This window comes from Sciurus vulgaris (assembly GCF_902686455.1).
Source record: "Sciurus vulgaris genome assembly, chromosome: 8".
Lineage (NCBI taxonomy): Eukaryota > Metazoa > Chordata > Mammalia > Rodentia > Sciuridae > Sciurus > Sciurus vulgaris.
The window spans coordinates 17,971,970-18,116,148 of NC_136468.1; the positions used below are offsets into that span (position 1 = coordinate 17,971,970).

General features: G+C 38.0%; 1 protein-coding gene across 2 annotated transcripts; it reads left to right on the top strand.

The window, feature by feature from the left end:
• The first annotated feature begins 1,045 nt into the window (after positions 1–1,045).
• On the top strand, positions 1,046–98,763 carry PTN (pleiotrophin). Of its 2 annotated transcripts, none has more exons than XM_079150149.1 (5): positions 1,046–1,401; positions 76,191–76,306; positions 77,188–77,361; positions 79,168–79,329; positions 97,959–98,763. In XM_079150149.1, the coding sequence occupies exons 2-5, from the start codon at positions 76,192–76,194 to the stop codon at positions 98,009–98,011; spliced, it is 504 nt and encodes a 167-aa protein (XP_079006275.1). In that variant the 5' UTR covers positions 1,046–1,401; position 76,191; the 3' UTR covers positions 98,012–98,763. The 2 variants fall into 2 exon arrangements, with proteins under 2 accessions (XP_079006275.1, XP_079006274.1); XM_079150148.1 differs by having other exon boundaries at positions 1,050–1,401; positions 97,956–98,763.
• Positions 98,764–144,179: the final 45,416 nt, after the last annotated feature.

Sequence of the window (144,179 nt, forward strand, 5' to 3'; positions counted from 1 at the left end):
TGGGATATCTGTCCAGGTAACAGTCAATAAAATAATTCTGAGTCCTAAAAAACTATCTGCCATGAATCAATGCTTCTGGCTTGGGGATTTAGGAATGATCCTAAGAAATATAAATTTTAGTTATGTACAGTGCTTAATAAGCACTTGTCAAGTTGAATCCAAGAGATGCAACCTCAGAACTGTGGGAAATGGAAGTATATTTTGCAACTAACTTGAGGCGGCAGCCATCATGTGATAAACTGAAAGGAAATAAAAGGTGCAAGTCAAGGAGCAGGAAAGAACAGATGAAGTTAAAAATCTCAAAATTTACATTTTGAAAATGTTTGGGTAAATTTGCCTTATGCTTTCTAATCATTTTTATATATTCATTTTATCTCATCTCATTCGACCCTAGCTCTATTACTTTAGCCTTCTTCTTCAACTAAATGAAATGCAAGTTCCAGAAAGACAGGCTCTCCAATCTCTGGGTCTGAGCCCCGTGGATTAATTCCCTGAATTCTTGAGTGCTGCAAAACCATGTCACTAAATAGGTCACTAGAGGCACCAGGAAGCCCAAAAAGGAAAAAGCCCCCTAAAGGGAAGTGGCATTTAATTGGGAACTTTCAGAGATCTGCCACTCTTTGTGACAATCCAGAAAAAGTACTTTGCAGGTTTTGTGACTGCAGGTGGAGTGGGACTGACAGCTGGAATTACCTGGGGCTCAGGGCAGGGAGGGCGGTTTGTCAGTGGGGAGAAAGGAGCGGCTGGATTTGACGGTTGGGTTTTTCATCTCCGACTATCATTCTTTCAATTGTATGAATCCCGAACTGTAAGCTAAAAATGCCATCCCTTGTCCTTTCAAGGCATCCTACGTGGTAAACAGGGACATGCACCCCTGGAAAGAATAGATCGTGCGTGGAGTTTGGAAAAGAAATATCGTGTTGGGGCTTTGCTAAAAACAAAACCATCTTGCATCTCCTGGCCTCTTGGTTCAAATCCCTTTTCGTGCTCTGTGGGGAGAGACTGCCCCTGGAGTATTCTGCTTTTAATAAGCTTCCCAATCAGCTCTCGGGGCAAAGCGCTCTCCCTCCCTCGCCCAGCCCGCGTCCTCTCTGCCCGCTCCTCTCATCCCTCCCATTCTCCATTTCCCTTCCGTTCCCTCCCTGTCAGGGCGTAATTGAGTCAAAGGCAGAATCAGGTTCCCCGCCTTCCAGTCCAAAAATCCCGCCAAGGGAGCCCCAGAGCACAGGAAAATCCAAAGTGGAGAGAGGGGAAGAAAGAAGCCAGAGTCATCCGACCAGGAGGAGGGAGAGCGGCAGCCGCCCAGGCGGGAGCAGAGCCCTACCTGGACTCCGGCAGCGGGAGACCTCGCCCCTTGCAACAAAGGCCCCCGAGCGCCTGGGAGGACATTTGCCACTCAAAGTAAGTGAACGGGAACGCGCGATTTCCCGAGGGGGCTCCGACCGACAGCCTCCCTGTGCCACTTTTGGGCCGCCTGCGGACGATGGTGGTAGGAGTGGGAGAGAGGCTGCCTGGTGGCTTCGCTCTCCAAACTGACTTGTTCCGGAGGCAAACCGAGGCTCATTTGGGGGGATTCGGATCAGGCTAGGTAGGGCGCTCTTGGATGAGTGGAAGGGAAGCGTTTGCAATGTTAATGAAGCTTGCATGGGGCTTGGGGACGGTGTCCTGGCTACCTGCTGGGAACACGCTGGGGTGGGCCGAGGGAAGGTTTCCCAGAACCTGGAGCTTTGGTAGGTGTGTCTGTGGCTGCTAGAAGGATAGAGAGGGTAGGCGAGAGAGAGAGAGAGAGAGAGAGAGAGAGAGAGAGAGAGAGAGAGAGAGAGAGAGAGAGAGAGAGAGAGAGAGAGGAGAGAGAGAGAGAGAGGAGAGAGAGGAGAGAGAGAGAGGAGAGAGAGAGAGGAGAGGAGAGAGAGAGAGAGAGAGAGAGAGAGAGAGAGAGAGAGAGAGAGAGAGAGAGAGAGAGAGAGAGAGAGATCCATCTCTTTCCCTCTTTGCTTCTCTGGATGCCCCAGAGTTTGCCAGCTGATGCCTCTTGGTCGGCATTTCTAGCATGGTGCGGGGCTGGTTGGTCCTGGTGCCTGCTGACACTGCACATCTCCAGGCTGCCGACTGACACTCCTCGACTTGCTTGGTAATCCAGAAGTGGTTCAGTCCAAAGTTTCAAAGACACACCTGAATCCCGTCTCTCATTTGAATGCTAATTTTAATAACTACCCTGCACACAGGCACTTGAACTTTTAATTTCACCCACATAAACCTGGGGCGCGATTTTTACCAATTTGCCATATGTTTAGAATTTCAGAGTTGATGTTTTTAATAAGTTAACAAAATATTTTTTGAAAGGATGAAACATGAGCATTTCTCCTCCTGAACACACACACACACACACACACACACACACACACACACACACACACACCATGCATTTCTCTGTGGGTGGGCCATGAGAAAGGGAGTGAACAACGTGAGAATTTCAAAGTTCTAGTCTTAGCATCTCTTGCATCTCTCCTAAAGGGTTGTCAGGCATTTTACTCCAACATCTTGAGAAAGAAAGAACAGAGAGAGAAAAGAGAGAGGGAGAGATGGATGGAGATGGTGTATTGGAGGCAAGGGCCTGGGAGGAAATTTCGGAACTTCCAAGAGAAGCTTTTGAACTGATTGAAAGGAGTAATTTTATGATCCCAGGCAAATGGGAAATTGATGAAACAGCAGAGCCCATTTTAGCCTTTTGATCCTCTGGGAATGAATTGATTTGTAGGAATATTAAAAGGTAATGGGAGTGAAACAAAAGAGAAGTCTGCCATTATAGGACATAAAACTTACATTTGCCACCTTCATTATTTTCCTTTTTAAGTAAATTATGTGCTTTAAAGACCAAATCATCAAAAACAGAATACAGTTAAATTCCAAAGGTGATTCATTAAAAGGGATATTATCTTTTTCTCCCTGAGTTAATCCACACTGGCCATATCTGTACTACAGGTTGAGATTTTTTTGATTGTTTTATTTTTTAGAAAACCATAATGCTATTCTTTTGTGTTTTAAGAAACTTCTGTGCTTTGAATTCTTTAAATGTACTTTAAGTCTTTAGAAGGTGACCTTTCTTCTCCAACTGTTCATGAATCTCCTTCCGGACATTTTCCCCCCTATTTAGTGAACAGCCTTACAGGGAGCCTACTCCTGAAGCCAAGACATAGCACCTTAGGTGCTGGATTCTAGCCATTTGCTTGTGGGTACAAATGCATCCTTTTTTCAACAGTGGAACTGTGACAGAAATGAAACTACTGTGAACATAAGGCTTTTTAATTATCTGGCTCTTAAATGAGATATCATAGGCAATTAGAATAATAAAATATATTTGACTACATATTGTATAATATGTCTGTTATAAAATATATACTGCTGAGTTTTTCTGGCTCTCTTTCTATGGCATTTGGAATAATAAACTTGCTAATTTATTGAAAGTTTTCATGTGCCTTATTTGTAGCAAGACCTGCACTTTTAAATTTTGTAGGCATTTATTATTATTATTATTCCACATAAGTCAATACCCATGTTTGAATTTTCACAAAACCTGATCATTGAAAAGAAAATGAGAGAAATAAGATTCCCACACACTTTAATCACTTTCCTCAATAAAATCAAACTTTAATCACTTTCCTCAATAAAATCAAACTTAAAAATCAAATATTTTGGGCTTAAATGTTTTATTTTTCTTTTGAAGATATGCTTGCTTTCTCACCTCAATGACATTCTCATGTGAATTCTGATCAGACTTCTATTTGTGATGTGGGGATTTTGTTAGTACTCGAAATTTCCCCAGCAAACTGAGTTTAGCTGTTTTGTTCAAAATGGTGTTAGGAGTTAACGATAGGTTGAGTGCCAGAAGTCAGAGATGAGGCTATCAACTGCAGTCAGAGATGAGAATATCAGTTATGCAAACACTGAACATAGTGATAAGGGAGTTGTCCTTGATTTCTCTCTTGCGGGGTGATGGCCAAATTGAGACCATCCAGGATGATGCAAATGTACCCCACACCTCACTCAACTTTGGGGTCTTGTTTGCTGTGCAGCATCTAGCTGAACCAGAGCCGCCAAGTGCCTTAGTTCATGCTTTGCTTGAACTAAGTTCGAGCTTCTCCATAAGGTTCAGGATGTTTTCTCCTCTGGCTGATATTCTAATAAAAAAATGGAAAATCTGCTGTGTCCTCCTGGCATAAGGCCATGCCATTGCCTGGAAGGTGGGGCAGGGGTCAAGTAATATGCAGGGACTTCTTTTTATGAGCTCAGACTACTTTGTTCTACCCAGAGTCATTTGGCTTGTGAAATTTGGGGCACAGTCTCACTTTGGAAAACCATTCTCCATTCTTGATGTTTATGGCCAATGCAAATTTCTACCTACTGGGCCATTTTTCCATTCATTTCAAGTCAAGTCTTGCATGTGTTGTAGTTTTCATGATACCTTTAGGATCCTTCTAGATTGTACAATTTAACAAGCTTTTGATAATAATTTCAAGTTCTATAGGTTAAAAGGGAAGTTATGATGAATCATTGTTAAAGGACATTGAAATTATGAGAATATTGGGATTTATCATATAGATAATAGTCACCATAAATCCCTATGTCTTAAAGATAGGCAAGATATACAGTGGTGGTTCATGCTTGAGATACTTTGAGAAATAAAATTTAATTTCTTCTGGCATTCTTTATTCACCAAGGTGAGTTTCCTAAAAGCAGAATTCTTAGATTCTTAAACATCATACATAGTATAACAATAATAACAAAAGAAAGCTATTGCTGCATACTAATCTCAAAAGAAGTGAGTGATAGTAACTAACAATTGGGCTCTTAGTTCTAAGAGTTACTCCTAGCCTCGAATCCATTCTCTGGACTAGTGTGCTCTCTTCCTCCTCAACTAGACTTTTCCACTTTTGACTCAAACCCTGGTGAGTCTGATTACACACTCATTGCTGCCATAAATGTTGGCTTCACTCTCCTCCTGGCTTCCTAACTTTAGCAGAGAAGCTCACAAGGGTTGCTCATCTCCAGCACACCCTCCAGCTTCTACCCAGACAATGCAATCCTTCTTCCTACTGTGGTATTCAATTTAATGATATTTATCATACATACGTTGGGTGCCTGATACAGTGTTGAACAACATATTTAAGAAACACAACCCAACTTCTTTTCTCTAGAGACTCACCGTTTTATTGCACTCAGTTTGTCAAGAGGTGCTAATTTGTGAAATCCTTTATTAGAAACTCTCGTAAAAGAGATCTTGAACAAACTCCATGATTCCCCCACCTTTATCTCTGGAGAAAGAAAAAAAAACACAAAAAGTCCTTTAAAAGTCATAGGTCATTTTATCAAGTGATGGCCTTTTGCATTTCTTCAATTCCCTCACAGCAGCACTGCTGATCCCAACTCCTTGTGGTTGTCCTTTCTTGTCCTGTTACTTGTCCTGTTACTCCCTGCCTCTGCCTTCGCCCCTAGCCAACTTCTCTGCCTGTCCTCCTTTCATCTGTTTTCATTTTTTTCTCAGTGTTCAAAATGGACATTTGGTCTTTAATTCTTTCTTTCTTCAGATGACTCAGTACTGCCACAGCTCTTCTCTGAGCTTGGACTCCAGCTTTTATTGGGAAAATGCTCAGATCTCTCCTTTCTCTCTACTGAACTCTAGACTCACATTTTAAATTTCTCTCCCTCCCTCCCTCCCTCTCTCCCTCCCTCCCTCCCTCCCTCTCTTCCTTCCTTCCCTCCCTCCCTCCCTCCCTCCTTCCTTCCTTCCTTCCTTCCTTCCTTCCTTCCTTCCTTCCTTCCTTCCTTCCTTCGTTCCTTCCTTCCTTCCTTCCTTCCTTCCCTTTCTGTACTGAAGGGAACCATTTGGCCAGCAATCTTATTTGGAGGTGAAGATCCACATAAAGGAATTCTCATTATTCTATTTTTATCCCTAACAGACTTCTACAGATGATGATGGCCCTGCTATATACCATGTAGTATGATAGGGGATATGAAGATAAATAACATGCCTTCAAGCAGTTTTTGGTCTACTCAATATATATGTAAGAGTAGGATACAAATTACTTCAACATGAAACGTATGTATGTAATTGTGTATATGTGTATATATGTGTGCGCACACACAAATACACCATTTTTGTCTTCTAATGATGAAGAAAATCACATTTTTATGAGAATAAGAATAAAACTTGTGAAAGGCTAAACGGCACTAAATACTTTTTTGAAGAGCGTCACTGTCTTTTTGTTGCTTTAATATCATTTGTTCTGGAGGAGAAATGAAACTGACATTTTCCTGATGTTTTCACTTTACATTTGCCACATAATGGAGACGGAAAAAAAAAAAAATGACTGTGCGTGATAGTTTGAGAAGTCACTCTGAGTTTGTTTAGAATAAATATAATTTTAAAGGCATGGCACCCTAGATGTCTTTTTCAAGAAAATTTATGCAAACATGAGAAGACTTCCCTTCAGTGAAAACATATGCACAGAGGGAGAGAAAGCGAATCCATTAACTCCAGCTGTGGGATTTGGGTGAAGCTGTAAAGGAGTCAGAAATGGAAGACACAAAAGTCTTATTCTCCCATCTTCTCCTTAAGCCCCTCCATGGTCCCTCCTCTCCCAGCAGGGCGGCTGCTAAAGAGCTGGCAGTCAGCCAACACCAGCTCCATCCACCCACCCCATGCACCTCTTGAAGACAATGTCTCTCTCATTTGTTCAGAGAGCCCTGGGTAGCTAGCACAGGGCCATGGAAAGATGCCCAATGGATGTCTGATAAATAAGTCAAAGAATAAATAGATGACCTCAAATGCCATCCATCCATTCTCTTTTTCCAGCATGATCCAATCCTTTGACTATCTTCTATACCAAGCCCCTTGCCTTACTAACCATCACCTGGTGCCCATTTCCTGTTGAAGCCCAAGCCCCCCATTTCTGGTCTCAGACCTCCAGGGGAAGCCTCTCCAGCTCTGCCTTCATTCCTTCCATTGCCAGTATCTCAAGCATCTTGCAGACCCAACAGCTCTCTGGAGTGTCTCTACTAATCACACTCCTCCCACCTGGATCATCTAACTTTTTCATAGTTTCTGACTTACTACTACCTTCAGAATAGAGAGAGAAACCTCACTCTTCTAGACCAAACCACTGATTATTCAAGGCAGCAAGACTGGTTATCTGAAGCATTCATTTCACCACAATGTCAATGTAGCTAGGAGGCCTTTGCTTCTCAGAATTTTCTACTTATTTTTCCATCCTATTTTCATAATAACATTACTCAGGCAGACTGAGTAAGATTTTTTTTTTTTTTTAAATTGATACAGAAATTCAGAGTTAGAGGCAGTAAGGGGGCTCCATTAATGACATATGGTAATAAGGTAAATATCTTCAAAGTCTTAGTTTGGGTATTTTTTTCTTTCCCCTAGTTATACATCGCCACTTCTCCTTTTGGCTAATAAATTGATTCGATTTCCCATTTGCCTCTCACTTCAAACCTAAAATCCAATGTATGTATACTAACAGGCCAAATAACCTAGAGCGATGGTTCTACCTTCAGTGTTTAGCAGTTTGACTAGTCATGTTTCAGCATCCAGAGGCCTGGGACCCATCTTTGGTGATTCTGATTTACGAGGTGGAATCGATGAACCTGGATGAATGGCAGGACAACTGGATGCAGATGATCCAGTAGATGATCCATTAGCTCTAAGGTTCCAATATTGAAGCCCTAAGGTCAAAGAAATTCAGCTACAAGCCACCTCACTTGTTATTAGCTGTGTGACCACGAGAAAAATATTGTGGTCTCTCTCAGGTTAATGTCCTTTTCTCTAACATGGGGGACTGATACTTCTCTTTAAGTATTGACATAGGAGGATGGGACAGCTAACGGATGGGCTGAACACAGACTCTGACTGCTGGGAGGATTTAATGAAGAGGAGAAGATGATAATGATGGCGAAGCAGTCCTGGAGGAAAGGCCTTTCCCTGACTCCAGCACAGTTTGACTTTGACCTGTCCCATAAAATCATGGACAGCATTCTACAAACAGGGGACTCCAAGTTGGAGCCCCCTTACGCTGACCTTGGTAATACCCATAGGCAGGTCCTCTCTGACCTTTGCTGATGGAGGCTTCGGGTTCAAAGGAGGGAGTTTGAATTTGGATTCAGGAGCCAGAATTTCGTTTCTGTTTTTCTTATTCAGTATATGATGCTAATGTACCACCGACTTTTCTGCAACCTTAAGTTTTTTAGCTCTTATTTGAAAATGATGCTGCTGCTCCTTGTGCCTGGCAGGTTGGTGGCAAAGGTAAATAGGCACAATGTAACATTTATAAACTGTAAACTGCTACACTATTTAAGAACTACTATTACTAAAACCCAGCAAGGCAAATTCGGTCTTTTTCATTACCCAGTTCTGTTTCTGTCATTGTCATTTTCTCAGGATACCTAGAGAATGCTTAAGATGCCAGAAGGTAAGTTTGACCCAGTGAAGCAAGAGGAGCAAACATGTGTGACAGGAATGAAGAAAAGGAAATCTGAGTCACAGTTGGAAAAAATAAAAAGTGAGAAGACATTCCTAAATAGGGCTAAACTAAAGCAGTCATGACTTCTTTTTACTACATACTGGATTCTAGTTTCTTTAGAGTCTTACACGATATGTACCAGATTTTTCAGCTGGTTATTCTCACTAAATTTAGGTTTTTACAGTTGTCAAGCAGCTGCACCCAGTTTAGATAAGAGCGGTGCCTCTTCTTCTTTCACATGCATGCCAGGCACCTGCAGACCTTGCCAAAATGCAGATCCTGCTTCACTTGGTCTCCCAAGTCTGGGAGGGGGCTCCCAGAGTCTGCATTTTCAGTAGATTCCCAGGTGACAGCAGTGGGGTTGGCCTGGGGAAATCTCACTCTAAAGTAGCAAGCCACCTAATAGAGATCAACAAACCAGAGAGAGCATAGAGGAATCCCAACACTGCATTCATGATAGCTACAAAAACTGAGGGACATTGGTAGTCACTCCTCACTACACGCAGAAACTGCTCACCTTTGTATCTTTGTGTCCAAATATTTATAATGTTTGATTGTTTATGAAAGAGAGTTGTCACACCTCCTGATTTTCAACTGTCTTGGCTGAAGCCCCTAAGGAGTACTAGGTCCCTGGCCTGTGAGCAGGGGTCCTCTTTACCCTCGCTGCTGTTGAGATATTTTTCTGGAGAGGAGTAAGGGGCCCAGATGGTGCCACCTTAATTTGTCTGAAAGCTAATGAAAAGTGGTTAGGACATTTCATTCTCAATGTCAAGAGGATATATTTATTATAAGAGGCTTTCTTAGTGTTATTCTCCTGTTTTGGTGGTAACATCTTTTACTCCACTCAGCTGTCCCCTGCTGTAATAATGAACGAAGAGCAGGTATCATCCACAAATGGAACTCTCTGGAAGACATTGGGTTGGCCAGAGAGCAAGCCGGGACTTTTTGCCTCAGAGGGCAAATTTAATCAACAAGGAACATAAATTGGTAACAATCCCAGGTAACAGAGAAAGTCGTCATTCAGGCTAAAACAAATGGAAACCATACAACACTTCTAGAACAGTGTTTTCTTTATGTCCCTCCCTGTTGCTGAGAATATGACCTAAGGACCACCGCTTCTAGTAGCAGAAATGTCTTTGAGGTTTTAACATATGGTGGCCTCAATTTGTGAGCATAAGATCATCAGAGATGTACTGAACATCTGCCAACTGGCCAAGTGAGGTGGCCATTGGAAGCCAGGATTTGAATTCTTAAAAAAAACAATAACAACAACAACAACAATAAAAAACAGCCCTGCAGCTTTGGAGAACTCGACTGCAATGGTCAATTTAGTTCTTAAAAAATATTCCCTACAAAAAATTGCCTTCTGTGCACAATGCTTTTTTAAATTTATTTTTTATTTGTTCAATGCATTTCTTAAAAGAGCTTCAAATGGAGAAGCCTGAGGCTTCTATGGGAAATAAAGCAGTGATTTATTAGATTATTATTAACAAGGGTATGTGCTTAAATCTTGCACCAATAAAAGAAAGCCTTTCTTCTCATCTTTTTTTTTTAATTTACAATATAATTTCATTGTTAAATAACATCTCCGGGAACATGCAGTTTCTCAAATAGAATCCAATGCATGTCAAACTTGTGAATAGGTTGATTAATTTTAACCATATGAAAAATTAATGAAAGGAATTAAAAAAATTCATATTGTTATTAGGACAATGCAAAAATACCCGAAGAAACAGCTCTTTTCCTCATGGTAGAAAAATATGGTACAAGGTATTCAAGTTTTATGAAAAAATGCACTTGCAATCCTCAAAATAGATACCATTAACACTCTCATATACCTTTATAGTTTTTCTGGCATAACTTTTAAAAATATTTACATGCATAATTTTGTGTCCTTCATTTTCACCGACATCGTAATTGATGCGTGCAATGTTTTTAACAGCTATACACACATTAACATGTGTATTTGTTGCTACCGAATGAACCAATTAAGATGGAAATTCAATTTATTTAGCTCAATATGGGTAAATTAGAATCACACAAAAAATTGCTTAGTAACTATATGGATTCTCATTAAAGATCTGGAAGTAGAAAAATGCAAACAAGCAAACATCCAGTGTAGCAAACTAAAACAGTCTTTGTCCCAGCAAATGATGTGTTGTTTAGATGGAACCAGTAATGCTGGGGAACTAGCTTGTGCCAGTTAAAGATCAAGCTGACTAAACACTGTCTTCCATTCTTCCCCTGGAGGACCCTGCCACATATCCACGGGTGAGAGTCTCCCCAGGGAAGGCGCAGCTGCTGGGGCTCTCATAGGGACCATCTAACTCTTCGGCTGGTCCCAGGAGCCTGGGAAACTTCTGAGCTGCCCTGGGGTTCATGGGAGTGGGCCTCCTGCACTGCAGGTGGGTAAACTGCAGGGCCAACAAACCTCTTTGATGCATGTCGCCCTAGGGCTTGGCACCCTTCAGGGAGTTATTTATTTGTTCTGTTATTATTTGGAATGACTAGTGTACAATTGGCTCTAGTTGAAAGTGAGTCAGATCAAATTTGGGTCTGACAACCACATTCTTGATCACAGAGGAGTGAAAGTCAAATGCCTTTATTGTCTATGCCAGTATTAGGATTCCCAGCAACTTCAGCCTGGAGTGGTTTTTAGCCTTTTAAAATAGCGATTTTAGTCTGACGGTGAGGGAATCACAGAGTTTGCCTTCTGATATGTGATATCGGGGGATTTGAAGATGTTGTTCAAGGCTGTCATAAATGAATTTGGTTTGGAGAAGTAGATCAAAAGCAATTCAGCTGGAATTATAAGTGGGTAGAGGTGGATTTCTACCAATTTTTCTCTAAACAGACCCACATTTCTAAATGCAGGCTAACTTTGTGGGTTTCTAATATGTCATCTAGTGATGTGCTTTTGCAAGAGATTAAACGAGAGTTATTAACTTCAAAGGCAGCAGAATCAAGAAGACAAAAGAAATAAAAGTGGGCTTGAACTGAAACTTTAGGGAAAAGATCCAAGAACAGGGGAGAGATAGAAGCCTGTTCTTGGAGAGAGGAGCTGCAGACTTTATGAAAAATTCTATTACAGAGTGTTGAGGTTTCTTCCACCATGGACCCAATTACTGGGCAAATGCTATTGGGTCCTTTGAGTCCATCTAGCTATCCCTGGAGATATTTTCCTGGGGTGGGTTTGTCTTGTTTGGTTTCTAAATCTTCTGGGCTCCGGATGTCTTTTGCCATAATGTTCCCATGAAGTCCATCAACTCTGGAGCAACCCCGTGCCCTCTTTGCTCTTCTCAGAGAGGGTACTTGTACACAAATCAACAGCAGCTTTTCCATCAAAGAGTTCCCTCACTACAGGGACCTTCACTGTCAGGGGTACAGGGCCAGAGTTGGGCAATCTGGTCCCTGGAGCCAACTCTTCCCTAATGCTTCTAGCCCATTGTCCTCATCCCTGTCCTCCCCGCCCTCGATGGAGGATCATGGAGCAAGAGGAGCCCAAGAGACTTCTTTCATGGGCTGGAGCACACAGGGTCTCTTCAGTCCAGGGTACAGCTGGCAGCTTCTTGGGTTGGTTTTTCACCAGGTGTACTGAGTAATATGAAACAATTCTGTTTCAATTCAAAAAAGTATAGGCGTTTCCATTTCTTTTAAAAAGTCTAATATCATTTTGAACCATAAATATCATAAATATTACTCTCTTAACTTCCCATCTCACATTGACCCCCTTCCTTATCCAAGTCCTTACTCAGGTGCAAACAGTTTTGACATTACCACGTGTCAGACCTTGAGAGACAGCAATTGAAAAACAAGTACAGGACATGCAGGTGGAACTTTACTTCTTATGGTGATTTTAGTGTCTCTTTTAGCAAGGAAGTCAACCCAAGTATTAGAAGCCATTTTCCTCACACCAAAATGGATTCTGTTGCTCTTTTAACTGGACATGGGATTGCTATCTTGACTCTTGGTAGCATTTAACAAAATTACAATTTGTCCCTTGAGAATGTTCAAATAGTTGTATCTATTATACATCACAATGCTGCAGTGGGATTGGAGTGTCTTTTAGAACTGGAAAGAGATCAGGAACCTATGAATTGGAGGAGTAGGGACACTTAGACCAGTGAAAAAGGCTTTAAGGGGCAAGGAGCAAAGTCCTACATGGGATGTGAGTGGAGAAATTATGGGGCTGACAATCAGATAATCAGTGGGAAAGAGGAGGGGGGATAGTCCAGTGAGGAGCATCATGTGCAATTGAGGAGCATTTATGGAACACACTAGACAGAATAAAGCATGGAAATATTAATGGAGTTTAGCAAATCTGCAGGTCTAATAATACATCCCATGAGACACATCTAACTGGTGTTATTTCCATTTGGAGGTTTCTATGTAAAGTAACTTCAATTGCCAAATCATCTTAGATAATTTCTGTTATGTTTGAAGGAAGTCACAGTATTACTTATGAATTTCAGTGGTCATGCATCTTTTTCCTGGAACTCACTTTGTCTAATACATTGTTAGCAAACTGTGTCTAGTTCTTTCACTCTCTCACTGCTGAAACTGGAACATAGTAGATGCTCCATCCATGTTTGTTGTTGCTCAATCCATGGGTCTGGAATAACCTTTTACTTAGTGTCTACCTGTCCCTCTGCTCACCTCTACCAAGGGGAGGTAAGATATTAACTGGTTGCCCTAGCCAAAAATTGTGACCTGAACAACAATTTTCTCTGACATTTCCAGTCTCCCCTTTCTATCCTTTGTACTTAGAGGATATTTCCATTGTCAATGCTCATGTATGCAGAGTTCAGTCTCCTGCTACATACGAACACACATCTTGTGTCCTGCCTTCATACTGGCTACTGGCTTCCCTAGTTTCCTTGTCCTGCTCTGGGCATAGTGGCACTATGTGAAAGTTCAGTGTCCACTCTTATCTTTGAGGTGTTGTCCCTAGGAACTGCCAGGGCCAAGAGGACGACTTTGTTCTTTACCACCATCTGCCGCTAGAAACTGAAGGCCTTGCTTTCTTTTCTTACTACTTCCAGGTCTTTTTCTTTCCTGAATGGCATCCACCAACATTAATACCAGTAGTTTGTATTTATTCAGTGCTTCCTATCTGATGGGTGCTATGGTACTAGAATTTTAGAGTCAGTGCTAGACCAGATCTCCTAACAAGCCTACGGGGTAAAGACTATTTCCCCCGCTAAATGAAGAACCAAGTCTCTGCATGGTGGAGAGACTTATCCAATACACAAGCTAGTGAGAAGCATAATTGAGATTGTAGCCCAAATACATCTAACCACAAAGCTCCTCAATACCACGCTCTTATCCTTGCATCTCCCTATTCCATGATAGAGGACCCAGTGAGTATTTTGGTTCAAACTTCCCTTCTTTCCCCTAGGAATATGCTCTGAGTGTTATTTATTTATTTTTTTCTCCCATATTGCCTTCTGGAGAATGCACTCTCTTGCTTCACAAATGCTCTCTTTAGAGTAGACCTCCCTGGGTGCATATTGTTGCATACGTTTCATTCCCCATTGTTTTCCTGCGCAAAGAAGGCCAGTTTGCCTGGGCTGCGTGCTGAGGAAGGGCTCTGCGGGAGGACAGGCCGGAGGGCGTCTAGGCGCTGCTCTGTCTGATGCTCCAGCCTGCCATCACCTGACTGAATTGTTTGTTGGAGTGCTGTGTTCCAGCCCTGGGGGAGGCCACAATGCCGTGTTTGTTTGTGGACAAGAGTCTTTGGCTTTGATTAGCAGCTAGCTCCACTGCAGCTGAACACACAATAGGGACCAGAGGATGGGAAAAAAAAAAGTTCTGCTACAGTTTCCCATTGGAAAGCATTTACTGTCAAACTTGGACATCCAACAGTGGGACACAGACGAACAGAGGCTGGGAAAGGTTAGGTGATGGATTCTCCATGCCCCACAGCTTGTTCTGTGTGATGAGGTCACTCCTTTACGTGAGGCGTAGAGCCTCTGTCCCTCCAAATGTCTTTTATAATTCAGGTTTGAGACTGATAGCGATGGGGTTTGATGAGGGACAAAACCTGAGGGCTGAAAAGCATGAAGAAGTCCCATGATCACAAGAACCAGGACAAAAGCAGTGAAAATGATTAAACCATCACCAGAGGCTGGTCGTGCAGTTAAAACTGGTATTTGTCTGGCTGCATGAGGTAAAAATAGCAATCGTTATAATTCTATCAATAATAATCTAATTGCATCAATGAAACAGGGAAGTAGGAAGTTGTAAAATCAGTTTTGACCACAGATGTAAAAGCATAAAAAGTTTCCATATTTATAAGGTACCACATAATGTTTTGATCCATGGATATACTGAGCAGTGTTCAAACCAGGCTCAACACATCTATCGCCTCAAACATTATCCTTTCTTTATGGTGAAAACATTCAAGTTCTTTCTACTTGCTTTTTGAGATATACAGAACATTGCCAGTATCTATAGTCACTCTACTGTGGGTTAGTTAATATACCAGAATAGTAAGTACCAAGTTTTATTTTGTAGCATAGACAAAGTCAGTGATTTCTAGACCAAACTGATAGAATTCTCTTTCTTCTCACCGAACTATGTCTTAACTCTACCCTAAGTAACCCTTTCGACTGTGAACTCTAAATCACAAGATGTCTGCATGAAGCCAAGCACTCGTATCTCCTTAAAGCAATGTTTTGGTTAGTGAGAATTTTTCATTCATAGATTATTTGTGCATGTTACAAGATGACTCCATCCAGTGTCCTAGCCTATGGACACATTGGTGGGGCCCTCATCAGAGACAGAGAAGACTTATGCTTAGACAATGTAGCATCCGATTAGATGATAAAAGAGGTTCAGTCAAGCTTTCCAGAGGTGGAAGACCTGGAGTGGAAAAGGAAGGCTACCTAGAGGGAGTAGGGTCTTCAAAGACAGAGTTTATATGGCAAAGAGGCAGGAGGGTAGAGAATGAGGTGATGCCAAGCAAGACATTGGGGTCAGAGGACAGATGGGCCTGACTGATGCAGAATGGCCAGGAATGGAAGTTAGAGTCAGAAAAAGTGTTGGGGAGTCATAGCGAGATCCTTCAGGTGAAAACTAACTTGCTTGAATTCTATTGTGTTAGATAGTAAGGAGTTGCTAATCCTCGGTGTACCACCCGCCCCCACGAGCCCTTGGTCGTTTTAAATTCTGGAAATCCCGTTCATGCTTCAGTGCTTTGCTTGAATATCATCTCCACCCTGAAAATTGTCTTTATTACCCCAACTTAAAATCAGTACTTTTTCTCTTTTCCGTTCTACAACTTTCTATGGTTCTTCATTTATAGTTTTTCATTATCCATTCAAAAATATGTAATGACCACTACATGCCAGGCTCTTTGTAAGTATCAGGAACGCAGAAGTGAATAGGATTCCGTTCCTGTCCTCAAATCACATAGTCCAATTGCAGGGACAGGCAGGCACATGAATAGCAGGCCAGTGGCACGGTCCTGATATGCACTTTTGGAAGCACACAGGAGAGACACCTCAGTCGGCAGAGGGTGGTTGGGGTGAAGCTTCCAGAAGGATCTAGAATCTTTAAACACAAGTTAAAAGTGTTTAAAGACTGAAGAATATAAAAGAGAAAATGTGAGTTCTAGGTAGAGGTAATGGTATGAATCTTACCTCATCCTTTTCACAGAGCAGTTACTTTAAATGGTTTTCCCTACTTGATTGTGGATTTTCTTTTAGCCCAAATGCTTTCCACAATAACAAATGAATGAATAATGCCTGAGTGTAACTAGATAGTTAGGAGGGATCCTTTCTAGAGAGACAATGAAAATACAAATGCCCTCTGGAGTCTAGACTTCAGGATGAAAGGTGGAATGAAGGGTGAATCAAAAATGAGCTGATGAAATTGATTGATTTGGGTATCCTAGCACTTTTCATAGAAGAGGGAACTCTGCAGCAAGAGTTATTTAGGGGAAGAGGTGGGTGTTCGAGTGTCCTTGGAACTAAGTATGCGCTCTGTGCAGGACCCTCAAGCGTCTCTGAGTTGTGTGGGCATCGTCAATACTCGTGAGGCCCCCTAATGAAGAGCAGCCTCAGGCATGGAGCTCTGGGCCCATGGTGACCCAGTTCTGACCTCAAATCCAAATTCCCAGGCTCATGGCTGTAGCTTCCCCTCCAGGAGTTCTTGCAATGTAATTTCCCTAGAAATTACTTTGGTCCTTATTTAGGGGTTCCTTAGATGCAGGGACTTTCCAGAAAGCTCTATAATCAGGTCTGGATATTTTATAAGAAATGACTGGAGGCCACATCTTCCAAAAGAGGCTAATTGACGTTGGAGAACCTTCTGTAATTCAAATAAACACATTTTAGAGGCTCAGATTCACCCACATAATATGTGGGCTGTACACCTGAAACTGCTCATTGTCCTACATGCCAGTGAATGACCTGCCAGTCCTGAATGGTCATTACTTCTGCAGCGAGTGGCAGGGGAAGCCAGAATGTAATTGCTCAATAAATACTGATTAAAATACATGAGATAAACAAAGTGCTATCAAAGGCAGAAATGTCTTGGTTGTAAGGGCTCCTGTCCTGGGAAGAGCTTTTGTGATGCGGTCACTTCTTCGCTGTTTCTCCTCCCCCACATGCCAGGCTGGGATAGGAAGATGCTCTTTTCCTTTTTTTGTATTTTCTTTATCCAATTCCAGGGACCCTTCTTCACGGTGAGGGCAGAGTTGTGGGTAAATAGATCATTTTCATTTTTCTTCTTTAAAAATTATTTTTTTTTAGCTATGCTAAAATAAATCTCAGGAAGTCAAAATTGTCTGAGTTCCAATACCCATTTTAATTATGAGTCAGAAGAGGCAGGGAATATCCTGGAGACAGAGATTAGACTAGGTATTTTCTAAGAAAGTCATTTAGCTCAGGATGTATTATATTTAATGTGGTAGCAGGTGGGAAGGCTTAGTCAGCAATTGTTGGTCCAGATAATTTGGGGCCAGTAGGAGAAAGTCTGTAATTTCATTGAGTGTTTGCCTCCTCTGGTCCCTTTGGCCCATTGGGAAACTTCATTAGGATGACTCAGCTATAGTATTCCTAAGACTCTATCTGTAGATGACCCACTTGATATTCAGTCTGTCCAGGCTTTTCCATAATGACTTTAACAGCTAATATCCACGTAATATTTCAGTGTACACAGATTGCTTTCATCTATTGTATCTCATTGTATCCTCAACACGATTCATATCGTTTCCCTCTCTACAGACGAGAAAGATGAGATTCTGAGAATGGAGGACACCCATCTCAGGGTTCTCCAAGAAGAGAGACAGACAGTGGCCTCCTCCTCCTTAGAGGATCCCTTAGTGGAATTGCACAGCCTGTGAAAGTATGCAGTAAAAACAGTCAAAGAACCGTTGGCATTCTGTTCTTTCCTATTCATAGATTCTGTGGCTTAGAATGTTGTTTCACGGTTCAAGAGCACTGCTTCTTAAAGAACCCTTTGCCAGTAGCCTCCACCTATGAAATCTGAAATTCTTAATTGAGGTCCGAGGAATGCTAATTTTTAACACCTCCAGAACGCCTTTCAAGAGCAAGAAAACTTGAGGACCTCTGTGTGTGTGTGTGTGTGTGTGTGTGTGTGTGTGCGCTCAGCTGATATGTATTAAAAAGAGGACCTATTACAAAACTTGCAGGCTCTCCGAACTACTTGGAATAGATTCTAGGGTGTAGACCAAACTTCACCACAGTCTAACTCTGTATTTTAATTAAATTGCCTGAATTTTTCCTGTCCTCACTTGTGGAAGAAGGGCTCGACTAGAGGACCTCCAAGATCCCCTTAAGTTCTTTGATTCAGGACCTATGTTCTTGCCGTAGAATCTCCAATTCCTCTCTCTCTGTGAAAATCCCTTCTGAATGTGCCTAAGACACTGATTCTCAAAATATGGTTCCCAGATCTGCAGCATCAGGTTGACCTGGGAACTCACTAGAACTGCATTGTCAGATAGTGCCCTAAACCAGGAGGATGGAACCAGCAATCTGTGTTTTAGTAAGTCCTCCATCTGAAATGCAAGTGTATAACTCTATATTACATTTGTTTTCCTAGACCCATGCTGTAGTTATGACTAAAGGTGACTCATTAAAAAGCATTAAGACAGTCTTTTTTTTAATTTTATTTTTTTGATATGTGACTTCTAAGAATAGGAACCCAATTTTCTATGTTTCTAAAGTGACTTCTATAATATATAAAGTTGGTCACAGATCATTTGAAAGTTTGGCAGAGAAATTAAGTTTGCAATTCTGGCAGTCTTCACTTAGCATGATTCCAACACATGTGTCTTTTAGTAACTGCAGTTGAATTAACTAACACCAGTCTTCTGACAACATGGTTCAAATTCTAGTACAGTAGCAATAAGTAATTGCAGAAAGTATAGACTTCACTGCTAGTTACTCAGGCTACAAATCACTACATGAATGACACATGTGTTTTATAGTCAGTGACCAATCACATCACTGCTGTCATCTGTCTGCCATTGGTCACCAAGCATCCGTTAGTCACTTCAGGTAGGATGTCCGGGCCACGTGGTTTTGCTCTCTCTTTGTCTCCCAGTGGTGAACCAGTGAAGACATTTTCCAAACATGGGTAATCGAAAGAAGAAATTGGCCAAGAAAAATGAAAGTGCAGATAAGAGATGGGAAGTAATTTGACACTAAGTAAAACTCCAATCAAACATTAATGGAGTTAGAGAAGATCACTGAGGGTGAGATCATGGTACTATTTGCGACTCTTCCCCTGGAACCAAACATGCTTAGCGAAGGAAAACTCAGGAACGTAAGTACAACAGGTGCTCATAACAGAGAGGGTGAAACTGTCCTGAAGGACTGAAGCTGGCAACTAAATCACTTTTGTGGAATTCTTGGATCTATTTTACAATATTGAGAGCATGCTGAATAAAATGTTAAGAGCTAATCCAAACCTAGAAAGGTGTATGGAAATAGGCTCAGGCAAAGAAAAGATGAGAAAAGGTGCCCATTCTGTATTGTAATGGGTACCAGGAGAACAAGAAAGCAACTGTTCATACTAAATAAATATTAGTTTCACTCTATCTTCATAGCTCTACACATTTATAGATGATAGTAAGAGAATTTTTAATGAATAGACAAAATCTTTTAAAGGTCATGGAACAATCATAATTATCCTAATGAATATTAAAGTTGTTTTCTGCAGTTTCAGGTTAAATGATCCTGTTCACAGTTCCATACTACTGTGCAAAGCAAGGGCAGTTGATATGTCATCTATAGCTATAGCTATATCATCTCTATATATCTGTCTATATATCACTCCTGAAAAAAAGTTCTGTGAGAAAAGGTCTACATTTTAAAATAGGGTGTAGAGGTCTCTGAATGAAAACATTTATCCATTTACCTAACCACCAACTATTTATGGAATGCCCACATACTCTTCTTCCAAGCACTGACAACACTAGAGTAAAAACCTAAAAGGTACCTGCTTTTAGTCTCAATAAATGAAAAACAAATAAGTAGACAATAGCAAGGGTTATAAAGAAAATAAAAGAGGGTAATGAGATGTGGGAGGAAAGGAGGATGAGTGAGTAAAGAGGGTGTACGGAAAGTCCTCTGGGCTTCAACCAGATGTGTTTCTGCTCCTGGGTGGGATGAAACAACTGTAAAATCTTATGTTGTACTCTTTCGTTGACCAAGTGCAAAGTTCTTATTTTTCCCTTTGTTATGGTTTCGATATGAGGTAACCCCCAAAGCTCATGTGTGAGACAATGCAAGAAGGTTTAGAGGTGAACTAATTGGGTTATGAGCATCTTAATTTGATCAGTGAACTAATCCCCTGATGGGGATTAACTGGGTGGTAACTGGAGACAGGTAGGGTGTGGCTGGAGGAGGTGGGTCACTGGGGGCATATATAACTGTGGGGTTATATTTTGTCCTGGCTAGGAGAGCTTTCTCTCTTTCTACTTCCTGGTGCCATGTTCTCAGCAGCTTTCCTCCACCACGCCCTTCTGCCATGATGTTCTCCCTCAACTCCTGGCCTCTGGAATAGAGTTGACCACATATGGATTGACATCTCTGAAACTGTGAGCCCCAAAACCAACTTCCTCCTTACAATTGTTTTTGTTGGATCTTTCAGTCACAGCAGTGAAAAAGCCGACAAAACACCCTCATCTTATAATTTATAATTTATATATTTTAAATTTATATATTGTAATTTTTTAGCATAAAAATTAGTTATTAGTATTCAACATATTATTTTACTTGTTCTAGTTCCCTGTGGCCTATTTTAGGTGAAACTTGAAAAAAAAATATATTATGGATAGAACTTTAATTCAAGAGCATGAGAACTTTTTCTTTCAAAATTTAAGCACTAAATAACTATTTTTATTTTTGCTGTTTACATATATTTAAGTCTGGAGTCATATGTTTGAATACCAAAGGCTGTGGTCATAGTCCAGCTGAGAAATGAATACTAAACAGTGTTGGGGACGAGAAGAGGAAGGTATGTGTGGTGTTAATTAGTCAATATCAAGCAAAAACAATATTGTTATAGAAAAATTATGAAGTCATAAATAGAATATGTTTTCATCTAAGAGCTTGACATCAATGAAAAATACTATAAAAGATAGCAAAAATACGCCCTCTCGCTAGTCTTGGGATGAGATGGTGGAGATGAATGAAGACACTTGGTTACCATTTTGGGAGATGAATGAGAAATGTGAACTCTGAGCAAGAAATCTAGGTAACAGTATTGGGTTAAAAACTACTTTAAAGTCAAAGAGGAATCCAAACCATTTGGTTTAAAGAATTTTTATTCTTCCAAAGCAAACATCTCTTCGATTCTTAACCAAGCCGTGAGCTTAAGTCTGGCCTGAAGCAAGTTTGATAAATGGGGTAACTCAGAGTTTTGAGGAGAATGCAGGTGGTGACCTCCAAGCTTCTTTGCTTGTTTAGCTGTGCGTGGGTTATAGTTATAATTATAATTCAGTACCGCCTGGAGCCCGGAAACAAGATTGGCAACAGCCAGGGAGTGTGAACAGTTGTCAGGTCCGGTCTTTTCCTTAATTGTCCATTAGCCTGAATGCTCTGAAAGAGATACCTGAGGACTCAGAACACAGTGAGGGATACTTATTGTAGGGTTGGGGTACAGACAGTCCCCATCGAGCTTGCTTTCAGCCTGTGAAAAATAAAGCCAAACCTTTTAATGGAGTGTTTCTCCCAATCCCAGCTTGCTCTGCAAGAGTAGCAGCCACATCAAGATGTGTGAGGAGGAATAACAAGGTATCCAGTGGGGTAGACTGACAGTGAGCTGCAGGACCAGAGGAGAGAGCTGGTTTGTATAAGGCAACCACTGTTCCCATTGAAATTCAATTGACAAGCCAGTGTCAGAGAATCAAGAGAAAACATATAATGCAAACTTGGGGAAAACACCTACAGTGTCATAAAAGTTTATGTTTTTCTCTATTCAGTGTCCAGAGTCATATTATTTTCTACAATGTTCTGCCTGAGCTCTCCTATCCTATCTAAACACCTTCAATGCATTTTCTCTCTCAGCAATTGTTTTAAGTTTGATATGAGCTCAAAGTGTTCCTCATCTCTACAGAAATACAATTCATTCTATATTATTTATGCAAGGGCAGGTGTTAAACTAAGAGGAAAAACAGCGTGCTCAATTTCCTAGATGAAATGATTTAGTTATCATTGCCCTATGACAGACCAGATGGTTAGGAGGTATGGTCTTCATTTTTAATTTGAATCTGAAATGATCTACTTTACGGAAAGATTTTGTAACCCTCTTGTGGCTTTCACTCTTTCTGTCAGGTAAGTAAAGGTGATTATGGGCGTTGGGGGGAGGGGTGCATTGAATTCAGTGAGCAGAAACATAAAAAAAAAGAAGACTTTATTCCCTCATGGTATAAAATAATAATAAAGTTGGAGCTGCTTCTACTTGTTTTAAGTATGAATATATATATATATATATATTCTTCCAAGCTAGCAGGAACCGACTAAGCACATACAAATTTGTAAAAAGGATTTTGTCATCTAGGAAGTGGGGAGGTATTTGTTTTCTGCCTTCTCAAATGTCACAGGGGTGTGTTTGTAGCTGGTGTACCGAGAAGGGTGGTGGTACTGAGGGTGGACCTAGACCCCTGAACACTCCCTGACCCTTAATGTCACACCTTAAGTGACTTAAACACTACCTTAAATGTAGGAAACCATGATGGAGTTCTAGCAAAGCTGTGTGACTGACCCTGGGTGGCAGGCAGCATGCCTGGCCCAATTCAGCCAATGATCAGGGGTCCTGCACCCAGCCCGAGTCCCTGGTCTTGGCAGCAGGTTCTATCCTCATCCGTCCAGGTTTGAATACCCTTTGTGGACACAGCGAGACTGTCTGAGACTCAGTTAGAGTCTGATAAAACCGGAGAACAAAACCCCCCAGGGGAAAAATCCTGGCTTTTCCATTTCAATGACTGCAGAGGAAGCTGACCTGCCAAAACCAGAACTAGGGGCTGAATGAGGAGGACTGCAGGCTGGGGAAAATGACAAGGAGACTTTGCTTGCAGCCCCTGGAGCAACTGCAGGTTTTATGAAAGATTCCTCCAAGAACCTCAGGTTATGGTATTTAACGAAAGCTTTCTTTGGAGATATAGGCTTCCTGAGAGCAAAGGGAAGGGGGTCAAGGCTGATGTTTTGTAATTCCTAACATTTTTTGAACCAGAACCTCTGATATACATGGAATACACATGACTCTTGTGAATTCTGGCAAGAAAATTTTAAGGTGTGGAAACTAACTCATGCCATTTTGCAGATGAGGAAATGGAGGCCAAGGAATGGTAGGGAAACTAAAACCTTCAAATGGTCTTCAAATATAAACACCTTGAAAGTGTTCCTATTACTTCAGAGCTCAAGTAGTCAGCAGTTCAGCAAAATCAGTGGAAAGAGGGCTTAGATATTACTGGGGCAAACTGAAGGACACAGAGTAGATGGATCCGAGTGACACCCCGCCCCATAGCAACATAAAAAGGGAGAGACAGGTCACACCTGCCTTGAAATTACCAGAGGGTGATCAAGGAAATGTGTGCTTTTGTGTGGGGCTGGATTCCGTTCCTGAGTGTTATGCTCTCATGCACCTGATCTCACTTGAAGCATTTTTGTTTTGTTTTTACAAAGAAGGAAATTGGTTTTACACAGTTAGGCAGATTTCTCAAAGTCATCAATCAGGAATCAGCAGAAGCTAGATTTAAACTCAGATTATCTGATTATGAAATCTGTGCCTTCTATCATCTCATTGTGACCTGAGAGGACAGGAAGGTGCATCACACCATTCAAAAAAAAAAAAAAAATATATATATATATATATATATCTGTGGCCATTTTGTTCATTCACTTATTAGTTCAAGACACCCACCTTTATGTTTGCTCTCTGAAAGACCTGGAGGTACTAAGTTAAACGAAACCTGGACGTTACCCTTTGTGGTCTTAAAATTACATAGGGTGTTTAAAGCATATAAGAAAGTTAACATTTAATATGGAGCTACCAATGATAAAAGCCTGGATGAATGAATCTGTAGGATTCCACCTTAAGTCTCTGGAGTTGCTGAGTCCCTTTCAGGGCCAGTTTGGAAAGACCAAGGTGCTCAATGGAACATTTGGCCCTCTTCAAACTTTCTTCTCCAATGGGCTTTCTGATCCTAGGTGATTTCTGAGGAAGAAAGGTTCAAGTCCCCCTCATCAAGGAGTCTGCACGCTACTTTGCTCCCAGGGAGTTACTCCTGCTGACCCTGCTCACCTGCCCCATGTCACTCAGTGTCTCATTGACATACCTTCTTCTAGCAAGACTGTAATTTGTTGGAGGGAGCAATTTTGCCTCTTTCCAGTACAGCACAGAATTCATCCATATCGTATTATTTATATGTTGCATGCTCTCTACATAACCATTTCTACTGTATTTAAGTATCATATTCTTTTTAAGAAGACCCTATGAAATTCAGAAACAGAAATAAAATAAACACCTGGTTACCTTTCAAAGAATTTATTGATGTGGGGCTGAAATATTTTGAAATTTTTAAGAGGAAGAGGAAATGAATAAAGTCCCAGAGTTGACATGATTTCTCGAAGATGGTATACCTGGAAGTGTGGTCAGAAAGATTTGCAACATAGGGTTTGCCAGTGGGAACATCTAGGACTCTTCCCACATTCTACCTACCTACTCACACCCACTGAGAGCTAGAAAATTGAAAGAAGGACTGATAAATCTGGAGGTGCTTGGACATTTATAAAATTCTTGATATTTAAATTTAGTCCTTATAAAGAATACGAGAAGACACCTGAAGATCGTATTCTGATTCCTGCACTGAGGACAGGATGCAGAGTGTCTGGAGCAAGAGGAGGAGGAGGGTAGCAGAGCCAGGGATCTATATCCCCAGAGCCTGTCCTCCCCACCCCCGCAGGTCTTAGAGACTCATCAAGCCTGACAGCCCCAGTGATGGATTCAATGACAGCCTTAGAACAGCTCAAGGTGACGGATATGCTTTCTGATTAAGTTTGCTGTGCATGTGCAGAAATGAGAGGGAGAGAGAGAACACCAACCTGAGAGGAACCCCACATCCAACAGAGAGGCCCGCTTGGGGATAGACAAAGCAGCTAATTGTGAACAGTTCCACTAAGGGGCCTGGGAAACTCGAACACAGAGGGGTGGCTGTGACCCATTTGGCACCAGCCGGGCTGGCCTTGCATATTTCAACACCCTAGATGGTCAAACACCTGGATTTCCTCCTGAGTGCAGCCTGTTCTTAGAGATTTATGATGTTCCCCAGACCTGGCAGCTGCCTAATTTGCAGAAAAGGTAATGCTTCAAAAGCCCTGTCTGTAACCCAACACTCCCCAGGAGGGCTTTGACCCCCTCCTTACTTCCTGTCAAAATGCCTGGACATTCTCTCCTGCAAAGAAAGAAAGTGCTCTCTGCTCTCCTTGGGGTTGCCACTTTATCCTCTGGTCTTACCCTGGTCATTTCTAAAGCAGCCTCCTCCTGTTGGAAAGACATGAGGCTCCTGTTATTAATGAAGGGTGACCTTGGTTTGTCTTAGTAAACTTTTCTTCTGTTGTGACACTTGACATATGTATTCATGGAAAATGCATCACTTTGAATTTCTCAGGAATGCTTGTTTATCTTCCAGTGGGATTTTCTTATGAGACTTGTGCTCCCTTAATATAAAAGATGGTTCAAGACTGAAATTCTGGTGTAGAAATTGAAAAATAGGAGAAGCGCCTTGTTCCAAGTTTACACAGCAAGAGTGGGGAGACTGAGAATTGAGCTGAAGCAGTTTGAGGTCAGAGGATGTTGATATCTGGCAAGTCCCCAGGCAACACTGATGCTGGTGGGTCTAGGACAGGTACCTTGGACATGAGGAGAGAATCTCAGAATCAGCTGTCTTTGGAGCAAGGAGGGCAATGAGCAGTTATATAAAGGGGTTTTGTGAATCATTTTTGTAACGCTTAGGGCTCTGAAGAAGGACCTTAAGTAAGATGCAGTAAGCAAGGGGCAGTCCTCCCATTATGGTACAAGATAGAGTCAGAGCAGATAGAGTCGGTCTTGTTTGTTGGAGTTTTATACATTGTTTTACTTGATAGAAAGTGGTTGCTACTTACAAAAAAGTTAGGCTACCAGTCTATTGTTTTATTTTCAAGATGAAAATGCAGAAACAGAAGTAGAGATAAAAGATCACAGGCCTGCATGACTCGATCTTTCCAGTACGCCTCCCAGTGCGCCTCCCAGTACGCCTCCCAGTGCGCCTCCCAGTGCGCCTCCCATGAGCCACACAATCGAGATGCACATCTACGCCAGATACTGCATGCCTGTCTCTCAGCTCCAACCCACCCTGCCACACTCGCATTGGAACAGAACCGGATGTCTGTTTTGTCAGTTGGCACCATAGTAGGCTATCAATCAGGAAAATGGGAGGAAACACCACCAAACTTAGAGGTTTGCTCTGAATCCAGCTAGATCTGTGCTTTCTGATGTCAGGAGTGCTTTCCCACACACAGCATCCTCGCCCGCACATGAGAGAGTCGATAAAATAGTAATGTCCACTTAGGTAGTGAGTCTGCAACACTCAGTTAAATGCTGAGCTTGGTTTGCAGCCATCTCGGTTCAAAGATTACAAGAGATGAGACTCCTTTAGGGCTTCCACTTAAGTTCTCTTCTGGGACTTGAGACTTTAGACTCAACCGGTCACTTGTTTCTGTAAGCGATCCAGGGTGTTCGTAGGACTCCATCCCATGCCACAGGCCTCAGAGTCTCCATTTCCTCCATAATGGTAAGGACAGCTGTCATCTGGGCTCCAAAGGCATTTTATCACCATCGACCACAGATATGCGTTTCACACCTGTGATGCCACTTCACTGCACAGTTATAAGCACCCTGTTTTCCTTTGGCAAGGAGCCCATTGCTGTGTTGTGTTCAAGTTCAAGGACACAACCAACCCAATCCCTAATTCCCATCTCTGGGGGTCATGCCTGATCTCATGCCTGCTATCAACTTCTCTATAAGTCAGGACCAGCCAGAACGTAATCAATCATTTTAACAGAAAGGATAAACATAAATGATGGTTAGCGATATATAAAGTCATTAATTAGGTAACTGAAATAAAACATTGAGGAATCGTGAAGCATCACAAAGTAGCCCATAGTAGGATGGGTTTGGACCTGAGAGATAATAACTGAAAAATAGGCATAAAGTCCACTGCACATCTATCGTACAATTTCCTTGGATGTTGAAGCCTGTCCGGTCTCTGGAGACAATAGAAAAGAGTCTATTCTTACAGCTCTTTTCTTCACGATGCACACCTTGAATTGTGCTCTAAGTATTTTAATTCATGTCTACCTTCCATTAACTGTGGGCACCCCAAGGGTGACTCTTTTTCACCTCTGTCAGGTGCCTGAGGACATGAAACAGAGTAGCATAAAATACATAAAAAAAAGAATAATGAGCCATGATAATGCTGAATCTGTTTTAATTTGTAAGATACTAGGTTAGTCAACTCTTTGTTGCTTTGACAAAAATATCTAACATGAACAAATTAAATGAGGAAGACTTTAGTTTGGCTCATGGTTTCAGAGGTTTTGGTCCATGGTCAGGCTGGCTCCATGGCAGAAACATCATGACAGAAGGGGCCAGGGACAAGATACAGTCCCAAAGGGCATATCCTCAAGGATCCACTCCTTCAGCTAGGTCCCACACCCACAGCCTCCAACACCTCCCAGTATACCATTCAGCTGTCCATGGATTGAGCCACTGATGAGTCAGAGGCCTCATGATGCAATCACTTCTCCAAGACCCCACCTCTGAACATCGCTGGCTTGGGGACCAAGCCTTCAACACGTGAGCCTTTGGGGGACATTCTAGATGTAAACTCTAGTAAGTTCTTAATGTACAGTCTATTCTGGAAACTCTGATTTGGGATCATGTCATTTAGGATATTATGCAGTCTTCTGAAAATGTCAGCTCTGCCTCATTGTCTAAAACTGAACTTTGATGCCTCTAAAATAAGTACTTTCTTTTGCTTGTGTTTTTTCTTTATTTTATACTTTTGCAGTACTAGGGGTCCAACCCCGGACCTTGTGTGTGAACTACTGAGCTATATCCCCAGCCCTCCTTTGCTTTTCTAATGGGATTTTCCACTCTTGATCATATAAGGGAAATAGGTTTACCAACTAATAGATTGGTGAATAATAGGCTAGTAGGTGAAAGTAAAATACAACCACAGATAAATTAAAATAAAATCAATGACAAGTTTTTCTTCTTTCCAAATGTGATTTGGTTTCTGCTCATAATCCAGGAACTGATTAAAGAGACTGAATAAAGACACTGATTAAAGACATAGGACCTACCTCTGTTCCAGTCCACGGTGACCATCCAACACTGAGATGTTTAATTCCAAGAGGGCACAGGTTCTCATTGGATTCTTAAGTGGATTAAATTAGGCTTTTCAATCCAACAGATACAACATCTGTAGTACACTAGATTTCACATCCTTGTTGGAGATAGAGAGGACCTTGCCTCATTAATTTTCAGAGTTGTTATCCATGTGTGAATTGAAATGAAAAGTATTAGTGAGAATTTATTTCACCCTTTGTCAGTTATCAAGATTTAGCTGAGAGCAGAATGTGCTAATAAGGCCAATTTTAAAGAACTGCAAGCAGCAAATTCTCTTCTGACTAGTTCAAGCCTTGGGAAATTGATTAAGGGATAGAGATGGTTCCCACAGTTACTGTGAGAGTTGAAGAGACTGACTCTGCGCTGTACCTCTGGGAAGGTTCCTAAGGGCACTCTGCAGAGCTGGGTCATGATGAGAAAGTTTAGATCCAGGAAGCTGCTACCACAGCTGCTGGCTTAAGTGCCATGCCATTTCTGTCATGCTAAGGAAGGAAAGAAGGAATTCTGGCTGAATCCCACGGTCACTAACAGAGCATCTCCAGACAAAGTTGTTCCGCCATAGCTCTCCCCTGCAGACCACACACCTTACCTTTGTCCCTTCATGATTCGGTTCTCCAAGTCTTTTCTGAGTGTTTCTGTCAGTTCCTGAAATCACCTCCCAAACCACTGTAAGAAAGACTGGGAACAGAATTGTTGTTCTTTAAATATGTCTTTTTCTCTTTTCTTTCTGCTGTTTTTGCTTTTTACTTTCTGCTTACCAGAAGAAAGTAGAATTGGCAGAGCAAACCAATGCTGACATTGGCTTAGAGAAGGGGAAATGGAAGTCCTAGAAGTGTCTTTTTGGACACACATGTAGGGAGTGAGGGCATTAAGGAGGGCTTGCCTTCTGCAAGATGGGTGAGGGGTGGGGAACCAGGGAGAAAAAGAGAGGTTACTAAAATATGGCAGTGAGGCACATGGAAGGATTTTATAACAACAATTTCATATTATAGACAACACTTGACATAGTATATGAAACAGTAAATATGACAGTATAAAATTATCTTCCAGTGTTTACTATGTTGAATCCTTTTTTTAAATTTTATTATCACAACAATCTTGTGCAGTAGATAAAAAGTAGTGAATTTGTTTGAATTAGTTTTAATATCAAGTAATTCCTTTACTCCCCAATTTATATTATATAATGTTTTATAATCCATTATTCTAAACTAGATTACAAATATTTGAGATTTTAAAATTTTTATTGAAAATAATGGAATTTTCTAGCCTCCTTAACTTTTTTGTCTTCCCTTGGAAGAGATGTTGAAAAATCTTTCCAGTGGTTCACAGCTTCATTAAATATGAATTAATTCAATAATAATGAATTAGAAAATAAATAATGGATTAAGTAATTCTTCATTAATTAAATAATATGATATGATTTTCATTAATAAAATTGTATTTAATTTTCATTAAATATGTGGGAAAGCTGTAGCAGTGGTAAAAAAAATTAAATAGCAGAAATTTCCCCAATGGTAGGTTTTAAAACAGAATTTGAAGGCAGAGATCAAGAATGACTTGGCAACTGCGGAGACCGCGAGGAGTCTTCAAGCGAAGTGAAAGGGCAGAACAAGTCACCTGGACAAAATGTCAAGCCAGGCGAATTTGTCCTTGTGCATCTTCTCTTCTCACATTCGTCGACTTCCCGCTGCTCTGTTCCTTGTCCCTTCACCTTGCTTTCTGTCACAGGCAGGAAAGCAAGGGAAGCATCTTTGAGCAAAACTCTCAGAAATGCACGCTCTGAAGACTCCCCAAACTGAAATGGTTGGAGTCATGTGGCTGCCTCATGGCTGCACATCCTAAATGATGTGCATTTTCACTGGAGAAAGATTGCAAATGTATAATTAGAAGACTGGCTTTGCTGTTGGCCACCAAAGAGACAATAATTAATATTCAGTTCTTTAATAGGGAGGACACCACAAATCTCCCTTGTTGGCAACATCTAGTGGATTTTAATAGATTCTAAGCTTCAGAATTGCCACCTGTATCTTCAAACCAGGTCTATCTACCCGTTTCTGACATAGGCCGTTGATAATAAACCCATTTCCTTAGGCATCCCAGCCCTCTACGTTGCAGAGAAACTGTTTCCAATCCTCTTTCTGCATTCTGCTTTAGGATCCATTTCAATGTCTAGTGGGGATCCCATCTGTATTTTCTCTTTCTGTTCCAGCTTCATGTGGCCTTCTGAACTGATAGGATAAGTTAAACTCTTAGGTCTTGAGGTATTAAAGTTATTTCTATTTGAATCTGTCACATATCAAAAAATATCAGTCTCCATTGGTTTGGAATGATACAATAAATTCAGAGTTATCCCCAATGAACTCAAATTTTCCTTGTCCTCTTAAATCTATAGTCCCTAGAATAGTTCTTATGTTTCAGGGAATTTAGTGACAGCTAATGTGCTGGTGAGAGATAGAGAGAGAGATGCACATTGGCTCAGGGAGTTTTATCCTTGGACAGTATCTGTTAACCACAAAAGTTTTTATCTTCACTGTATCTTAGATATAGATTGTGATCTGATCAGATCACCCCCTTGTAATATGTGGTTCCTCTCATGATATATGTGATAAAAATAATTGCCTTATTAAGATATAAATCCTAGCACCCACCAACAGCCTGGCATAACCTGTCATGAAAAGGAAGAGAGGCAGATGGCCATTTCCTCTAGTGATTTCCATAGGTTTTGGTCAACTGATTTGACAAACTAATCACCACCAGGAGTAGGTACTCATGGATGTATATTTGTATTTCTGTAACACAGTGCTGTGAAATAGCAGGATTTTTCTTTGAGCAGCTGGACAAAAACCATAATGTAACCTGTAACCAGGGGGAGGGAGGGAAGGAGGGAGAGAGAGAGAGAGAGAGAGAGAGAGAGAGAGAAAGAGAGAGGGAGAGAGAGAGAGAGAGAGAGAGAGAAAGAGGGAGATTATAGCAGAATACAGGAAATAAGAGTGAAATTCATGACTCTTGAACAGTGATAAATTTTGGATCTTCCAAAGCCACGAGGGACTCAGGACATAAAATTCATAATAATGAACAATGAATTGGCTCAGCAAGAGGTAGCTCTTCCTCCCCCTGGACTAGATAAAAATTTTATAGGCTGTAAGATAAACAAGCTGGAGGGAGCAAAATTGCAAAGGCATAGCAGGGTCCCTTGGTGGGGAATCAGTACCCCTCCCTTTGGATGAAAGGGAACAGGATATATAGCCTAGATACTTTAGAGATTCCATGAACAGAGAAGCAGTTTCTCACTTCCAAAGAGCACAGCAAATCTTGTATTCTTTCACTTCCACTCATGGCCAGTGGCAGGGATCAAGGGCAGGAGCAGAAGGAGCTTTTCTGGGGTATAGGATATATTCTGTCCCTAGCTCTGTCTTTCTCAGACTTTCAGCATATTATCCAACATCCCTTTTTGCTGGGTGGTGTTGGTGTGGGTGGTGTATGTTGGTGCACACTGCAAACTCTAATTTCAGAATTATAAGCCATATAACACAGAGAAAATAACAAATTGGATTAGCTAAAGTAAATATATCTAGTCAAGAGTTCTTAATCAAGCAAGAATGAACTTAACTTGTTGGTTCTCATCAGAACTAAAAGAGGTAAATGGGTTGTTTGAAAGAAAAATAAGTATAAATAAATTGACTCTCCATTAAGTTAGAGACTATATATATATATATATATATATATATATATTTTTTTTTTTTTTTTTTTTTTTTTTTTAAGGTACCATTCACTAGACTCCCAAACCTGGTACCTGGAAACTACTCAACACTTGTTTGTTAGAATAAATTATTATGCAAACTTTTGAAATGAAAGGCAATATATATGTATATAAATTTGTGTAATGATTAATTCTAGCAAACAAGATCTGAGTGGTTTCCAGGTACCAGGTTTGGGAATCCAGTGAATGGTACCTTTATTGCTACAATCTGAATAATTGTATTTCCTGTCATGCCCCCTAAAGTAACTTATATTGTTAGAAATTGAAGGGTTCTCAGATGCTGCACCTCAGGGGGTACAGCATGAGGCAGTGTCAATGAGGAAGAACAAGAATAGGAATGAATTTCCAAGGAGGCCTGGACTGTCCATAGGGAAGATAAATGTTCAAAAGTCACGAAAGCCCAAACTTTAAATCTAGCATTTAAAGTGGCTGGCATGTACTGTTAGTAGCTGAATTGAATTTCAGATTTTCAACCAAGTGTCACCTGTATGGAAAATGGGAGTCAGATACCAGGGAATTCTAGTTGCTAGTGTATGATATGAACCCGTTATGTTCATGTGAGGAATCTGAGCCTCCAGAAAGTGATGTGAAGTCCAAGATGGTGTGCTAGTGGAGGTGAAGCCAGAACCCAAAGTGGACACCCCTGTATTTTAGCTCTGTGAATGTTCCCTGTCACACTGAGCCCCTGCTACCTAGTGAGGACTGATTACCATGACATCTTACCACGGATATCATCCTCTAAAACAGTAAGTGGGTTTTCACTTTGAGGATACGCTTAGATATCTCAACAGCTCAGGAGTTATTGTATTTAGTGGTGCACAGTAAAGATAAGTGGATAGTAGTGTGAGATAAATAAATGGTGGCTACATTTCCAAATCTGCTGGAAGATGAAAACTCAGCTATTTTTGCTATCCTTGGTTCAGATTTTTCTGCTTCTATTTAAAAAAAAAAATAGTGAGTTAAGCTGTATTGGCTTTGGCATTTTTTCAAAGTGTTTCTTTCATTTTGCAGAAGACCTCATTTATTCCTAGTTCTCTTGCTCTAAGGGGGTTGGAAACTCAGCCAGGGCATCTGATTTATATAATTAGCCTTTGGTGAGTATGGATGGCCTCTCACTCCAGCATGAAGTGAGGTGAATTTGAGGAAAAACATTCTTTCCTTATCCTCCATCCTACCCTCCCTCCCAACTCCAGTTCTTATTTGTAACCGGATTTACCAAGGAAAGCAATGATTCTGCAATCCAATGTGATCTCACCCTGTCAGAGCTTTCAGCCAGAAAGACTTAGAGCCCATCAATTTCATAATAATGGGTGAATAATGATGGTCCCTTTGGTACAGCTCTCACCCAAATCCCCATTTAAAGACCGCAACTGGCAGGACAAAGGCTAGTGTTTCAGGAAGGGCAGATTTAGGGTAGATCAGCCATGGAAATCAGTATTGGCACACATGTCCAGGACCTAATGAGAATCTGGCAGAAGTTCAAGAGGAGTTGAATCTACTTGGCTCTGCATGCTAGTCCCTATTTCAGTGCTTTCCATGGGAATCTGTAGAACCATAAGGAGAGGAGGTGAGGAGGCAGAGCAGGCAGTGGACAATCACAAGAGTATTTGCTACAGGTTCTCCTCAGTGCGCTTCTCTGTAAGGGACAACAGATAGAGCCTCTGATCATTTCTTCTAGGAGGGATTTTCCTACTTCTATGTCCAGTTTTGTGACTTCTGAAGGTGCTCAAAGTCCCTGCCCCTGGCGTGGTAAGTATGGATGATGAAAGTCCATGAGGTCTGCACTTGTTTCTGGCTCACGTGAATTTGCCAACTGGACTGTCAGCCACTTACCCCCAATCACAATACGTCATGACTTCATGCATCCACGTATGCTTGAAAACCGACAGTCCTAGGAAATTTAGTCAGAAGAGTGTAGGAGAGATGAAGTAAAAGGGGAAGTGCAGACAGACACTAGAGTCAATGCCAAATTTCCTGATGAAATCATCTCAGAATTCCATCGGAAAGTGGGTGAAACATATCACTGAAGAAGTAGGGGGATTGATTTCTTGCAAGTCTAGTCCCTATCCACTATAACAGCCAAGAAAATGTTCATTGGTGTGGGAGGAATAGGGGAAAGGACATAAGAATACCTCTGGCCTCAACATTGGATCTGAAGCATGTGGTTACTTTGATTCCTCTGGAATGAAAACTCTCGAGGGCACAAATCTCAGAGGTAGTATTCCTATAACACACAACAAGACAGATTTTCAGAAATACGATTCATAAATTAAGAAATAATTACATCTTTTGGGGGAAGAGGAAATACAGTGAATGCCATAAAATTATTGAACTCTACCTACTTTTGTGTTTGATCCAAATCCAATGCTATTTTTGTTCACTTCTAACATTTTTTTACTAAATTTTTTATTTGTTCTAATTTGTTGTACATGACAGCAGAATACATTTCTACATTTTGATAGATCATACATAAGCTCTCATTTTTCTGGTTATATATATTGTTAAGATCACAACTAACATTCTTAAACTGAGAAGAAGTACTTTCTTTGTTGGCCTCTGTGCTGTTACCAATATTATTGCGTGTGAATCCATTGGTTAGTTGGATTTGGAACACTTTCTGACATTGCGGTTTAGTTCTGGGCACACGGAAATGCTCCACCACACTGACTGAAGTATAGATTGGCTGTGTGAGTGGCCTGAAGAGTGTACCTGCTGTCACTTGCTCACTGGTGTGTAGAAACAGTTCCTGTGCATAAGTGTTGGATTTTAAGGGAGGTCTCACCTCCCAGCTTTCTGAGTAGGTGGTTGGCTTTTGGACCAGTTTCTGGTGAGTGTCCCAGTGTCTAAGGATGTGCAGTTCCACGGGCTCCTTGGCTTCTCCTCTTTCAGGTACACTGCTTTGTTTGAAGAGTATGAAATACAATAGGGACTTGCTTTGGAAATAGTTGGCTTCTTACAGATTCACCTTCTGAAGTTTTAATTTTGAGAACTCGTCCCTCATGCTCCATGCTGACTCCTTATTCCCCTCCATCTCTTTCCCTGGAATTCCTTCTCTCTTACCCTCCCTATTTCTCCACTCCCTTTTCAGCCAATAAGGCTTTCTTCTTCATCTCCTGCTTATCGATGAATGAGTTTCATTCATCTTCTCTCTCTCTCCTCTCTCTCTCTTTTTGTGGGGTGGGGGTGGGAGCGGGGTGGTCTATGAATAGCTATAGACTTTGCCTGTTCCCATTTTTCCACTTGGCTATTCAATTCCATGGAGACAGAAAATGGAGGCGAGCTGCAGGGTGGGAGGCACCAGGGTCAGAGGTCAAGAGTGGCCACCTTTGAATTAAAGCTTCTGATTTCCACTGGGTATAACATATTGCAACCCAAAGGAACTGTGCAAGGACTTGGCTCTCAGAAGGCTCCACACAAAGGGAGGGAGGAGAAAAAGAGGAAAAGATCAGAGACAGGGGGAGGAACAGGGATCCTGGGGTCAGTTAACATCATTTGCAGTGCTTTTAAAAACTGCTTGGTGACTTTATATGAGAGTCATTGTGTTTCCAATCCCTTTGCCGATCTTCTTAAGGGTCAGACTTGGCATTTATTGTGTGACCTCTGGACACAAGATTAATGCTTTCCCACCTCACAGATGACTTTATCTAAAAGGATTTAGGTGGCAAACTGCTGTTTAACATTAAAGCATTTTGGGGTAGGAGGGGTGATGCTGTATGTGAAATTCCTTGTCACTTCTTAAAGAGTGTGCAAGACCAACCCTCCTGAGGCTGTCCCTGTGCATATCACACGTGCACTCAAGCTTAGTGATGTGGTCTGTGATTGTCTCCTGGCTAAACTGCAAGAAATTCTATAGTAACAGTGAGTGAGATTTGCTTAGTTTTCCACTCATATGGACTGTTTTAACACCCCAAATTTAATTTTAACTAGAAATGAATTAACATTAAAACCAAAGTACTGAATTTTCCTACTGAATTTTCAAAGCCTTGCTCTCCATTTTCTTTGTCTTTATGCCCGTAGCACAGATCTCTGCAGTGCTTCATAACTGTGTATGGAAAGGATGAATGATGAACAAAGAAAATTAAGAGTTTTCCAGGCATTTTAAGTACTTTTTATATGCCAGGAAATTACTTGGTTTATATTAGATGATCCCAATACAAATTATTTGGTTTATGTCCACTAATTCTAATATTGACAAAGAAAGAATCATAAGGGAAATTTTGTATGGGGAAAGGTTTCATTCTACTTATATAATGACAGTCTGATTGAATCTTCAAAACACAATGATTCAAACTCAGTGTATATTGAAATAAAAGGACATTACATAAGACAGCTGTTTTAAAATCAAGTAGCTCATCAAAATTATCTGGGAAGCAATTTTCTTTTTCTGTAAGTCCCAAAACTGGTGATTTTGATGTGTGACTTGTTTTATAAACTACTGTCATAGGACAGGGAAAGTAAAGAGGGAACAAACCTTGCAAACAACAAAACAACAAAACAAAAACTCTCCAATTGTATAACACTTGATAGAATTTAGAGCCACATACAACAAAATTCCATTATAACAACAGCAACAATGACATACAGCCAGAATGTTATAAAACAAAGCCATTTCCACGTCTTATGCAGCTGGCCCATAGAAACAGTGGCAAATTGATAGGATCACAATAAATACTATACAGTGAATGCACACGAACATCAAGTGCTCTCTCACTGAGGCCATACAAGTCAGAGCCATTGTTTCAGGAAGGAACTGAACGGCACACAGTCTACATGGAGAGAAGGGGAGCACAGCTGAATTGATACACTTTTGAGTTATTTTGCCCTATTTATGCAACCTTGTCCTTTCATTAAATGATGCATTCTATCTTTCCCAATCACCCACCTTGACAAAAAAAAAAAAAAAAGACAGAGAGAATGCCTTTGAATTATATAAGCACCATGTAAGTTTGAGCTGAAGTCCTTTATTACATTATTCTCCATTATAATAGCAACACCAATAATATTGGACACCTCCTCAAATTCCTTGTCAAAAGTGTTAACCTGCAGACCACACTCACAAGTGAGTTGAGGAGGAAGGAGCCCATGGGCCAGTGAAATCCCTTGCAGTGTCTGCAGAAATGTTAGTGGTAAAGCCACCTCCTTTGTATTCATTTCTGATTTCCTTCGCTTTATCTCACCTCCCCTTCCAATTTTTTTCCACTGAATTTCATCTGATTGCTAAGGCTGTTTATTTTCTTTTTAAAAGCAACCTTTCTCTAGTACTTAATACTACTTTGCCATCCTGGCAACATTCAAGTGGTCTGGTAACTAGAAATCAGAGGAGATGGTATACTGTCTCTGCTTCTTATCTTGCTAGCTGTATCAACTTCTTGGTGACAGTTAGCTTCTTGGAGGATTAGGTTTCACCTCTGGAAGATGGAGATTATACAAATTGCTCTGCTTTCTTCACAAAATGGTTGAAGTTAAATCAGAAAATATGCACAACATTCTTTGTAAACCATAAATTACTGTATAAACAGACTTGCTAGACTTTATTATACTGACTTCTCTTAAATCTCCAGATAATTTCTATTTTACACAGAATACAATTTTTTAAAAAGGGGTAGTTTTGAAATTTCGTATTTAAGTAATCAAATAGTAACAAAGATGATAAAATTACTGTACCTTTAAGGACATTATATTATCACTGTAATTATTGTCCCTGAATTTTGACATGCAAGAGTAAAGAAGTTTAGGATTGTGTCTATCTTGCGAGGTCTTAATCTTTAAATGCTGAAGTAGATTTTTAAATGATGACATACTCCTCTGAGTTCAAAGGACAGGAGAACCATTACCGCGTTTTGCTGCTTGTTTGAATCTGTGTCCCTGAGACTCTGCTCATTCTATAAAGCACTCATTGGTACTTCCGTGAAAATCCAGAATTTAAAGTTAGGTCCTGCAGAATTTGACACTGAGTAGCCTCATGATACATTTTTGCTCACTTTCTATTCATGATTTGCAACCTGTTTGGCGCCCTAGGGGAAATTGTGAACCCTCTATTTTTTCTGAATCAACTAAACATGTGCCTTATAGCTCTGTTTTTAAACATCTAGCCCAATCTCCATGCAGGCGGGTTCACCTTTTGCCCTGTGATCACTCTTGCGGTTGTCTCTATGGGTTTGTGGCATTAAAAGTGACATCCTATCTGTCAACTCCAGTGGTCTTTGCAAGACCCATGGACTCCTCCTGGGAACAAAAGTCCTCTCCTTTCAGGGTTGCTGACATGCTGGTCTCTTCCGGCAGTCCTGCTTTGGTTTCCCCAAATTGGCTTGTTTATTGCTTTCTCTGACACCTGCTACAGCTATTCAGGGTATTGTTAAGCAGACTCTAATCATACAAGGAGGTTGATTGCAGGAGCCAGATTTTCTCCAAATACTGCACCACAGTTACCATGATGTGTTTTTTTCTGTGTCTGGCCACAGTGACTGATGCCTATCAAGTAATTTATAATATTCCTAAGAACAAAAGCATGAAGAAATAAGAATTGTTTATATTTAATAAGGAGCAAACTGTTAAGCTCATTTGAAATAGCTGATAAATTTTTATGCTTTTCAAATTATACATCTGGAATCAACCACCCAGGACTTTAGCCTTCAGGCTGCTCTGATGACCATAAAATTCTGGCTGTGATGTGGTAAAATATATAAAAATATCTGAATCATGAATTTTAATGTAATGCTAATACCCTATCTATCTATCTATCTATCTATCTATCTATCTATCTATCTACCTACCTATCTTTAATCATCCATCTGCCATCTATCTATTGAGAAAGACAGAGAGGACCAGTGTTTTAGAGAGAGAGTTGACATTGCTCCCACAGAATGAATGGTTACCTCATCTCAGGTCTTTGTCTCACATACTTGTCCCACAAGACTTTCAACAAAAAAGTCATGAGCTCACCATTAAAGGATCTTAAACTTAAACCGAAAGAAGTGAATTTTGAGAATTTGCTATACATGGCAGAATCTAGGACTTCCCTGGTCTTTTAAAAGGGATACCTTTTACTAGATCCGCCACTGTGAATCTAGGACCAGAACCAAGATCTCTGACAGAGGGTCAGGAGATTAATTCTTCAGGTCTGATTCTTGGACAGGGAAGCAAAACACTGAAGTGTTCTCTTTCTTTGATGTTTGTCCCTAGGACAAGAACATAGATGAGTCAGGGCAGAGTCTCCACTGAAGATTAAAATCAAACATTTTCGCAGCAGCTTGGGAGACTGAGGCAGGAGAACCGCAAATTCAAAGTTAGCCTAAGCAACTTAACAAGGTCCTAAGCAACTTAGCAGAACCTGTCTCAAAATTAAAATAAAATAAAATGACCAGGGTTGTGACTGGTTCCTGGTACCAAAAAAATAAAAGTCATACATTTGATGGGAAGATGTCTTTCATGCCAATCCATGCATTTTAGTGATATTAACATTTTCTACTGCCACTTTGGAGACTTTGTTCGCCATATTTGGAATGCTTCTTTTGTGGTTCTTTGAGAGATGGGTCACAGTGATCTTCACATGCATAATGTAGCCGTACCATGCTGCCTCATAACTCTTGCCTGATAACTTGATCTTTTTAAAACTCAATTTTTCCATTTGTGAAATGGGGATTGACAGTCACCTCCTAATGGAGCAATGATAATAAGGATTAAGTAAATTACAAGCAAAGAATTTAGTGTTATGCCAGAGCCCAGAAGCAAAACAACAGTAACAACAAAACTCCCTCAGTGAATCTAGGAGAGAGTATGCAGGAGAGACAGGGCTGCTTGCCTTACTCCAGCTTGGTATTAGAACTAGGCCTGAAGCCATGTCATGTCCCCTAAATCCCTGGGTATATTACAACTCTTGTTCCCTTTCTTTGCTCACAAGCTGAGTTCTGGATTAAAAAAACCAAAACAGAGTTACTTTTTTGAAATTCCTGGCAGAGAACCCAAACCCCTGCGGGGAGGTGGTGCCAAGAGCAAAGGTTGCTGACAGAGTTGGATGCTTCCTGCATCACAGGGCAGGAAGGCAGGAAATAGCCCTGCTTCACAATGGTTATGGGCCACAGGGCCAGTACGAACACAGGGCCTCCATGGAGACAATCTGCGCTCAATCCTGTGTGCTGAGCACCGAGGAGTGTTCAGAATTCCACCAGGTCTCACTGTGTTAGTGACCCCCGTCATCCAGGGGACATGCATTTTAAAACATAAATTATACCAAGCAGTTTATAACTCTTTAATTACCAATATTTTTATGTTAAAACATATGAAGGATCAAAAATCTTGTTTAAAAAATTCATATTAAAGAAAATATTATATTAAATGACTGGAACACATTTTCTGGGTAATGGCTAGGTAGAGACTCAGTAAGCTTTTGAACTTCAGGTCAGTGTCTGGCTAAGTCAAGAAAAAGAAAATTTAAGCCATATTTACTCAGCTGATGAATACAGAGTTGGGGATTAGTTCAATCAAAATTTAATCAAAATTTAGATTAACAGAGATCTCAGGATTATAGAAAATTCAAGATTAGAAACAATAATGTTTTTTTTAAATGTGAGAATTTTTATGTAAATTTAAAGTTATTTGTGGACCTACATCTTATCCATTTTTGCTCCTTAATCCTCGCTTTAGCTACGCTGCTTCTAACTAAGTTCTCTGCACTCTGTAGTGTGAGCTCTCTGACATGAGACAGTATGAGACAGATTCTCTGAGCAAGCTTGTGACAGGGGTACTGACAATAAACAGCTCCTGTGAATATTTCCCCAATCCTACCACCCCTGGAAAGCTTCGAGTCCTATAGAGTCCTATAGATAATCTCTTGATCTAATTTGTCAACTTTTTTTGCGTTGCTGGGGATCGAACCCAGGGCCTTATGCTTGCAAGGCAAGCACTCTACCGACTGAGCTATCTCCCCAGCCCAATTTATCAGCTCTTGTATCTTCATCTCTACTCTCCTGCTTCCCAATTCTGCTGAGTATCAGCAGGCTAATCAGATTTTTTTGTTTTTTGTCTTCTGGCTTCCGCTTGGCTTTGGCAATGGAGAAAGTCAGGAGATCAAAGAGTTGAAGAGTATCTTTCTGGTTGTTTATTTCCCTCCACCTTCTCTGCACATTTGTGAGCCTTTTGAGTTTGTTCTTTTTCAGTCTGCACTCACAGTTCTCCTCTCTCTAGGTTCCCACAGCGACCTCTTCCACTTTCCACCTCAGACTTAAAGATGGTAAAACCTTTGGATTGCTCAACTCAGAATGTTCCAACTTCTTTCCTTGGACCCTTAACTCTCTTCACATCATTGCAAATAATGCATTTGGTAAATGCTCCTCTTTGCTTCCACTGGAGTATGCTATCATTTCCTGCCGAAACTCTTCTCTTTAAGCTACTCCATTGCTTTCAGACAAATTTACTCACTGTTCTTAGATGCCTCTGTAGTTTTGCCATGTTCAATGCCCTTGCCCTTTCATCCCACATCTAAACCAAACATTATAATATACTCTCATGAGGGAGGTGACGGTTGAATCTTTGGGAAAAAATGACCGTGCATTATCTTATAATATATCTTATTTAAAAATACAGTGAATTTTCAGTACTATTCTGTATGTCCTGTCTTCTGGAAACTTCTTGGAGTAGTTCTGCTTCTTTCATTTCTATGCCTTTCCCTGTGGTATGAGTTGCTTTGTCATGCATATTAGAAAATGTATTCATTGATGGAAATTAGGTCTCATTTGAAATACTTTTTGAATCTCTGTGCAGTCAAGTTAGCACAAAACAACTCAGCTTTCCACACTGCCACCAACTCCCCAGACTTCAGCAGGCAGAGCCAAAGCAGAACTTCCGCGGCCCTCTGATCTGCCTTGATTTTCAGGGTCTGATGGAGACCAGGAATTTTGCACCCAGCTCAGATACTCAGGAAAATAATCATGTCTCTGTGTTTCCCCAGTGTGCCATTGTGGGCTAAGAGGTGTGGTGCCTGGTATCGCTCAGCCAGAGATCGTACAGAGTCCCCTCTGTTTCAAAGCCTCAACTTATGCAGTGTGAAATTAGAGTCCCCCCCTGCCACCACCACAGAAATAAACAATTGACCACAACATAAATAGGGAGAGGGTTTTATTTTTCAGCAGAATTATCTTCATGATACAGGAAAAAATTCCCTGGAAAGGTAGAAAACCTCAATGTGAATGCCTGGCGTCAGACAATCGATTAAGAAGTGAGTTCCCCAAACCAAATTCTCTACTCTTTTGCGTGCCTCAATTTTAAATCCCTAACACTTTAACTCTCTCCTTCCTTTGTCAGCCTGTTTATTCATTACTATTTCAATATTTGTTTGAATTTTTGTTGGTTTCGGACTCTCTCCAGAGTTATGATATTTTTCTTGATTGCTTATAGAAGTAGTTATTATGATGATGAATATAAAGGATGATAATGGCAATAGGTTTTACGATCTATCAGGCAATTTCCTGTATATTTACCTCACTTGCTACACTATTACCTGAAACAGAGAGGAAGGTTATTTTTATATTCATACCTAAAGAGAGAGAGAGAGAGATTCCACAACATCTTGTGATTTGCTCTTGATCATTCAGTAAGTGAGAACTCAGAACACAGAAATCAGCTTTTCTGATCACCATCTGCTGCCTCTCCATTATGTCAAGCTATCAAGGCTTTTCAGCCACTTCACTAATCACTCAAGGTACAAGTGACCCTTCAAAGGGGAGAGAAGAGGTGGGGGTTGGGGATGAGGCAGCTTAAAGTTCCCTCCAGGTTCAAGTTCCTCCTTAAGTTTGTGCCACAGCTTCCTGGAAGGCTAAGCTCCATTTACTGTGGTGGTTGGCACTGACAGAGTGGAAAGAGTTAGTGTAGAGAAACACTGGCCAGTAAAAACATTATGTGAGCCACATATGTAATGTTAATTTTTCTTGCAACCGCATTAAAAAAAAGCAGGTGAAATTAATTTTACTAGTATGTTTTCTTTAATCCAATATACATGCAATATTATCATTTTGCTCTGGACTCAATATAAAAATATGAATGAGATACTGTGTATTCACTTTCTTATTCTATCTTTGGAATCCAGGGTGCATTTTACACTAACAGCATGTCTCAATTCAGACTAGCCACATTTCAAGTGTTCACAGTCACATGGGACAAGTGGTTCTTTTATTGAACAATGAGGCTCTAGAGCAATGAGAAAATGTGCTTTTGCCTGGTAGCCGTTGGCAACTAGCTCCTGGTTTGTATCTTTGGGCTTCATGTTGCAGCAGGCTACAGTGGTGTCTGTTTAAGAATATCAGAAATATAGTCAAAGTCTTCATGTGAAAGGCTAAGCCATGGAGGAAGAAAAATTTTTACAGTATCTGCTCACCTTGAAACTCCATAAAGGCTAGATTTGAACCTGTCTGACATGTTGCTCTATTTTTAATAACTAGCACAGTGGTCAATTCTTGAATAAGTGATCTAATAAATGATTATATTTGAAATATTTTTCACTTATGCTAAATCTTCAAAATCTGGTACACCTCAATTCCTATGACTCTCATTTCATATGTCCAATAGTCACAAGTAGCCAGAGACTACTGTGTCAGGTGAGGTCAAGATATTTGAGACACAAGATAGACACTGTCATCAACCTAAACCACCATGAATGGCTAGGAGCAAGCAACTTCTTTTTTATTGCTAATCATACTCTCTGGAAGTATGAGTTCAAATTTGAAATTCTGTGCGTCACCTTAAACAAAAGGAAAAAGCAAACATATCCGCCATCCATGCCCCATTCCACACTATTTTAACAGTTACTTTTATTACTAAGGTTATCTTCATCACCAATCCAAAGAACTTGGCTAATGGAAAAGGCAAATTATTGTATTTACCTCCCCACCTTCTCACCAGTATGCAAATGAGCAGTGCCCCAAAGGCGCATAACTAGAAGCTACAGGAAGAAAAGGAAGACAGGGTTGCTAATGGGCTTTTCAGTAACTGCATCTTGGCCTTTTTTCTGGTGGCTGGGGTACATGGCAGAGAAATTTGCTAATAGGCCAAACTCCCTTGGTGAGGCATGAAATGACCCGGTAGGGAGCAAGCGATCCTACTTTGGCATCTGACTAGATACTTGACTGCCAAGCAAAGAAGCCAGAGGCAAACTTTGAAAAGGAAATTTTAATGTTCAGGATCAGGACTGGTGCACACCATGAGGTCAACCTGTCCAAGGGCATCTAAGTCAAGGGAAGAGGGGAGAAAAATACATAACCAGTGTACACTGTTGTGGGCTTGGGTTTTACTTCTTAAAGTTTGTGCAAAGACGGCTTATGAGCCATCGACAGCTCTCTTTAGGACCTGAGCAGGCTGCATTTAACACCAGTTATGACTAGAATTCTAGGCATTATTTCACCTGAAAATGCTAAGTTAAAAGCTTCTTAACAATTATGATCACAATGACATTGGTACAATTAATATAAGATTCAGTGTTCTGACCTTTATTAGCATGGTCTGTATTTCCATAATAAATGCTGAGTTTAAAAAGTGAGGTCATAACACAGAATTTTTAAGGCAGATGAAATGACACTCTGTGACATTATAATGGCAGATATATGTCGTTATAAATTTGTCCAGACCCTTAGAATGTACAACATCAAAAGTGAGACCTAATGTCAACCATGGACTCTGGGTAATAATGATGTGTTAATGTAGATTCATTGTCTGTAACAAATGATTACTCTGGGGGTGGGGAGGCTATGCATTTGTGGGGGCAGGGGATGCACAGGAAAACCCTATGCTTTCTGCTCAAAATTGCCATGAACCTAATCTTGTTCTAAACAATCTGTTAAAATAAAAAAAAAAAAAAAAAATAAGAACAGACGATCAGCTTGCCATCTTTGTGATATTGTTTAGGTAGACTCATCCAAAGCTTCACTTTCTAAGATAAAATATTTCTGTCTTACCTGAGCAACTACTTCCAGCCTTAATTACTAGCCTTTCAAATATTCTAGATCAGAAACTTCACTGGTATGATGATGACCTACCTAAAGATATTTAGGGAAGCTTGCTCGTTTGTTTGTCCTCAATGAGGAGTTACATTTCTTAAGAGGTGGAAGAGTGTCTGTTCCATATCAGCACAAACTGGTGTCAATCACCTGTTTCTAGACCCATGAGTCAGGAAGTAGGAACCGTTTCCTCTCCCAACTATATATGGATTTTACCTTTTCTGGCTTATCTTCCAACTTGACTCTGTTGTTCAGCTCCTTCATAAGACACAGTTTATCTCACCCCAACTAAACGACCAAGAATAGCCCATAAAAAGAAAAGCAACCTTGGGTGCCAATTTGAGGCAAGTGGGCTGCTTTGTTATGACCTGTTACCTACATATGCCTTTGCCTCATGTTTTCATTTTTGGAAATTGAAGGGGAAGAAATAATCGAGATATCAAACTAGTGCATCTACTTGGTAGGCATTGTGCAGTCTTTAAAAATAGAAATTGAGCAGGGAACATTTTTATAACTTGATATATTTTCAGAAGAAGAATGCCAGATGGTAACTATTATAAGATGGCTGCTATGTAGAAACAAATAAATATGTATGTGGGCAAAAGACTGAAAGTAATTAAAACTTAAAATAATTTTGATAGTATGTTAGGACTAAGGATTATTTCTTTTTTCAAAATGTTAGAATATTGTTTTACACCACATTTTGACCACACTCTTCCTTTTTGAAGGTGATTCTACCTACATGCCCAAACTAACCCACTCACTTGACCCTAAATGGAATATTTTCCATCAGTGTCAATGGACTTGAAATTCGTCTACATTTTTATAGGTTCAGGGAAGGTCAAAGACCCCCAGGTTTCTCAAGCTGTTTCAGAATCCTAGTTTTGTTCTTCAGATATAAAGGACACAGGAGGGAATGGCATAGAGGAGGATGCCTGAGGACATAATTCCAGTAGGTGTGGGGATTTGAAATCCTGGCCAAGTTACACCTACTTAAATATGTCAAAAGAACCCACAGTGTTTTTTTTATCTCACTGCCTCTGGTTAGAAATGGTTAGGTTTCAGCAACTCCGATTGGAAGCTTGACTCAAGAAGAGTCTGACATTTGCATAAGTTCATGTGGTAGAAAATGAAGGAAGAAAATTTTCCCCAACTTTCTTGGAGTTTTGAGAAACCAGTATGAGTAGTTCCTCCAGTGAAAACAAGTGTTTCCTTGGGCTTCCTTCAGTATCTGGCATTCCAGACAAGTCTGGGATGCTGTTGGGGATTTGAACGGGAGCTTGCTCCAGAAGTCAAAACATCTGGTGGAGAACAGCTAAAGAGCTTGTAGGGTGGCCACTGACGCAGAAGACGCGAGCTATTGATGTGTAAGTGCACAGCCGTATGGGCGGAAATAAATAGGGACTTGGTGAGAATGTGAGCCTTACTCCATATTGAGCTCTCGAGCTTCCTACAGACTTCCAGGTATTTAACAATAACCATGTTGCTTTGATACAACTGGACCCAGAGACAGTTTCATTCTGTGAAATGAAACATGGTTTAGTGTTCCAATAGTCAACATATACTATAAACTACAGCATTTATAAAATGCAGGAAATTTATAAAAGTGTTAGAAAGAAATAAGATGCACCACATTCCACAGATAACCTCTGTCAAAAATCATGTTTATTATGTGTTTGTAAATCCATATGCAATGTACTCTTTTTTAACAAAATGGATTTCTCATATATAAATGGAATCGATAATTTCTCATGAAGATAAATATAGATCATGAATTTTATGTGGGTAACTATAGATCCCATTTTAATGGCACACAGAACTCCATTTTATTGATACATTTAATGAACCCCACATTGGCTATGGACAATTTTTTATTAAACAGTTTCAATCATTTAAAGGTTTGTTCAAACTTGAATGAAACCAGTTTGAGTTGAAAAAAAAAATTGTAAATGCTCCACATTTAATGAAGACAGCTAATAATTTTTCTACCCCACCAAATTATAATAAGTCTCAAATGATAGAGTAAATGTGGAAGTACAATGAACACTCTAAAGCATTATTTATGTATTACTATTAATAATATTATTAATGTTAAGCCCATATTATTAGATGACCAGAGGAATTTAATGCACCTGCTGTTTACTTATACCCCATCAATATTTTCTTACAAATGTGCTCACAGAAAATTGATTGTACATTTTCTAGATAATGCAAATCATTTTCAAATTTATATGAAACACTCATTAAAGACTCAATCACAGGTTAGCACTGTTGTTCTATGAATGTAGTTTGAAACCCTCTATTTTTCTGTTATCATGTAACAAATTACTATAAATTTAATGATTTAAAGCAATGGCTATTTATTAGCGCCTAGTGCTACAAATCAGAAGTTTGGTTATGAAATGGTGAATTTCTGGCTCAAGGTCTTGACACAGACCCAGGTGTTGGCCAGGCTGTGATTCTTTTTTCTAAGGTTTTGGAAAAGAATATGCTTCCCAGCTCCTTCAGCTTGTCAGTCATGGTCAGCAAACTGCAGCCGTAGGTTGAGGACCCTACCTTTTTACTGGCTCCCATACACCTACCTGCAAGCCAAGCAAGCTTTTTCTCTTCCAAAGATTCACAACATAAATCTCTGCTGCTAGAGAAAAGCTATTCTCTCATAAAAGTCATCAGAAAGTTCAAGTTCCAAGGACTATGGAGACCACGTTTCAAGACCAAGATTCTAATTCATGATCAGAGCTGTGTCCCCTCCCCTTCTTAGTCTGAGGAGAGCAGATGTAGAAATGAAATATACCAAGTTCAGAGGGTGTTCTTATCACTATTTGTATATATGAACTGAGCAACAGTGTAACCTGTTCAATTCTGTTTTTCTGTGAAATGGTGTGATCACTACCTGCCTTGCAAGGTTGTTGTGACTGCTAAATGAGACTGTGCACAAAACCTCATAAAGTAAGTGCAAAAATAAATAGTAATCTTCGTGTTGCTTCCTGGGAAGGTTCAAATTATTATTCAGATAGGGAGGTATATGTTATTATCAGATTTATATTATTTTCTTCTCTTGGCCTTTTTAAATTAAATGCACCATCTGGCAGAAGTGCTGATTTTGTCTTCTGAGTGCTTTTCCTGAAAGTGACATTATTAATGAATATATTGTATATATTTCAATTTCCTTGAAGAATGATAGATCCAAACTTTCCAAACTCCACATGAAAGATTTGTTTTCCCCCCAAAAGTGTTTCTTTCCATGTCTATGCAGATATTTATTCTTTGATTGGTAGATCCCTGCACTAAATTGGAAAAATACATTTGGTTTTAGGTAAAATTAAATCAATATATTTGCTATGTACTATTTTAACTGGATGGACCTAGAATGTGACCAGATGTCCTTTAAAATAGATACAATAATCATAAATCACATTTAACAAACTGGGTGGTCCAAATATGATTCATGTCACATGGGATCTCAGGAACAGAATCAAAAATGATTCTGGGCAGAGTTCCTGGGTTACATTATTCTAGAAAATATTGGATCTAAAGGATAAGGTGGTGAAGTCAATTCATAGCTTTGTTGCTTCATAAAATTCCTGAAAGCCAATCCAGCAAATCTTCAAATTCATCTTTGCTAATTGCTCTCCCATTAGAACAATTGATTGCTCACTTGGGTAAACAACTTGCTCGTTAAATGACAGTTCACAAGACTGAAGACTTGTTACTGTTAAGTTTTAATTCTATGTAATATGTTAAGTTTTAATTCTATGTAATATTTTGTCACATTTAGCACAGTAACTATCATTTAACATTTCAAAAAAAATTTTTCATGAAAACCTTCAAAAATTTTACTTTCTTTATGGACAAGGGTTCTATATCATTTATTTTGTATTTCCATGGGTCTTATTCATGACATCATTAAGTAAATTCTAGTTGAAAATTAAGGAGGATAAAGACCAATTTAATTTCACTCTCCTTTTAAAATTCTCTGAAAACAAATCTACATTTTGTTTGCACTTAGATCTCATCTTGAACGATCCTGAGCATAAAGAAGCTCCATGCTATCCCAACAATATCTGGCAAGCTTTAAGTATGCATAGTAAGAAGGTTTGGGTTGTTCATGAGTTACTTTTTGCAATTTTTCTGCGAACAGCAGTTATTTCAAAGAAGCACTGTAAGTAGGGCTAACAACGAATTGGTTCATAAATTCTGCAGGTGGAGTGTTGAGAGAGGAGGCAGAAAAAGTGCACCAGCAAATCAGCAAATGCTGCACCATTTGGGGAACAAGCTTCATTTATGCTGCTTTGTAAACATAGCACCAGAATGAAATCTCAACCTATGAAACAGGACGGCTAATGTTTTCACAGTCATGAAGCACGAATGAGAGAGTACGGATCAGCAGCAATTACTAATTAGGACCCAAAGTTAGCTTCTTGTCTGGCTTCACAATTAACGAGCTGTACGATTTGGAGGAAGGTGTAGCATCTACTAAATCTGTAATTTTATATCCTATTAGCTGAATGTGGACACCTCTCACGTTGCCTCACAGTGATGTTTTAGAATTGAGCAAGATAGAATGATACCATTTTGGAGTTGGGAAGTAGTCGATGCTTATTTAGTCCACCTAAGTATGGAATTGTGATTTAAGGGAGAAAGTTCAGAACCATATACATGATATTTTTTTGGTCATGTCAAATCTTGTGATCTTTAACTCCTTCTGAAACCCTTCCTCCCAATAATCATGTCTATTTTCCCAAAAGCGTTGCATTATGTCTACACTTTCACCACCCAGCCTGGTATTTACAGTGCATGCACACACATTTGTTTGTTCTGAATGAATAAGAGGAAAAACAAACAACAAACAACAACAACGACAACAACAAACCCCTTGCTCGGAAGAGGAGACTGGTGCATTTCCTGTTTTCTTTTTCTCATATTAGTTTGTTAAGACTGTTCAAAAATAGGATATGATGTCATTCTACCACTCTTGAGTTTCTGTGATCATTAAGCGAAAATAGGAATCTCTCATAAGAAACTTCCTTGCTGGAAGCTGGTAACATGGGTTGCCCTGAGATTTTCTTGAACTGTAATGAAACTGGGCTTCCAGTATCCCAGCTGTAACCTGTGATCCCGAGTAGTGGGTTTGTTTAAAGAGCTAAGGGCGTGTGCCTTCCTGTACTAATTATTTCAAATGATTAGCTTTGTAGGTATAGCCTTGTGAAAAAAATCACACATACTTTCTTATCTTGCTGATTACATACTGACTTATAAATATGGTGCATTTATCTTGGCTATCTTAATGGACAGCAATACCGTGAAGGCTGTGGGTGTCCCACCAGGACAAAATGAGTTATTAGGAGTTATTTGATTCTAACCTAAGTGACCCCAAACTCTATGCACATGAATTTTCAAAACAATTTCCCTCCATTTTCTATATTTTTATGTTGATACTGATGTACTTGGCAATAGCATTTTTTTTCTTTCTGCTGATTTACTACACATTTGAAAATCAGATCACCAAGTCAACAGAATCATACATAAAATTCAAAAGATAATGCCTGATGTCCCAAGAGTCTCAACCATGGGATATTGTTTCATTGGGTTTGGTCAGCCAATCTCTTTTAATTTCATCCATTCATTTTTGCATTGATCCACTCAATGTTTGCCAATTGCTAAGGTATGTTATTGGCCAGAGGAGTAGAAAGATTAGACAGGCATAGGTTTTTTTTTTTTTTTTTTCTTTTCATTACATGTTGTTGCTGGATTTCTATCACAATTAAAAGAAAAAAATGTTATTTTATTGTTTTAAAGAAATACTAGCATGATATTCTCCAACTCTATCCATTTGCCTGCAAATTCCATAATTTTATTCTTCTTTATGGCTAAGTAATATTTCATTGTGTAAATATATATCACAGTTTCATCTATTCATTCATCTATTGAAGGGTATCTAGGTTGGTTCCACAATCTAGCTATTGTGAATTGAACTGCTATAAACATTGATGTGGCTAAAAACCAAAGGCTGAATGTTTTTTCTGATAAGTGGATGCTGATATATAATGGTGGGGAGGGGTAAAGGAAGAATGGAGGAACATCGGATTGTGTAGAGGAAATGGTGGGGGAAAGGGCAGGGGAAGGAAGAAAGATGGTGGAATGAGAGAGACATCATTACCCTATGTACTTGTATGATTACACGAATAGTGTAACTCTACATCGTGTACAACCAGAGAAATGAAAAGTTGTACTCGAATTGTGTACGACGAATCAAAATGCATTCTGTGGTCATGTATAACTAAATAGAACAATCAATAAAAATAGTACTAGCATCTAGATTAGCAACTTCTTCTACTTTAAATCCGTTTAAAATTTGTAACTCTAAGGTAGTAATCACTAATCTATCTGAGTGTTGTTCTCTGCAGCCAAAGTCACATCAGACACATGACAATTCAAGTTAATTCTAGACCTTATTTCTATGAATGAATGGCCAGGAATTCAACCTCATTCCTCTCTGAGAAAAATTAAAATTTTTTTAAAATTAAAATAAAAATTAAATTTACAATGAAAAGTCAATGTAAGGAAAACCTTTCTAACAATTTGAGCTTCTCAAAAGTGAGATGCACTCATTCGCTCATTAGCTTTATTTTCCTATCCACGTTTCTTATTTGCATATAATTAATTTTGTGATCAAGTAAAACTCACTGTATCCTGTGAAGCACCATGAAGCAAGTTATCATCTCATCCTTATTAAATTATTAACTTAAATGCATTCAATTGGAGGATTTTACACTTACTGTTGGTAGATTTTGATGAATTTATTTAAAGTCAATATTGTATTCCATTCAGAATATTACCAGTCTTGATGCTATCACTAATGTAATTTCATATTTATCCCAATTTTGAGTAACTGCACTTGAGCTAGAATCTTTCTGATGCCTTCATTTCAATTATTAATAAGATCTTTTTCAGAACAGGTTAAAGAGAGAATCTTCCATCAATCTCTCGAAGCTGATTTCTCTGGAAGGCAGCTTATCTACCTTCTTATGTTATTTTATAATTCAAACTTCACTATTGTACTCAGGCATGTATTTTTGAGAATACTTCCTCAAACCAAGATACTCTGTGGCATTGAAATCACTTGTGATTTGGGCATTTTTTCACAAAACTAAAGTTTATTGGGAATGTTGAAACCATTTTGGTCTCTTAGTGGAATTTCAATAAATTTCAGTGGTAGTTTTAGCCCTTAGGCTAATTATTTCCGGAAGGAGGGAGGTTAATGAGTGGTAGCATTTGATGCTTCCAAAGAAAGGGAGAAAAAAAAACAACCGACTTTTTTTGATGTGGAGCTGGTACAAATAATCTGAGCATCTCCAAAGTGGCAGGAAGCAATCCACTCTCACACACCATTATGAGATCTGATGTAAAGTTCATATTCATTTATTGATCTTGCATACAGTGGATCACTAGGCTGAAAGGAATATGTGTGGGAGAGAGGACAGTGGAAATAAGTCCAAATGACCATGTATACAGAAAAGAGATTGAACTTTAAGAGGACAGGGTCACTGGTCAGAATCACTGTCCCTGATTTTGATGTCTTTAATTTCCTGTAAGTCACATTCATTTTTAGCATGTTTTTCAGTAGCACAAACTTCTGGCTTTGTTAAAAGTATGATGTGGAATGCAAAGAATGTGGCACACAGAATGGATGACCTTTGGGTACCCATACCAACCATAAGTGCACTTGATGTTTTAAACTAACCTGAAGTAATGTTCTGGGGTTTAGAAGATGTCACTAGGTCTCTAATGAATTACGTTTGCCAGACTTCTTACAAGATTTTCCTCTTTCCCAAAGCAACACTTTGCATAATCAATTAAGCCTTTCCTTGATTTCTTTTCTTGTTTTTCTTTTTTTCCCCCCTGTTCTTCTTTATTTTTTTAGTCAATGAGCTCAGCCTAAATGAAAGCTAGAGTTGTATGAACGGAATCGGCTGAAAATAGTAGCTGAAAGGCGTGCAAATCAAAGCTGGCAAGTTTCAGCTCTTCCGTTCTTAAAGGAGAGGCTCACTTCAATCCAAATGGCTTCCTGGGCAATTGTTGGATTATTCTAGGGTTTTGTCCCTGGTATGGAAGCAGGCTTTAACAAGCCAGAGTTTGCCAGCTAAGCCAAGAAATACACATTTCATCTTTACCTTGTGATGCCTTAGTACCCATTTACACTCTGCCCAGGACTGTGGGAACTGGGTGGGAAAGGAGTTTACATCATTTGTAGTATGGGGGGGAGCCGTGGGGGAGCATTTGTGATATTTCTTGTTCTACTCTCACCTAGCACAGGGTTCAAACTACAGACCCAGGAGAATCTAGGAGCTCTGGAAGTCAAGCATCCACTTGGATACCTATGTGAAGGGCAAGAATTTTTAACATGTTCTTGGGAGGTACACATAAAGCCATGTTCTCTATTTCTTTCATGCACACACACATACACACATTTTGGGAGTGAAAAAACTTATTTGTAATGTTTCTTTTTAAAAATTATTTGCCTATTTTAATAATTTATTTCTAAATCATCACTAAGTGTATTAAAAAATTCCTGAAAGTGACAAATCTAATCTAATGGTGTTTTTCAGCTAGAGTGAATTTTTTGATTGCTAAATATTATTATTTTATGAAATTGGCATAATGCCTTGTTATATAGCCATCTTTTAAACACTAAATTCAAAATTTTGGCGGGGGATTAAATCTATCTTTTCTCCCCATATCTCCAATATGTTTGAAGGCCTTCAAAAGAAGTATTGTGACAGATACTGTGAACTTAGTGCTCAGTGGACAAAATGGCATGAATAACAGCAGTTAGTTCCTCGCCCTCTATTCTGTTTCTGTACTGGCACTTTCTCCATTATGTCCCGTTTTCTAGTTGAGAATAATAAAGTATAAGTCAAAATTTCACATGCCTAGTAGTTCATGGAGGATGATCATCCTGGTAAAATGTAAATTCTCTCTCAGCAGGTCCAGGCAGGGACCCGAGTCTGCATTTTTAGCAAGCACCTGGGGCATGTTGATTTTGTGGGCCCCAGAATAGTACTTTGTGTAGCTAGGAGTTCCTTAGAGCTTCATAAAAATATCTAGTATTTGGTGCATTAGACTTCTTGAAGCATATCCAAAAACAGTGAGATGGGTCTCTTATTTCTTGCTCTTTTATGAGCAAAAGCTTTGTCTCTGTAGCCAAAATTACCTGCAGGAGTCACATGAGATTCCGTTTCTTTGCCATCCTTTTGAGTGATACCGGCTCCCTTAGTAGGCACTTGGTGCCTTGACTCTTGGACACTCTTTCCCCTTCTGCGTGAGTTCTCAAGCCATTCAGGATGCCACATTGAATATTTATTAGTCTCTTCTAACATAGTAACTTGGCTGAGTCACACAGGATATCCACTGGCCAAGAAACAGCCTGTAAACCAATGTCATCTTAAATTAGTGGTTGCTTCTAAAATAGAGATTTGCTTTTCCAACTTCATGACTTACTAAAACTCTCATTAAGACTTGCTTTAGTCAATTTTTTCGTCACTGTGACCAAAAGACATTGACAAGAACAACGTAGAGGAGGAATAGTTTATTTTGGCTCATGGTTCCAAAGGTTCAGTCCATGGTCGACTGACTGACTCCACAGTTCTGGGCCTGAGTGAGGCAGGACAACATGGCAGAAGGGCATGGTGGAGGAAAGCAGCTCAGGGCATGGAAACCAGGAAGCAGATAGAGCTTTGTTTGCCAGGGATCAAATATAAATCCCCAAAATATTTCCCCCAGTGACCTACTTCTCTTGGCCACACCTTACCTGCCTACAGTTCCCACCCAGTTAATCCATATCAGTGGATTAATTCAGTGATTAGGTAAAGACATCATAATCTGTTCATTTCATCTCTGAAAATTCCTGCATTGTCTCCCACATGAGCTTTTGGGGGACACCTTATATTTAAACCATAACAATTCTACTAATAATTTCTTATTGCTTATTCCTATTGGCACCTAGCTAGGATTTGACCTTGTTCATAATTTCTTCCAGGAAATTCCAATTTGCAGCTCTTAATTTATTTATGACAGAACAAGAATTCTTGCCCCTTGCTTGCCTCTTAAGTTATTCTACGACTGTTTGAGTTGTTTCCTTGAGCAATGACAAATCTTTCTACTCATTCAAAACCCTTTTTTGGATTATTCTTTAATTTCTATGTCTAGACTAGAGCTCTCTCCCAGATCCACATCTACTATCTGTTTCACCCCAGATATCCTCCTTGTGCCTCAAACTTCACATGTCCAAAAGGAATTTTATTACCTTTCCTTACTTTAGTTACTTAACTTTCTTTTGAATTTAACTAGTAATCTGAAAATTGGAGTTGATAAAATAATGTAAATAAAAAGATTTTCTGAGAATTAAATCACATTTAATATATGACAGATGCTTAGAATGCTGTTGCTAGGATAGACCCCCATAGTATGTGTTACTTAAGAAACAGCTCATCAACCCACATTGTCTATGTTGGCATCTTGTATATGGGCAGAATCAGAAATCTGGGAGGTATCCTAGATTTATTTTCCCATAGGATTAATTAATTTCAATTAATTTAACAAATAGATTTTATCTACTAAGTAATCTTTCTCTTTCCCTTCTCTTCACCCTTTTCAGTGTTACAGTTTAAGTCTTTTCCATATCTCAGTGGGCTGTCAAATGACCCTCTCCAAGCTTCCCTGGGTGGAGCCTCAGTATCCTCCATTCGCTCTGAGAATTGACTGCTGAGTGTTTTCTGAGAAATGCACACATCAATAGGATCCTTCTTTGATCAAAACTCTTCATGGCTCCATGTCTTTCAAAGTGTGCACAACACTAAGTTTCTCACGTAACCCTTATATACGACAAGCAAGAAACATGAGGTTGGTGTCTTCAGTCTCTACAGTTCCTTTCTTATGTCACAGTTTTTCTCATGGATGTTACAGCAATATTTAACCAGTTGATGGTATCTAAGTAGCTCATTCTTACTCGAATCTACCCATTTTCCTAAATGGTCTTTCATCTCTGTTCATGACTGAACTCTAAATTAGTTTCCTTTAGAAACTCTCTGTGTTGTTCAAATTTTCATCACAGTGACAAATACCGGAGAAAAACAATTGAAAGGAGGAAAGATTATTTTGGCTCATGGTTTCAGAGATTTCAGAGCATGATCAGCCGGCTCCATTGCTTTGGCCCTGTTTTAGTTTGAATCTTTAATGTCCCCTGAAAAGCCCATGTGTTAATGCAGAAATGTTCAGAGGTAAAATGATTATATTATGACAGCTCTAACCTAGTAATACAATGAACTCATAATTTGAATGGAATACTGAATGGTAACCAAAGGCAGATAGGATGTGACTGGAGGAAATAGGTCACTGGAAATATGGCCTTAGACTATATCTCGGTCCTGGTTTCTCTCTCTCTCCTTCTCTCTGCTTCCTGACCTTAGTGAGCAGAGCAACTTACCTCTACCAAGTCCTCCTGCCATGATGTTCTGCCTCACCTTAGGCCTAGAGCAATGGGCTGCACCAACCATGAACTGAAACTGTGAAAATATGAGCAAACATGAACTCTGAAAACTGTGAGCCCCCAATTAAACTTTTCCTTTTCTAAGTTGTTCTTGTCATGTAGTTTGATCACAGTAGTGAGACTGACTAACACAGGGCCTGAGGGTAGGCAGAGCATCACAGTGGAAAGGCATGGTGGAGGAAAGCTGTTCAGTTCATGATAGTCAGGAAGCAGAAAGAAGGAGGGAAGGGCCCAGGGACAAGAAATATCCTTCCAGGGCATGTCCCAGTGACTTCCTTTCTCCACCCATTCCTTGCCTCTTTCTATTTCTACCACCTCCCGGTAGTCTGTTCAGCTATCAATGGACATTCCAGATCCAAACCATAACACTTTCCTTACAGTCTATGAACATACATAAGGAACTTTCTTATTTCTTCTAAAAATTTATCACAGCAGTTTTCTCATTTTGGTACATCATCATGTCACAGTTTTAGAATTGAACCAAAATTTATTTTTGCTTATGATGAGATGATCCTATGATTTTAGTACAGGTTGAAAAATCTTAATCCAAAAATCTGAAAGCCAAACTACAACGAAACCTGGAATTATTTTTAGTGCACTAAAGCTGTACGTAATATTAGGGTTCATTTTGACATATCCATGAAAGTATATAACATACTTTTCTCTTTTCCAGTCCCCAGTACTATCCCGTTCACTCCCTATTTTCCTTCCCTTGAACTTCCTCCTCTACTCTGTGGGAAATCCTGAAATTTTTTGAACACCGACATAGTATCACAAATGAAAAATCCCACACCTGTCCTTATGTGACAGGTTGTTGTCAAAATGTACACACAAAATAAACAATTTAATCAGCATTCTCAAGGGAAAAGGGACCCAGCCCCCTTCAGTTGAGATCTATCTTTTTTCCCATGCCCCAATTTCCCTTGAAAACATGCCCACAAAATGTATCTTCTTATGTATATGTAAATATGCCAAAATCCAAAAACAAAATGACAACAACAACGAAACATAAACCCTGAAATCCAAAATAATTTTCATCTCAAACATTTTGGAAAAAGGATGCGCACCTATAATAACACTCTATATTTAAATCGGCCTTGTATTCTTGTAGATTTATTGGATTTTTTCTTACATTTACTGGATTTGGTTTAATACTGTTTCAAAGATATTCTAATGTTTACATTCATTGCATATTGCTTTGCAATCTCTTGTAACATCCTGGTCAGGTCTTTATATAGTTCTGGAAGTGACTGATTCCTGTGTTTGGAAATTTTATTATGTGTATGTCTTTCTGATCAATAGAAACCATTCTAATTAGAAAATAACCCTGTTTTACTATTTCTCCCTCTGCTGACGTCTAAATTGACTAATACTACCAAAATCACACCGACATTCTTATAACTACTGTTTTTGTGAAAAAAAAACTTTCCTCATCCTTTTTAAAAAGATTTAAAAATTAGATAAAAAATTAAATAAATCATTTAAATATATCTAAAATATGTCTCTTTTAGATAGCATACAGTTGACTCTTGCTTGACAACTGGCTTTCTGATGGATATATTCCGTCTTTTTGTATTCAGTGTAGTCAGTCAGGTGTTTAGGTTTAAATGTTGTTTCATAAAATTTATTGAGTTTGCTTTAAATACTCAATTCATTGCCCGTGCTATAAGTGGTCACCTATTTAAAAACTAACAAAAAACTTCTTATGTTCGTGAATGTATTTTTCATTTTTTGTTCCTTTAATTCTATTCTGTAAATCTGAATTTTCGTATATCCATCAGACAAGAGGACAAGTTGGACCGGGTGGCACATGCAAGCCTGTGATCCTGGCAACTCGGGAGGCTGAGGAAGGAGTATCATAAGTTCAAAGCCAGCCTCAGCAACTTAGTGAAGGCTTGTCTCAACATAAAAAATAAAAAGTACTGGGGATGTGGCTCAGTGGTTAAGTGCTCCTGGGTTCAATCTCCGGTACCAAAAAAAAAGAAAAAAAAAAAAAAAGGATGACATGTGGACATATATGTTTATATGTTACGTGAATGATGAATGTATAATATGTATAAAGCAAGACTACAGTCTATAGTCTAATACAGTATGTAATATGCCCTTTAGTCTGAACAACTTCATTTAAAATACAATGTATAAAGAATTTATTGGCATCAAATTCTTTCAGCTTTTAAAAAATGTATCATAAGTTTTGGGGATGGGGCTGGAGCTCAGTGGTGGAGCATTTGCTTCACACATGTGAGGCACTGGGTTCGAGTCTCAGCACCACATAAAATTAAATAAGTAAATAAAGATATTGTGTACATCTACAACTGAAAAATATTTTGAAAAAAATTATAAATTAAAAAAATTATGAATTCTAGTTTGCTGTTTTTCTTTTTTTGTTGTTGTTCCACTCTCTCTTGACATCCACTGTTTTAACTGGAGGTAAACAATCATCCTCACAGTTATTCCACTCTATGTAATATAACTTCCTCCCTGAGTGCTTTTAAGGTTGTTTTATTGTTATTTGTTTTCTTTTAGTTTTTAACAGTTTGAATATGAAGTGTCCATTTGAGATTTTCTTTGTATTTATCATGCTTGGGAGTTGTGAGTTTCTTGGTCTTTTGGGTTGGTTCCTTGAATATTAAAAGTGTTCAACTACTATCTTGAAGTACTTCTGGTGGTACATGCTCTCTCTTCTCTATTTTTAGAACTCTTAACTGGAGTATGTTAGACTTTAAAACTTCCCCACCATTCACTGAAGTTTTATTCATTTTTTAAAGAAGTAATGTTTTAGTTTAGATTTTCTCTGTTGAACTATATTCAACTTTATAACACTCTTATGATGCATATACTCATCTACTGATCTCATTCAGTAAACATTTCATATGCATCTTCAAATTCCCTTTTTTCTGACTCCATGTGCTATTGTAGGGCTTCTGTCTTCTCACAAGAATCACTGCACATATTTGTCATAGCCACAGCCTTCTTCTCGGCTAGTTCCAACATTTATGACCTTAGATTCTTTTTTGGTTGACCATGGTATCTCTGATTAAGTCTCATTTTATAGTTCTTCAGTGTCAACTCTCTTAAAGCTTTATTGAGCTTAACCAACAAACTTCACATATTTGATCTGTTTATTTGATCTGCTTATGCATATGCTTGTGGAATTACTTCTACAATCAAGATAATGAATAGATCTACAACCTCTGAAAATTTCCTCTGCCCTTTTCTATTCTTTTACTTAGCCTCCACCCTACTCCCCAAACTCTGTATCTGTGTAACCACTGGTCTGTTTTCTGAAAATATGTGTGAGTTTGCATTTTATAGAATTCTATGTAAGTATCATCACATGATATGTATTATTTTAAATAACATTTTAGTTTAATTATTTTGAAATTCATACATGTTGCATGTATTGAGAATCAATTATTTTTTTCTTAAGGTGACATGGATATAGTACAAGTTATTAGCTTACCTGTTGATGGGCATTTTGGTGATTTCCAGTTTGGGTTACTACAAGAAGAAAACTAAGCTGCTATGAACAATTGTGTACAAGTCTTAGTGTAAAACTGGAAAAATATCAAGTTAGCAGAGTGGTTGAGTTTCTTGGTAGATGTATTTTTTAATTTTAAGAAAATTGCCAAATGTTTTGAAAGTGTTTGCCATAATCTCCTAGGCACACCACCGGAGTAGGAGTGAAACCTGATTCACATCTTTGTCGATACTTGGTAGCCAGTCTTCAAATTTTACTCAGCTAAGTGCACCGTATAGTGGTATTACAATGAGTTTTCATAATGCTATTGAGCATATTTTCCTGTGCTTAGTTGGCATATGTTCTTGTGTATCTTCTTTAATAAAGTTTCAGTTCATTTACCCATTTTTAATTTATATATATACATATACATATAGATATTATATATTATATATATAGTATACATATGTTTATATGCTATGTCAAAATACATGGTATGTTTATATACTAATCTTATATCCTGCAACATTACTAAATTCATCTCTAAGTTCTGGTAGCTTTGGGTCTGATCCCACTGCTTTGTAAATAGAATCCTATATCTTACAGGCTCTTTGGTAGTTCTATGTATCAAATTATGAAACCTGGTACAGTCTTTCAGATACAATCTAATGGTACTGGGTAAACACTTTCTGCAATTTATTTACTGCCAAGAAAAATAACTGTGAAGGAAGTTCATTGTGTATCCTTTTACATTCCAGGAAAGGACTCTAAACACTTCACCAGTATCATGCTCCAGAATCAATCAACTTGCACCAGACTGGTGAAAAAGAAAATTCACACGTTAGATGTAGTAACTCTGTTACTTGCAGATAGCCAGCAAGGGATAACAGAAACCTAGGATTCATGGTAAGCCAGGATCATGAGGCTAATGAGAGCTTTTCAGGAGAGATGGAGTCTTATCTATGTGTGTCCTGTACTTTACTGCATCCTAGGGACCCCTGAAACCCACTCTGTGCTGGGTTTTATACATACAGGTAGGTGAACTGTCTAGTTTAACATGTTGCAGTACTTCCTGTTCTGGGACAGGTAGGAACACAGCCTGGATGTTGTATTATCAGCACATCCTACAATTACTCTTGAACTGTAACAAGGAGGGACGAGTTAGGTCTCTGAGACCATCCAGGGACATGTCCAAATAATCAGTTTCTTTTCTATATCAACTTAATAGTTTGCATCAGACAAATCAACAAATTAATCTTCCTTTTCAAAGTTGTCACTTTTCATGTGTGCTTTCATTAGTTATTTGACTATGGCAAATACAGAAGAACTTTCACTCTGAGTTTGTTCTTTTTTTTTTTTTTTTTTAATTTTCATTGTATATCCTTTCCTACTTTTCCTTTTTTAAAAAAAAAATATTCTTGATATTTCCCTAACAAATCTGCTTCACAGACATAGCCAAGATTAGTCAGATAATTTTATTCTTTACCTTCCCTCAAGTACATGGAAATATGGGGCACTTCATTTTTTTAGTGGTGTGCCAATGAACTTGAAAATCTGCATGCAGTTTTGTTAATTATGTTTTTAATTGTGTTATTCATGTGAACAAATAAAGTCACCAGTTATTAGAAATGCCATCTGAATTCAGCAATGAATAAAATCATTAATTTTAGAGAGGTATGAAAATATGGTAGCAATCTTGATAGAAATACAGTTTTACTTGAAACTGAGATTTACATATTTTAAAATGTGGTCTCCGACTGTATAAGTATAGATTTATTTGTATTTTCAGTAAACTGGAGCGTTTATTCATTATTAGTGATTGCTAGAATTTCTCACTTTAAGAAATTGTTTTGGTTTGCAGTATAGAAGACTTTCTTTTGTTTTTTACTGCCAATATTGGAGCCATGTTCTTTTAATTTCTCAAAAGAAAATTTGCCAAGAATATTATCATAAACACTTTGGTTTTCTTACATTTTTTATCCTCACACAAAAATATGGCATATACTCTTATTGTCTCAATCTCCTTAAAGAGTTTGCCATCCTGCAGAGTTCATGATATCATATATAATTCTCATGTGCATCTCCCTCGTAACTTAGGATACTATGTGCATCTCCCTCGTAACTTAGGATACTATCTTGCATACAGTAGGTGGTCACTAAATATTCACTAAAACTAATTATAATTTCAAGGCTCTACCCACTGTGTCTCCAGCTTTTGTACAACACACTAACCACACTAACTTCTTTTACTACCAAACCAAACTATTAACTTCAAGTCAATCTCTTGATCTCTCACCTGAAACTGACTTTGTTGTTTTCTACCCCTCTTTATGAAGATATCTTTGATATCCTTTCAGGGAGATACACTCTTCCACCTTCACCCTACAAACTCCAAGAACAGCCATTGATGAAACACCTATTATGTGCCTGACAAAACATCAGGCACTTTATATCTGCTATCTCATTGTAATCTTCAAAACTAATAAATTATGAGCATAATAAAACTCTAATTTCTGTAAATGGTATCATAGTTTAGATATTAAATATCCCTCAAAAGCTTATGTGTGAGACAATACAAAAAGTGGAGCGGTAAAATGATTGGGTTTTGAGAGATTTAACCTAATCATTGCATGAATCTCCTACTAGTAATTCACTGAGTTGTGACTGTAGGCAGTAGGTATGACTGGAGGAGGTGGGTCATTGGGGGCATGCCTTTGGGATTTATATTTTATCCCTGGTGTGCGGAGTCTCTCTTTTTCTCTGCATTCCCGGTGTAATGTCCTGAACCATTTCCTTCCTCCACACTCTTCTGCCATGATGTTGTGTCTCCTATTGATCCCTCAGGAATAGAGTTGGCCATCTATGGACTGAAACCTCTGAAACCATGAACCCCCAAATAAACTTTTCTTCTTCTAATTGTTCTTGTCAGGTCTTTTGGTAATGGCAATAAAAAAGCTGACTAAAACAGATAGGGTATTGATAGTGGAAGGAATTGACTACTTTGTCCAGATCACAGATATAATAAGTGATGAAGCCAATGCAGAGGAAGTCTACTTGACTTCAAAATCTCATTATACTTCTGTCTTTGTTAAATCCCTTGATGGACAGGCCTTGATATTGGATAGACCAGTGACTTTTAACTTTATTATTATTATTATTAGTATTATTATTTGACAAATAAAATCTTTCAAGGAAGTTAATGACTGATATAGTTATAGAGGAACTGCTCTAGTCAAAACTGATATAAAGGTAGGGGAACTCTGAAGGGGATGTGTCTTTCAACACACTAGCTCAGGACCCTCTTAATTCTTTGCAGCAACCTATGATGCCTCCCTTTGAAAACTCCAGTGCTCTAAAAAAATCACTGATTTAACCCAAATTTGATTTTCTAAAAGAAAATAAGAGGAAAACTTTTGTGTGTGTGAGTGAAATTTTGGGGCCTTAGAGTTTGCTCTTGAATCTCAGTTATAGTACTTTTATAATAAAAAATTACCCAACACTGCACTATCTAAAACATTCATAGAACTAATTAATCAAAACAAGAGCAATATCAAAGCAGTAGCCAAAGTACTGTGCAAAGGATGTCTGAGTGAACCATTGCATATGGTGGCTGCATCTTTTCTGAAGACCTACGATTTAGCCACAATGATACAGTACATGGTCTTTTCCTCCCTCTACAACCTACCCTTGTCACTTTTCCAGACTGCTTAATGACTCTGTCTCTCTATTGTACTTCCTAACAGCTTCAGGATTCTCTCATTTCCTCTCTCCTTTTGAGATCTGTCCCCTACTTCTTGCTATTGTCTATACTGTAATTATATTTTGCCACTGAATATTGTGTGATAGTTACCTTCACACATTGGTTTATGTTGTCTTCCTCCTGAAAGTTCCTTCCTCCCCATCCTGCTTCACTTAGATATCATCGCTTTCTTCTACTACCCTCCATCTTACTAAACAAGGTGATCACTTGGACCTGTGTACTCAGATAGCATCGTCTGTAGGCATAACGATTTCACAATATTTATCATAGTGTAATATCATATTCACTTATCTAATTCCCCCCCACCCAATTGGAACTCTGAGAGAGAGGGCTGTATCATATTCATTTTTTTATATTCCCACTCCCCAGCACAGGTCTAGCTCTTAGTAGGTCCTATAAAAATTTATGAATGAATGTCTAATAAAAATATCCTAAAATATCATACATGGCCACCATGCCACTGACATATTTCAGTCTAAAAATTTCCTATTTCTGTAAATTAAATGTATGCCCTACTTCATTTGTTTACCTAATAGGCACTTAGTGTATTAGTCAGGATTCTCTAGAGAAACAGAATCAACAGGAAGTATGATTATAAAAAGGGGATTTATTGTATTGGCTTACATGACCAGAAGCTGGATAGTCCACAATGGTCATTTGCAGGCTAGACAGCTGGAAGAACCAGTAGCTACATAAAGAGGTGGAAGCCCCAGAACAAGAGGGATCAACAGTGCTACCCTAGTCTGAGACCAAGACTTCTGGAAACTACCTGGAAAATCACTGGCAGAGTCTGCTTTGGAAGAGCGAAGAAGCAAGAGTCTGATAACCTCGGATGATTGAAACAGCAATCAAGAACCTGTTCAAGAAGAGCCAAGCTTGTATCTGCATCTGCATCTGCTTCCTTGTTCTTCCAATTTTTATTCCATCCTATTGGACTGTGCTGCCCACACTTAGGGAGGGTCTCCACTTCAGTTCACTACCCCACATGCCAACCATTCCTAGACACACCCTCATTGACACAACAGAAGTCTCTTAATCATGGACATCTCTCAATCCAATCAAGTTGACGATTCAAACGAACCATTACACTTAGTTTAAGCTGGAACATGGTGGGATTCCTTTCTGTGCTGTGTGTAGCTGCAGCTGAAGTTGTACGCTCACGTACTTGGCACTTTTCAAGGCTCAGTGTTCAAATAAGGCAGAGCATGAGAAGGCCAAAATGAGTGTAGCAACAGACTTACTCACAAACATAACCCCTGCTCACCTGAGATCATAGGAATCAAAGGCAATGGTTAAGTCATCTGACGACAGACCAATACAAGATGAGTGAGAGTACAGAAGGAGAAGTGTTCTACAAATAAGGAAGAATAAAATTGAAAGTGCTAAATTCCTCATACGAACAAAATCCCTCAAATATAATATTGAAAACAGAAAGTCACCATTTTCAGTAAATTTATAAAGCAGAATGATAAAGTAAAAAATGGCATGTCTACCAAACAGTTCCTTAGACTCTGGAACCTTAAAATTAGGCTACTTCTAATAGTTCTCTGAATTTCATAAACAAGGTGGTAAAAACTGACTTAAATGAAAAATTAAGGTGGTGAAAGATTGTTTAAATAAAAAATTAAGGTTGTGAAAACTGATTTAAATAAAAAAAAAATTAAGGCCCTTTGTCTTAAAAAAAAATAAAGTCAGAATTAAGATGTTTTTAGCTGCTATGGTAGATAATGCCCAGGGCTCCAAGTAACCCTGGGGTGTGCTTTTACATTTCTGTGTGCTTCCCCGCCTGTCTTCAAGGTGATCTCAACACCAACAGGAGCTGCTGTTCTTCCGGCCCTCTTGGGAGAGAAAGATAATTAGCCAGCAAAAACAAAGCTGTAGTACAGTCAACATTAATTCCTGCCACGAAAACAATAATGCCAGGTGAGGGGTCAGAGAGTATCAGTGAGTGCTATTTTAGATATCATGGTCAGTTACATGACTCCAAGTTGGTTTTTCTCTTCTATGCTGTCTTAGTCGTTTATTTAACAAATATGTAAGTGACATCTGTATGCTGAACACTGTTCTAAACCTTACAAATGAACAACAAAATGATCATGTTCTGTCCCTACGGGACTCATTGATTATAAGAAGGGTGTATCTAAGTGTCTGTGTAAACACTTTTACTATTACATGTGCACATATTAAACTGTCATGCATACATACATACATAGGTGTATTATCCAAAGGCTTTGAACTTCCTCAGGCTGTTCTGAATGTCAGCTACTCTGATATCTAGTACTTTAAAGCCCATGGCTTGTATGGTTGAGAGCTGTTCCTAAGATGAGAACTTGTGTCCTGACTATGGTATGGGAACCGAACACCTGTCAATCAGTGAGGGATGAATTTTAGCTGTTGAGTATCTGCCTCCTAGGACGGCTTTGTTATTTTCTAGATTTTATCTATCACCATTATAATGTATGATTTTATTTTATATAGTTTAATTTTGGTTTTCGTTCCATGTTTTGCAAAGAAGTGACTGTATGAAGGAGTTAACTGCTAGTATTGATAATAAAAGAAGAGAAAATGAAGGGGTCTAAAGACATGATGGCTACCAAACATCATGGTCGAGACCATGTCATTTTCTTTTCAGTTTTGTTGCTGCATTTTATGGAATCAACAACATGAGGCTTTACTTGGGAGATATAAATGAGAAGAGTCTGTGAAATGGGCATAGCACCGTGTGCTCTGAAGGTAAAATAATATAATTACCTGCAAAGTCTTCGTTGAGGGTAAAGCCACCTTCCAAGGCCATCCAGTTTGGCCAGGTAGAAGGATTTGAGGAAGAACTTCCAGTCACACAGAACAGCATGAGCTAGGACTAGCTGATTAAAACACTGCTTCTGGGTTTGAAGAAGCATAAGTACTTCTTTCTAGCTAAGGATATAGGCAGCAGGTGTAGGAGGGGAGGGGACAACGTGAAAGGGGTGCCTGTGAGAAAGAAAGGTTGTAAGCTAGTCTAGACAGCTGGGCTTCAGAAGGAAAAAGAAAGGAAGCAGGAAGGGTCCAGGGACAGGCAATGGGGTGGTAGAGAGAGGGGAGGCCTGCATTGCCCTGTTTGCCAGGAACATTCTGTGTTGACCTTCCATGATAGGAAAAGTCCACCCAAAGGGTCGGTTAGTTGCTTCAGTACAAGTAAAGATGCAGAAGCAAGAGGGCTGCCATGGAAGTTCCGAAGGCAAACAGGAAAGAAAGGCAGGTCTGCCCTGTGCCGGGCACTGTCTTGCCTACTTTTTATGCAGAATCTTGAATCCTAAAATATTGTGAGGAAGGTACATTTTAGAGAGGAAAATGTATGGCTTCATATTATGCAGCCAGTGCTGAGATTCTAACCCAGGTCTGTGTTACTCCCAAACTCTTACCTCTTCCTCTTACAAATTGCAGCTGATAGAGTAGACAAAGAGTGACAAGGAAAATGGAAAACTCTAGAATTCCAAAAGTCAATGTCCAGGTCCTCCTGATTATAATAAGTTCAAGCACTAAGGGAATCATACAAAATATCCAAGTCCATTTTTAACTCATTTGCACTCCCAAATAATTGCACAAGCACACATTCTTATCCCACTTATATGATAAAGGGAAAGGCAGAGGCATTTCCTTTGAATACTTGTTTTAGTTGATTTTGTCCCTTCCTCATTCCTGTGTGCTTCTGTGTATTTAGAGTTCAGTTTGAAGTAGAAAGCAATTTTCAAGAAGCTTATACATCTTTGTAAAGATTAATAGGGGGCAGAGGTGAAAAGGCTACTGCTTGTAGTCAAAATGAATTTCCGACTCTACTACCAAGTCAGAAAATATAAGAGAAGGATACTCTGGTGTATTAAATCCAAATGAATAAATGGCAGTCGTTATTTTTCTTGGAAAAGGTAAACATTGCTTAAAACTGATTTGTTTGGTTGATATTATGTTTGAAATGATGACATTAGATATTAATTAGACAGTGAGCTGGTGAGACTTCAGGTTTCAGTGGCTTGAATCCTGGTGTTGCAATAGGAGGGATAAATTGATTTTGTTAGACCTACGAAGATTAAGTGGATATAAAGATCACAGCAGAGTGGGGAGAACAATGTCAGTCAGGAGACATGAATGGTGAATTGTTGAGTTCTAGGAGAACAACAAATGTTTGGAGGCAAAAACATGATGAGCTAGCCTCAGAAGAGAAGAGCAAAGAAGAAAAAGTGATAATTGAGGATTCATAATGCAAAATATTCATCAATAAGAAGTATCCTCCTCCACTGGCTCTTTCTCAGTCATAAGTTCCAAGCCCCCAAACCATTCCACTTCAATCATTCTCCTGCAGTCACTTCATCAATCATCTGTTAGTTTGTTTTCCCCAAATTTACCACCATCATCAATTATCTTACTTTTGAATTTGTTTGCTTGCTACTTGTTCATCTGTTATCTTTTAGCTTGCATCTCAAAGTCAGAAATCTCATCATCTTGTTCAACCCATCTCCAATAGCCTAGGACTATTTATTACAAAAGATGCAGCTCTTTTGTAGCCAAAGTTTTTGAATAATTAAATAAATGAATACGTTCCCGATAATGATTCAATATCTGTTAATATCAACCTAAGTCAGTATATGCAAAGTACTGAAAACTGGTCCTGCACTAGAGTGCTGTAAATATATTTGTTACCTAAATGAATACCTTTCCAACTTATACATCAATATAAATGATCCTTAAACTAAATTAATATTATCACCAAGTAAGGAAATACAGGCATTGGATTATTTGACTAAAACAAACAGGAAGTGCCTAACTGTTAATACTTCCTAACAGAATTTCTGCCTATAACTGATCTCAATAACATTATGCAAAAACCGGTGAAATTCTATCTTTGGTCTTAACTGTAACCCTGCTTTAAATTACTTTTTAACAAATAAATACTTGCTGATTTTCTGTACTTTTTATCAAGAATAATAAAGTAATTGGCTATTTTGCTTTTTGCATTGAAAACTTTATTGAAGTGCAAACTTCAGACAGATGGGCCAAAATGTATGTGTCAGCATTTGTTACTGTTGTATCATGAGAATATAGGTCCATGACTGGTGTAGGGTGGGTGCCCCCCAAAAGTTTCATGAAATAATGTGTTAATTTTGGAAGGAAGGAAGTTTGGGGATCTTCCTGAATCCTCTTAAGAAAATAGATGGAGCAAGTTGATAATAGCAAAAACCAAAGACATTGAGAGATTTAAAGCAAAAATTGGGACAAATTATTTCCCACAAATGTGAAAATAAAAGTGGGTGATAGCAAATTGCTAATAGCCACAACACATGCAGGCTACTGGTGTCTGAGAGGAACCCGACCAGGGAGAATACCCAAACACTCCCTACGCATTCACAAATTGTGGCAAGCCAGTCTGGGAATAAAAAATGACCTACCAGGACTCCCTTCTAGGACAGGACCCAACAGTGAGGATAAACAGTTGGGAATAAAATTGAAATTGATCAGAAGAGCAGCATAGAAATCAAGCAGAGTTCAAAGAAAAAGTAAGTAGAAGAAAAGAGAACCAGAATACCTCAGAAAGATAGCCATTATGTTTTAATTACAATCTGGAGAAGAAAGAGGGAGGAATTCTGTGAAATTAGAACAGCTATTTCAATGTAAATATGAATAAGAGATGCATATTAGAATGAAATTTCATACAATGTAACCATTAAAAAGAGAATAAAGAGAATAAGGACTGAACTAATAAGTCTATAAACAATGGAAGCATATTTGAATATGCTCAAATAACAGAAAAAAATATAATCCCTGACACATATTGTTCCAAAATGAGCTATGAAATGTTAAGGAAGTGATGCAAATTGCTAAAGGACATCAAATCACTATCATCAGAAAAACTCAGGGATAGGGTGGCAAAACTCAAGGATTAGAAACAAAAGTTAAACATTTTAGAAATGAAGACTAAATTAGAAGGAACACAAAATTGAGTAAACACAGTCATATTAAAAATTGAAGATGAAACAAGCAACTTTATCTTAAGTGAAAAAAATATGAAAAGGATTTGAGAGTCAATAAATGCTGAAAATAGACCAAAAATTTGGCTCATAGTTATCTGAGAATATCAACCCAAAATAAACACCACCAAGCCATATGTTAGGAAAATTTTTGCACTTTAAAGAAAAAGATGTGTGATGGCATCTCAGCAAAAATACTACTGCATTTATAAGGAGAGTGATATTAGGTTATTTTTAGACTCTTCAACAGACACATTTTATGATGAAAGAAAATGGGTAAAACATATTTTAGATCTGTAAAGGAAGAAGCTGTGAACCCAGGAGGTTACGTCCAGTAACTTAATGGATGAAAGGGCCAATCCATTATCAACATTCAATAACTCACTCGGATACTATTTCTACAATCTATTCTATGAGATTCTACTAGAGAATGAGCTTCAGACCAATAGATTGCTGTGATAGACATTGATGTAATAACTGGTGTTGGACATAAGTATACAGCTGTTTTTATAAATAAAATAATGAGAATTCAAAAAGATGACCTGGCAGGTAATGAATGAAATATGACACATATCAAACAAATGCAAAAATGAAGACTAAAAGGAAAAGGTCTATGCAAAAATAATTTAACTGCTTTTAGGATTCATAGCTGGTACTTAGTATTGATATTATGAGACTTATTTTTATAATATAGGATAAATCAAAATATTAATTTTGTGATAGTTAATTCTGGCATTTCCTCTGTCTTTTCCCAGGTCTGCCTGGGAAAAGTTGAAGATCCTTGTCCAGATTTGGTTTTGAAATATCATTTATTATCAAAACAATAAGAATCCTGGTTTGAATGGCTTATTTCAAATCTGAGGCAAGATAGAACAGGGACATCTTAGCCTACCAGACAGCAAGGACCTTATGCAAGATCGCAAAGGTTATGTCCAAAGAATGGAAGAGCCAATTTAGGAGGATCACACTGGCCAACAATGGGACAATTAGAGCTTCACTAAAGATTACAAAATGTGCTGACGTAAAACCCATAAAATATGAATATTCATCAATTTATAAGATTAAAGAGAAAGTAATTGGTTGCATTTTAATAATAATAGGGAACAAATGTGTAATCTTGAAAACTAGGTAAATCAAAGGGAAGAATCTTGCATATATCCAGCATTTCTTTACAAAATGTAAACTGCATAGTAAAATATTAGACAAATGAAAACTTTTCTTTATGGAATTATCTCACATAAAAAAATGAAAATAAAAAGGTAGGATTAGAATATCAACACCCAGTAGGCTCCATCTGTACCCGTCAGGTACCAATGGCAGCTAACATCACAGAAGAGCAAGAACAAAAGATTAGGCAGCTCCTGGTGAAAAGAAGGACAACACTTATAGTCTTGAAAAAGACACAGCACCTGAGTCTGACTAAGCCTCTGCATCCAGCTGCCAATCTGAGGCTAAATAAGAAAATGCTCAATTGCACCCCAAATTTGCAATTGTCAAAATTCAATACTATTGATTCAATGACCTAGGTTTTGTAAAAAGTAAAAAGCAAGAAATAGAAAACAATGGAGGGTCATCCTGTATGATAAAAGCAAATTAAAATACATGCTACTTTTTAAAGTTAGGTAAGTCTAGGGAAAGACACTGGGATAGAGTTCTTGATTAATGCTAGGATCTATTTACTATTTCAGTTACTTTTAGAGGGACAGGGACAGCCTTCTGACTTCACTTTTGCTATGTGACACTGCTGTGGGCCCTGCTGTTTTCAGTTCACCTTCTTCGGCATATTGTACATCTTGTGGCATCGACAAAGGCCAGAGAGACCTTTCAGCATGAAAGACCACTCCTCCATTTAATGCAGCGATATTTTTCACCAGAAAAATTTTAATGAGCAGCAACTAAACACTGGAGCTTGTCTTCAGTACTTTTACTAAAAAGAGGAGGAAGAATGTTTTCAACATGTGGAGGGATATAAAAGTATAGATGTAAAGAGAAAAAGTTTCCCATGTTTCACACAAGCTGAAGTACATGGACGTGTTTCCTAACTCAACACTGGACCTCTGGACTCAAAAGAAATACTGGGGATGTAGATCTGCAAGTTTGCATTATGCATTAAAAGTAAAGGCAGAATGAATTTGTGCCCTGGTAAAGATGAACAATCCCTTAGCTGGCCTTAACTGAATGATGTCTTTCTCTGTTTCTTTTTTGTCTTGTTTTGGTTTTGGATAATATTAGATAATGCCCAGTGGATGCTTGTTCTTTCTTTCTTTCTTTCTTTCTTTCTTTCTTTCTTTCTTTCTTTCTTTCTTTCTTTCTTTCTTTCTTTCTTTCTTTCTTTCTTTCTTTCTTTTTCTTTCTTTCTCTTTCTTCTTTCTCCTGCTTCTATTCCTCTATTCCTGCCCGTTTTTCTTCTTCTTCTTCTTCTTCTTTTATAAAAAACATTTAAGTAAGGAGGGTGTAAGGGCAAACCAATTTTGCTCAACAACTAATAATATATTTCTTAATATTTGGAATCGCCTATAAGTTATTATGACATCATTATCACAATGACCGACCTCTCTAGCAGTTATGCTACTGTTCTACACAGTATTTCCACTTTGCAGATGTCAAGAACAACTCAACTGGTTGGAATTTGCCAAGACACTTCCCCCAAATAAGTGGTGGCATTGAAGTTTTCGCCAAAACTTCTACCTTCAAATTCCATATTACTCCTTCCAAACAGCTCTCCAGGGGACAGTTCCCACCATCTCTGTCCTGGGCTTACATCAGATGTTAAAAATTCTAGACCTCATTACAATGCTTTAGAAATGGGGACTATTTTCTCCTAATCAGCTATTTCTCAGGAGAAGAGATTGACACTTAACAAATGAACACTTTCCCCTAGAGTTAGTTTCCTGAACATGAATCATTGAGTTACAGACTTCATTAAGATAACAATAATTTCCAGACACCAGCATTCTTGCATGACAATGTTCAACTCAATCGCTAACGGTATGAAATTACATCTTTCAGAGTGAGTTCAAGAAAGAAGGATATAAAAGGAGAAGGTGAGAAATAAGCAAATAAATCTCATTCTCCCACTATTCTTCCTCAAAGTGAAAAAAAAAAAAAAATGTCAGTTTGTTAAGCACAAAGTCTAAGCTACTGTGCTCACGAGGAACCCAGTTTGCTGGGGAACAAGCAGGGTTAAACTGCACACAGGGAAAGCTTTAGCCTTCACATGGTGCTAGGGACAAATGAACAATCAACTATGCAAATATCACAAGCAAGGGGAACTGTTTATCTGCACATACGCTAATTGCTCAAGTATTTACTAGAGCAGTGAAGGCACCAGCAGGCTAATTGGGTATTGTTGAGGCATATTTGATGCTTTGGATAATTTTAATAATTCCATTTCTGAACCCCTTACTCTTTTAAATAACTTGTATTCCTTTTCATCTATCCAGAAAATGTATGTTCTCAAGATACAGGCTTAAGTAGAATGAGGGGGAAAGAGGAGGAAAAGGAAGAGCAGATGCATAGAAGAAGCATTCTCCAGCCGGAAGCCCTGGCTGAACACTTTTGGCACAGGCAGCTCATTGTGAACTTGGGTTCATGTGCAGTTTTCCCTTAGAATATTTTATTTTTTATTTACTCTATTTAGTTACACATGACAGTAGAATGCACTTTGATACACCAAACATAGATGGGGTATAATTTCTCATTTCTTCTGGTTGTATATGATGTAGAATCCCATGAGTCATAGGTCATAAATGTACATAGGGTAATAATGTCTGGTCCATTTTACTATCCTTCCTACCCCCACACCCCCTCCCCTCCCTTCACTCCCCTCTACTGAAATTCACAACAGACACACTTCTTAAAATTCTGAATTGTTCTGACTTAATATCAGAAACAGGCAGAACACATTTCCCTTGGACCATCTCTCCAGCTCTCTTCCCAGTTCTGATCTCCCCTTCTTTCTACTCAATTCATTGTTCAGTTATGGTCATTCATTTAGTAGATCACTCTGGGTCTCAAAAATTCACAGGATCAGGAAATTCTTGCCAGTGTGGCTTTTTATCCTCCTTGAAATAAGTAAATGTAACTTGCTTAAGAGAAATCTTTTTGAAAATAAGAGGTTTACAATGTAAAACTAGAAATGCTGAAGCTAAATTTGTGCATGACAGTTCTTCTCTTTCACAGCTCTTGTGTGTGTGTGTGTGTGTGTGTGTGTGTGTGTGATTGTGTTATTTGTGGAAGATGGAGTTTGTTCCACTTCTGCCAAGCGACTGCAGTTTCCCGGAGGGCTCAGAGGTGCTTCTCACCTGGCTTCCTCTAATATGCTGTCAGAGTATGGTGGATCATTCCATTCCTTGCTCAGAAAGCTTCCTCAGGAGCTGTGCTTTCTCAGTGGGAATTACCAAATTCTCATAGTAATCTAATTCACAACAGACTAAACACTTCAGGTGTTTTTAGGTAATTGTTAAACATGAAGGCAAATTCATGGGGTGTTTTGGAAAGAAATACATTATAATTTAAAAGTTCTGAGCTGAAAAGTTGATTGACCCTTTAAGAAAAGTCAAATGAAAAGGTGACAAACTCTCAGATGAGAAGTTTCTCTTTGCCACAAAGTGGTTAGTCACTGAAAGAAGGCTCTCAGGCAGCCTTAGGGGAAAACTGGAAGACCTCTGCTTTGGTTCACTTTACAACTAATGATTTTAAATGATATTTGAATGCCTTAGAAAATTATCATCAGACAGATGCCCCAGGGTACTCATCTGTGTGAACTCTGACAAGACTTGGAAACCAGCAAATCTAGATAGGCTTCTTAGGTTATTCATGACCCATGGAAAGAACAGGAAGAAAACTCAAAATCAATAGGAACCTTCCTGTGTGGCCATCAATTGGGCACAATCATAAAAATTTAGCATTAGGAAAAAATGAAACATCCAATACTAATTTGTAGGACGTGATGGAGATGGTTGGTGAGTAGCTCATCAGGGTATGTGATTCAGTAAAAGGACAAAAGGACCAAAACATTAATTTTAATTCTGAAGTGAAATGTGCCTTATTCATACAATGGAATCCAAAGTCATTGAAAAATAAAAATAAGGAACAGCATATCCCATGTCCCTGAAGTAGAGGCAAATTCACCAAAAAGGGTATCATTGCATAGATACTTTTGAGTGAGAATGGAGTGGTCTCAATCTTTTAGGTATAAGAAAGGTTTTATTTGTACCAAAAAGTGTAAAAGCATCCTAAGTATTCTATTGCCACATTTGAAATAAGAAGTGCTCAAAGGGAAAGACCATAGACATTCATTCTATCATTTTCATGTGAAGTATAAAAGACCATGAACACTGCAGGTAGCGTGGGGTCACTTCAAAGCAAGTGGCTGCAGATGACGACTCAGGGAAGCCACCAGGTGGCCCTGGGGCTTGGACTAAGACTTCTTCAGGGGTGTTTTGGCAATGTGACCATATAGACACCAGGTTGCCAACAAGTGGCTTCAAGTTCTAGGGGCTCTTTCTAATGTTATCTGGGGGTTTAAATTCCTGTCAAATGTGGAGAAGACTTTCAATTATGAGTAAAAGCAATGGCGCCTCCCTGCATCCTAGGATTTAGAGGACCTTCAGCACGTGAGTTCATAGATCATGTTGGATTTTTCACAGGTGTGCTTGTTCTACTTCTGTGCTCCACTCTGTGGTCAATTAATGGGTGCAGGAATAATGATAAGATGATCGAAATGACCAGGGAAAGTGATAAAAATATCAAAGCCATTGATTATTAGCAATGCATCTAAAGTGAAGCAGTAAACATAGACTTGTATAGACAATCTTTCATCATGCTCACTCACATGAGCCCTGTGGACTACAATGCTCTGGTTGTTTCTAGGAATTGTCAGGAATTCTGAAGATGGTTGTAGCTGTTGATATTACCAAGTGATGCTATCATCAAGATTTGCTGTAGGAGTCTGCTAAAATACATGCCTTCAAAATTCTTTCACTTCTATAATTCCTGAAATTATTGGAACACTTGCATTTTATCTGTAAATATGTGGCTGATTGCAGAAGAGCATGTATTTCAGCAGAAGAAAAGATAAAGCTCTGCTTCTAATAATTGATAGACATTTTTCTGAAAGCCAACATTTTAGAAATGCAAAGTGGAACCCTTCCTTCATCAAGGGGTTTGACGAAGCCTGACTCAGGTTGACATCACCGCTTTCTCTTTCTCTCTTTATTCCTAGAATGCAGTCCCAACAGTACCAGCAGCAGCGTCGAAAATTTGCAGCTGTCTTCTTGGCATTCATTTTCATTTTGGCCGCTGTGGACACTGCTGAGGCAGGGAAGAAAGAGAAACCAGGTAAGCAGCAGGGTTACTATGGGATGCTTCGTCGATTAATATCCATCTAATCCAGTGACCTGCTTTTCTCCCCAGCTACCTGCCTTTAATCCCTTCCTCCCTTTTATTTTTCCTTTCTTTTTTTCTAATTATTTAGAGGAAGAGAGACATCCCTTATTTTCCCCCACTGTAGGTTCTGGAGTATGGTCACAGTAGGGGTCTCTGTATAGAACCTTGACTATTAATCAGGAGCTTCTGTAAAAGCAGAGATTCTTTTAATGAAGCCTAATAATGTGAGGAGATACTGTGTTAGAAAGAAACAGTTGTTAGATTAGTAATTTAGTTAGTTACCTCTCATCCCTCTCATAATGTCACACAAGGATTTTTTGTTTCAATCTTAGATTTACAAAGAAGGAAACTGAATCCCCTGTAGCACCTTCCCAGAGTCAGAGCAGGCTGTGGAGTGGGGAGTCTGCTTTTGTCTGTGTTATATCTGTTTGTCTGTTATTCCATCCATGAGACAGGAAGGAACATCCCTCTGCAGTGAAATAGCTGATCTGTCAACTGTTGGTTCTCAGAGAATGTTCCTCTTTAGGCTGAATTATTTCAGAGCATCTCATTTTTTGAATAGATATATTTACTTCTAGAAGGAGATGTCAGTAAATCACTTAGTCTCTAACACATATAGGAGTTAAACTAACAGTCTAGCTATTTCTTTAGTTTTCTTTCTCTCTCTGCTTGATTATTCATTGATTTGATCATGTGGCTGACATCTGTCACATTCCCCCTGTTAACTGTACAGAGGGGAGAGGAGAGCAGTCTCTGCAGTTAAGGCGCTCAGGATGAACTTAGTTCTATCTAGGAGGTGGACAGTGTTCTTAGTTTTGGTTCTTTATTTCCAGAAAAAAAAGTGAAGAAGTCTGACTGCGGAGAATGGCAGTGGAGTGTGTGTGTGCCCACCAGTGGGGATTGCGGGCTGGGTACCCGGGAGGGCACCCGCACTGGAGCCGAGTGCAAGCAGACCATGAAGACCCAGAGATGTAAGATCCCCTGCAACTGGAAAAAGCAATTTGGAGGTAAGTTTCTCTCGGCTGTGCTACTGATTTAACCTCTTCTGAGATAATTCTGGAGTATTTCCATTAAATGTCTTTTAGAGGTCGAGTATTATTTATGTTTAGTAGGTTTATTTTATCAGCTGCAAGATGACCAGACATCTTGCCTAACCCCAGGATTTCTCAGCTTTGGCACCAGTGAGACACTCTGGGCCAGGTAATCTCTTGTTGCAGAGCCTGTCTTGTGCAGGATAAGTCCTGTCCCAAATGGTTTCCAGTGACACTCCCATCCCCACCAGTTGAGAAAACAAACAAACAAAAAATCTCCAGATATGAATGACCAAATGCTGCCTGGGATCGGAGTCGTCCTTGGTAGAGAACCAGTCCCTTATCACTCGGGGCCTAAAACAAGCCGTTGGTCCTTCCTGATAAAGTTCGTTGAACTAACTTCTCTCTCCTTTCTTCTCTTTTCCAAGGTCCTTTATTTCCTTTCTCCAATTTTATTCACTCACTTCCTTCTTCAGTCTCCTTCTGTTACACTCAAGCCCTCTTCTATGGATTCCTCTCCTCCCTCCTCATATGTCATAAATTGACTTATTGGATCCAACAGGGGCTGGTCCAGTCAATTTTCATAGATTTTTTTTCCTCTCACTGACCAGTCAGCCTCATGCTGATTTGATCTGTAAACCAGAGGCAGATTCTCTCAACACATTCAACTTCAACCCAGTATTGAAGCCCCATGTTTTGTCTCTTGTGGCCATTGGAAGACATAATACCCCAAATGTCCTACCTGTTTGATACAGAAACACAATGTACTCTGGTCTGTTGGCCAGTTGAAGAACAAATGAATATACACCTATGTGTTTCTTTCTGTAACCTTCGAGGTACATTTTTTCCAAGTTCTGGGGACTGAACTCAGGGTCTCATACAGACTAGGCAAACACTGTACCGCTGATCTATATCCCAAGCCCTTGGAGTACATTTGTGACTGATGAGGAGCTCAATAAAGGCATATTAGGCTCTAGTTCAGATACACTGTACAACTGCACTTGAAAAGAGCTTTTTTCTTCCATGGATTTACCATGCAATCCATCAGTTTCTTGATTTATCCCAAAGAAATGAAAACTTCTGTTTCCACTAAAACACGAATTTTTACTTTTATTTGTAATAGCCAAAAACTGAAGGGAAAAAAAAAAAAAAACAAAAACACCAACAACAGATGTCCTTCAACTGGTGAATGATTAAACTAAGTGTGGTATAACCATACCACGGAAGGCACTATTCAGCAGTAACAAAAAATCAGACTATAGATACAGACAACTTAGGTGGATTTCTAGGAAATGATGCTAAGTAGAAACAAGACAATTTGAAAAGGTTGTAACTGTATAATTCCACTTATGTAACATTCTTAAGATGACAGAATTACAGAGTTGGAGAAAAGATTGGTGGCCAGGCATTTAGAAGGTAGGAAGACTATGGCTATAGACAGTGACCCACAGGGCCTCTGTTTTGGAGCTGCTCTGTGTATTCATGGCTTAGTGGTCACAGACATCTACATGAAACACAGATCTACACAGACCAGAATTTATTCTGTGGGAGGTATCCATGTCAGTTCTGTGGGGGTGCTACCAGGCTACCGTTATGCAAAATACCACCATTGGGGAAACTGGGTGAAGAATGTATGGAATTTCTTTGTCTTGATTCTAATAGCATCTTCTAATCTACAATTTTCCCAATACGAAAAATTAAAAACACAAAAGTATACCATCGTTACCAAGGCACCAAAATAGAATCTTTCAAGGATTTCTGTTTGATCTTATCCTGCTTTAGCGGAGTGCAAATACCAGTTCCAGGCCTGGGGAGAATGTGACCTGAATACTGCCTTGAAGACCAGGACTGGCAGTCTGAAGCGTGCCCTCCACAACGCTGACTGCCAGAAGACAGTCACCATCTCCAAACCCTGTGGCAAACTGACCAAGCCCAAACCTCAAGGTAGGTCCCTCTCATTCTTGAACGATTTTGATGCATTGATGGACTCAGGCACAATCTTCAAATGTGGGATCCTGAATTTTCTAGAAGGAAATCTTGGCGAGCTACCTTAAGAAAGTGATTGAAAAAGTCCCAAATACCGAGCATTGCAAATGTTCCATTCATCAGGCAGCCAGAGAGTTCAAATTGATGTCTTCTGAGTCGCTGGCTGGAGGGACAAGGAGTGTAAGTAAAACGTGTCAGTTGTCAGTGAGGCTGTTTGAAGTAAAGTCATGATAGGCGGACGTATACTCCAAACTCTAAACTGTCAGAACTAGGTCCTGACGAGAGACTTATGGAGTTCACAAGGCAAAAGATTTTAAATCAAACCTCTCCCACATTGTCTGCAATGGAGTTTTCACAGAATCCAACATGGCTGGTGTCCTTACAAGAGGGGACTCGGACACAGGCACCAGAAGGGGAATGAGCATGTGAAGACATAGGAGGAAGATGGTATCTAGCAGCCCAGGAGAGAAACTTCAGAAGAAATCAGAGCAGGCAGACTCCTGGATCCCATATTTCTAGCCTCAAGAACCACGAAAAAATAAATCTCTATTGTTTGAGCCAACAACTCTGCAGTACATTATGGAAGCCTCAGCCAACTAATGCAGTACGTCTCAGTGAGCTCTAAATTACAATACCATCTTGGATTCTACTCCTATTTGAATAATAGGAGTAATCTTCCCAAAATTCATAATGCCAGATAAATCATACAGAGAAATTCAGAATAATGACCATATGATAAATGAAAATAGGAAAGAATAAATTCCTCAGAAGCTGAGGAAGATTGGCTGGTTGGCTGATGGTGGCCAGAAATAATTCTTTATGCATGCCCAGTTCTTGGGCCCCTGATGAAGTTGTCCACACAATTGTTTACCTTCAACTTCAGGATGGTCAGGTAGGAGGCTGGACCTGTGGATGATCACTCTGGATTCAGGCTACCCTCTCCATATTATGAAAATCTCTACTTACAATAGTGTGTACTTGGAAAGCATGATCCGGGGCTGAGGTTAGTACTGTGGGAACCTGTGCCAACTCTCTAAGTATCACAAACAACCACATGGATCAAATTAAAACTGTGCATGAAGTGAAAAACCTCTCCCAATCAATGAATTCAGAGATATAATCTTCAAATTAGTTTATTTTAAACCAGCTGTTGAACCAAAATAGTCAGCATAACGATAGAACAGAAAGAAAAAAAAAAAAAAAAATGAAGGCCTCCGTGCTCCAGCATCGTGCTTCTCAATCTGAGCTGCACATTAGAATTCTCTGCGGGAATTTACAGAAATTCTAGTGCATGCACATAAACGAGAACATCTAAATCAACATCAGTTGTTTAAAAATTAAATGATCCTTAGACAGTTTCACTATGTAGTCAAGTCTGAGAGCTACTATTGTACTAGTTAAAAAAACAAAAAAACAAGCAGTGATACATGCATGTACACTGTCGTTGGGAAGGAGGGAAGGAGGAACCACAGTTCAATAAAAGGGGAGAAAAAAGTGGGAACGTGGTCAGGTGGGAATGGTGGGGCTTGGTGAATGTGGAAGATGCCGACAAGTTTAGAACGCACAGACCATGACTGAGAAGGACCCCTAAGGGTATAAGTAAATACATTAAACAAAGTCTTCTTTTAATTGAACTGGTGGATAGTCCAACTTCTTATCTTTTCCACCCAGCAATATTTCATGAAGGTTAAAAGTTTGTTTCTGGCTTTCAGCTTGAATAATAGTGGAAAAAGTCTTTCAAGGATGGTAGACATTCTGTAATGTTCATAAATAGTAATGAACTACATTATGTAATTAATTGAAAATGGATTAGCCTGAGTGAATGCCATGTTTCAAACTACCAGTTTTGCATTTTCTAGGTCATTAAAATGTAATTTTCCCTCTGTGCATAATGTGCTTTTGTTAAAACTAACCATTCTTTTCCCTCTCAACAGTGGAGGGTTTTTATGAATGCCATTTTTGGCACTAGACACTCTGCACAAAGAATAATCTTATTGTAGGAGTTGAGCCAGGGAGATGTGGCAGATAGCAGATTTTCTTAATGGGAAAAACTCACACATTCCATGACGTCTTTTTCATGGTTTAAATACAACGTAACACCAGGCGCAGTGGCCCACGTGGATGAGGATTAAAAGTTCAAAGCCAGGTTCAACAACTCAGAGAGGCCCTAACAAGTGAGAGAGACCCTGTCTCTAAATAAAATATAGAAAAGGGCCGGCAATGTGGCTCAGCACTCCTGGGTTCAATCCCTAGTACCAAAAGTTAATTAATTAGTTACTTAGTTAATTAATACTATGCAACAGGTAGCATGTATGAGTGTATATGCTTCTATACTGTTCTTCTCAAATAACCCTGGACAGATTATTTGAACCCATAACCTTAAGAGCTCATTTCTTTCTGCTCAGTGGAAAAGCAAATCATTCTAAAATGGAATCTATAATAGCATCCTTTCTCTGTTTTTACTCCTGTGCTTTGCTCTAAGTATTTTGCATATATTATCTCATAAAGTGCCATATATTCTTACAGGTAAATGTTGTTATAAGACACACTGAGCAACAGTGGTTAATTTATTTACCCAGAAGTACATCTGTAATAAATGACAGAGCCAAGGTTTGGCCAGCTTTAATCTTGTGTTCTCTTTTGTACCATTCTGATATCTTTTAAGTCTTATGTGAGTATGGGTTTTGTTTTCCTTTGAAGTAGAAGGTTCATTTTGTAAAGCCCAAGAGGAGTGTGCCAAATGGAAGAAGATATTTTCTGCAATATTATTTTTAAGACAATTCTGGAAGACTTCCAGCAGAACACGTTTCAGGAGAGTAGGAACATGGCCTGTTTGTTCTCTACCGTATTCCTTGTGCCTTTTAAAAGGTAGCACATAGTAGGTAATGAACATATATTTATGCAATAAATGAATGCTAAGAAAAAAGGTCTTGCACATGAAATCCACCAAAGCCCAGTGGAAATGCCCAATAGTCCTTCACCTAAACTTTTCCCCAAGTGGTAAAAATATAATTGACTTTCTTCATTCAGGAAAGAATAAATCAACAATGCTTTCTCTGATTTTAAATCCGTGCAGGAAGAGGAGAAAGACAAGTAGGAATGCACTAATTTTAAGTGGGTACTGTGATAGGAGCTCCTCATCATTTTATTTAGACCCCACAGCAACTCTGTGCAGCCAGTTTTATTTACCCTGCCTTCTATGAGAAAGCACAGGCTCAGGGAGGTTCAAAAACTGGCCTGAGGTTTCACAGCTTGTAAGTTCTGGAACCAGGATTCAAATCCAGAGCCAACTGACATCAAAGACCATCTACTTTTTCAAATTGCACCGTGCTTTCTCTTAGTGTCATAAACCATGAAACTCTGGTCATATTAGATGATTTTTCCATCTAGAATCATTAAATGGTAGAACTTCTGGGGAATTTCCCTATCTGTTCTAATGCTCATGTGTTGAATGACAGAAAATCAATTAATCAGCCATATCTGTCCTATTGTCTAGTGGCAGAAGCAGTTTCAGATTTTTTGTTCTTGCTTGATATCTTTTTTTTTTTTTTTCATTTTTCCAAACAGGAATTATTGAAATTGACATAGCAGACTTTCAAAAATAAAATACATAGGATATCATGGTCTTCAGAAAAAAAAAATAAGCTTAATTATGTCATAAAATTTAATTAATGAGCACATAGACAACAAATGCTTTTCCTCTCATCATTATCCTTCTCATAAAACCCATGATCAGGCTCAGTTTTACTTGTCTTGCTTTCATTTTGTTTTGTTTTGTTTTGGAGAATGCCTAAAATGTACCTCTTATAGTTTCTTACCTCTTTTGTTTTGGGAAATAGCACTGGATTAATATAAAAACTGCTTGATTTCTACTATGAAAAACATACTCTTAAATTTTAGAATGGAACATAAAGATGTCAGTAAGGCCATGACTACTCAAGAGTAAATTGAGAAACCAGGAGAGACCCATCTGTCATGGAACCATGGCCCTATAACCAGTACCCATCTGCATGTGGTGTAGACCCAAAAGCAGGCATTAGTCACCGGAGTACAGAGTGAAGCTGGGGCTGGGGCTGGGGCACTGGCTGGGGCTTGTATGGGAGGATTCAATGAGCTGAGAATATCCTGGGGCCGCAGATGATATTGCCTTAGGATCATCTTGGAATGTTATAGGGTCTTGGATTATTGCTCACATGGCAGTTGCTTGTCACTACTTTTAAAATAAGACGCACAAATAAAAGATATTGTGAAATTCCTGTTGGTCCTTACAAGTTAGCAAGGCGGTCATGGTGGCCTCTGGACTTGCTGGCAGAAGGACATTCTCAAATGGTTCCTGGGACAGGCAGAGGTAGGAACACCCAGGTGGATGTCTGGGTGGTTCAGGAATGAGTGTTAATTCCTCGTGCTGTCTCTAACAATCCACACTCTGCTGCAACCAGATCCTTGTAGAATGTACCTGCTCATGACAAACCCAACTCCTTTTATTTCTTCCCAGTGATTTCTAAAAGTTTTGCCGCTGTGACACTCTTTTGGATAAGTGCCTAGCCTTCCCTCAGGTTTGACGATTCATCTTTAAAGATCAAAAGAACGGCAACTATTTAAGTGCAAGCCTCTTCTGTGTGCAGGACTCAGTTTTTGGCAGCTGATGATTAAATGGGAAAAGAGGGTCAGCAAAGTGATATTCCCGGCATTCTCAATTCTCTGTCTGCTAAATAGATGTTTTTATTAGCTCATTTATGGATAAAAGAAGTTCCCCAACATTTCTGTTTTCTGGGCCTGACACCCCTCAGGAATGAGCATAGCAACACTGTGAAGATGGGCTTTGCTAGGCTGAGGGACTCTGAGCTGGGCGGAGAGAGGCAGAGGGGCAGAATCCCGCCGTAGGCTAGCCCAGGGCTTGCTCCTCCCCAACCAGAACCACTGATGGGCTGAGGAATGGGGACAGTGATGCTGCCTATTGCCCTTGAATTTGACCTGAAGAGGCAGCATGGGATACTTTGTGGGAATTCTACTGTTCTTTATCAGAGGAAAAACTCTATTTGGTCTCAAGATTTTCTTTTTCTTATTCTGTTTGTGGACACATCTTTCAACATCTATATTTTTCATCCTATGATATTGTACTTGAAGTGAGAAGTTCTGATTTTGTTCTTTTCTTATTAGAATGATATGTTTTGTCTTCTGTAAATTGGCGTTGACCATGAATACCTCGTAGCATTATCATTAAGATAAAATGAAGGACTGTAGTTAAAAATTCTTGGTAAGTGTGCAGTAGTTTTGAGACTATTTCCTTTTTTCCAAAAGACTTTCTTGAGGTAGGTGTTTCAGCAGTTTTTTAGGCAAAAGAAGAATCATGATGACTGCAATAGTTAATAATTATTGAGTGTCTGCTATGCTTATAGTTTAGGACATTGTTAATATGCAATGTGACTGAATTTTCACAAAACTCTAAAGAGTTATCATTATCATCTTCAGTTTTACACATGAGGAAACAGGATTTAGAGAAGTTAAATACCTAGCATAAGGTTACAGAGCATACAAGCAAGGCAGTCTGATGCTGTATCCCCTGCCTTATGCAAAGCGCTTTCCCTGTTTCTATTCAATACAGGTATCCAAGTTTCTCATGTAACATAATGCGACATACTGCCCATGAGTCATCTTGACTGGTCTCTTGCCTGGCCCATGGGCCAGATATCGCTAGTATACTCTGCCCCAGCCAAGCCAGACTGGCAGACCACAGAAATGGTGGAAAGGATTGTGGCATCTGATGCATCTATTCTCTGCATCTGTAACTGTTTTCCTTCTTCTATCATTCATTCTATAAAATCTAGCTCATTCAGGGGCGTGGAAATGGGTCACTGGGGGTGTGAGTAGACGATAGATGCATTATTCATACCTCGAGTGGTTGCTGTAGGATAGAGTTAGCACCAGGGGAAAATAAGGACTTTAATGGACTTACAAGTACAGCAGAAGAGATAGAAAGAGACATTCCAGAGTTTCACACCAAGTATCAAATGCTGTGAAAAGGAAACCTAGTTCTTTGGCACTGTTCTAATTCATTCAGTTATTTATAAAAATCTATTACAAGCCTACGATGGGGTGAAGAGTATGTTAAGTGCTGGTGAAAATAAATTCCCTTCCCTTTTATTGCTATGTTCTAATGGAGGTGGAGGGAAAGTGGAAACATAAGGAAATAATAATTAAGGTTATAACTAACTATTGGAATAAGGGACCTTAAAAACCAAATTGACCCAAGAAATAGAGTGACTAACTGGGAAAAGTCTTTTTCAAAAGGTAACTTTTTGAACTTGGTCTTGATAGAGAAGGGGCTAACCAAATTAGTGCTGTGAATGAAACAAGGTGAAGTTCAAAGTCCCTGAGGCCAAGGACTGGAAAAGAGATCACTGTAGTCTCTGAGAAGGACCCTCCGAGAAGGCGATCACTGTGCTGTGGGAGGGCACATCCGCCTGACCTCACGTGGAAATTCCTTGCGAGTCAGGTCTTAGTCACCTTTGTAAATTACTGCATCTCAGAGGCCGTGGTCCATGGAAGGAACTCCATTAAGTGTCCTGACTTACAGGGATGAACAAATGATGTGTCTGGCTACATTGTCCTGATCTGGCTCACTAGGACACCTCATTCATTCCCTGGCATCAAATTTGTGCCGATAAATTACTGTGGACACATAAGGAACTCACCTGCAAGAGTAGCTATCTCGGTGCTTCCCATCCATCCTCAGTGAAGGGTTATTGGTCCTAATTGCCAGGGCAGATGTGAGAAGTAGAGAAGTAGCACCTATAAATATAAGTAGGGTTTGCTTCGTACTGTGTGTCTACTTTCATCTCCCTGGGTAAATTCCATGCTTAGAGGCTCATTAGCTGTGCACACAGAAAACAGCCATACAATAATTAGTGTTAAGTAACCAGTGTAATAGAACAATGTTCACACTAATTACTTACTGAGCTGAGGACTTGATTTTTTTCCCTCTCCCTGAGACTTTTGCATTTTTCCTTTCTGACTTCTGAATGGAGAATTTCTTCTGGTGTTTTAAATTATAGCTATCGTCATTTACTAAGCATCATTCAAGCAGTTTCTATTCACTGAATATTTATGATACAGCAGCATCATGCTAAGCCCTTAATCCTCATAGCTGCCCCAAACAGTTTTATTTAGATTTTAGCATCTAGGACACTAAGATTCCAACTTGCACAAAGTCATCCTGCCACTGAATGGTCAGCCTTGAACTTAAAGATAGGACAGTCCATTTCTAGAGTTCTTTTTGGCTATACCACTGCTTCTTAAACTGAGTACTTCCTGGAACGTGTCCTTTGTATATTAAATAATAATAATAACTTGATTTTGTTTTGATAATAATTATAGACTATTCCTATAGGCATATTTTGGAGTGATTTATGTTTGACTCCTATCAAATAATTCCTGATATGAACATGCCTTTGTATAACAATTGCATTAAAGTCAAAAGACATGTTTTAGTGCTGTATTTTTCAGAGATCATTCACAGGGGTGACATTTCTTGAAAGTAAGAAATATTGGTATAAGTCACCCTGTTCCACTGAGCATCCTCTAACCTAGACCCTAGACTGCATTGTCTTCTCTCTGCTATAAGATTCAGAGACTCTGGTGCTTTGCCAGGATCTGAGGCACTACTACACGAGTAAACAGTGTCATTGGTGAGCACACATCATATACTCCCAGTGACTATACTCAGCTTTGCACGGATGCAAAACTTCCAGGAGCCCACCGGAAATCAAAGCAGACTGGCTGGTGCTTAGTGCGCAAAGACAGGGAAAAGAAAAAAAAAAAAAAAAAAAAAAAGATTTTTCTAGAAGAGTAAACACTTTGTAGAAAAGCTCATCAGAAATTCAGAGGACAAGATGCAGGTAAAATTTTTTCTGATGTCCTGCTGCTCAGGCACATAGGAGGCAAGTCCCAGAGCTATGTAACACAGGTAAATGAATTCACAGCACTCTCCCTTGCAAGGTTATTGAAAATAATTTTCATTCTTCAAAAAATAGAAAGACAGTATTTTCAGATTCTTATTCAGATGCACAAGAATAATAAACTCAGCTTTGAAGACTGCTGTCTACAAAATGTAAAGAAGTGCAGGCAGAGCTCTTCAGAACACCTGCTGCTTCTGTAGACAGAGCATAGAAATGCTCCTGGCTTGGAGTTGGGAGGACAGGCATGGAGATGGGCGAAAAAATTCATACAACTTGCATTTATGAAACCGTCTTTGAGCATAGGGTCCTATATTACGTACTACCACCATCATATATTTAAATTATTTGAAATTTTAAAAGAAATTAAAATTCTGTAGGACAGATAAAAAAAATAATAAACATGTATTTTGTCTCTCTACAGTGAATGAGGAGGCTCCAAAGCACATACAGACATGGGGTAGTCTGTAATCCAATTTGCGGTTTCATGTGCTTGCCAGGATTGCTATAACAAAAACACCATAGGCAGTGTGATCTGCATGGAATAGAAGCGTTTCTTCACAGTTCTGGAACCTGGAAGTATGAGATCAAGGGGTCACAGGTTGGCTTGGCAGTGGCCATCTCCTTGTGTCTTCACTAATGTGTGTGTCTGTTCAAAGTTCCTCTTCTTCTGAGGACACCAGTAATATTGGATTTAGGCTTATCCTAATGATCCATTTTAACTTAATCACCTCTGTCAAGCCTCTGTCTCCAAATATGTTCCCACTGTGAGATATAGGGGTTAGGTCTTGGTGTGTCTTTCAGGGAGGGATTCATTCAGCGCATAACAATTGATTCTGTCACTTTCTGTAAGTTTTTTTTTTTTAGGTCAATACAATCATTTTTTGTAAGAGCATTTGAGTTATACATAGTAGTTGGGTTTATTTTGACAAAGTTGCATGGAAAACAAAGTTCCTGTTCCCCCCTGCTTTACCTCCCCTCCACCTTCCTCCTCTTCTCCTTCCTCTCCTCTACTGCTTGTGTCTATGATTTTTTTGAACCAAAAAGAAATTCCATTTGGAAGCAAATATGGAACAATTTATGGGGCCGTATGTACTGAAATTTCACACGTGATGGAATTCAAAATTTCTTCTTTTTAATAAATCATAATTTTATTTTCCAGTAGCACTGGTCATATTATATTGAAGTAGGTATCAGACATGATAATGGGGAATAAATAAGATGTACTAAATAAGAACTACTTACTGCTGCTTATAATAATACGCTTCATTTCTGACAGAGGCTAGTTGTAATTTTCAATATTTTATAAAAGGACAAATTAAAAGATAATCTTTCCTGTTTTGGCATAAGATGAATCAGTGAGTCTACTTGACCTGAGGAGGTCACTGTCAACAAATATAACTTCTTGAGAGTAGATCACAAATTGAGGAAGGGATAGAAATTTTTTCTGGATAGAAGAAGAGCAAACACCAATTTCTCATCTCTATGTGTGTGTGTGTGTGTGTGTGTGTGTGTGTGTGTGTGTGTGTGTGTGTGTGATGAAAAAAGAGAGAGAGAGAGAGAGAGAGAGGGAGAATAGGTGTAGCTAACATATAAGAATGATGCAAATGTGTTGACTTAAAGATAGTTTACCTTGGTGATTTTCTGCGTGGTGCACACAGTGTAAAGATTTTTCTGCCAACACACCTGAGCATGGCAGGTTTGCCCTCTCCTGCCTTTACTGTCCAAAGTGCCTCCTAAAGAGTTGGAGAAGCCAGTAGATAGCTCTATGGCTTCCCCTAATGACAGGGCAATAGAGAGACAGGAGAGGAAAGAGGCTGAAAACGTTGTACTTGAAGAATCTGGATCATGCAACATTGACTTGACTTTACATTACTTACCATATTTTGTATTGCTATTACTATTGTATTACTATTATTACTTATTATTTATTACTATTATTATTTATTAATTATTATTTACTTACCTTAGTTTACTGATCCTGAATGACTTGCCTTGTAGGAAAACTTGACAAGTTCAGGGACTGACTTTTAGTAATTTTGCTCTACTTGGTTGATGAAATAATTTCCTGTTCCCTTCAGTTAACCTTCAGTTACATCTACATTACTCACCAATGCTCTCGCAGCAGAACTTTCTATTTAGGAATGCAGTTAAGAGCTGAACCATTCCCCCAAGTGTGTAGGAGCAAAGCAGAAGCTCCTGAAAGACTGAGGAGGTTTGCTTCATGTCTGGGCTTGGGTACGTGCTATATTTTATTTACTTATACTTGATAGAAGGCAAGTGTGTTGAATGACAGATAGTTGAGAAGGAGAGGGAGGTGGTGTGGTGATATGGAGAGAAAATGGGTGATATGGAGAGAAAATGGGTGAGGACAATGAGGGCAGGAAAGTGTCAGAATGTGGGGAACACTCTGTGCTGCGTGTGTTCCATGCACGCTCCTAGAAGTTAATGAAGCAAGTGGTCCTACAACACAAGAAATCAAAGAAGACTCAAAATTACTACACAGATATTTGACAGACACGTATCTGTGAATAAAATATTAAGTGAATTTTTTAAAAGTCTGTACTTTTGATTTTCAAATAGATTGAAATTTCTTTCTGTATTGTGCCACTTACTAGTTGCTACTCTAATATAAATGGAAATGTTGGGAAATTTTATGAATGGTGCCCTGTTAGGAAGCCCAGTCAACTAGCTCCTGGACTCTGAGTGGGTCTCCAAGTTGTACATCCATAATTCAACAAGAGTTATTATCAGTTCTGAGGCACAGTTGAGGTGGTACAAAGAATTAGGTATCTCTAAGTAGCTGATTCTTGAGAGCAAGTGAGTTACTTTAATAGGTTCAAGAGGCACCAGAAGGATCTTGGTGATATCCAGGATTTGGGATGTATTTACATTATGATTGTACTGTCTGACAGTGCTTTGGTCTTTTTCTTTCAATGAGTTCTTGTGACTTATTGACAAGGCTCCCAAGGTAAACTCATAATGATCTTTACGACAAACCTCCAGCTGTCCATGTCCACTGGGCCCCTTGACCTCGGAATCTGAAGTATGCATTTGTGAGTACACTGTTGACCATCCATGAAGTATGAATTTTTATCTCTTGAACAAATCTCTTATTTCTAGTCTAATCAATACTCCCTCCCATGACTTTAATGACCAAAGTCACTCAAGTTAGTAGCAAACAGAGGCCGACTGAGTTAAAATGTGGGCTCCCCTCAATCATTTTCTCTCCTAATTTCCCTCTTAGTCTTCTGTGTATACAGCAGACCATCCAAAATAAAGTAATCCAAGCAAAGCCTTTAACTAACATAAGCCTGTTCCAGAATGCTCAGCTCTTCTGCTTCTTGGAAAAGCATCTTACTCAAGTCTTCAAGAGACCTTTAACTGGATGTTATTCACTCCGGGCCCACTTCCAACCCCATTTCTTCCAGAGTCCCCAAATATAGAAAGTGGGAGTAGATGTTTACTTGTGCAAACTGCAAGGCAATTGTATTCCTACAGGACCTCTGAATAGATGGTAAAGAGATGCTGCGTGTTGTTTGGTTCTTTGCCTTTTGAGAACAAGATTGCTGTGATAAGCTCTCACATAAATTGCTAAGAATTTAGATTTGTACTTCCTTCCAGGAAATAAAGTTGCCAGTTCTTATCTAGAACTGTATAAATGTTTGTCTCTTTGATCCAGTAAATTTTTTTTAATAATCTTTACTAAGGCAAAATTCAAATATGTAATGCTGAGTGAGCAAAACTATCATTGAATTATTGTGTACAATATCAAAATGTGGGAGCAATTCAAATGACCTGCTAAAGAAGAAAGGTCGTAGGGGATAGAATGTCACAAAGGGGTAGTTCTTGGTCATGTTTCAAAGTATATGTGATGGAGAATAGATGCAGTTGAATTTTTGGCATAAAAAATGTCCTAACTAACTGTTACTGTGTACCCAATTAAGAAAACATAAATAAAACCCATCATTAAACATATTGAGAAATAATGGATAATTTTTGTTAATAAATGTTTATAAATGTGTTTATTTTAATATAAGCCTGAATTACCTTTCAAACCAGAAATGTAATCAATATTTTTAAAAATATGAAAAAACTCACAGGGGAGAAATTCTTTTCTTTCTTCAAGTTATCACTGATAGGTATTTTTTTCTTTCTAGGAATTCATTCTTCTGGTTGATACTCTAGTTTTTACATCACATGTATCTGGAATGTAGTGGTAAATGAGAAGCAAGAAAAAAGGGCCTCAAAGCCATAAAAACAGCAACCACTGATCCCTGGTTTTTAATATGAATTTATTTACAATTCTGAAATGCTCACATAGGGCTGTCTTAAAATCATTGACTTGCATCGGCTCCATGAGGGCAGAATGTTGTTCTGCTCACCAGTCTCTCCCGGCATCTAGAATTTAGCCTGATGGAGAGTGGAGAGGGCGTGCACATTTGCTAATGAATCAATGGAAATGTTTCTGGACAGCAGTGGTCAGTTGAGATCTCCAAGGTCTTAATCTTACATAAAACTCCCAGTGGCCCTTTGAAGAAGATACAGGTTTTATTATCCCCAGGTTATAGGAAACAGATGCAAAATGTTTGGTTTCCCTCAAATCAGAGCTGGTAAGTGTCAGATATTGATTAGAACTAATTCTTTTGGTTAAGACTTGGTTCTCAGTATGATCCTAGCAACATTTCATGGCTTCCCCATTGCCTCACGAGCCACAAGGTCACTGTGCGTTTATTACTTCATTGTTCATCAAGATTTTTTTTTTCTGTTTAAAACTGAAAATACATGGACGCAGAATTTATTGTGAAATAGTGCATATTCTTCCTCTTTCTCCTCACTTCCTTTCTTCTTTCCTATCAATAGTTATTATACATTAAAAGAATGTCTTTGGTGAAATTTTGAGTTTTCTGGAGAACACAGTAAAAATGGGACTTCAGATTCTGTGATCCATAGCAATAGGAAGAGTCTGAATCTTTGAGGATTGTTTCTTTGGAAGGCCTTAGGACTTCCTCAACACTTTCAAATATATCTTAAAACTACTTGTTTCTATTCAAGCAGCACAAGATTTGACAGTCCTGCCTTCCTATCTCATGTCTATATCTCAGTTATCGTGCACTTTACCTTCCTTCAGTGCAGAACTGGCTAATGAAAGGGCAGAGGCTTGCCAACACAGGAAGTGGGACAGCACCCAGGGCCTTCCTGTGAGTTTCCAGGGCAGCCATGTCCTCATGGGTATCATCCAAGGAGCAGAACAGGTCACTTCTCTGGCAGGTGCCTTTCAGTCACGTTTTGACAATGGCTCATTTCCTTCTTGCTTTTGTGTCTGCCTCACAGCCTCAGTCCAGGTGGGGAAGAGTGTCAGATAGCCTGGGATGTCGTGTAGTGTGTGACCGCAGCTTGGCTCTTGTTCAGTGTGACCTAAGGAGCCCTACTGTTTCACATCAGGTTGGTGTCCTGCTGCTCTGAATATCTTGCAGAGTGGCCACCACCACTACAAGACCACATTGTAAAGTACTTGGGTTTATCCGTTACAGCCCTGCTCTAGGCCAATTCATGACCTTCTTGGTCACAGTACACATTTCTCACTATTATCTGGAATGACTACTAAAATGGAACCTTAGTTTTTCCTACTGAATTAATTCAGGCTTCTACTTTAAAGACAAGAAAAAGTCATAAGAAATTTGGATAAATTTCATGCCTGTCTGTCTATAATTTCCTTCCTCACAAATATTTATTATTATTTATTTTCTATATCAATAGCTTTTCTTTTTTAGAATTTTTTTATTTGTTCTAATTTGTCATACATGACAGTAGAATGCTCTTACACATTTTGATAGATTGTACATAAATGGAGTGTCATTTCTCATTTTTCTGATTATACATATTGTAGGATCATATCAGTCATGCAGTCATATAAGTACATGAGGTAATAAAGTCTGTTTCACTCTACTATCCTTTCTACTCCCGTACCCCTTCCCCTCCTTTCCCTCCCCTCTATCAAATATTTAGTAACTCTATTCTTCCCTCACCCCACCCCCCGCATTGTGAATTAGCATCTGTGTATCAGAGAAAACATTTAGCCTTTGATTTTTTTGGGTTTGGCTTATTTCACTTAGCATGATATTCTCCAACTCCATCCATTTACCAGCAAATGCCATCATTTCATTCTTCTTTAAAGCTGTACCGCAGTTTCTTCACCCATTCATCTGTTGAAGGGCATCTAGGTTGGTTCCCTATTTTAGCTGTAGTGAGTTGAGCTGCTATAAACATTGATGTGGCTATGTCATTGTAGTATGCTGATTTTAAATCCTTTGAGTCTATACCGTAGAGTGGGATTGCTGGGTTAAATGGTGGTTCCATTCCAAGTTTTCTGAGGAATCTCCATATCACTTTCCATAATGGTTACACCATTTTGCATTCCCACCAGCAATGTATGAGTGTACCTTTTCCCCACATCTTCGCCAACATTTGTTGCTCGTATTCTTGATAATGGCCATTCTGATTAGAGTGAGATGAAATCTTAGATGAAATCAAATCTTAGTTTTTGATTTGCATTTCCCTAGTTGCTAGAGATGTTGAACATTTTTTCATATATTTGTTAATCGATTGTATATCTTCTTCTGTGAAGTGTCTGCTTAGTTCCTTACCCCATTTATTGATTGGGTTATTATTATTATTATTATTATTTTTTTGGTGTTGAGTTTTTTGAGTTCTTTATATATTCTAGAGAGTAATGTTTTATCTGAGGTGAATGTGTTAAGGATTTTCTCCCAATATGTAGGCTTTCTCTTCACATTATTGATTGTTTCTTTTGTTTTTTAGTTTATTTTTAAAGATGTACTAAAACATAGCAAGATTCCAGTTGAATTACACTCCTGGCTTTCCCTAAGAGATACTATTTTTCCATCTAGTGATTAGTTGACACTCTTTATTCCCCATTCAAATGTTCCTTTCTCTAGTCTGTGTGCAGCAAGTATTTCATAAGCACTTATTATGTACCAGGCATTGAGGATATAGGTAGAAAAGACAGAAAGGGCTTCTACCCTTGTTGGAAGTAGAAATGCATATCAATGAATTAGAAATAAAATTAATTGCTCCATTCTAATTTTGGAAAAAGCAATGAGAGGCACAGGATTAGCATCTTCTGGAAAGACTTTCCTGAAGAGGTAAAACTGAACTAAGATCATACAGACAAGTAGGTGTTAGCTATGGAAAGTTGAGATGATGGGAGGAAAAACGTGCAGCCGAGGGAAAGACACAAGGAAGCACCACGATGGAGGTGAGTGAGACTTACTCTTGTCAAATTGCACATTTGTGTATCTCACTGAAGATTCATTCATCAGCTGCTAAGTGCAAGGCACCGTGCCCTGGGCTGGGGTCCAAGAGTGAGTAGAGATTCCACCCCTCATGACTTGTACTTCAGTGGCAATGGCCATCTAGAGGTGTGGGCTGTGGTAGGGAAGTAGAACTTCAAACTCCAACCATGAGCTCAGCAAACTAGAACTAATGTTACAGCTGGCACCTGCAGGGTGGGAGGAGGTGAGAGCAGTGATATAGGTATGGGGTTGACAAAGAGGACTAGGTTTCAAGGTGGAAGACTAGACAGAAAAAAAAAAGAGCCAGGGTTGGCAATAGATATAGGCACGAGTATCAAGACTGAGGTAAAGGGAAGTGATCTGATTGCTTCTGTTTTTTATCCCTTACACTAAAGAGTCAAATCAGGTCTTTGCTAGATCATAGATTTCATATTGTTTGAAATTCTGCGCATATTCTAGGTCAAAATTGAGAAGTTATTAATAAGTTTTTGAGGCCACAGAGACAAGCAATGACAAAGCTCCTTTAGTCTGCCAATTAAATATATATAAAAATTGGAAAAACAGTGGTTTTGATTAGAAGCAATATTACTGACCTGATTTTCCTTATTTGAAAAAATTCAAATACTTTGTTATGTGAGGAATCCAATTGACCTTATTGTAAATGCAGATTCTTCCATCTTGCCACTGGTTTTTACTGAGGATTTCTCATATTTCCATTTCCATGGAGCATAAATTGGATTCCATGTCCAATCAATCAGCATGCTGATGCAATGCTACGATGATGTGCCAACTGTGTTGGAAGAATAAATTGATTGGCACTGTGCAGATTAATTGGGCAAGTAGTTGATTTCCTTGCATTGGGTAAGTTGTTAATTAATGAAGAAAAATGAAATATCAGGCCCAGGTAACTGAGAGGGTGTTTTCTTATCTTTGCAAAGTTGAATTTGGAAAGTGTTTATTGAGATGGAAAACTTACATAACTAGATCAAATAGTGCATTATTTCAAGTTTTATGAAATAAATGTGCACAAAACACCCAATTTGTAAGTCATCCATTAGATTTATGTATAAAATAGAGTATAAAATATGAAAATAGAGTATAAAATAAGAAAAACTCCTGTTTGTATAAATATGTCAAAATATACTCTACTGACATGTATAACTAAAAATAACAAATTTAAAAAAAGAACAACTTTGTAACCCAAAGTCTCCATCTTTTCCACTCAAACTTGGAAAATCCACTGAGAACAGAATACTATAGCACCCATTCTACAAAAATTTCCAAGGGTTCCTCAGTAAGGCATATGAAGAATTTGAGACAAGCAAAACTGGAGTTGGGATCCCAGTTGACATTCTGGATTCCTCCCTGAGGATACCATCTTAATATGCAGCTATTGTCTAAAATGTCAATCAAAGCTAGGAATTATTAAATGTTTAAACACTAAATATTTGTCCAGAAATTAAACAGAATACCTTCTTTGACCTTATGGATATCTTTGAACTTGGAAATTCTGGTCATTTTCACATTCATAGGCTGATGAAAGGGGACATTTATAAAATCAAGCAAAAAGATAGAGAATGAAAGATTAAGTCTCTTCAGTATAGAAATGGGGGAAGCTGAGGATAGGCATGAACAGAATGAATATATTTATGGGCAATAATTAAGCAAGATTTTAGAAACTGCTGACTCAATTGCATATTGGACACCCTTGAAGCCTGAGTAAAGGAAGCTTTGGAAAATTACATTGAACAGAATTACTGTTTTGCCCAGTGTGCAGTGGACTTTGGAAGCTACTTGAAGAGGTGACGTGGAGAATAAATAGGAATGGAAATTTTTCCAGCTCTACATAAGTATGATCTGGGAAGTGTACAAAGTTTCTGATTGGCATCATTTCTTAATCAACAATGTCCTAATTCCTGCTGGCCATTGCTTTTGTCCCCAATATTCCTCTGTTGCCTACCACATTCAGCAACATGCTCAGTCTGTATGTCTTGGTGTTGGTGAAGTATTTTAGTTACACAGAGAAATGTCCCTCTATTCTTATCCCATTGTCAACTCATGATAGCTGTGTACCTGTATTGAGCTACTTGGCCATATTCTGTTCTCAGTGGATTTAGGCAGCCCATTTAATTTGGATATTAATCCTGTGGTTTTTGCCATATGCTATGGCACTATTCATATGCTCACTCAAAAGTGAGTGGTCTGAGACACAAAAATATTAAAGAAGTTTCCCAGAGTCTCACAGTAGCCTGTGATGTGGCCAGAATTTAAACTCTGGCAATCTGACTCCAGATCCTGTACTTAGCTGGTATGAATCGGCCATCAGTATGGACCAAATAGGTGAAGCAGTTCATAAACAACTGGTAATATCTTCAGGCTTGCTAGCTCAGTGATTCAGACCATTCTTGTCTTTGGAACTGAAGTAAATGTGTCCTCCTCCCGACTGCATTCTCTTATTAGAAAAAGAGAGAAGGCAAGAAGTTTGAGTGGAAAAGATGGAGACTTTGGATTAAAAAGTTGTTTTTTTTTAATTTGTTATTTCTAGTTATATATGTCAGTAGAGTATATTTTGACATATTTATACAAACAGGAGTTTTTCTTATTCTAATGAGGATCCCAGTCTTGTGGTTGTATATGATGTGGATTTAAATCTTCACAATTTTACTTATCTAGTTTAACCTAGGTTGGCCTCTTCTGCTAGCCTAAGATTAGGAACTCCTTCAGGGAAGTACCAGACAGACTTTGTGTGGTTCATGATTCGTCTTCTCTATGTAAATTGGTTGCTGAATATGTAAACAGAGACAATATCCAGAGTGTAAGCATTTTGGAATCACTTCGCCTCAGAAAAGAAAGTGCTAATACTCAAACAGTTCCCAGTCAAAGGAATCAGAAAGCTGAGGGGCTAAGGTAAACTCCTGAAGCTTTTCCCTGAGTGGTAGTGACTGGTTAATTCTGAGATAAATACCTGTCTGTTGTGTTTGCTGTCTAAGCAGGAACCCCAAACAATGTTTTGCATACCCAGTGGAGGCGACCAAGAAGATAACAGGCGTTTATAGTTACTCACACCGGAATAGTTTGTGTTCTTCTTGGCTACTCTTAAAAAGCCTGTGTATGTGCGCGCGCACACACACACACACACACACACCAACACCACACATTTTCTTATCAATTTACCAAGAGAACTGCCAAAAGCAAGCAACTTGTCTCTTAATCTTATCTTTTAATACCTGATCAATTATAAGAAAAGTGACTTTCCTCCCTTATGGAGTAGTAGTTTGATGACTTATTTGTCTCTTTCTCTTTTAAATCACAGCAGAATCTAAGAAGAAGAAAAAGGAAGGCAAAAAACAGGAGAAGATGCTGGATTAGATGATTCCACCTTCTGAGGAACAGGAAAAGGACATCAGCAACCAGAATCAGTTAACTATTGCATTTATACCTACTGTAGGCTTTTTATTCAAAAAATATCTATAGCTTAAGTACACAATAGGCAAAATGAAGAGGAAAGAAAATTTTTGTAGTAGCATTTTTTAAATGTATACCATAGTACCACTAGGGGCTTATAATAAAGGACTGTAATCTCATTTAGAAAGTTGACTTATAGTACATGGTAAATGATAGACAATTGAGGTAAGTTTTTTGAAGTTTTGCGATATTTCACATTTATTCTTTTTTTTTTTTTTACAATTTTTTTTTTTTTTTTTTTTTTTTTTGGCAGCAATTTAAATGTTGTGACCATGTAAACTACTTCTCTTGCTAGGTATCTTTTTTTCACCTAGATTTTTTTTTTTTTTTTCCCAATTGAAAAAAATACATACTAAACAAAACAGCAATACAATATAATCACTCTATTTGAGGAAAATACCTTGTTCTCTGCCAATGGATTCTTTTTTAAAAAGTTATTCAGCAATATGAAGGAAGGAGGAAGGAAGAACAGTGTCCTAATGCAATGCTGGTTTTTTTTTTTTTTTAACGAACAGCATTAAAATATGAATTTTTTTCATTTTGGCAGAAACAGCTGTTTTCTTGATGAAATTATTTTTCCATCTGAGGAAAAAAATACTAGAAAAATAAATCAATGTGATGCTGAATAAAAGGTGCTTTTGTGTGCAATAATTTGATTTTGTGGTTCTCCTTCTTTTGTCACCTATTCTCTATAGTGCAACTTCAGTGAGAATTTATTGTTCAACTTTGTTTCGTCACTATGAGCACAAATGTGACACATGTTTTTGTCTTGTTTATGGTACTTCCTACATTTCTAAATCAAAAATCAAAGAACAGAAATATTCCAAAATCCAAAATTTTTTGACCACAAACCTGACACCACACCTGGAAATTTCTACCCCTGACTTCATATGACATGTTGTTGTCAAAATGCAGGTGCACGAATAATATTGCACAGAATTAACCTCCAGCCTGTGCATACAGTGCATATGAAACATAAGTAAGTGGGAGGTGGGCCCCCTCCCCAAGCTGCTCCTCCACCATCATTTAGCCAAACAGCCAGTGAACCAGGAATGAGTGAAGTTTAACTAGAACAAAATTTCCCGTGGGAATAACAATCTTGCAAATATTCCAAAATCCCAAAATATTTGAAATCCAAAACACTGCTTGTCTAAAGCATTTCAGAAAAGGGAGACTCAACCTGTTTCAGTAACTAGAAGGTTCCACTGGTGTACAGAGGTCAACAAAAATCAAAGGAGTCTAGGAAAGTGGAACAGAAAAAGGTTCTTATATAAAGTTTGAGCCAGCACAGTACAAATCAGGATGCAAACAGTGAAATACAGAATGATAGTTTGTAAGGAGTTTCTCTAAACCAAGGCTTTTCACTCTGTTTTAATTTTTTTTTAAACAAGTGACAAAGACTATTTGCACAGCACTTATCTGCTGGACTCTACACAGCCTTTAAGTAAACAAGTCTTTGCGTCTACTATTCAAAGAAGTCAAGTCTAGGAAAACTGGCTGAGATTAGCTTCAAAGCATTTATTTGACGTAGTGGCCGCTAATTCTAAGGTGATGACTCAATAAACAAATGCCTATCTACCAAGATGACTTAAGTCCATTTTCGGAAAGGACGGCTTCCACATACCCTGGGCTTGTCATTCATTACATACTGGTCTGATGATGCAGCCAAAGGGTCTTGGCAGCTCAATGGCTTTGGCCATCTAGTCTAAAACTCTCTGAGCTAGGAATGCTGATAGGGTCCATTTCTCCCACAAAGCAAAGCCAACTGCCAGGACAGAAACAGGACCAGCTTCCAGGCATCTTGTGGACGGGTGCTTCATACCAACAGAGTACATTGTAAAGTGCAAAACATGAATAGTAAATACAGTCCTTTTACAAGCTGACCTTAATAGGAAAAGGTACTTATGGGGATGGATGGAAGACACAAAAGAAAGGCAGCATCTTAAGTGATTTTTTTACAAGTTTCCAGAAGGGTGGAAAGGATGGAGGAGGCTGCAGCAAATTTTGTTAGACTCTGAGCTCAGGTTGTCGCTTCATCATCATTTAGCCAAAACCAGCCCATGAATCAGTAATGAGATAAGGTGAACTAGAACAAAATCTCCCAAGGGAAAAACAGTCCTGTAAATAACTGTGGCATACTCCTTTATTATGGGGCATGGCAGGAAGCCAAAAGGGCACAGTGTCTCCGCTGTGTCAGCTACCATTCCTAGCAAACCACATAACAATGCCCTGATTCTCCATTAAAATAGGGTTGAAATGCAAATCTTCTTGGCACAGGGTGTGAAATTCAACTTGCCCAGAGCCCTGAGAATTCTTCTAGCCAGCCTCAGCTTTGAACACCTTGTTAAATCACACCAAAGCACTGAAACATAAATATAAAGGAACCAGCTCCCCAAATCACTGATTCTCACAAGTAGGGGGAAAAAGAGATTAAAAAAGATTGCGTCTGCAATTCATAGATTGCATGAGCAAGTGATCTCTTTCCAAATACTCTTGGTTGATGAATGTTACCCTGATTTTTATTAAACCTTGAGGATGGGAAGGAAAATGTGGAGAAGTCATTGCTATTTCTTTAGACTTAGAGTGAAGACAAGTTTTCCTGTAATCATTTGAAGGGTGCAAAACCACCTCACTAAAAACCTAGTGAAAACAACCTTCCAGTGATCACAGAGTCCCTGTTCAGCTCCACATAAGCATCCCTCTCAGTTCCCCCTGTATCCTGCAAGTATGGATGACATCACCCTCATGTGTGGGCAGATTGTGAAGAAGAGAATCTTGGGGGAAGGCTTGTGACTTCGCATAGTCCTGGAATGACCTCCTCATATCCTGTTAGCAGAACTCCAAGGGACTTCAATGCTCTGAATATTAATCAAGGGAGGATTGCTAAACGGGGTGGGAAGGCAAGGGGATAAAGAGTTAAATAATTTCATTTGAGGATAAGAAATCTTGAGAAGAAAGGTTTCTATCTATAGAAGGGACAGATATTTCTTTAGGAATAAGAGGTAATTTTCCCCCATAATATCTAACTCTTAGCTCAGCTCCATAGTTCTAAAAATCTAAAACTAATTCTCTAACTTCTTCAAGTAAAGAACAGAAGTCAAAATCCTTTTGCAAACAGAGAGAATAGAAAGTACTATCTTCTACAAATTGAATCATTTAAAAGAATTTCCTATTCATAATAATTAGAACGTTACCAACCTTTAGTCATGGGTTTTTCTAATGAAGAGAAGCAATGGCCTTTCTCAGTCACTGATCCTTTACAAAAATAATAAGGCGGTCAACATTCTTAGATTAGGATATCAAAGCATTCATTATACTTTTTTAAAAGTTATATAGAGTTTTGGAATACATTTGCATGAAGAGAAAGGAGCATAATGTTATTGTAAGCATCCAGCAAGTAATGCCTTCTTCAAGCTTAGGTGGATTCTAATTCCTCTAGAAATAAAAGATGCAGAGCATTTTCATCAGAGAAAAACACATCATCCTCTTAGAAATCCACCCTCCCCCTACTTTTCTGTCTTCTCAATCCTTCACTCTTTCAGGAAAGATACCAAAAGCAAGTACAAAGGCTGTATCCTGCAAGACTCACAAGGGATCCAGTGTAATTCAAGAATATTTCAACTCAAATGAAAGAGGAATGCAGATCTACATTTAAAATTCTTATTACTATCTAACAAGAAAAACAATGAACAATGAGAGTATTTAATTTCTAATAAGAGATTTTTTTAAAGCACAAAATAGATGTACAAACAAAACAGATACAAAGCACATGCAGATACATACTTATACACGTTTCTTGAGCCTATATCCATTACAACTACTATATTATGTTACGCGTGGATCTGCTTAAGGATGCTGTGTATCTACATTACTGCTACATATTTTCCTTTGTTCTTTGAAAGTGTTCATGAAAGCCATATACCTTATTAGAGAATGAAAACATGGAAAAATCCCAACACCATATCCCTAAACTCCTGGGAGGGAAGGAATGCCCTAGAAGATAAACAGATATAGAAATTGTGTCCACACATTTGACTTGCTCTTCATGAAGATAAAAACTTACATGAACTAATTACAGAGAATGACCTCCCCCTTTGATTGTCAGATCCATCAACGATAGGGTAAAGTTTAAAATATGTTAGTTTCAAAGCTTCCTGGAGAATCACATGAATGCCTTACTCACTGTGAAGGGGCAACCACAGAAAGAGATGTTAGCAATGAATGCCATTAGTTTTAGACTTATAAGTCCCAATGCCGTGTATTTTTAAGATTGCCATTTTGCTAAATATTGTGGAAAAAAAGTATGTAGCACTTTTTTTTATAAGACCATGATAAATATAAATAGAGCTTGTCTTGAAGACAAATTCTTATAACCACGAATGTCAGGTTATTATCTTTTGCTACCACTTTAGCTCTAATTGTGAATATTTTCTCATGTGTTGCTCATGGATCATAGCATTAGATATATATTATACTGGGATGTAACCTATAAATTGAGAGGAAAAAATAGCAAAAGCCACCAGAATTAATGTGGCTCCTTTTAAATTTTGTCTCTTCTTAATGAAGATGGAATGAAATACATGCTCCTCCTGAGCTGGAGGATAGTATAACAGAGTGACTATTATATAGAATTATACAACTAAATTTCAGGATTAAGCAAACCATTCTTAGTCTTTTGTTTTTTTGCCTTCTAAGAAATTAATAAACTTTACTATTCTTATCCTTGGAATTCTCATTTGTATTCGGAAATCAGAAGGTTTTTTTTTTTTCAGTCTACATTTTTATCTCACTTGTATTTCACATGTTGATAGAGTGTGACAGCACTATTGAGCATTGATCATTGTGAGAATTTATGAAAATTATTAATAATCATTATAATAACCTTTTCTAATATAAAGTGCAATTATTTTTTGTAAATTAGCATTTTAAATGCCATACTCATAAAAATATGACTTTTAAAAAACATCAGAGACATAGAAAATTCCACAAAATGAAGCGACGCTTTAGTTATACACCATATTTGAAAACTCTTAAAATCACGTAATATATTGGAAAAATGTCTTTGAACAGGCTAGATTCATTGTAACAGTATAACATTCGAAGACAGGATAAAAATAAAATTCCTAAAAGGCTCTGACTAATCATCTGCTTTATTAATTCTTTTAATCATGCAATCAATAATCAATTGAATTGCAATTACTTGCATAATGTGATGTTAGGATCTTTAGGAAGAAAACAAACAAAATTTAGATTTATGGTCTCCAATCTCTTTCATTTATAGATCTGAATATACAAAATTTTCAAAATTAGGAGAAAGCATTAATAATGAAACATAATAGAATCATCATGTTTATAATGATTAAGGGTAGATGAACCCTAAAATTTTCAAAGAGATTACTAGATTGGAATATGTCGAGAATTCATAGAAGAAGGAATTAAGAGTTGGTATGTTCCTTGGAAGATGGATGGTGTTTGGATGGAGTTTAAGAGTGAATTCTAAAGGCAAAGACATGAAAAAGTAACAGAATCCTGAATACTAGCAGTTTACAGTATTTGTTCAGTATTGCTAAACTAATTTACCCAAAGTTGAAGGTAGTATCTTCAAAGTGTCTTTCACCATGCTGTAAAGTTGAATTTGGTATTGTCAGAGAGCATCTCTCTCTCTCTCTCTCTCTCTCTCTCTCTCTCTCACACACACACACATACACACATACACAATTATTAATGAAATACAGGTTTCACAAAACCATTTTTATCCATTCTACGTATTATGTACTCTGATATTTTTCTCTCTTTCATTTCATTTTTTCAAAAAGTCAGCTACAATTTGTTAGTTTCATTTTATAATCTATGTATGGAGCAAAACCCTTATTTGAGCAGCTTTTCCTTACAGACACTTTGACATCTAGCCAAAACTTTGTCTACAAGGCAAGAATTGATGTACTTGCTGATTTCGGGACATTGAGTCTTTAGGGACAAAAATGTACTGTTGAAACTTTTGTCTAGGACTTTTCCTTTCCATTTTTTGACATAGTCATCCCTTGTGAGATCAAAGCTACCTGGGCAAGAGTTTTCTACATCTGGTGGAAGGAATCCCCCATGAGGCTACAGAGGTGGAGAGGGAAGAGCAGTGGTCTATGAGCAATTGCTCATCCTTGCTATTAACCCTTCAAAGGCAGCTCAAGAGCAGATACAAAAGTCACTACTAGATGGATGTTGCTAGACACACTCTGAACATGGCCAGATAGATCAGAATACTCCAAAGTCATATTGAGCAAGTCACCTCATATCTGACATCCTGCAACTAGTAATTCGGTTTCCATGAGGGCCTAAGAGTAACCTGGAGCTATTTCCCAGAAGGAGAATAGTTATGAGAGTGGTTGTTAGTCTTTCCGTGTGTCTGTACAGGTCTACCTTCTCCAGTCTACTCTGTGTCTCATGAGGTTCACCAGGCCAACTTGCCTTCTACTTCTAACTGGGGAGTATCAACAAGAAAGAGGGAGGAAAGGGAGCTAGTGAGGTCACTGCATTTATTCCCCTGCTGCTGTCCCTGTGGGGTTGCCTTAGCTACATCTCTCTAATTAACTTCTTGGTGCCTGTCAGGAAGTAAGTGTCCCCCCGCCCCCACCCCAGCATCTTCTCTCTCATTATTCTTCTTCATGCACAGGAGAAACGTCCCTGGTTACTGCACTACCCCTTGAGTTTTCTAGACACACTGTGCATATCTTTGTGGCCCTCGTTTCAACTGTTTTTAATAATGTTCACCAAGGACAAGACAATTGTACCTTATTATCAAAAATTAGCATACTTCAAACATGCTCTTTGAAAAGGTACCAATAATATATATATATATATGAGAGAGTATACACCAGTAAACATTTAGAATTTATAAAAGTTCTGTATTGATCATGATGCTTGTCCTGGAGAGGAAAACATTTTGGCTCTCTTAAGTTTGAGCATGTTAGACATATAAGAAGTTCTGTTGACTATTATCAGGCTGTCTTCTTTTTTTATAAGCTTATTTCTATTTGCACTATTTATCTTCCAGTCTTCATGCATGTATCTTACCAATACACCTGGGTTTCAACAGTGTTTCCAACTATTTAAGTCATATCTGTTACCTTGTGGTCATACAGGAGGGATGTTGGGGGATTGAAGTCCAAATGAATTAGATTATGACAACCCAAATATTGGAGCTTTCTATGCCATGTGGTGTAAGGGAATTTCCATGGAACCATGCCGGACACGGGAAATCACATAAGAGAATTTATTAAGCAAACAGAGTGTCTCCCTGCAGGGTAAGAGAGAAAATGAGAGGAAAAGAGAAAGGAAAGAGAAAGGGCGCGCGCTAGAGAGAGTGGAAAGCCAGGAGGATAGAGAAAGTGAGGAGGACAGACAGAAGGATGAGAAAAGATGGCGGGGAAGGTATAGTAAACAGTTGAATCCCTGCTGGGCTAACAGGGGACCAATATCTGAGAAGGACACTTGCAAGCTGACTGATGAACCAATAGCTAGCTAGGATGTTCACAGATTGACAAGGGGTTGGGAGGCTGGGAAAATGACTGCACCTGATGGGCGGGGAAGCAGCTTTATACATTACATGTCCTAAAAGTTAAGTACCATCTTTGGTAAATGAAAGAAAAACTTTCACCACATGATCTGTTTTCAGGACAGTTGAATTAAGTTTGTGGTGCCTGTCACGTAATGTGAATGTTACTAACATTAATTTAAGTTATTCATATTAGCTCAATGATTTATTGCCCATCAGTGGCCTATGCAGTGGAATTTCTGCCCTTTCTGCTGTGATAAAGGGGCTCTTTGCAATTGAAACTCCCGTTGAACTTCTAGCTCTTTAGATTTTAAGTGTTCTAGATCAAGAGTCAAGAGCCAATAATTGAAATTCTTACCAACCTATTGTCTCATAGCAAGGATAAAGGGAGAGGTAGTAGAGGTCTGCTTTGAGATGCAGTCAAGAAGAGAGAGGCACGAAGTGTATTATCTAATCTAACTTTTCTGAAATCTTCATGTTCCTTCCCTTCAGATTAAGCTAGTAGATATCTGATCACCTAAGGTAACTTGCTTTATGATGTTTTTTAGTTTAGGTTTCCATTCATTAAATGAGGAAACTGAACTAGAACTGGAAAATTAAATTCTGACATTCTGGTAGATACATCCTTATCAAGAAATTCAACCATATCCAAAATAAAACTTCCTTATCCTAGGAATGATACCTCCAAAGTCCTTCAGAACAAAAATATCTTTGGACATATTTCCCCTCCTAAACATGAATTAAGCAAGTCTCCATATAGAATAAAACCAGTTTATATTCATTAACTAATTCATGTATTCATTTTTGCAACATGTTTATTAAGTGTTCAGTTATGGGAGCTAGGAATGCAGCAAAGAACAAACTGGATAAACCCCCCCTGTTTTGATGGAATTGACACTTCTCTGGGAGACACAGATGACAAACATTGTTCTGATTATCAGTGCACAAAAACCCACGATGGTTCAGAACAAGTCATTTTATTGTCTCATGATTCTCCTAGTGGTTTGATCACACTTTTTTAGGCCATTCCTTTGATTCATGAGATGTTAGCTTGAGGAGCTTGGACATCCAACATGGCTCACTCACATGTCTGACTTCTTAGAGGAAATAGATGAAAACCGGACTCAAGCGAGATGCCGGAAGTCTAGGTCTCTGTCTTCGTGAAGTCTCAAGGCTTTGCTGTTTCCATTCGGCATTATCTTTTCCTTTATGTTCTATCCATCTGGATAATCAGACTTTTTTTATTTCAAGACATCACAGAACTCAGCAAAGCTCAAAATTGAAAGCCACCAAACTTTCTTAAGTCTTCATCCAGTAATTTGTCTGATACTGTTTCTGCCCCTTGAACATTAAAATGAGTCAAAGTCCAGATTTTAGGGGACTCAGCTATCCAAAGAAACTAATATAGGAGGCATAAATTACTGGGGACAACTTTGAACAAAAGTACACGATAGAGTAAAATATATATTTGATGATAGATGCAATAGAAAAAATAAAACAATGAAGAGCAATACATATTGTTGGGCGAACGTTGAAGTTTCAAGTATGATGACTGGAGAACTCCAGGAGAAGGTGATTTGGAAGGGAACAAAAATTTTAAGGTGAACCAGTGACATGGTCATGGGGGAAAGAGCATTACCAGCAGAGAGAGTAAGGGCAGTGAGTGCACAAGCTGTAAGATGGAAGTTTCTAGAAAATTCTAGGAATAGCAGGGAATGTGTGAATAAAATTAAGATAGAAAAGGGGAAAGGTACTAGATCAATAAGGGTAATGAGAAGTGGGTCAATGAAGTATGGGCACTTAATTCTCTTGTGAGAAATACCTCAAGCAAATGAGGCAAAATAGAAACGTTGACAAGAAGTTGGGTGGATTAGGTTTCATTAGGTTCTTCAAATCCTTAGTAAAATTGGCAAATAGCTCAGATCCCATTATTTTCCTTAAGATTCACGTATGGTAAGTGGAAAAGTTTTCAATTAACCTTGTCTATGTTGAACAATTTGCACGATCCATTTCTGAGTTTGATTTTCATGGAATCTCTGTAATATGACAACTGGTTGAAAGAGATGCTTAGGGCCTGGTGACAGGAAGGCTCTGAATTTTAGTCTATGTCTCAGGTGCAAATTTTAGCATCGAGCTCATCATTTTCCTCAGTTTAATTTATCCATCTACTGAAACAGCCAGTAGTTCCTGAGAATTTCATATTTAGTGTCTCAGGAGGCCCTGTCAATAATCTTGTCTATCAACGCTTTGCTCTTAATCAGGGACTCTTAATTTCCCAACTTAGAATATCAATGTCAGTCTTGTTACTGACATTAATGCCCCATGACATTTTTAGTTCATTAATGAATTCCACATACTCCACGATCCCTGGGGGTCTGTTTTCTGCTCTTCACCCAAAAGCCCAACTCTGCTTTCATACTCATTTCTGCTACAATTAGTGTTCTTTACTTGCAAGGAATAGAAACTACCATTCTTCAACAAAAGTGTGTGTGTGTTTGTGTGTGTGTGTGTTTGAAGGATTTTCCTGAAAGTATTATATGATAGGTGGTTCAAAGAATTAAGAAGAACCCAGGAAAGGGAGCCCAGGAAAGATTTGGAATGTTGAGAAGCTCAAAGTCACAAATGCGCTGAGCACCTGATCATTTTGATAACTCCTTCTATGACCTGTGTCTTCAAATTTGGCCTCTGTGTGTTCTTGCCTTCTTAGGACACTTCCACTGGAAAAGGGACTCTGTTTGGCTTAACCTAGGCCAGATGGTACCCCTATTGTTAAAATTCAATGGTCTTCAGATTGGCATATCACTAGAATTGCATGGAAATGCTGTAGAGCATTCTTCAAAGAAGGCCTATTTATCTGGAACAAAAGGGAACATTAAAAATAAAATACTAAAATACCAATATTTTGATTAAAAAATACAAAGAATCCAATCAATATATGGGCCAAGGAACTGGAACTGGACAGATACTTTACAGAAGAAGACATCCAGATGATTAATAGGTATATGAAAAAGTGTTCAACACCTCTAATAATTAGAGAAACGCTAATTAAAACAACTCTAAGATTTCATCTTACTCAAATTAGAATGGCTATTATCAAAAACACAAACAATAATAGATGTTGACGTGGATGTTGGAAAAAGGCACACTTTTACATTGCTGGTGGGGTTGCAAATTAGTGCAACCACTCTGGAAAGCAGTGTGGAGATTCCTCAGAAAACTTGGAATGGACCCACCTTTTGACCCAGTTGTCCCACTCCTCGGTTTATACCCAAAGGACTTTAAATCATCATACTACAGTAATGCAGCCACATCAATGTTCATAGCAGCTCAATTCACAATGGCTAGATTGTGGAACCAACCTAGATGCCCTTCAACAGATAAATGGAAAAAGAAACTGTGATATATATACACAATGGAATATTATTCAGTCATAAGGAAGATTAATATTATGGTATTTGCAGATAAATGGATGGAATTATTTTCAATATTAAAAATGAAAAACACTAAGGAATAAGCATCAATGAGTCCAGACATGAATCTACTGTGCAAAAATGTGGATGGAAAGAAAAGGAGCTTTTTAGATAATAAAGAATTGTTAGTGATTTTTAGTAGAAGACTGAAGTGAGTGACAGTGTATACTTGAAAAATTTTAGTCTGTCACCTAAAAGTGGTTAGTATCATAAATTTTAATAGTGCAGCATTTAAGATGGGGAGGCAATTTAGAAATTTATTGAAATTTTCCAGGTGAGAAATAATGAAGTTCATTTGGATCTGTCATTTATTTTGCTTCTGGCTACCCAATTATTTTCTCCCTTGTTTGTTCCTTTTTCTCTTCTTCTATCACTGTTGTCTTACTGTTTTCTTTGTGGGTCAAGGAGATCTCACTACATAATGCATTTTGCTTCATGCTTTGGGAGCTTAATGTCACAAAGGGTGGATAGCTCTTAGGGAGTGAAGCAGGGTTATTAAGCTGCCAAGTTGTTATAAACTTCCAGAGTTCCTACCTTCATATCCCTACTTTCTCTTTATCACGAATCAGGTCTCTTAGACTAGCAGTCTTAACACTGTGGATTTTGTGAGCCGTCCTCTATTCAGTGATTTATGATATTCCAATACAATAACAACAAATTTGGTTCAAGTCAACCTTGCTTCTCTCGTGCTGGCTTTCTGCCCAGGGATAAGGATTATGGTGATGCCTTATTCTGGAGGTAAATTGTCCCTTTCTACCCTGTCCTTACATAATTTCCTTTTAGTCAGCTCCTTTAAGACTGGACTGTTTTCCTCTTTCCGTCACTCTCCACCGACACACTGTGCTAGTCGGCTTTTTGTCACTGTGACCAATAAACCTGACAAAAACAACTGAGAGAAGGAAAGATTTATTTTAAAACATCATGGTGGAAATGCATCATGGATGAACACTGCTCAGCTTAGGGCAGCCAGGAACCAATAAAAGAAGAGACTGGAGAAAGTGAACCCTTTTAGTGCGTACACCCAGTGACCTACTTCCTCCAACTTGTATCACCTCCTGGTAGTCCATTCAGCTATTAATGAATTAATCCACCAAATGAATTAATTCACCAATTGTTGTCAGAGAGCTCATGATCTAATCATTAACTAAAAGCCCACCCACCTCTGAACCTTGCTACTTTGGGGACCATATTCAACACATGACATGTCAGATTCAACCCTAACACACACCATCACTAGCCCATGTGCCATCTTGTTGTGAATATCTTAATATGTCTGCAAAGACGTGTGATGCAAATAAAATCTCCAGGCCAGGACTTAGCTCTACATTCTGCCAGATTTTAGAATGTCTGCTGCCATGTTCTCCAGGCTACCTTTAACCAAACTTTTTCACTTCTTGCTGGATTTCCCTTATGTCAGTCTCTGGCCAACCTGTGGCCTACTTTTGTATCTTCCTGTTGGGTTTTGTATTCTGCATACTGTGCTGGTTTTCTACTCTCTGCATTTCTATTTCCTTCCCTGTTTCCTGCCTTTGAGTAACTCTCATTCGTGTATAATGATCTCTACTTCCATATTTAAGATAGTCTGAATCTTTCTTTCCTCCTACAAATAAACCCCTTCATTTTCAAGTAGGTGCTGTGATAGGGAAGTTTATTGTAATGAATAGAAATGGATGAAAAAGAGAGTAAAGAAAACAATAGGTAAAGGGGACAAAACGTTTTAAATTTTATCCACACACAATGATAAGAACTGTCCTTGTTCACCTCTGACACCTTAATTATGCAGGAGCTCACAGAGTGCCAGATTTACTGACAACCTTCAGAATATTGTCACATAGGACATATTTTACAGAAAAAAAAAATGGCGTTGAAGTAGACAAATGACCAGAGGATTCCTTGGTCTAACTTACTTAGTTTTATCTGAACTGTAGTCCAATAGAAATTTGGAATGGCTTTTCAGGAGCTTAGCTAAAGTATATGCTTGGGGAATACACTTTGGAGTTTTAGCATTGCATTCTAGGATATGTAAGGTGCCAGATTAAGCACATAAAATACAGGAGGCCTCATTAAGTTTCAATTTCAGATAAATAAGAAATGAAAATTTTAGTACAAGTATGTCACAAATATTGCATGGAATGTATTTATACAAAAAATGTTCATCGATTATCACAAATTTAAACTTAACTAAATGACAATAAATGTTATTACAATTTCTTTAGCCCTTTACCATATGGATCTAAGGACAACTTGAAATGGATACTACACACCAGAAGAAGAAGAATCCCTAGATATTTTGAGAAATATTGAATTTGACCGTGACTTGACATTGATACTTGGAGACTCAAAATATCATCAGGCCTCCCTCTACTTGGTTGAGGCTAACAGGAGCAAGTGAAAAATGTGCCCTGGATAAAGTCCAGGTCACAGATGGCCTGTTCCATCTGTAGACCCAACCAGTGGTCTGAGTTCCAGACTGTATAATTGGAAGTGATGTGTAATTAGTTCATGTATGCCAGGGCAGTGGGGTAGGTTGCCCAGCGATTGAAGAAAGTGCCCAGAGGCAGCATGGAAGACGTATGATTTATTGTGGCAAGCTTTCAAGAGATCAGGGACTGCTCCAAGAAGAGTTCACTGGCAACAGGCTGAGTTAATAGCACTTCCAACCCCATAGTACTTTCTCCAGTGGTCACTGGCTGGACTAGTCACACGTCTCTGCTCCACAGTACAGTCAGTGCTGTCAGTCATCAATGGGAGGAGTTTTTATATGTTAGGCTGCAAATACAGTGACATCATCAGCTTTAGTTTACTCAGTTTGTGTAACCAGCATCCCAAGAGCAAGTGTTCTGGTGTACATGCAAGTAAGTCACTTTCTATGATTTGTATCTAGACATTCTGACTCTGGATTTTTCTTCTTGTTCCTTTAACTTGGCTAGGATTTTGGGAACAGGAAAGAGGCTTTTGAGGATATGATGCTCTATCACCCCCCTTTTCTTTAATGAGAACACACATAGCAGTTGATATTGGTTCATTGACTTCAAGTAAAAACTACCATGGGAAACCTTTAAAGCTACCATTCTACTGCAACCAATATATTTAATCAAAATTAGAATCACATGCTTGGAGTTGAGTTGATAAAGATTATCAATACCATCATAAACCTAAAGCATGCAGGGATAGTGGTTCTCATTTTCTGTCTCTTTAATTTTAACAGATTGGCATCTTCAAACACTGAAATGCTTTGGAAAGGTAATAGCATACTGCAAGAAGCTCCAACTGAAGCTACTGTGCCAGGGCTGCTATCATTAAGGATGCCTCAGCTACACTCTAAGCATCCATTGATTTGAAAAGTGTGCTCTTGTTGATTGCAATTAGAAAAAAAGACCTGAAACAGTTTGATTTTGTGGAACAGATACTATTCATTTACAGTTTTGCTTCAGAACTATATTAACTCTCCCACTATCTCTCTCAGTAAAGTTTGAGAGTATTTTTGATCTTCTGGACATACCACAGAATATCAAGCCATCAACAGATCTGTACATAAATGACATCAACAAATCAGGTTGGGAAGAGGTGGCTTGTATGTGAGAGATCTTGATAAGACACTTATGTTCTCGAGACTGGAAAATGAACCCTATAAAAAGTCAGGTAATTTCCATTTCAGTGAAGTTTTTAGAGGTCCAATGGGAAGGGCCTTGCCGATATAGCTGATATAGCTACTACTATGATCTAAAACAAATGCTGCTTGTTACTTTTGCTTCCACAAAAAATGAACAAGAGCAAAAACCATAGGACCTGGTAAGCCTCATTGGGTTTTGGAAATAAAACATTTCACACTTAGCAATTACTGCCCTGGCCTGACTGCCAGGTGGTACAGAACTGTCAACAGCAAGTGTGACATTCATTAGGAAAAGACTCAGTATTAGGTCCAGACTCTCCTGCATTCCACCCTGAAGCTAGGGCATAACCACCTAGGAGAGATGCCATGGCATGGCCAATGGATGTCAATAGTAGGAAAGATGGAATAATCATGCATGAAAAACCCTAGGGTAAGAAGCATAAGACAGACCTTTGGAATTCTAAGGCATGAAAATTCTTTCCAATTCATTGAACTAAACTTACATCTTCACTGGTAGACTATAGGAGTGTCTATAATTTCCTTTTTGTCAATGTTTGTTATCAAAATTTTCAATTCTCTTGAGATATGAGTACAACACTGATTAATTTTTATACTATTTCTCTACTACTCATAGGCAAGAAAATCAATATAAACTTGTTTTTGAACATCTTAATGTCTTGTAAATGGGAGACCTTTGTAAAACAGAGGCAAAGTAGCTGCGAACCAAGGTTTCTTCCACTCAGAATAATAACTTTAAAAATTAGGGAAATAAATCTTAATAAAATGGGTGGAAACAATTTCAGAACTTTTTCTAACTTTTAAACCAACTGATATTTTATAATAATTTCTTTTTCTATATAGTATGATTACTTCATATTAGATTCTTCTAAATATCTTAAAGTATCCTGATTCTTAAGACTTGATTTTTAGGTTGTATGTTAGTCAGCTTTTCAATATTGTCACCAAAACACCTGAGAAAAACAAGTCAGAGGAGGAAAGATTTATTTTGGCTCATGGTTTCAGAAATTTAGTTTGTGGTAGGTTGACTCCATTGCTTTGGGCATGAGATGAGACACAACACCATGGCAGAAGGATATGGCAGAGCAAAACCATTCACCTCATGGCAGCCTGGAAGTAGAAAGAGAAGGGGCCAAGAGCAATCAATATCCTGCTAGAGGATTCCCAGTGACTGACTCACTGTAACCATGCCCTACTGCCTGCGGTTCCCACCACTTCCAAGTAGTCCATTCTGCCATCAATGATTAATCTACTGAGTAGGTCAGAGCCCTAATGATTCAACCATATCCCCAAAGCCCCACCTCTGAATATTACCAATTTAGGGAATGAGCCTTCAACACATGAGTCTTGCAGGACATTTCGGACCCAAACCATAGCAGGTATTAAAACTGGAAAATAAAATAAATAAATAAATAACTACATAAATAATATTAAACAATCTTACGCTAGCTGAGTTTGACATTCAGGGCAATCAAGTCTTTTGAGGAATCTCCATATTGCTTTCCAAAATGGTCGTAATAATTTGCAGTCCCTCCAACAATGTATGAGTGTAACTTTCCCTCCACATTCTTGCCAGTACATATTCCTTGTATTCTTGATGATTGCCATTCTATTTGGAGAGAGATGAAATATCAATGTAGTTTTGATTTGCATTTCCCTGATTGCTAGCGATGTTGAATATTTTTTCATGTATTTGTGGGCCATTCGTATTTCCTCTTTTGAGATGTGCCTGTTTATTTTGTCCATTTATTGATTGTGATACTATATTATTAATATTAGTAGTATTTTGGTGTTAAATTTTTTGAATTATTCATATATTCTGGATATTAATGCTCTGTCAGAAGAACAGCTTGTAAAGATCAATCAGGGAGGAAAAGAAAATTAAGGAAAACAATTAGGAAAAAAAGAACACAATTATTTGTTTGCTGATATCATGATCTATATCTTAAAGAACCATGAAACTCCACCAGAAGACTTCTAGAGTACATAAACAACTTTAGCAAAGCAACAGGGTCCAAGATCAATATACACAAATAAATTGTTTTCTTATACTCCAATTATTAATCTACTGAGAAAGAAATCAAGAAATCAGTCTCATTTGCAATAATCTCAAAAAAATTCTTGGAAATGAACCTAACCAAGAAGGTAAAAGACCTTTAAAATGAAAACTGTAGAATACTGATGAAATAAATTGAAGGAGACATTGAAAGATGGAAAGACCTTCCATGTTCTTGGATAAGCACAATTGAAAGGAGAGGAAAGACCTTTATGATGAAAACTATAGAAAAAAAATTTAAGGTCTTAGAAAAATGGAAGCCCCCTCACCAAATTCTTGAATAAGCAGAACTGATTGTCGAAATGGCCATACTACCAAAAATGTCATACAGATTCAATGCAGTTCCCATAAAAAAATACCAGTGACATTCTTGAAAGTATGAGGAAAAAGATTCCTAAAATTAATTTGGAAGAATAAAAAAAACCCAGAATAGCCAAAGCAATCCTAGGCAAGAAGAGTGATGCTGAAGGTATCAAAACACCCAATACCTGATCTCAAATTATACTACAGAGTTCTAGAAATCAAAACAGCATGGTATTATAAACACACAAACAAAATCCGTGAAAACCAATGGACTAGAATAGAAGACAGAGATAATTCTACATAGAAACAGTCAAGCGATACTCAACAAAGTTACCTAAATATACAGCAGAGAAAAAAATAGCCATTTTAACAAATGATGTTTGAACAACTGGAGTAAAAGATCCCTATTTTTCACATAGCACAGAAGTCAACTCAAAGTGGATTGCAGACCTAGAAATTAGATGAGAAATTGTGCAACCACTAGAAGAAAACAGACTCAACACTCCAACATATTGGTGCAGACATCAACTTCCTTATCTGTACTCCTAAAGCTCAAGGAATAAAACCAAGAATCAAAAACTGAGGTGTCACTAAATTTAAAAATTTCTTCACAGCAAAAGAATTAAAAATATGAAGAGGGAAACTATGGAATGTGCAATCTTTGAAAATATATTTAAAAAAATATGTGAATTGCCTTCTAAAAGTATCTATAAGATCAGTAATCAATAGGACACATGTAAAGGCGTCTCAAAAAGAATGTCTCTTCAATTAAAATAAGAAGTTGTATAAGATTGATTTCACATTCCAGCAGCTCAGGAGGCTGAGATAGGAGGTTCAAAGCAAGCATCAGCAACTTAGCAAGGCCCTGAGCAACTAAACCAGAACTTGTCTTGAAATATAAAATAAAAATGGGTTTAAAGAAAAAAAGATTGATTTCACAAAGTTATCAAACAAAGATGAGCCACTGAGATCCAGGAGTTGGGTCACATGAGGAGATAAAAAGAATGATTAACATAGGGTAAGAGGGTTTGCTGTGGCCCATACTGCAGTGCAAATAGAAACATGCTCAGGAAGGGGAGATGTTTAGGCAAAACACCTCCTATATTTATACCCTCTAACTCATGGCCTCCACACTGGAAGAAAATCAATGCTATGTTGAGGTAGTACAGTCTGAAATGCACAGATTTTCATTACTAGAAACTAATCCATGTTTAATGTGAATCTACTCTACCATAGGTTTCTAACATTAGTCTGTTGATAATTCAGTGTTGGAGCTTGCTGGGGTCAACCTCTGAACCACAGAACACTAATCAATGTAATGCCACCCCATGGGGTAATTTCTACTGTACAATTTGCCTTTTCCAAGTGGTTCTTCTGTTTCATGTAACTGTTTTTGAAATTTCTATAGTTGATATGGGTCATGAAAATTACCAGTGTAGAAAATGCTCTGTATTAAATTATTTAAATTATCATCAGCTTCATAGCAATACAGTTCATATTCATAGTAATGAGTACTTCTTTACTCTGATATCCACTGGGGTGAATAGAATTAAACCTGAGTGAGGAAACACATCAAAATTAAATCACCAGGAAGTCTCATTCCTAGGCAGTGGACTGCAAAACACAATGTAATAACCTTGTGAAAGAAGCATCTTCTCACTTTTTATGAGAGTAGAGAGAAAAGAGAGACTTCAAGATGATAAGTAGAGAAAGGAGAGTTCTTATATATATCAAAAAAATCTTCAAGACTGGAATGACACTTCTTACAGCATTTATATGAGCTGCAGAAAGGTTCAAAGAAAATGAGTGCATGAATTGTCGGTCTCAAAATATCTGACCATGTTCTGGCTTTTAAAAGGTCAATTTGAGAAGAGAAATTTAATAGGGTAGAGCTCAGAGACAATGTAGGAAAGGAGATTTATTTTCCTTCTGCCATGCTGTTGCATAAAAGACTCATTTTTAGTGATACTCTAATACACACTAAGCACTATAAGCATTATTAAGGAATAAATTATATAGGCAATGTAGAAAGCACACAAGAGACATTCGTTTTCTATCAACATTTTGACTAGTTTGACGAATCCAAAATAAAGTAAATTTATCCTCTAGGTTTTCTGGCAAAATTGCTCACATTTTGTTCTTATCCAAGAACTCAAATCAAATTGTCCTGTTCTAAGTTTATTGAGTTAAATAATTATTTGTTTGAAAAGTACTCCAACGTATTGCCAAATGAGTGTGTGCATGTACAGGTAGGTGTACACACAGATTTGGCTGCCTCAAAGAACAAAGTGTATACTAAGTTGCTGTCTTAGTCAGTTTGGGCTGCTATAGTAAATTACCATAGACTGGTTTGCTTAAGACACTAACATTTATCTCTGAGTGTTTTGGAAACTGAGAAGTCCAAGATAAAGGTTCTGGAGGAATTTTGTTGTCCACTAATACCTTTCTTCTGTGACTACTTTTTATTTCAGTTGCACATTGTTTTGAACTTGATGATACTATTGCCATGAGAGTTAGTCCTCATCTGACACAGACAGGAATAGTTGGTATGCAGTCTTGGCTCAGTTGAAACCTTGGCTTCACTCAGTAATTATAGTACCTTTTAAGTCAGACCTATGTTCACCAAACCTAGAACTTTCTACTTACACAAATAAAGTAAAACTGTAGTATACTCTCCATTTACAATAGGGATACCAGGATCAACTATCCAATACCAAAAATTTTTTCCAGTGAGACTATTCCTATTACTGATCTTTCTTCCCTTTTGCTCTGCCTTTCATTGTGACATTTATACTTTCTTTGTCTTGGGAAATTTAGTGCTACTACATAGTCCTTGAAACCCAGAAATCTCATTATCTTCATTGAAATCAGGCTACCTACCCCATAACAAGATCTTTGTAGAAAAGTCACACAGGAGGCCAAAGTTTATCTTACTAATTTTATCTTTCTAAGTTTATTTTACACATCCCAAAGGGAGACATATAAATTGACCAAGACCAAACATGTGCATTAATTATGTAGATTAATTCTTTAAAAAGTTAAGCTTCAAGGTCAATTTGATTAACATTGCTCTCTCTCTCTCTCTCTCCCTCTCTCTCTCTCTCTCTCTCCCTCTCTCTCTCTCTCTCTCTCTCTCTTTTCAATCTACTATCTGCAAGGTACTATTCTAAGACCTCGGGCTAAAGCAGTAAACAAGATAAAATGATCCTTGCAGAATTTTTTTCAAGAAATTCAAATATATTATATAGTGAAGTTTAGGCCATAATGTGCATAATTTGGTTTCTGAACCAGGAGTCTTTCAAGGGATGATAATTGGTATGAAGTTATTAAAGTGGAAATTTGGCTCTCAGGAACTCATTCAAAAGGTCAATTAATTTTATAGACTCTGAAATTACGGTCTAGAACATTAGAAGAATATCTCTGTTGAAAGATTCCTATAACTTGAATATGCATCAAGACACAAAAATATCATTATTCATTTTCATAAAGAAGAACTATTATAAGAAATAGTGTCTGTCCACAATACAATAAAAATAGATGTTGAATATGAAAACAGCCTCATATATAAAACAGCCTCATATATTAAAAAATCTAGTTTTTTATTAAACAGCTCTTCAATGAAAGTATAAAGAACCAGAAATTTTATTTATTAAGAAAAGTTAAAATTCAACATATCAGAATCTATGGTTGCTTTTAAGAAAATAGTCAAAGTGCCTAATGTTGAGTCATTATAGAAATCAATATAAAAAAAGAAAGTAAAATAATTGAACTGTCAATATAAAATCACTGGAAGGAAAAATTAAAGATAGAATTTTAAGAAATGAACAGAGAGCAAAAGAACCATAAATCAAATTCACAAATAAAAATCTTAATTAGAAGTAATAACATAGACAAGTTACTAACCAGTATTCATATGTGAAATGGAGAAAGAAGAAATTTAGTAAATAAGAAATAACAATGGAGATGGAGAAAATCTACTTCCCTCATGAAGCTGAATAAGCTTGTAGGGTACCAACCCTTTATCAGATAGCAAGTATAGGGTCTGGACAAGGCAAATATATTTATTTGAATGCACTTGCAAGTGAACATAAACATGGTGATTTGGGATGAGCATCAACACACAACACCTGAAAGAAAATAAAAGCACCAAATAGTTTCTCATGTTTTATGCATAAAAAATTTTTTTGGCATTTAAAAAAATGCCCTGGTAGAAATCTATACTCTTTTTTTCTAAATAGTTTAGTAAAATCATAGTTAATGGATAATGTGAGAAGAATTCTAGAAAGGAGAGAAACAAAGGGAATGCCAGACTTTATGCAGATCTTTGCCTAAATCCCTGACTGACTTGAATCATATGTGAATTGGGTAACCTCAAAACATCCCATAAAAACAATCCAATTACTGTACCAAAATGTTGATGCCACCCAAGATTTAATTATATGAAACACTCAAGGTGGTTAATAGGAGGAAGACTATATTTCCAGTTGCTCCATGGCTCAAGATTTGAGTGGCAAGAGTGTTGCTCGTCAGCCTGGTGGGTGAAAGAATGGAGTCACTCAAATTCAACATTAGACAGTCAGTCTCAGGGACTCAGAAATTTGGATCCATTGAAAAAAAGAACAAGAAGGATTACACTGGAGCCAAGTCAGTTGTGACAGCAGCAGTGGCACTGGTTGCTGAAGACGGGAGAGATAATACAAACAGAGAAAGAAAGATGATGAACAAATTTGACATGGAAAAATCTACAGAGAAGAAAAGCAGTCTGAATCTAGCTGATATAGCTGCTACACAGCAATCTGTATATGAAAAGTGCACTGTGTTTCTCAACTGGCAAGTGGAGAGCTAAGGCAGAACCCATTCTGTGGAGACCACATTGCATCTTGCTGCTGTAGGAGCCTGGGGGGTCATAACAAATATTGCCACACTGTCCCAGAAAGCACCCATATTGTGACCTGGGGTGTACCTAATAGAACATGAATAAAATAGGAAAAGAAAGGATTGTACCCATGGGCATTTAAGTGAGAGATATGGAAGGGGAACAACTCACTTTTCCTTTGAGTCTGTTGGCTCACATGACCAACTAAATAGTGCCAGAAAACCGAACAGGCAGTCATGAATATACTTGAGGATTAAACCTTGGAAGGTCATATTTGTGGGTAGCAGTGTGTATGGGAACTGTGAAAGATTGACTCCTCTCCCCGTGACTAGAATTTCCATGAGGCTACTGAGATCCAAGATACCAGCAGAGACTGGACTGGAATCTGTTCATCCCTAAGGATGGGTTGATTTAATCTCTCCAAAGCAGATGCCACCCAACAACATCCCAAAGGCCTCATAGAGCTAAGCTCCAGACTGCCAAAACATTCCACTTAGAACTCTGCAGCATCAATCTGGTTTGTCCAGACAAAATTCTAACTGACATTATTCCCCATTTTATACTACCTTACACTAGTAAGAATGGAAACTAAAAACTACTTCAACCAGCTTCAGTTTTAGGCCACTCCAGTTGGCAGCTCAGTAAGCAACACATAAACAGGAAAGGTTTAACAATCCCCAGCCCTTGCTCTTTATGAAGGATATGCAGCCCAATAAGAAACAGAAAGAAGGAGAGTCAGGCAAAGGCACCTATCATCCACCTCTAGCAACAGTTTTGACTACTTTGATGGAGAACATTCTTTCTTTTTTTTTTTTTTTAAATTAATAATCTTGCATCCTCTCCTGTGTGTGGGTGTGTGTGTGTGTGTGTGTGTGTGTGTGTGTGTGGGTGTGTGTGGGTGTTCTTGTGCTGATTAGTACAGTTATATCACAGATATATATTGTTTCTTTTTTCCCCATTTTAACTTTTTTTTTTTAACATGTGTTATTTTTCTTTGTCTTTTGAGGACTTGGGTTTTTTTTTGTTGTTTGTTTATTTTAATTTAGTTGTTTCTCCTTCTCTCCCCTCTCTTACCTCTAATAGTCAAATTCTTCTCTTTTTCTCCCTCTCTTCCCCTCTAAAGTTTATAACTAACCAACTGACTCCAAAATATTAAACTGAATGAAACATCAGATAAAGAAAGAAAAAGAGTGATTAAATAATCAATGAATTCCAAGAGAACATAGAAAAACAACTAATGAATTAAGGAAGTCAGTATAGGATATGAATGAGGAATTCAATAAGGAGATAGAGATATTGTAAAAGACCCAAAGAGAAATCTTGTAAATGAAAGACATAATAAATTAAATAAAATGTTCAATTAAAAGTCTCTAATAGAACAGTCCATTTTCAAGACAGAATTTCAGAACTGTAGGACAAAGTGGCCAAACTTGAACACACAGCCTTAAAGAAGAGAAAATAAGTAACCATAATCAGAATATACAAGAACTCAGGGACAACATTAAGATCAAATTTAAGAAATATTGGAATTTAAGAGGACTGTGAAATGTAGGCTAATTGCTCTTTAGGGAAAAAAATAACAAAAATTTCCACCCCTTGAGCTGATATGGACACTGAGATATGGGAGTCATTAGAAATTCTGAATAGATTAAAAAAAAAAAAACCTCTTCATGACACATCATAATTAAAGTACTTAATGTACAGAACAAAGAGAATTTAAAAGACTTAAGAGAAAAACATCAGGTTGCATTTAGATTCAAGCCAATCAGAATAATTTACAATTTCTTAGCACAAGTTCTAAAATCCATGAAGGCTTGGAATGTTGTGTTTCAAGCCCTGAAAGAAAATAAAATATCAACTAAGATTGCTATATATAGCAAAGCTATATGTCAAAATCAAAAAGAAATGAGATAAGCAGAAACAGAAAGAATTTATGAGTAGTAAGCTAGCACTATAGAAAATATTTAGAGAAATTCTATACACAGAAGAAATCAAAATCAAATCCCAGAGCTCACAAATCTCATTTGTAGAGTTAAGTAAATGAAAAACAAAACCAAATTAAACATTATAAATAAATCAATATTCCAGTAATAAGTGAACATCTCTTTATATTAATGTTTAATGTAAATGTTCTCAACTCTCCAATTAGAAGACATAGGACAACAGAATGGATTAAAAAACAATACCCAACCGTATGTTGTTAGCAAGTGATTCACCTTATTGCAAAGAGAGCCACAGGCTGAAAAGAAAGTATGGAAATTGCTATATCATATGAATGGAGCCCACAAGCAAGCAGGAACAGCTACTCTCATATTCAACAAAGCAGATTTCAAGCCAAAAATAATCAGAAGAGACAAAGAAGGTCACTTAAACTGGTAAAGGAAACAATCCAAAAAGAAGATATAGCAACAATAAAAATTTATGTCCCAAATGTTGGTGCACCTAGTTACCTAAACAGACATTACTGACAGATAGACTCGAATATATCCCAGTACAATACTACTAGATGATTTCAACACATCTCTCTCACCAATGGATAGGTCATACAGACATCAATTCAGTACAGACTCTTTAGATCTAAAAAAATTATAAATCAAGTGGAATTAACAGATGCCTATAGAATATTTCATCAAACAACAGCCCAATTTACTGTCTTCACAGCTGCTCATGGAATCTTCTCTAAAATTGACAATCTTTTAGGCCACCAAGAAACAAATAGAAAATACAAAAAGATTGATATAATTCCTTGTATCTGATCTGACCATAATGTAGACAAAAGCAGTAATGGGACAAAAGTAGTAATCACTAAAAAAAGAAATAAAAACACAGAAATTATGCAAACACATGGATATTTACTAAGACAATTTTAAATGGTGAATGGGTGATAGAAGAAATTAGGAAAGAAATTTGAAAATTCTTAGAATTAAATGAGAGTAATGATAAAACATACCAGAATTTCTGAGACATGAAAGTGGTTCTAAGAGGAAAGTTTATAGTTTAGTTCCTACATAAGAAAATCAGAAACACCCCAAATAAAAAATTTAATTATTCATCTCCAGACCCCTAAAAAATAAGAAGAAACCAATTCTAAAACCAATAGATGGAAAAAAGTATTAAAATGGGGACTGAAATCAATGAAACAGAGAATCAAACTGCAGGCCCCCTCTCCTGGAAGGAGGTCTATGTGGCATTCTGTCAGGAGACAGAAATGCCTTTCATTCTCCTTTCCTGTGTTCTGTGAACAGGATGTTTATCTGTTCTCTATAAGACTGTTCTTCAGTGATCTGTGAAACTGTCAACTTGTGTTCACAAAGTTGCTTTTAACTTTCTGTTACTGACCAATAATCTGCCAAATAGGCTAGTAACTGCTTATGCAAGACTTGACCTTTAAGACCTTTAAGATTTATGGCTAGTTTAACTGCAAGCATATAAAAGACAGTGTTATACACAGTAAAGACAGAAGCAGCTTCCTGAGTGACAAGTGCTCCATTTCTCCCAAATAAAGCTCTTCTCCTTGAAGCTTGGAGTGTAGACTGAGTCCTTCTCATGATTGTGGTGTTCAGGCCTCCATCTGGGTTGTGGTGGTAAGCCGGTGTACCAGGTCTTCTTCTGGCATTGTGGTCCATGCAACATCAAACAACACACAAAGGATCAATGAAAAGTAGAGTCTATTCTTTGAAAAGCTCAACAAATTTGGTTATTGAAACCAACCAAAAGAAAAATGGGAGAAGACAAAAGTTATTAAAATTGGAGATGAAAAAGCAGAAATCATCACAGATATAGCAGAAATTCAGAGACTCACTAGGGACTATTTTGAAAATTTATACTCTAAATAAATTGGGAAACCTGGAAGAAATGGATACATTTCTAGATATGTGGTACCTGCCAAATTGAATCAAGAAACATAGAAAATCTAAACAGACTGAAAACTAGTAATGAGATAGAAGCAGTAATACAAAAGTATTCCAAGAAAGAAAAGCTCAGGACCAGATAAATTCTATGGTGAATTCTACCAGACCTTTGAAAAAAATTTGATGGCATTGCTCTTCGAATTATTCCATCAAATAGAAAGATGTAGAACACTTCCAATTCTACAAAATCAATATCACACTCATGTAAAAACCAGATAAGGACACATTAAGGAAAGAAAACTATAGAGCAATAGAGCAATATCTCTGATGAACTTGAATGCAAACATTTTAAAATTATTAGCTAATTTTATTCAATAACATATTAAAGAGATTGTACATCATGACCAAGTTGGGTGTATTCCAAGGTTGCAAAGAAGTTTTAATATATGAAAATAGATAAATGCAATTTGCTACATAAATGAGTTAATAGGATGCCTAAAAATCTGGAAATGATACCAGCAATTAATAAATTGAATGGTATCAAATTAAAAAGCTTCTTCACAAAAAAGGAAACAAGAATGTGCAAAGAGAATCTACAGAATGGGAGAAAATCTTTGCAAGGTACTCTTCAGACAGATAATTAATATGCTGAATATATAAATAACTAAAGACATTTAATATAAAAGAAGTACAGAATTAAAAAATGAGTAAATGAACTAAACAGACACTTCTCAAAAGAAGAAACATGAATGACTGAAAAATATATGAAAAAAATGTTCAACATCTTTAACAATTAGGGAAATAAAAATAAAAAACACACTGATATGACATCTCATTCCAATTAAAATGGCAGCCATTAATAATACAATGAATAATAAATGCTGGAGAGGATATGAAGAAAATGAAACACTTATATGTTGTTGGAGGCATTGTAAATTAGTACAATCATCTTGGAAATTAGTATGGAGGTTTCTCAAAAGACTGGGAATGTAACCACTCTATGACTAATTATGATTTATTATGACTAATAAATACTCTTCAGTATTTATTCCAAATAATTAAAATCAACATAATCTAATACATTGATATATGCATACCCATATATACAGCAGCACAATTCATAACAGCCAAACTAGAGAACCAGAGTAGGTGTCCATTGATGAATGAATGGATAAATAAAATGTAATATATATATATTCAATAGAGTTGTATTCTGTCATAAAGATGAATAAAATCATGACATTTGCAGAAAAAATGGATGGAACTTTGTTGCACGTGGCTGCAACAATAAGGTAGGACCAGTGGGTTACACTCTCTGAGTGCCAACCCCTGCGGCAAAGCATGGAAGAGGAACTCAGTCTCTGTGCACCGAGGTCTGAGGAGAAGAACTTTATTCGGGAGAGATGGAGCACATGTCACATAGGAAGCTGCTCTATCTTCACTGCATATAACGCAGTCTTTTATATGTTTGCAGTTAAGCTAGCCATACATCTTCAAGGTCAAGGCTTGTGTAAGCAGCTACTAGCCTATTTGGTAGATTATAACAGAAAGTAAAGAATAGCTGTGTGAACACAGACTCTGAAGAACTGTCTTACAGACCACAGAAGAACATCCTGTTCACAGTGCACAGGAAAACGGCTTGGGGACCTAGTCCCTGAGATCCTGTTTGGCACCTCCATCTTTCGACAGAACGCCATGTAGGCCTCCTTCCAGGGGACAGGGCCCACAGAACTTGAGAACCTTTTGTTAAACAAAATAAGCCAAACTCAGAAAGTCAGGGGTTGTATGTTTTCTTTCATACATGGAAGATAGAGAAGGAAAAAGAAAACAAAGTTGTGGAAGGAACTCATGAAGATTGAAAAAAGATCTGTAGAGCAGAGTAAAAGGACCAAGGGAAGGGAGGAGAGGAAGGAAGACATTGTCCAAAATACATTGTTGTATCTTGTGCATGTATGAACATGTAACAACAAATCCCACCCTTATGTACAACTTTAATGCACCAATAAAGAATGTGGAAAAAAGGAGTTGGTTATTAGAGCCTAATTAAAATCTTTGGCTACTAAAATTTGTATAAAAAGCCAAACAAACAAACAAACAAACAATCAAACAAACAGAAAACATCACTGGGAGACAAGAATAGAATCCAGTCATAATACAATGTCTAAAAAATAATTTAAAAATTATTTGATATTGAAGAATAGAAAAAAAAACATGACTTCTTTTCAAAATAAAGATCACCAACATAAAACAGTACTAACTGACCCAAAATAGGGCTCATGAGTAGAAATAATTTAAAGTAGTTATCATTAAAAAACATGATTACTAAAGAGAATATTCTTGCAAGAAAATAGTGTCAAAAATATGATGAAAACATGCAGTCACTGAAATAAAAATATTACTGTATGAGATTAACCAAAAAATGGAGATGGCAGAGCAAAGCGTCAGTTTGTTGAAAACAGATCAAAAAGACATCTTTCTGAAAACAGGTAATTCAGAAATTATCCAAACTGAAAAACTAAGGAAAAGAAAAATCACCTCAGTTAAATCAAAGATCTAACAGAACTGCAACTGGAGTTCCAGAAAGAGAAGAGGGATAACAGTAAGGAAAGAAGAAATTGTGATAAGAATGCGAAATGTTACAGTAATTGCGGAAGACAGGTATTTAATTTAAGAACTAACCATGCAACTACCCTGCAATCCAGGAATAATATTCACAAGCATTTATTCTAGAGAAATGAAGACTAATGTTCACACATTAGTGTGATTGATGCTCATACATTCTTTATGTTTAATAACCCAAACTGGAAATAATACAGGTATTTTTCAATTGGTGAATGGCTGAACAAAGCATTGTATTCCATGGCATAAAACACTACTCAGCAATAAAAAGTCAATGAACTGTCCCATGTCCAACAGCCAGGATGAATCTCCAGAGAGTCACATGGAGGGAAACAGCCAATGCTAAGAGCTTTCAGGCTGTGTAACTGTACATAATACTCTGGAAATGACAAAATCATAGAAAAACAAGCCGGAGTATAATTACAAAAGGTTAAGGAGGTGGAGACAGTATATGGGATATGGTTTTGGTTATAAAAGGACAATAAGAGGGACCTTTGGTGATGGAAATATTCTGTGCCTTGACAGTAATGATTGCCCATTTCCTCTTATTGTAGCAAAGGTTTTCAGAATGCTGGCATCAAAGAAGCCCAGGTAAAGTGTACACGGGCCCTCTCTGTGTTGTTTCTTGAAACTTCATGTGAATCTACAATTGTCTCAAAATTAGAAAGTTCATCTTAATAAAAATAGTATATTATTTTAAAAAATCAGGAAGCAGGTGAGATAAATAGAGAAAAACAAAGAAGTAAATACCAAAAAAAATTGTTCACAGTAGATAAATCTGGTTTAAGGGTTATGTCAATGTTCTTAGTACCATTCTGACAATTTCTCTGCAAAGTTTTAAAATTATTTTCTGATGAAAAAGTACATGTAACCAAAAAAATAAACAAAATAGAAGAACAAAGAGGTGCTGTAGAGAAAAAAAAAAAAAAATTGGTGACTGTTTATAAGCTTGGTTTGTCAGAAGCATAGATTGTATACAGAGGAGAGATGGGAAGTAACATTAGAGGAGATTTTGACAGACTGGGGAGGGTTTTATTTGTGGACTAAGGACTAAATGGTAGAATGTTACTAAACAGTATTAAGCAGGGGAGTGACATGATTAAAGGGAATCTTTTAGAAAAATTGCTCTGGTTGGATGTGCAAAGGGGAAGATATTAGGTGGGAGAATAATAGTCAGAATGAAAACCCTGCTAGTTTAGCCAGAGCACAGAAATTATGTAAGTGGATGTTATAAGTAGAAACAGAAATACTTTCGTTATGTCTAAGCAAATCAATTTCATGAGGAGAAAACCTAGCTCTAACAGCTACTGATATATAAAAAAATTAATTAAAACCCTAAGGGTTTTGAGTGACAACAAGTACAATATGCACCCCTCATATGAAAAAACTCCCACACACTGTATAACAGTCTTTTTCAGTCCCAGCTGAAATGTGTGGTCTGTACAAGGGTGACAGAATTCCAGACTGTTGCACGCTGGTCAGACAAAACCTAATTGCCACGTTCTTGGCTGCACATTTGAGGGAAGTATTCCCATTGCATTTCATTTGTCTAGGGTTCTGAGTTTAGGAAAGGGACACAGGACACTGGGAAGGCGTGATGAGTTATTCCTGCAGGCACTCTACATTGCTGTGATCTGCTTAAAACATCTCATCCGTGTATCCACTCATTTGTGTGATTTAGGAAGTCACTTGCTTAGACTGTCCTCCCTGCTCTTGGTCCTTCAGCCCAGGGTGGGAGACAACTTCCTTCCCATCCCTTCTGTTTCCCCCATCTCACTTGACTGAAGGGACTGCTCCTTAGTATTGGTGATTTCTTCTGCATATAGCTCTGCCTTCCAATGATACTTTAACCTCAGAGTATTCCTGGCTAATACCCTCTCTGCCACCATCTCAAGTGCTATGCAAATATATATACACTGAATAATGTGGGTAGCTTACATTTTATAATATTTACACAAAATTCTCTTTTCACAGAAATCATGAACTAAGGTGCGCCATTAAATAATTTAGGATACATAAAATGTGCCACCAGAGTGAATGGTGTTTTTTTTTTTCCTCAAAACAACTCACATTTATGAACACGGTGCCAATGAATCTCAAAATCTTCATCTTTTTCCCTCATCACTGGCATCTCATTCTTTGTATTCCTGGAATAAATTCAATGCGATCGTAGTGTATTGTTTTCTTAATAAAGAGTTGAATCTCTTCACATTTTAAAGTACTTTTGATACCCATAAAGTGTACTGATCTATCTACTGATTATACTCTTATTAATAGGTTGAGGCATCAATATTTCAGTTTCTTCATTAAAATGTTGGAAAAATTTATTTATTTTCAGTATTCTGGTAATGCAGACTAGACATTCCTAGGTTCCTTAATTAAGTAATCTTTTTAGATTTTGGTAGGTATATCCTTCTATTGGGTCTTAATATATGATCTCTAAACTTAAACATACACTGTTATTACCAAGAAAACAAATATTCAAACAAAAGAACAATGATGTAAAGGTCTACCTTGGAACAACTGAATCAGAACAACATCTCTGGGCAGGAATTAGAAGACATAACTACAATTTTATACTAGAGAACCATTAGCTTAGATTAAAAGTGAGGTTTTTGTCTTATTCAGGGATGTTGGGTGGACATACAGATTGTGAACATATCTAACTATAATTGCACATATTGCATGTGGTGGACAGACTCACTTCATCCATATCTATATCTGTTGTATGTTTTTTAAAAAGTACGATCTTCTCAGGGAATACTTGCCTTCATTGCATTTGTTTTGTTCTATCCAAGTTCACAAAGTAGAAGAACAGGTATGACACAGTGTCCTGTGCCTGGGATATCCAGTGTCCTCTTAATCAAGTGGATGTGTCCTACCTCAGACATAACAGTCACTTTAACTTGGTGCTTGAAATCTTTCCATTGTTATTGTCCACATTCTGAGATGTTCTATTATCTGTCTACTAACATTCATTGATGAACATGTTTACTTTTTGCTGTAGTTTGTATCCTTAATGACCCCCAATCATGGTTTGAAGGCTTGGTCCCCAGCTTGGTACCTTTGGAGATAATGGGACCTTTAAGAGGAGGGGCCTGTTGAGAGGCATTTAGGTCAAGAGCATGCCTCCAAATGGGACTGTGAGACCCTGGCCCTTTCTGCTTCCTTTTTTTTGTTCTTGGCCATAAGGTGAGCGGTTTTGCTCTGCTACATGCTCTTGCCATGATACCTTGCCTTACCACAGACCCATAAGCAATTGAACCAACTAATCATGGACTGAACGTTCTAAAACAATGAACCCAAATAATCCTTTTCTCTTTATAACTTATTTCAGAACTTGTTATAGTGACAGAAAGCTGACTAAGACCTTTTTTGCTAGGGTTCCTAGACTAGCCTACATCATGCTATGTCCCCCTCTTGACACAGAAAGTGACACAAACACAGGAATAGAGGCATAGAAAGGGAAGGTTGAGGAATAGAGAGAGTTTTGTTGATTTAACATTTTTGTCTTATATTAAATTTGTGGGATACATAAATATTTTAAAGTGGTGTTTGTTCCATTACCTATAATTTTAAAGTAACTTGCTCCTGAAAAATATATTCAAGTGATGAGGATGAGTTTTCTTTTCCATTTTTTGGAGGTCAACTGAGCTTTTTTGCAAGGTAAGGAAGCATTTGTTCTGAACCTTGGTACGACTCCATTTTGGATGATTGAGATGTTTTATTTTTTGTGAAGCCAAGAAAATGTATTTTCTTTGAACACTCTTCAGTGAATTTAGAAATAGCACAATTAGACAACTTGGATTAATATCCCAACTCCTGCAATTCTTATAAGACCGTAAATTCACCTCTGTGAACCTATTTCCTATAAGCAAAATAGTGACAATAATATTACCTCTCCTAAAGAATTTCTGTGAAATAATTTATGAAAAGCAATTAGTACTATTTATGATACCAAGAAGGTGCTTAAACAATCTTAGTGTAATTATTATGAACTCATTATTATGTTGTTGGGGGGTTAAAAATCATGAATTTCAACAGTGATAGACATAATATTTTCAATGGATCATCTTGTAATCTTCTGGGTCAAGGGCATTGTATATGTGAGACTCAACTCATCTCCACAGACGGAGACTCTTGTATATCTTGCTTTAACCTCAATACCTAGCACAAGTCAGTATGAAATGCATTATGAGTGGTTAGTTAGAAGTGATTGGATCAACTCTGCTAATTTTCTTTTTTTGTGTGTTAAACTTTGTTTCTCTTATGAATTCCATCACCTCTTTTCTCTAGGTGATGGTCAAAGGTGTCCCAACCACTCTACCCAAGCCTGTTGGTTGCATCAAATTAATGAATTTTACTTCTTCAGGGTTGTTTTTTCTCCCCTAAGATAATGGATTTAACTCAAAGTAAGATCCATCAGCTTCCAAATGTGAATAAGATGTATTTAAATAATGGAGAGAAAGACTTGATGGCTTTCCAATTTCATGTGTGCCCAGTGTATGTACGTGATTTCATAACTGCTTTCAGAATGTCAAAATATTGAATAGAAATTCTATACAATTTTTCCTAAAGTAAGTATGGTACAGTATATTTTAATTAGTTTGATTTAGCTGTTCCACAACATGTATATATATAAGAATACGTTGGGTGCTATGCATATGTAACTTCTATCTGTTAATTTTAAAAAACTTAGACGCCTCCACCATTGGTATACAGAAACCAGGTCATCTTCTAATTTACAGTGCAGTTCTTGCCATAATTTATCTTTTGAATTGTTCAGTTGGTCATCTGAAAATTGATAAAAGTTAAGTTTTTTAAATGTTTTCATTAGTGCACTAGAGTTATTCATAGCAGTAGGGTTTATTTTGATAAAATCATACATGCATGGAGTATAATTTGTTTCACTTCAGTCCTCAGTACTTCCTCCTTCCTTCCCTTTCTCCTTTCCTGTTTCCCTTCTTCTACTTTAGTAGTCTTCCTTCTGTTTATTTATTTTTTTAAATTGATGCTTTATAGACATACATAAAAGTAGAATTCACCACAGTGTATGTACACAGAATCATTTGGTCAATTTCATTCCACAGTTCTTCCCTTTATCATCCTTTTTCCTTCTCTCTCAATCTCCTCTACTTCATTAAGTTTTCTTCTATTTTCATGGGGTCTCCTCTTCTTTTCCCTTATTTTGCTCTAGCTTCCATATATGAGGCCAAACATTGGACCTTGACTTTCTGAGCCTGGTTTATTTCACCTAGTGTGATGTTCTCCAGTTTCATTGTTTACCAGCAAATACCAAAATTTCATTCATCTTTATGGCTTAGTAAAACTCCATTGTGTATATATACCACATTTTTTTCTCATCTGTTGGTGGGCACCTGAGCTGATTCCATAATATGGTTATTGTGGATTGTGCTGATATAAACATTAATGTAGTGACTACAGTGTGCTGATTTTAGTTCTTTTTGGATAAATACTAAGGAGTGCAATAACTAGATCATACGGTGGTTCCATTCTTAGTCTTTTGAGGACTTTCCATACTGTTTTCTAAAGTGCTAGTACTCATTTCCAGCCCCACCAAGGTATAAATGTGAGTGTGCTGTCAGATTCTCACCAGCTTCATTATTATTTATGTCCTAATGATCGCCATTCCAACTGGAAGGAGATGAAATCTCAATGTGGTTGTGATTTGCATTTCCCTAATTGCTAAAGATGTTGAACATTCTTTTCATACATTGGCCATTTGTATTTCTTCTTTTGAGAGGTGATAGACCTCTACAATGAAAACTACAGAACATTAAAGAAAGAAATTGAAGAAAACCTTAGAACATGGAAAGACCTCCCATGTTCTTCAATAGGCAGAATTAACATTGTCAAAATGGCCATTCTACCAAAGACACTTTACAGATTCAATGCGATTCCAATTAAAATCCCAATGACATTCCTCATAGAAATAGAGAAAGCAATCATGAACTTTATCTGGAAGAACAAGAGACCTCGAATAGCCAAAACAATTCTGAATAGAAAAAGTGCAACAGGAGGTATCACAATACCAGACGTTAAACTATACTACAGAACAATCGTAACAAAAATAGCATGGCATTGGCACCAAAATAGACAGGCAGACCAATGGTACAGAATAGAAGACACAGAGACAAAAACACATAAATACAGTCACTTCGTACTAGACAAAGGAGCCAAAAACATACAATGGAGAAAAGATAGCCTGTTCAACAAATGGTGCTGGCAAAACTGGAAATCCATATGCAGTAAAATGAAATTAAACCTCTACTCACCCTGCACAAAACTCAACTCAAAATGGATCAAAGACCTAGGCATTAGACCAGAGACCCTGCACCTAATAGAAGACAAAGTAGGCCCAAATCTTCATCATGTTGGTTTAGGATCAGACTTCCTCAATAAGACTCCCAAAGCACAAGAAATCAAAGCAAGAATCAATAAATGGGATGGACTCAAACTAAAAAGATTTTTCTCAGCAAAGGATACAATCAAGAATGTGAAGACAGAACCTACAGAGTGGGAGAAATTCTTTTCCACATGCACTTCAGATAGAGCACTTATCTCCAAAATTTATAAAGAACTTACGAAACTTTACAACAAAAATTCAAAGAACCCAATCAATAAATGGGCCAAGACCTGGACAGACATTTTATAGAAGAAGACATACAGGCAATTAATAAATATATGAAAAAGTGTTCAACATCTCTAGTAATTAGAGAAATACTAATTAAAACAACTCTAAGATTTCATCTTACTCCAATTAGAATGGCTGTTATCAAGAATACAAACAATAATAGATGTTGGCGTGGATGTGGGGAAAAAGGCACACTTTTACATTGCTGGTGGAGTTGCAAATTGGTGCAGTCACTCTGGAACGCAGTGTGGAGAATCCTCAGAAAACTTGGAATGGACCCACCTTTTGACCCAGTTATCCCACTCCTCGGTTTATACCCAAAGGACCTAAAATCAGTAACACAGCCACATCAATGTTTATAGCAGCTCAGTTCACAATAGCTAGATTGTGGAACCAACCTAGATGCCCTTCAACAGATGAATGGATAAAGAAACTCTGGTATATATACACAATGGAATACTATTCAACCATAAAGAAGATTAATATTATGGCATTTTCAAATAAATGGATGGAATTGGAGAATATCATGCTAAGTGAAATAAGCCAATCCCAAAAAACCAAAGGCCGAGTGTTTTCCCTAATAAGTGGAGGATGATATATAATGGGGCTGGGGGTGGGGAATGAGAGAATAATTGGGGAACTTTAAAATATGTAGAAGAAAATGAGAGGGAGCGGGGTATGAAAAATGGTGGAATGAGACAAACATCATTTTCCTATGTACATGTATGATTACATGAATGGTATGAATCTGCATTGTGTACAACCACAGAAATGAAATTATGTACCCCATTTGTGTACAATGAATCAAAATGCAATCTGTAAAAAATTAAAAGCCAAGTTAAAAAACAAACAAACAAACATGGGTGGTCCTTCCACCTTCTATGATCTTTAATTTTTTTCTTCAGTATGTTATAGTTTTCATTGCAGAGGTCTTTCCCCTCCTTAGTTAGACTTATTCTTATGTATTTTTTTGAGTTTATTGTGAATGGACTAATTTTCCTGATTTATCAATAGGTTCATGTTGGAGTACATGAAAGCTATTGATTTTTGTATGTTGATCTCATGTCCTGCCACTTTAAGATGTGTAGTACACCCTCATGTTGGGACTAATGACGCGTTAACTAACTCAGGCTGACTCCTTACTCCCTGGCGAGTGAGCAAGATCAAGGCCTCAAAGGCGGTTTCAATAGTTAATGACGATAAACTGGACCACCATCAGGGATTGGTTAACAACAGTTCCGCGAACGTGATCAGCTCGTGCTTGCCATATAGTCCAATGGGACTCTCGCCTGCGTGAGTCCTCCATGCCTTGCTGACCTTTAAGCTGTTTGGTTCCTGCCTAGCCCCCACCCTACATAAAAGCTGTGTGATTTCCTCAATAAACGAGTCCCTGCTGTGACAGGTCTCCCTGATGCATCTGATTGTCCTCTGCCCGGAGGACTGGGAGCAGGCGGTCAGTCGGCCCTACCTATCCTGGTCTGAACTTGTTGGGGAGTGTATCCTTCCCTTGTCGCTGGTAGAGAAGAGCAAGGGGGCTTAAGACCCCGACACCCTCAGATCAAGCAGTCTGTGTTTTCATTTATGCCATGTTCTGTTTATATGATAAAAGATGCCCTAGTTGGAATTCTAGAAAATGACTGAAGGTAGCAATCTTCAGTCTTCCTATTCAACTCCATCTCTCTGCAACCTAATAATCATGTCTTTTCCACATCAGTTTATTCAGGCAGCACAGTATTCTCTTACCTGAATATCATCCCTTTCTCATTGGTAAAGGAAGTGGAAAGAACGAGGAAAAAGACAGAAAGAGCCATATGCAATATCAATTAACCCATATTTGTTAAATCAACATATCTTTTGGGAGGGGATCAGAAATCAATGAAAAGCCCATCCCCTCCCCATAATTCTGATGATCAGCTACAAACAGCTCTTCTCTTGGATCCTTTAAAATGTGTCCATGCCACAGCCACATCAAGATCTCCAATTTTTCCTGGGAATTTAGGTTCTGGGTAGAACTGATAACTAGGCTGAGGCCTTGAGAGATTTTCTGAGGAAACATTGTGTAGGAACAAGGACTATCAGTACTTGATAGACTTCATTGGCAATCTTCCTTCTAGACAAGCTCATTTCAATACAAATACAATGTGAGCCACAAAAAGAAGTAACAGATAATTTAAAATTTTCTAGCAACCACTTCTTAAAACATAACAAGGAATGGATGAAATCAATTTTAGTAATATACTTTAACCTCAGTTTTCCAAAGTATTCTTTCTTCATATTGAATAATTAATAATCTTTATATTTTAGGTATTAAATCCTTGAAATCTTGAGTGCATTTTATATTTCACACAGATCTCAATCTGGATTAGACTTTAAATACTCAAGACCCTGGGTTGGCTATTGTTCTGGAAAGTACCTCCCTTGAGGGAGGTAAGAGCGTGAGGGTAAAGGGTAATCAATGTTGTGTAGATACGGCATGAGCGAAGTTCTTCCTTTATATTTGTATCTTCCATCTTCAAAATTGAAATTGTGTTAGAAAAATTTTCAACAGAAAAACAGAAATCAAAAGCAAGACACACTTGAGTAAATAGAAAGCATTTGAAAATATTCAGCTCTTCCCACTGCTAGCTTTAAGCTGCTCTCTGTGCCTGTATCTCAGCCACAGGTGGTGGATGGGGCCAAACTGAGAACCTGTGCCTTTTCACAGGGGGCTCTGGCAAGCTGCTTTATTGCCTGAGCTTGAAACTGAGGCCAATAAACTACTAGCAGAGGGACTTGAGACCCTGTTTGCGGAGACAAGGCCACCATCATGTGGAATCTGAAGGAACTGCAGAGAGATTCTGTTCCCATTGCATGGGCAAAGACCTAAATGACCAAGTCACTAGCACATCCCAGCTTGAACAGCACTTCAAGACTGCCTGGTCAACATACTCCAAAACGTTTTCAATAAACCTGCAGAGGATCCAGAGAAGGTTCAGAGAAGATCAATTCCTGGCAAAAGACAGACAAAATAGCTAAATCATGTATGATCAAAATCAATGAACTCATAATATGTAAAATGAAGATTTATGCCAATTTCTGCTGACTGAAAGCAGGGTCTACCTGGTAAAGGTTCAATTACAATATTGGATTAATTTCACAATTTTGAACAGGATTTTTGAAAAAAAATCAATATGAAAAGAGACACAAATTTTAAATAAACTAAGTGCTATGGAATCAAGAGCTAATATTTTTGAAGAATAGACAAGACAGTATTAGTCAGTTGACAGGAAGATATCAGATGTCTTCCAAATGACAAATTATTTTGACAATATTAAAGAACTTATCCTGCTTTTGTGACGATTCTACACATAGCTTTTCTTCTGGTTTTAAAGCACTGTAATATTGAACATAGTATAGTAAAAATTCCAAAATTTTCCAAAATTTTGAAGAAATATGTATTTTGAAATAATACAAAATGTAGGTACATATTGTCTTGAAATTGATGAAATGGCCAGGGTTGTATGTTAAGAAAAATGTATAATATCCAACACTGGGCATCAGGAAGAATATGGTCATGTGTTTTCACTGTATCTTCCACTGAGAAATCCATGTTTTGCCCTTCCAGAAAAAAGGCAAGACATCCTAAGCATACTGACATTTGTTCCCTAGAAAACTCAAGGGCATACTATAAACCCTAGTTTTTTCTTAGCCCATAGAAAACTATTATGTGATTACCAGGGATCAGTATAGATCCATCAATTGATAATATGCCAAAACAAATTAGACTGTTTTGATAGGGTTGACAGGTAAGCTGTAATGATTTCTGCATGGCATTTTAAAAAAGGTTACTCTTATTTCCTGGTTAACAATAGGGTGAAAATAATCTGGATTATTTTCCAGCAAATTATTGAGCAATTTCTCCAGAGACATTATTTCTATCTTCAGGGGCAATTCTACACAGTATTGCCAAACTCTGTGATTCATCTTGTCCTTTTAATATTTTAGCATCGACATGACAATGCTTAGGAAACCTGGTGATCAAATTTGCAGATGACATTAAATTTGGAGACTAGATAATATGATACATGTCAGAATCAAGTTTTTAAAATGATTGTGACAGGCCTACTCTAAAATGATGACACTTAACCAAGATAAATGATCTTGCACTTCAGGGAAAAACAATGAATTTTGCAACTAGATTGGGAAAGGTTTCCTTTGAAAAAATCCATAACAAAAGTAATCTGGAAATTTCGTTCACCATATAAATTTGGTAACACCCACACACTTTTAGTTCACTTAGATAATTTTTTTTTCCACATTAAGTTTGGTGATAGATCTTTTGCATTCTGTTCTAAACAGACAACATCTAAATCATGGTGTTAATTTTTGGGCTGCCTTGGAGGGAGATACTGGCAAATTAAAGGCTACATGGAAAAAGGATTTGGGGGTTAATGTTGTAAAAACCACTGTTAAAAAGGTCCTTCTGAGGAACTGTAGTTATTTTCAGTCTACCATTATTGTTACACTCATAAATTATGGAGCCAAAGACAGTTGAGTTCAAATCCCTGAACAGTGATTAACACCAGAAGGTCTGACATTGGGCAAGTTATTCAATTTATTTCAGCCTCAGTTTCTGCTTCTGTAAATTGCTTGTGATAATACTGTCAAAGAGAATTCAAAGAGAATGCATGGTAATGGATGTTAGATCTTAAGAAGAGATTCTATGGTAGGCTTGTGCACCTCAGTTTTGTATGATAAAACTAGTAGAAGAAAGGGGATTTTAATTTAATATATTATACTAATTTAAAGTACTCATTTGAATAATTAAATTGCCCAATAATTTAAATTACCCAAATTGCTTTTATAGGTGATGGCACTTTGTCATTGAAGATATCCCAGGAGCCTGAACTACTGACTCAAGAGATTCAGCTGTCAGGTGGAGGTTTGGCTCTATATACGGACACTCATTCTTACCTACCTAACCATGCCATTTATTCTTTCAAGAAACACTTATTGTTGCCAGGCACTGAATACCCAAAAGACAGGCAGGTTGCCTCCCTTTCTACCTCTGAGTCTAATGAAAATAGACACACATACTCAAACAATTCCATTACCAAGAGTTAAGGGACAATTTAGTGTCAACTACAATGGAACAGAGGAGGAGCACCTGAGATAGCCAGTGTTCACCCCTCTGATAAGATTTCTTTAGCTCATTGTCCATTTTGTTCTTTTGAAATGCTCCCTGTTAGAATTTAGGCAGCAGAGTAACTTAAAGGTATTTATCAGTCTGCAACAAGTTTCCCTCTCCCGAGTTTCATTCTGGATTCCTATACATTCCTCTCCCTTCCCAGTCCTTCCTGGACTCTGCAAATTTTGCCATGTACTATTTCTAGGGATGAAGAAGGAGCCACACAGTTCTCTGCTTCTTCACATTCTGTTTTCCCTTCTCTCAGGTTCTTTTTTTCTTAGTAAACCAAATGTCATTGTTTGCTAAGGAAGGATGAGTGGCCACTCTGAACTTACGACCTAGGTCTCCAATCCCATTCTTTTGACAGCTATGTCTTCCAATTATGTGATATTAAAATAGTCTCCCTTTCAGAGCTGAGTTCCGAGCTTCCCTTTTGACTAGACTTGAATATTTCATAGTTGTTTCGGTTCTTTATAAAAACATCACATAGTTTTCTAACTTTATTTCCCAGCTATATGAACATGTCCCCTCTCAGACTGCTGCCCTCCTTGGCATCCAGTAATGTGATAGGCCCCATAAAATCTCATGTCAAAAAGGACGGAGGGAAAATATCTCTTTATGTTAACAAAACCAGTTTAGTTTTTGGAGGGGATGTCAGTGGGGAAGGGGTGACCTCCTTTGCTGATCTCTCTCTGCTAAGAATGCTCCTAAGTTCAAGAGCACGTGCATTTCAGTGAAAGGCAAGAGAAGCACATTCCCTCTGACAGCCAGGTAGCATTGCTAGGCTTAGAATGCTGCTGCATAAAGCAGCTCCTACCTGAGTCACATCCCATGTGGAGTAATGGCAGCCCTGATGTTCTACGTCTTCCTCTGTCTCCTAAATCCACTCTGCATTCAGTGCTCAGATTGCTTAGGTAATGAGGATGCATAATTGATCACTAAGCAGGCAGAAAGAAAAGGAAGGTATCCCAGGCGGAGCCAGGAGATCCCTGAGGAAAATCCGTGCAGGCTGTTGGCTGGCCACAGTGAAGCATCCTGCAGAGCAAGAGACGGTAGGGACAACTCTTCCTCCTCCTGAGGTCATACCACCAGTTCACATTGGAATCCTTGAAGTAGTACCAGCACTGCTTAGCAGTACTTTGACTTCCAGACGCTTTCATTATTTTAAAATCTTGGTTTAATTTCTAGTTTATTTATTCTAAGTTATCAAAGCTCATGGCATGATCATTTCTGATTTTTGAAATCTATTGAAGACTTTTTTTTTGTTTTGGTTTAGTTTTTCTAAGGAAATCAGTCTTTGTCAATGTGTCAAGGACTCTTTAAGGTGGTGTTACTTAATTTTCATCGCATCATATGACTAAAGAGGAATGGGCAGTGAAAAGAGATATTGGATATTTCCAAGCCACGGCTAGAACTAAACTGTTGGTGATTTTCAATGATTCTTTAGGCACATTAGCCAGTACACATATTGATGTGATTAAAACAGTATAAACATGGGACTATGGTCTGTCTCCTCTGAAACCCATGTTGGAATTTAATAGCCACCGGGTTGGTATTGGAAGATGGGTCCTTGAAGAGATGATTAGTTCCTTAAAAGGGATTCACGTTCTTTTCATGGGATAGGGTTTGTTCTTGCAAGAGTGGATTTCTACAAAGTAAGTTTGACTTTTTGAGTTTTCTCTTGTCTTTTACCATGTTCAAGGGCAGCAAGGAGGCCCTTATAACAAGGATGACCAGAAGCCAGCACTATGCTGTTGGGCTCCCAGCATACAGAACCATGAGCCAAATGAACTTCTTTCCTTTAAAAACCTCGCAGTCTCAGGAAGTTTGTTATAGCAGCAGAAAACAGACTAAGACATCTGGTGTAGTCATTGTGCTGTCCTTATATTTCCTGAATTTTCACTGCTCTTTCCTGGAAATTTTCTGTTAATTCACCTACGTCTTTTTGATCACAATTTACTATATTCAGAGAGCTACTGAGTTTGCTTTATTGCTTTTGACATTACTATTGCAGGAGAGTAGTGTAGGTACAACCAGGTTTTGTTCTTTTAAACACAGCCAGAATTTCTATTTGTAACATTATAGTTTTAAGGTGTTATTATTTTTTTCCCTCTACCTGTAGGGATTTCTTTTTTGCTCTTATAACTGCATGTAAAAAGTTGTATAGATTTAAGTATAGAGAGTTTTTCATCAAATTATCCAGCATTTGATGATTCAACCTATTTCCACATCCATGTTTTTTAACTGTTTGATTTTTAGCTAAAGAACTATGATTTTATTATTGCTTTATATTCTATTATTCTTTGCTTATTTAGTTGCAAATGTTTTTCTCAGTGAGTCTTTTTAATTTTTTCTCATTATGAATTGTTTTCCTCATTTTCTCTTTCTGTCTTATGAGAACTTGTCATGTTTGTCTGGTAGGTCACTGGTTCAGTTTTCAACAAGGCTAAGTCTGCTCCTGATTACTGCCAAAGAATATCCATATTGTTCTTTTCAGTTTTATTTATGGTGTCTGTGAAATTATTTCTTATCCCACCCATCTCTCATACTTTGTATTTTATTATATCTTTAGCCTAGTCTTTGTTCTTTTCTTTTCTTTTTTTTTTTCTTGTTTTAGAGAAGAAATTTTTCTTTTAAATTTCAGAGAATTAAAAACTGTTTTGTGGTTGATTTTTCCCTATGTGTAAATTTTTAGAAGTTGTTCTTTCTCCAAATTTCTTAATGAGGAAATTCACTTTTTTTAATCCTCAATTTTTTTATACACTTTATGTAAAACTTGGTGTTTTTACATTCAGGGGGAAACCAATACGCATATCAGCAGATTTTTCAATCGAGACCCTAAAAGCTAGAAGGGCCTGGAACAACATTTTTCAAGCCCTGAAAGAAAATGGATGCCAACCAAGAATCTTATACCCAGCAAAACTTACCTTCAAATTTGACGATGAAATAAAATCCTTCCATGATAAACAAAAGCTAAAAGAATTTACAAAAAGAAAGCCAGTATTACAGAACATTCTCAACAAAATATTCCATGAGGAAGAGATGAAAAACAAAGAAGCAAATCAGCAAAGGGAGGAATTATCCTAAAGGAATTGTCAAATAAAGGAGGAAACAAGTTGTGTCAAACAAATAAATAAACAAAATTTTAAAAATGAACCAAATGACCGGGAAACCAAATCATTTCTCTATAATAACCCTGAACGTTAATGGCCTGAATTCATCAATCAAAAGACATAGACTGGCAGACTGGATTAAAAAGAAAGATCCAACAATATGTTGCCTGCAAGAGACTCACCTCATAGAAAAAAATACCCATAGACTAAAGGTGAAAGGATGGGGAAAAACATACCATGCACATGGACTCAGCAAAAAAGCTGGAGTATCCATCCTCATTTCCGATAATGTGGACTTCAAGCCAAAGTTAGTCAGAAGGGATAAAGAAGGTCATTTCATACTGCTTAAGGGAAGCATAAATCAGCAAGATATAACAATCATAAACATCTATGCCCCAAACAGTGGCTCATCTATGTATGTCAAACAAATCCTTCTCAATTTCAGAAACCAAATAGACCACAACACAATAATACTAGGTGATTTTAACACGCCGCTCTCACCACTGGACAGATCTTCCAGACAAAAATTGAACAAAGAAACCATAGATCTCAACAACACAATCAATAATTTAGACTTAACGGACATTTATAGAATATACCATCCAACCAAGAGTGAATACACTTTCTTCTCAGCAGCACATGGATCCTTCTCTAAAATAGACCATATATTATGCCACAAAGCTAATGTTAGCAAATACAAGAAGATAGAGACCCTAGCATGTATTCTATCAGATCATAATGGATTGAAGTTAGAAATAAATGAAAGAGTAAAACACAGAAACAATTCCAACATCTGGAGATGAAACAATATGCTATTATATGATGAATGGATAACAGAAGATATTAGGAAGGAAATTAAAAAATTCTTAGAGGTAAATGAGAACAAAGAAACATCATATCAAAATCTCTGGGACACTATGAAAGCAGTACTTAGAGGGAAATTTATTTCATGGAGCGCATTTAATAAAAGAAGTAAAACTCAACAAATAAACAACCTAACACTACAGCTCAAAGCCCTAGAAAAAGAAGAACAGAACAGCACCAAAAGTAGTAGAAGACAGGAAATAGTTAAACTCAGAGCTGAAATCAATGAAATTGAAACAAAAGAAACAATACAAAAAATTGACAAAATAAATAGTTGGTTCTTCGAAAAAATAAACAAAATTGATAAACCTTTAGCCACACTAACAAAGAGAAGACGAGAGAAAACCCAAATCACTAAAATTCGGAATGAACAAGGAAATATCACAACAGACAGGATGGAAATACAAAACATAATTAGAAGCTATTTTGAAAATCTATACTCTAACAAAATAGAAAATTTCGAAGACATCAACAGGTTTCTAGAGACATATGAATTGCCTAAACTGAATGAGGAGGACATAAACAATTTAAATAGACCAATTTCAAGTACTGAAATAGAAGAAGTCATCAAAAGCCTACCAACAAAGAAAAGTCCGGGACCAGATGGGTTCTCAGCCGAGTTCTACAAAACCTTTAAGGAAGAGCTCATTCCAATACTTCTCAAAGTATTCCATAAAATAGAAGAGGAGGGAACCCTCCCAAACTCAATCTATGAAGCCAATATCACACTGATACCTAAACCAGACAGAGACTCATCAAGGAAAGAAAATTTCAGACCAATATCCTTAATGAACATCGATGCAAAAATTCTCAACAAAATTTTAGCAAATCGCATACAAAAACATATTAAAAAGATAGTGCACCATGATCAAGTGGGTTTCATCCCAGGGATGCAAGTTTGGTTCAACATCAGGAAATCAATAAATGTAATTCACCATATCAATAGACTTAAAGTCAAGAATCACATGATTATTTCAATAGATGCAGAAAAAGCATTTGATAAAATACAGCACCCATTCATGCTCAAAACACTAGAAAAAATAGGGATAGTGGGAACATTCCTTAACATTGTAAAGGCCATTTATGCTAAGCCCATGGCTAATATCATTCTAAATGGTGAAAAACTGAAAGCATTCCCCCTGAAAACTGGAACAAGGCAGGGATGCCCTCTTTCACCACTTCTATTCAACATCGTTCTTGAGACTCTGGCCAGAGCAATTAGACAAATCAAAGAAATTAAAGGGATACGAATTGGAAAAGAAGAACTCAAACTATCCCTGTTCGCTGATGACATGATTATATATTTAGAGGAACCAGGAAATTCCACCAGAAAACTCTTAGAACTCATAAGTGATTTCAGTAAAGTAGCAGGTTACAAGATCAATGCCCATAAATCCAACGCATTTTTATACATAAGTGATGAATCTTCAGAAAGAGAAATTAGGAAAACTACCCCATTCACAATAGCCTCGAAAAAAATAAAATACTTGGGAATCAATCTCACAAAAGAGGTGAAAGACCTCTACAATGAGAACTATACAACACTAAAGAAAGAAATTAAAGAACACCTTAGAAGATGGAAAGATCTTCCATGTTCTTGGATAGGAAGAATTAATATTGTCAAAATGGCCATACTACCTAAAGTGCTATACAAATTCAATGCAATTCCAATTAAAATCCCAATGACGTACCTTACAGAAATAGAGCAAGCAATTATGAAATTCATCTGGAAGAATAAGAAACCCAGAATAGCTAAAGCAATCCTTAGCAGGAAGAGTGAAACAGGGGGTATTGCAATACCAGATCTTCAACTCTACTACAAAGCAATAGTAACAAAAACGGCATGGTATTGGTACCAAAATAGAAAGGTAGATCAATGGTACAGAATAGAGGACACGGACACAAACCCAAATAAATA

Bases quoted from the DNA above. Each gene is read 5' to 3' on its own strand.
- PTN (XM_079150148.1), top strand. From the start codon at position 76,192: ATGCAGTCCCAACAGTACCAGCAGCAGCGTCGAAAATTTGCAGCTGTC. The intron at 76,307-77,187 runs GTAAGCAGCAGG...CTTTATTTCCAG, and splicing joins AGGGAAGAAAGAGAAACCAG to AAAAAAAAGTGAAGAAGTCT. The intron at 79,330-97,955 runs GTAGGTCCCTCT...TTTAAATCACAG, and splicing joins GACCAAGCCCAAACCTCAAG to CAGAATCTAAGAAGAAGAAA.